Source organism: Periplaneta americana, chromosome 3, assembly GCF_040183065.1.
Source record: "Periplaneta americana isolate PAMFEO1 chromosome 3, P.americana_PAMFEO1_priV1, whole genome shotgun sequence".
NCBI lineage: Eukaryota > Metazoa > Arthropoda > Insecta > Blattodea > Blattidae > Periplaneta > Periplaneta americana.
The window spans coordinates 116775888-116910514 of NC_091119.1; the positions used below are offsets into that span (position 1 = coordinate 116775888).

Here is a 134627-nt window from a genome sequence, read left to right on the forward strand (position 1 = left end):
GTAGAATTTTAGTTGTTTTCCACTTATGGTTAGTTTCTTATTTATCATGAGTGTTATCTAGACTGTTCTGGGACCTTGGGAGCGAGAAAACAACAGTGTGGATCAACCTCGGGATGGCTGCAGAAGCTACTATTTTAAGGGGAGAGGATGGTATTTTTGATGAAAAATTACTAAATTTAAAAAAAAAAAAAAAATTAAATACTCTGTGATATATGTGGAACGCCATTTTTAAACTTCCTGCATTATGGATTTTTAAATCACTCGCCCACTTTTATTGTTGTTTCCGGTAAATTAAATTTTCAAAAAATTGTTTCTTTTTTCTTTAAAATACCCTTTGATATGTGTGGAATACATTGCATAACATTTTGTGGGCATTTGTGCCCTTATCGGATGTTAAGACGTCATTTTTAAACTTCCTGCGCTATGGATTTTTAAATCACACGCCCGCTTTTGTTTGTTTCCAGTAACTTCATTTTTTTTTTGCTACATTGCCAGACAAAATGAATATAATTTCTGAACTATTAAAGATACATGCATGATATTTAGAACACACATTCTTTAGACTATTAGGAAACTTTTCTCTGTAACAGAATTTTGTTAATTCATTTCATTTTAAAAATACGTGCGTTTCTTTGCAAGAAAGGAAATCAGAAAATTATTATTAAATTTTAATTGTTTATTTTACCAACGTAGGGACAAATATCAAAATTCTGTTACAGACAGTTTGTAGAACATACTTTTGCAAATACATTGCAAAAACTGTTTGACTCTATCTTTAAAAACGGTTTAGATATATCGGTTTTAGTACAATCCTGCATTGGGTGTATGTTTTCAAATTTGGGCCCCCAAATATATTTTTTTTTTTCAAAATATTTTTATTTGGTTGAGTTGCTACAGCTGTGAGCTCTCTACTACATACAAAAAATTAATAATTTACACCAAATAGGAAAAAAGTTTTGAAAAAATACCATCCTCTCCCCTTAAGAGAGCAAGTCGAAAATTTTGATTATGAATTCCTACGGTTGGACCAAAGATCAAGTCAGAACTTTGAGGCGCACAGAGAAGAAACATGTTTATATTCTATACAAACAGCATTGTTAAGACATCTTGGCCCGTATTTCTACGCAGTAACCATTTTCGGCTCCACATTCTACTCTTTTTAATTTGATCCGTCTCCTCAGCGTTCAAAGCTAGCAAAACAGCAAAGGCTGCTAAACGTCTTCTTCGTACAGCTTCACATACAGCTTCCATATTTGATGTTTACAAATCGTACCGCGCCAGCATCTCCAACTTCCAAACTGGGATCCAGCCAAAGAGTTTGTAATACTTGAAACTCTTTGGATCCAGCATGCAAGGCTGCTCGCTCCGTGTGAACGAAAACCATCACCGCAGCCACCACGGAACCCAGCACAGTAGCCACCAACGAGCACAGAATGCATAGAGTAGATATAAACAGCTTGGAGGTGAAGCCGCTTTTGTGGACAGTCGCCATTATGATGCTACCAAAACATTGCGCTCCCGGTTAGCACATGGGCAGTTGATTGTGATGTTGCATCGTTGTTTTAATTAATAAATTAACTAATTTCAATATGCCTACATGTTCTGCGTATGGCTGCACAAACAGGTTTCCAAAAAAAATTCCTGGAATAACTTTTCACGGGTAAATATGCATGTGTGAAATGTACTTATTACCGGTAGGCTAGAGAGGGTAATGAATGATTTAACCTAAGTTAGTCGGTTAGATTCGTATTGTTCACGTATTTGTTTGATTAAGAGAAAGGATTAGTGTATTGATATTATTGTAATTAATTTTTATACTCACGAAATCAGACATGCTTTGCAGACTTAGCATTTACGAGCGAAGCTAACCTAACAACCCATGTTGGAAGTTTGTGTCGAGTGCTATAGAAAACTGGTGTACCGAGGTTTCTCTTAAACCGAATGCACGTATTCGTTTGATGAAGAAAAAGAAATAGTGTATTAATATTATTGTAATTAATTTTTATAATCACGAAATCAGACTTATGCTTTACAGACTTAGTAGCTTCATTAACTCGGTCGTGAACTGACTTGACCCACTTGGTAATAAAACTTCACTTTTGTTCGCCGTTATAATCTAATTATATACTATAAACGAAGAGCCTATCAAATATTATATGGTTAAGAGCATTCCATTTTTTCTCTAAACAAAATCGGGACATCTATACGAAATACTGGCAAAAGGAAGAGAATGATAATTTGCGTTAAGAAGCAAGTTTCATTATTAAATCGAAGCAAATGGATCAACCTATAAAAGTAATTATTATAGGGTAGCATTTTTATTGGACTAGTAGCAAAATAAGGTCAAACTGTTATTTTCCTTTTTTATCTTAATTGTTTGTTTAACCTTCCAGATTATCTATTAAATACCATACTGCAATTTGAAGAGCTGCCAATTTAAATAACCTGTATATATGTGATTTATCGATGACAGTTTCGTAATTTTTGCTAAAACTACGTGCATAGCGATTCTGTATTACGAAACAAACAAGAAAGTGTGAGTCCTACAAGAAATTAGGGAGATATGGAATTCTTATTATCATAAGATCTTCTATAACGTAATAGCTATTTTGCAATGTTTTGGTAGCAACAAGATGGCGTCAGGTCCATCAAACCGGCTTCACTCCGTCCAATGGTATTAAGATGCTAGTGTCTACTCTATTGTATTCTGTGCTCGTTGGTAGCCACCACGGCACCCAGCCTGCTAGCCACCTTGTTATCCATCACAGAAACACGCACCGTCTGAACCAGGCTGTAGGCACCTTGGAATCCATCACAGAAACTTGCACCGTCTGAACCAGGCTTTAGCTATCCACGGAGCCACCAGAGCGCATTACTTCCGGTGAGTGACCACGCAGGCGACCCATCCGCGCAGCCACCTTGGAACCCATCACAGAAACACGCACCGTCTGAACCGGGCTTTACCCTCGAAATCCAGCAAGCTAGCCATGCAAGGAGCCACCAGAGCGCATTACTTCCGGCAAGTGAGGTCGCAGGCTACCCATCCGCGCAGCCACCTCGGAATCCATCACAGAAATACGCACCGTCTGAACCGGGCTTTACCCTCGAAATCCAGCAAACTATCCATCCAAGCAACCACCAGAGCGCATTACTTCCGGCAAGTGAGCACGTTGGCTACCCATCCGCGCAGTCAACTCGGAATCCATCACAGAAACACGCACCGTCTGAACCGGGCATAAGTGCGTATTGACGATAAAAGCAAGACAACAAATGGAAATAAAATGGTTGCAGTCTCTGACAATTTTTACGGTTAATGATGACAAAGCTTTTTTAATTTCATAATTTACGTTCTAAATATTAAATATTGTATAAACTACATTTTTATAGTCTTTCTGTGGTTTGCGGTGCATCAGAATTCTAGCCAAATTCTTTGGTCTCGCCTGCTACATATATCAATAAAGTTATGCCTTTGATTTTCAAGTTCATTGTAAACAGCTGTTTTGTGATCCCATAAATGAGCCGTTCAAAGCAGAAGTGATTAAGTCAAAAATGGATAATGAGGGTTAAAGTAAACATTCTGTCAAATACAGCGCAAAGTAGCAATTAATATGCAATTTATTTAAACAATTAGCAGTCAGTGGATAGTACGAAGGACATATTAACTGCTACTTTGCGCTGTATTTTACAGAATTTTTACTTTAAATTTCATTATTCAATTTTGACCTACACCACTTTTGCTCTGAACAATTCAAAGGTTGCCGTTTTGTTGAAGATTCGGAATGCCTGCTTACATCAGAATTGTAATTTGTAGAAGCATACACTCGCTTTGTTGGTTTTCAAAGATTGTTTATTAATATTATTCTTATGTAATAAATTAGTTATAAATATGTTTCTTTTCGCTTAGTATTTACAGGATTTAAAATTCACTGAGTTTACGCTAATTGGCACATAAATAATAGATAATGTGTTTTATTACGTATTATGTTAAAGATATGTTTCTGCAGTTTTTCATAGATCTTTATACTTGGCCTAATTGTATTTACATCCTCATACTTTATTATAATACTAGCCGAACCCGTGTGCTCCGCTGCACCCGTCAGAAATAAATATAAAGTAATTACATAATTAAAATAGGACATTTGATCCAGGGAACATTCGTGTTTGAATGAAGGATAAATCGTTTAATATGTTACTTAATTTAAATTGTATCCAAATAATTAAAATGCGATCATTTTGGTCGAGAGACCACTCATTGGTGCAATGACAATTCCTTTAACATGTTTCTAATTTTTATTACATGCAACCATAGTTTAATGAACATTGACATCATTTAGAATTAATGTGTATACTTTATTTTACTTGTTATAGGTTTCCATTGAATTATGGTAATAACGTAATTTTAACCCTTGTTTTCTACGTATTCAGTAAATGGCGTTTGGCCCACTATGGCTCTGAACCCTTCAAATAACTTAAATTATATTATATAATATTACATTACATATATTATATTATATTATATCAGAAGTTACTGTAATAACATTATAGCATTATGTCCATCTAGAGAAACTACACTTTCCAATGGTGAAATAATAATTAATTATACAAATCGGTTAATTTATCTTCCGATATTACTTCATACAAACACAGAAACATTCTCTGTACGCTATCTTTCATAGCTTTCGATTGTTGATGTCCAAGGCCCCTTATAGACGAAGTCATTTGTTTTTTATTTCATTATACGGCCTTAGACGGCAGTTATTTTAATTTTAAAACTCATTTATCTCATTAAATATCAGTCCTATCAAACTTTTTCAAGGAATAAAACTTATCGCAAATTATTTTTAAAGAAACGTTTGTTATGTAACATTTTTAACAAAAATCAATAATAAGCGAGATATTTCGATTTATTTAATTCCGGCCTCCTTATAACCCCCCTTTTAAATAATGTATTTTGAATGCAATATAGCCTATAATCTAAGTTACAACAAACATAATTTATATTCCAATTTTCATCGAAATCCGTTCATCCATTATCGCGTGAAACGGTAACAAAGAGACAGACAGACAGACATACAAACAAAAACTTCAAAAAAGCGATTTTCGGTTTCAGGGTAGTTAATTATATATGTTAGGGCCAATTATTTTTGGAAAATCGAAAATTACCAGAAACATTTCTGCTACAGATTTATTATTAGTATAGATGTCAATAGTTATATTTTTATTTTATTTTCATGATTTACATTGTTAGCTCCTTTCCTGTAGTTATATTTATTTAAAATTATATTTTAAAAAGTTTATAACAAATAATTCAGGATAACAGTATTGTTATGGTAACTGGCCAGGTTCAAACTAAAACTGGCTTCCTGGGATTTATAGACAAGCATGACAGATAATCACATGAATGTATATGATATTCTAGACCTTTCACGTCAGAGGTGAAAGAACATAAAGCGACAAAACATTATAAATTTACTAACCACATAATGGTTAATTGATTGGAATGTGTACTGCGAAAGTACGTCGTTATTTTATTTATTTGTGGTACAAGTAACATTTCTTTAAGTATTTATTTGTTTTCCCTTGTACCATCAATAAAAAAACACGTATGCTTTTAATTGTTTTAAGTTATATAGACCTCGGACTTTTAGGTCCTAAAAATCTTAAATTAGGTACCTAAAATAGGTTCTATCACAAATCAAAATAGGTTCTAAAGTTACAAAAATAGGTGAACAAAAAATGACATTATTTCATTTCCCATTACAAATTAGCCGAAACATTTGACATTATTTCATTGTAAATGTCCATAATTAGAACCAGAGTAAACAACTAACACCTTTTCTAAGTTTTCCATTGAGAAACTGCATCGCTTCTTAGATAACACCATCTTATATGCCGAAAATGAGCGTTCCACATCAAATGATGACACCAGAGCATATTTAAATGTTGGTATTAGATGCAAGGGAACAGCACATTCATGTTCAGGTGTTTTGCCAGCTAAGATGTCAGCAACTGTGCGGAGAACTGTCATTCCTGGGTTTTTTTGAAGCACTGATTTGAGTTTTTCAGAAACTTTTTCACCAACATAACCAGGAACCAAGTTGATTTTTTCTATCACCTCTTCTATCAATCCAGTTGCGTGTAGACCGGTTTGCCTGAAGACTCTAGAGCATTAATAATGGGGACCAGAAGTACATATAATGTGATTTGATTAAAACAATATCCCGGGCAATTGTTGGGTCCTTCAAAAGTTCTCAATGTCCTCCAAATGCTTGCTGTAATATTCCACGGCCTGTAACCATGTTCCCCATCGGGTAAGAATAGGTTCTGGTGGAAGTGGCACATTGGGAAATTTCTCTCGAAATAATTGAATCCTCGTAGGTACTTTAATAAAAATCTTTTTAATTGTGGAAACCAGCTTATTCACTTGTGGATATTCAAACCGTATCATCTCAGCTACGCGATTCATGGCATGGGTAAGACAAGTAATATGGAGCAAAGCACGGTAAAATAATTTAAGTAATTTAAAGGCAGCAATCATGTACGAGGCTTCATCAGTGTAGATTACTAGCACTTTATTTTCATCTAGATTGTTGAGGTAAAGTGTTTTGAGAGCATTATTAACAAAGTGGGCAAATGTTTCCTGGTTAGTCTTTTTTAGTTCCTTGCTGCAGACCAAATGAGGTACACATGGTATGTCAGGATCCAATTTTCCAACGATTAGATTGGCTACACATCGACCTAATCTATCGGTTGTCTCATCGACAGAGATTCACACGTATGAATCGCTGTATCTTCTCTTACCCCGCTTAATGTTTCTTCATATAAGGTATGTAAATTGTTTTTTCTCAAAGTGGATTCAGATGGAATGCTGCGGTGGCAGTATTTCTCTAGGAAGCTTTTGAACTGGCTATTTTCAAGTGTATTGAAAGGAATGTTTGCTGCAACAATGGCTGACACAGGTCTGAATGAAATTCATTTCGGTTTGTTGCGTTTGATTGTTGTGTGGTCATGAACGTTTGCTTAAAATTTGATTTCTTTTGTAAATTTGATTGATGCTTAGCTCCTTTAACGTGCTGGGTTAAATGTGACCTTTGTTCACAACGTACCTCAAAATAGCAATAAAATTTATGAAATGTATTAAATAAATTATTTTCATGGAGTGTTATGAATGAAATCTACTTAGCAAAATGCGGTAGCCCTTATGGCAAGCGTTCGTAGTTTGTTTTAACGTGAAATTTAGAAAATAAAAAGAAAATCTTTTCCGAATTATTTAGTTAGAAGCTACTCACTACATGGAGTATCCTACATTTTCGATAATTCTTAACGTAATGCTGTTACACAAATTTATAAAATTTACTCACCTCTTTATGGCACACATCGCAGTGAATAATTCTTCCATCCGTTGAGAAATTAGGAAATTCTTGTATCCATTGCCGAATCACAGATAATCTGCTACTCGGTACTTTCCGCATGTTTTACTTTCCACTAAATACAATGTCTTCGCTCTGAAATCTCACACTGCAATGAATAGAGGAGACGAACTATGCTGTGATTGTTGTCAAGGCACAACGAGTTTGAAAGAGAAAGTATAGAGTGGTCATTGCGCCGCCATGTTTGAAGAAAATTGAACGACCGTCGGTAATGAACTTATGCGCCCAAAACAAAGTGGGCGTGGTGATAACTGACATTATAATCGTCAGCTGTCTTAATTTCGTTTGCATAAATCAGTTAAACTGAAGTGGAAAAACCTAGTATTTCGTCAAATACGTGCTAGGAATTTAATCTAAACTTATGTACGCTAAATTTAAAACGCTTGAGCTATTCCTAGAAGGAATGCTTAAAAGATTAACCTAAGCAAAATTGTCATGTAGTATGACAAGAAGTCCTAGCAAATATACTGAAGAAAATGTTAATATTCCTAGGTTCTTTTAAATGCGACCTGCAAGATTGTCTATAAAATGAACGAGTATGATTCGGATGATTTTATTAAATTGTTTTCCCAGTCTCTACACGTTGCAAAACTATTTACTATACCATAAGATATAGAATGAAAGTAGGCCCTAACTGTAGTAAACAACCTTTACTCCAAGCTTGTAACGTGGGTGAAACATGACAAAACACGCTTTCAGTTTTTTTGTTACAGTAAAGTATAATTATTATCGAAATGTGAACGTGAGGCCAACAGCCGGCTGGTCTGTCTGAGCCTTTCAAGGGCTGTGGCACCACAGATAATTATTAGTGTATAATTGAGCACCCACGTACAATAATGGGGTAAGTAGTTACGAAATATATTCATACTTACCCCATTATTGCACGTGGGTGCTCAATTATGTTCTTTCATGTCCTTCCAGTCAAAATACTAACAACAATACGACCTACCCCAGAGTTTTGCGTTATTTTGGATGCGAGTGTCGAAATACAATTTTAATATTTGATTGCTATTACTAGGTTTGAAACGGAATTCTAGCGGTTTTATCCGTATTTAGTTTAACTTTATTACTAGTGAACTATTTATTTGATTAATGGTTTGTCTTCGAAATAGGCCTACTTCTTATAAGCTACAGCTCATCGTCTTCTTGTATAAGCAGTAAGGACAGAAGGAGCAGAAATAAAGGATGCCGGTGTCGAAATACAGTTTTAATATTGTATTGCTATTTGTTTTTCACTGGGTCTGAAACGGAATTGTATTGGTTTTATCCGTATTTAGTGTAAGTACATTACCAGTGAACCATTTATTTTGCTTATGCCGGGCGTTGTTACACATTTATGTATGAAAAAAAAATGCTGCTAATTAACAAAACTATGGACTTAACTTCATAAAATTTACATGAAATATGATATATCAGTTGTCTTTTTCCTTTTGACATTGCAGTTATATGCAGCACACACAACAGGCATGTTTTTTCTTCGTTTTTCTTGTACTTCTTACCTCCGTTATACAACATTGTAAGCAGACGAATTTTTACAAAGGTGGGCGCCAACGAGTTAGATACTATAGAGAGGCTAAAGACCTCTGATCAGCGCTCCCTGCGGAGGCCAACAGTACTATGGATCGTTCCCTAAAAAAACATGGCGTCTTTAGTACCACCAGCCTCCGCAAGGAGTGCTTATCAAAGGTACACTGTAACGAGTTGGTACATGTATTATATTTTTCACATACATCAATATTTAATTTAAACATTTCGCTATAGGTTTTGTAAAACCTACCATCAAGAGTTTAGTATTTATTGTGTTTATAGGGCCTACTCCAATTATCTTTTTATTAGGGCTCTTTTTGTTACCAAGGAGGAAAGTTAGCACTTGCATCACACACAATTTGTCATTATTGTTCAAACTAATGTAAGAACAGTTTTATTCTGCAAAAGCCTCTGCTTAGTTGCGAGACACGTGTGAGATCAATGCTTGTTTCAAATTATATTAGATTACACGATGTCTCCATCACGCGAAAAGAAGTGTACCTAGCTGTGGCTCCTGTTGTTTCTGATAACAATGTTAATCGTAAATATCTTATCGTTTCAATAAATGTGGTGAGTTATGATCATGAGTAACTTTCTATTAGTGTCATTCTTTAATTATTATGTTGCATGCTAAGAGATTATTTGTAGTTTTAATAATTTCAGTTTTCAAAAGTTCTCTGTGTTAATTCCAATTTCAAATGAATTTTTCTCAATAACTTAATTACTGGATATTTTTTTTTTTTTTTTAATTTTCGCCACTACCTTTCCTATATTTTACTCCTATTAGTTACATACGTCGTCTCTCTTGAAATCACCTGGTGAGCACTGAATTACATGATTTCATATTAGGTTAGATTAGCTGTAAGGTAATTAAATTTGTGACGAAGTCAAAAAATTATTTATTTTTCTTCTGCCGATTAAATTCATCCGTCTTTAGGTGCTTTGGTTTGGTTGCATCGAGTATAGCTTGTCATTTAATATCTGGGCTATATTTAGTGAAACTAATAAAACATAGGCCTACAGCTGTTATAAAACGTAAAGTTTTGTGTGCATTTTACTTTTTACTTATTAACATAGTCTTAATATGTAACTCAATTCACAATAATACTAACTTCATCACAGTCATTTCCTACAACATCCGAGCCACGCCCCTTTGTTTTGACTAACCGAAACATGGCGGACCAATGTTCAATTGTCTTCAACTTTCTGAGATCTTTGTCCTCTCTATAGTATCTAACTCGTTGGTGGGCGCTTAGCTCAGATCTGCCGTGTTTCGCGGTGGCACCGCAAAGAGCGCTGTACAGGACAACATGGCCACTCTATAGTCTTCTCTTTCTAACTCGTTGTCAAGGCACGGCTGGCATCGTTGCTTACGAGATTATACAAGCTGGCGCATAGAGCTTGAAAAACGAGTCTGAAGTGGTTCCCTCGTAATGCCAATTCCGCCGCTCGGAGCGCTGTTCTGCCCTATATATTCATAGCAGAACACTTAAAAGACATTGACATTTGGGACATTTAAAGGACTCATCATTGCTTATTAAATGCTTCGTACAATATTTTATGGACAATAGACGTAATTTGCAAACTTCTACTCCTCAATTATATTACAATAAAAGGCTGTCAATCTTGATATTAAAACATATTACATATAAACTGAGGGACTGTCTGCTCTGTACTTCAGTTCATACACCAAACATTTCCGGAAATAAATTAACTTGACATCTTACATATACGCACTATAGCCTACCCTTTTCACCTAATATTATTAATATTGTTATTAAATAAGATATTGCAACTAATTAAGGTACTGCATTATCTTTAATTTCCTTGAATTCATAATTACGCATTTGCAAGAAGGCCTAACTTTTCCCTCTCTTTTAAAAAAAAAAATAAAGGACGTCACAAGAACTGGGAAGTATAATTATTGCGCGATTTTTTCTTGCAATGGTGAAAACATTTCTATAGGCCTACTGATTAATCTATTGAGCATAGTAATAGTAAACGCTGTAGTATTTTAGTGCGTGTACGCCTACTTAGCTCTTGTAAAACGAAATTTTCACTTTCACTTTCAACGGAACACTCACTTATATTCAGTTCTTGTATCTTGCAGTAAATTATCCATTTGTGATCATCTTTCCAATATAACCTCCCATTGAAACGACCACTTAAAATCATGCGCTAGAATTTATTATTTTAAAAACATTTCCACGTACATACTGTTATAATTGTTATGAACCACAATACAAAAGACAACACTGTGAAATTGGATTAATTTACCAAGATCAACATCAATACCGGTAGTATAAAATCACATATAGGCCTGGGCTATATTATTTCATTACTTTATGGTATTAATTAGAAGAATTAATTTTGAAGAATTTACAAATATGCTGAAATAATTTATGACACCTCTTATAGAAATGTAAAAATATGTATGTACATTTTGAAACAATGGGTATAGCACCACTTGAAAATGTTGAGCATTTTAACAGTAACTTGTAAATTGTTCCATCACGTTGTCTATAGTGTTCATTTATTGTAGCACTTTTAGAACGAACGTGGTTCACATACATAAGAAGAAATGACGATGGAATGAGTCTAACACATACAGTTTTCTTTAATTTTTAGCAAATGATGAAGTTGAATATATACTGTTACTTCATATCCTAACATAGGCCTAAGTAGAGTTGCCACCATAGATGTAACACCTGAAATAAATATTATAAAATAAATTAATGTATTGGTAATGATACAAGAATAAAAAGAAATTAGGCTGGACATAACCTCACAAAATTACAAACACATGCTAAAAAAAAAAAAAAAAAACTTTACGTATCCGTATATAATAAAACTAGATATTCCAGATATAATTTGTTTCACACGATAACCACCTCAGCCTATTTCGGCAGCAGCCATTATTAGTTACAGTTTGAGGTGCATACCTAATCTCATACTAACCTTGTTAAGTTCTCTAACCTAATTCACTGATAATTACGTAACAATACACAGGTCTAAAATACAGACAAATACACATTAATTACCTAATAAGTACAGCATGAAGATAATTCATTACTTTTGTCGGTATTTTCTAAAAGAGAAAGGGAAAACAGTAACAACATTATCTTCAATGTTTACATCACGTCGTTCACATTTTCATTAGGCCTATATCAGTAATGCTTGGTAAGTGAAACAATGTATGAAATTATTTTACATTTCGGGTCACATCATTCGAGAGTCGGAAAATGCAATTCGCCACTTTTAACATAGCATTGCTTGTTATATGAGAGAACTTTGACATTTACCTTAACCTATAAAGATACGACCTGTTGGTACCGAGTTCTTCACATAGCAAAAGACAGACAATTTTCGAATATAACTTAGCTGAACAAACTTCAAATAACACTGTAATATGCTTGGCATATTTATAATATTCGTACTCAATCAGTAATGCACAATTAATCGAACTATTTTCACGATGCACAATGCTTTGTAATGGTAATATTCATCATTTCATAGGGCAGAGAGGCGAACCTAGCGGCAGAAATTGTCATGACTCACAGAGACCTACTCTCGATCGTGCTATGCGCCAGCTTGTGTAATCCCGTAAGCAACGGCTGGCATACAGAATTACACAGCGTTTCCATATTACCAACTGTAGAAATTGGAAAATGTAAAATTAGGTAAAAATAGTTTCTAACGTAAAATTAGGTAGTTTTAGGTTGTATAGGACCACCATTTTCGAACATATATTTCCATAATTCGTATATATACAACTTTTTTTTTGTATATATCATGAGGAACAAAATAGGTTTTTACCTAAAATTCGAGGTCTAGTTATAAGTGACTATATGCAAGTGCTTATAATACACGGTATTCTGAAACTCAAATAAAATACCATTTCGGATTTCGTAATAAATTAAGTACATCAAGTCCACACCTGTGGAGTAACGGCTAACACGTCTGGCCGCGAAACCAGGTGGCCCGGGTTCGATTCCCGGTCGGGGCAAATGCCGGGTAACTTTCGGTGCTGGACCCCGGACTTATTTCACCGGCATTATCACCTTCATCTCATTCAGACGCTAAATAACCTAAGCTGTTGATAAAGCGTCGTAAAATAACCTAGTAAAAAAATTAAGTACATCAATACACTGAATCTTGACCATATTCACTTAGTTTTGTATCAATTAATGTCGAAAATGTACATGTGACAACGAAATCAAAGCACTAAAACATCAAACGGCATGCCTTTATTTCGTCTTCTCCCGCCTCCACTCAGCGTTGCCAAACCTACCCATGCTCCGGCTTGTAACAGAAGATAGCTCTGACGTACCCCATTATTGCATGTGGGTGCTCAATTATGTTCCTTCATGACCTTCCAGTCAAAATACTAACAACAATACGGCCTACCCGACAGTTCTGCGGAATTTTGGATGCGAGTGTCGAAATTCAAATGTAATATTTCATTGCTATTAGTTTTTCACTAGATTTGAAACGGAATTGTAGCATACTGGTTTTATCCGTATTTAGTTTAAGTCCATTACTAGTGAACCATTTATTTGATTTATCATTTGTCTTCGAAATAGGCCTACTTTTTATAAGCTACAGCACATCGTCTTCTTTATAAGCAGGAAGGACACAAGAAGTGTCGTGAACACAAAAAACTATGCTCGGAGGGACATAATTTGTGTAATTTTATATTCATTACCCACTGTTTCACCAGTTCCTTAAAAAAATAATCTGCAAGTAGAGAAAAACACTGTAGTACACACAGCGGGCTTTGTTACACGTTTACGCATGAAAAAAAATTATTGTTAATTAACAAAGTTATTGACTTAACTTCATAAAATGTACCTGAAATATGATATATTGTTTTTTTTCCTTTTGATATTGCAATTATATCCAGTACACACAACAGGCATGTTTTTTTTCTGTTTTTTCTTAGCTCTACCTCCGTATACACAACGTTGTAAGCAGACGAATTTTTACAACGGTAGTCGCTCAGCAGCTTCCGCCTTCCAAACTTCTCAGAGGTCGCATTAGTATCACAGTTTAGTATATACAGTTGCGAAGCTCAATACTTACTAAATATGCAAACATAGACAGTTGAAATATGCATCCATAGATAGTTGCTAGACACCAGGATCGCTACTATCGTCTCATCACAGACTCTTTCCCTAGCAGACGATAAACTGTATTGTACTTTTGATATCGTGTTCTTTTGAAAAATTAACACCTTCCTTCCACTATTGAAATACGAAATACATAAGGTTTATATATTATTTTCATAAAGTATATATTATATTTTATAAACTCACCTTCCTGGATCTTTCGGAAGGATAACTCTGACCTCTTTTTCTTAGAATTTATAGCGCAACAAACGTTTCCTTGTCCCATATTATTACTCAAATTATTGCATTTTTGCCATTTACAGTTATTACAACCGATAACGAACATTTCACAGTTTACACAACTTCACAACAATGCGAAATACGGCATAGTCAAAGCCTTTTCGATCTAGACCAGGCCGTAATATATGTTCGGGTTTTCTATTTCAGTGTATGGAGCTCAGTGAATTATTATATTATAACTTTATTGCGTATCATACATGACATTATGCTTAATTATAATGTATAATTGCGAATTTAGGAATATAAGATATAGTAAACATAACCTATAATATTTCCATATGAATGGCAGGGCATTGGAGACCACCAATATTAGAAAGGGGCAACTGGGACAGTAAACATAACCTATAATTTCAATATACCTAAATATTCGTGCGGTGCAACTGAACATTATCGAATCGTGTATAATAATTTCGCAATATTTAATCGAAATAAAGGCAGGTAGGTCTATTACACATACGAACAACGTTTCACACCAAAAATAATATTACACCTTAACTCGCAAGGAATTATGTCTGAAGTGTCTCCTAATCATTGTTTTAAATTTTATTAATGCAATTACACTACATTTTAGAGAAATATATGTTACTTTTTATGCGTTCCAATTAATGTATATGGTTGAAACGCCACCCTTCGTGATCGGGTTAAGCGAGTCACATGGTCTGCCTTACGTCCTGTATTAGATCACGATGCCAGTGACAGTCTATTGTTCCTAGTACACACAGCGCTCCAAGCGGCTAGCAACTATCGCGATAAATGCAAAAAATCACCCCAAGCTTCGCTACTGTATATACTAGACTGTGATTAGTATCAAGCTTTGTTTGCGAGGGATCGACGGGGAAAGGAGAGCGATTCTGACGTCACAATATAGCTGAGCCCGCCGAAGCTCAAATGCTGAAAGCAGTAGCTCGTGCTTTTTGTTGTTTATGCACAATATATACTTATTTATACTGTGGTTTATGTTGTTTTGAATGCATTATGCCAGGTCAAAGGTGTGCTGTTGCGGTATGCAACAATTCTAACGATAAAAATAAAGAATTGTCTTTCTTTACCATTCATAAAGATTTAGGAATTAGAAAAAAAATGGGTAATTGCGTGCAGAAAACAGGAATTTAACACGAGAAAGTCTTATCATACATATTCCGAAGATAAATTCAATCCTGATAAGATCAGACACTATGGACAGTACTCTATAACAGAGTCGCCAGTATGAAAGGATAATTCCGAGCCTTTGGCGTGAGACGAACTCAATAGCTCAGTGGTAGAGCGCCTGACCGGAGAACAGAAAATCGCAGGTTCGATTCCCGCTCGAGGTTGTGAAATTTTTCTTTCATACCATGGCATGATTGTGACTATAAGAGTATTTTATTCATTAAACAGTTTTCATTGAAGTTTTCAGTTCCTCTGTTTGATTATTAACTGTCGACAAATTCGCTGGAAGCATGGATCAACTTCGATTTTCACACCACAAGTGATATTCATATCAGTGTCAGGAAGGCATATTTTGAAACTTATGTCCCTCATAATTTTGATTCCATCCGCTGATTTACTTTGTTTTGTTCATTATCCACATTAGAACGAACATTGGATGCCTGACTGATATTAGTGAGCTTCAGGATTCTGCTAAACTCCTAAAAATGGTCACAGTCGATGGAAACTACTTTATGGTTTGCACATAGATCTGTTTCTTCGAAAACTTTTCTTGCGAAGCAGTCTGAGGTCAGTTGTTCCTGGCACACTGAGATCACTAGCCTTAGATTACCTCGCCACTAATGATGTCTATGCAGCTATAGATAAAACGTCTGGACATAACCCAGCCAGTAGACTATGGCCTCTTATCCCGGAAAACTCTCACATCATTCTTTAGAAGGTTCAACTTCTGCCCCAGTTTGTGGACTCATCCTAAGTTCATCAACTTCACTGCACACAGCACATCCAGGAGTCTCACCTTTTACAACCAACCATTCATTTCCCTTACAAAATAAGCACACTGGTATGAAGACCAGCATTTCGGATATGAGCAACATGATTGTACAAGTAGTTCTGTTTCTTTACTAGAAGCTGATATGAATAGTGCAGATTATGTGAAATGGTTGCAGGAACGGTTAATTCCAACATTTCCTCTTGAGTGTATAATAGTCCTAGACAATGCTTCTTACCACACTGTCCAAGGAAACAAATTCAAACTAGTTTCTCTCGCATATCTGAAATTAAGTCTGGGCTACAAAGTAACAATATAAAATTTAATGTATATAATAGAAAAGTAATCTTATTAGACACCATGAAAAAAGATAAACAACCACCTACTTACAAGGTAGACAGAATTTTGAAAGAAAGGGTTTTACTGTACTAAAATTGACATCCTATCACTGACTGTGACCTCAGCCCCATAGAATTAATTTAGAATTTAGTTTAACAGAAAATTGCCAGCAATACTAAAAGACTTGACAAAAATATGTATTAGTGAGATAGCAAAAGAAGAATGGATGAAAGCGTATGCATGTGAAGGAAGAGATAATAATCAACACAAGGCTAAAGACTAGTAGTAGTGATAGTAACGAAGATTCTTGTGATGACTGTGGTGTGGACGGACAATAATGATGTAGTGAGATAGATACGTCAGATGAGGGCAGTGCTATTAGAAGTGATACATAGTGGATGTGTAGTGCCATCGGCATAGACAATGAATGTTTACCTTCTGTATCCGGATTTCAGTTTCCAAAGGAATAACTTAAGTAATACAGTAATAATAATAACTATTTACTATCACATATTTCAGTTAGGTCACGGTGACAATGATTATATTAAATCTGTTTAACAATGTCTAGAATCGTCTTCAGTCAGCTTAGATCATGTATATATGAAGAGTCCACTGCAAGAATGATGGATGTCACTTTCTTGTCGAAAATGAACCAAGACTGTCAATGCATAGCTAATGACATATAGAATGTACATAGAGAGTTACATGGCATTAACACTGATAGTCATTGAATAATTTCGAAGGAAAAATTGTTCCGGGGCCAGGTATCGAACCCGGGACCTTTGGTTTAACGTACCAACGCTCTACCAACTGAGCCACCCGGGAACTCTACCAGACACCGATCAAATTTTTCCTTCTATATCCACAGACCTCAAAGTGGGCTGACAACCGTCAAGCGACCAACGTTGAGTGCACACTAACTCTGTGTGACTTAAATTGTGGCTTTCTGTTAACGAACAGTGACGTGTATTATACAAATCAAGCTTTCAGGTATAACTCCCTGTAAAGTTGATTTGAATAATTTCGAAGGAAAAATTGTTCCGGGGTCAGGTATCGAACCCGGGACCTTTGGGATAGTCACTGTCCAGTAATGATCGGAAAATCACAGTTAAGCTTTGAGCGCTAAGCATTTCAAACTTTCAATTGCTTCTCCTGAAAAATGTATTCCAAATGACATCCATCATTCTTGCAGTGGACTCTTCATATTATGTAATTGAAATGCTATTGCAATCTCTAAAATAATGAGTAATTTAGATAAAGCAGATTAGCTGCTACATGGAGGTGGATGTGTAAAGATACTGTGACAATGCTCTATCATAACCAGACCGACATTTATATACACTAAATATTAAAGCTAACTATGGAATGTTTTAGTGCACTTAACAGATTCAGGTAACTTTTAACTATAGTTTTACTTTAAAAAAATTCTGATAAATATAAAATAATTTTACTGTATTAATACTTTTTTTTTCCTTAGTTTAAATGACAATAAACTACAAGTTTTTTTTTTTCAGATTTCCTTTTGTAAAGGAACGTCATTTTCAATGAACACAAGCCTTTATTCTGAAAATGAACATTCAACATCACAGGATCTAACTGGGGTAAACTTATGATTCCCAGTACATAGCCCAGAGTTCATTTGCCCCTTCAACACAGATGCTACTTTCTGCAGATGACTCAGACCACCATTTTTCTGGCACATTGTGATGAATTTTTTAGACAATTTCTCCATGCTCCTTTCAGCTTCTTTTCTGCATCTTCAACTACCGTCAAGAAGTCAAGGAGAGATAAACATCTGATCTCCAGTTTTTCAATGGCCTTAGGCAGGAACAAATACTGGTAGTGTGCTACTAGAAATTCCCAGATCTCAACAAATCAGGTAAAGCAACACCCTGTCCTCTACAGTATAGGTATTTGAAAGAGTTCCATTTCTGAACTGTGAATAAGCTGTTTCTTTTCTTCTTGGGGGCTCGCTCAAACCAAGTGGATAACCAATGGAACATTTTGGAATGTTTGGCCATCCCAATGATTCACGAATTCCATGAATAATGTTGTGACAATCATGTCTCACTTCATGGAACTTTTCATTGTAAAGAAGTGGGGGAAAAAAAGGCAATCATATGCAATAGTTAACTAAAATATGCATTTTTCACCAGAAGTGTAGAAATATGCACAATATGCAAAATCAAATTGGTCTTATTCAATTAGTCTTTGTTCAAAACGCAAAGACATATGAGTGCTTCTTAAATATGATGTCTCAATAAAAACATCATTTTCATGCAGATTCTTGGTCTAATCATAACAGTGTTTTAATTACAACAACAGTAGATACTCTCTACTTCCCACTCCTGCAAATGAAGCAATATCAATACAAGCCACCGGCATAGCTCAGTCGGCTAAGGTGCTTGCCTGCTGATCCGGAGTTGCACTCGGGCACGAGTTCGATTCTCACTTCAGCTGGTTAGGTTTTCTTTCGAGGTTTTCCCCAACTGTATGGGAAATGTCAGGTAATCTATGACGAATCCTCAGCCTCATCTTGCCAAATATATCATCTCGCTATCACCAATCCCATTGATGCTAAATAGCCTCGTTGTTGATACAGCATCATTAAATAACTAAGTAAAAAAATGTCAATACAAACTAGCACCTCATACAACAAGTGCATTTAGAAACGAGTAACAGTACCTCTCAGAAAGAACTGAGAGGTAATCTGGCGAGATTCCCTGTATTTAAATATGGAAACGAAGATTAAAATACAGGCATTGCGAATTTCACAGATTGAGAAAAAAGATATGGATCCACCTCCCATCAGAAGATGAATCAAATCTCCAAGTTCGGCCATTGTCAAGTATGGAATAAGGGCTGTGGAGAATAATAAAATAATTTTTTTGTGCTCAACAATATTTCTGAAGTTTATATTATCTGAATTCTAAAACATGTTTCATAAGATATACAGGCCACATCACATAGTATTTCCATATAAATAGCCTATATACGTAAAACTGTTCCTAACTTTTTATATGTATCAATATTTTTTGCTAAGTTCTCATCTAATGTGACCATCTTCTTTACTGCAAGCAAGGATTTATTTCTATACTTAGGATCTAATGTGACTATCCTCTTTACTTTAAGATTTTACTTCCACACTGAATAACTTTTCTTAAAAAATATATACAAAAATTACACCATGGTTCCAACGCATGTAGGCAGGGTTGTACACATAAGGGGACAGAATTTATTTGAGAGAGTTAAAAGCTGTTTTCGTATTTTTCTCTCTTCCCCTTGCCTGAACTCGGTAACTTTTCTCTAGCAGTGGCACAATTTCTTTCCTTTCTGAAGTCCGCAAACTCGTCAATTCATTCAAGGTTGTTTTTATTAATCAACGTCACAAACGTAATGTGTAATAACCGTGATTATATCTCGACAGATCAAGATTTTACATTTAAAGCCAGTTATCATGCTTCAGACTTTAATTACTCTGCTATAGCTGAAAAGTGCAAATTTAATGCTAAATTTAACTACAACTTATTTTCACATTATCCGTATCAAAGAATTTGAATGCAGCTGTATAACAATAGATTTTTGCAAAACCAAGATACAATTTTATTATTTATAGGCAGGCAGGTAAAAAAAAAAAAAGCTTGCCACAATAAAGAAAATCGGGCTTAAGTAACATACATATTTAGCACTGAAGAGCTATTGAGTTATTTAAAATCAATAAATAAATAACAAATTCACTGTGTTAATATTTAAACTGTTGTGTTATTTTACCTGAATGATTACTTTCGAGGTCATATCCGTCATCCTCTGAATTCTAGACAAGAACACCACAATTTAAGTATTTACACAGTGAAGTTATTATTTATTTATTTATTTATTTTAAATACCTGTAACTTAATAGTTCAGTTACATATTTAAGAGTTAATCAGGTAACCAGATTTTAAGACAATGACTGACACAATTTTGCACAATGCTGAGAGCTACATTCCAGAAATCAAATAAAGTTTTTAAAAACAGGACATAGATATGTGTCACAGTGAGTGAGTGAGTGAGTGAGTGAGTGAGAGTGTGTGTGTGTGTGTGTGTGTGAGTGAAAAGAATTTCCGTAATTGTTCATTAAAAATACATTTTCGTTCTCGCATTGTTTCTGACACAAACATAAGCACATCATAACTTCACAAACACCATGTCGCAATAATTGAGAATCTAGCAGTTCACATTAATGTAAGAATTCTCCAGTTGAAGACACTGTTACCCTGTTATCCTTTCATATTTCTGATAGCAAGTCAAATACCGGTACTAGCAATATCTGAATTTATTACTAGGAGATTGTCCATACTTCAAAAGAAGAGGATATTTAGTCATTTTCTTTATATATATATATATATATATATATATATATATATATATATAATTTTTAAAACCTGAAAAAGAGGAATGTCCAGGGAAATAATCATGTCTGGTAACACTACTTACAGTCAATTCCCGATAATTAGTGTGCAGTTAATTTGCTTTGTGAGTAATTCACAATTACTTTATTTGAGGGATGGGACAAAGTAACATTGTCATTTCTGTTTTTACTCCATTTATCCTCTATCCCTTCCTCTTAAGAAATATGCGATCTGAAATCAGAAAAAAACGAACAATCTCCTAAGAAACAAAAAAAAAAAAAAATGACATCATTTTCGCGAAACTAAAGTATCTTATGATATTCTGTGAAACTTTCGTTTATTCTTTTAAGATTCTATCCCACTGCAGTACTGTATGATATTATAATTTTTTAAAATGTTTTGCACTGTTTTACATTTTGCACTTGATTTTGAAGTGTATTTTAGTAATAATTCTCGATTTTCGATATTTCGCAGAAGTTCATGCATTGATTACTGCGATTTATCGGGAGTCAACTGTATATGGAAATTATTTACTTAAAAATGCTTATTAAGGAAAACATACTGTAGACTTTTAAAATATCTGAAATTATTCTCTTCTGGTGTGTTTACATTTAGGTTATGTATCGCAAGTTTTAGTCTTGGTATAGCAAAGTAATGTTCAACCTCACAATGACTGCAAAACAACATCTCAAACATTCAAAGAAAAAAATTAAGAAATAATTTTTCAGAAATCTATGTGATGTTTAAATAGAAATGCAAAATACTGTATATAATATCACAAAACGAAAAAAAAAGAGCATCAAAATGTCAATCTGAGAGCATATAATTTGCGTTTGCTGCAGCAGAGAAATAATATTTGACAAATCAATTCTGCATCATTGCTCTGCAATGTGTAAATAAAATTAATAAAAAAATGGAACGTTAAGCACGTAGGGAATAACTGATGAACAAAAATCTTGTCATTTTCCTATTTCACGAAGTAGTTTAAATACAGGCTGAATGCTCAATAAAAAGGTTAATCCTATGAACTGTAAAAAGTATAATATAAAAGTTTTTTTTTGTTTCTATAGTACTGGTAATTATTTGTAACTATACATTATTCACTATAACTGTCCAAAATAATGTAAAATAACTGTGGTAAAATTGCAACATGACTTCATGAGATTTACATTGCTTGTACTTCGATCAATCTGTGTATTGCAAGCTCACGATACCTGAGTGAAAGAGGGCTGCAACACCAGCACAGCAAGAGTGTCTGTGTGAATGATAAATATAATTACACTGCCCAACTCTAACTGTATAAAAAATAACAGAGCTCTAAGGAACTGCACACCTATTTCTTTAACAGTTAATTTCGACTTCAAGAACTATTGGACACATTAAAATAGTGTATAATAATTTGATTTGTTATTAGAGCTTGTACAGAGTTTCACTATAAATCTTATTTTACGTCCAACCACATCTAGAAATGTATTATACTGCACAAGAGTTTAAAAAACGCTGAGAAGCCATTTCACTTAAAAACAAATAAATTCCATACACAAATTTATGTCTAGATCTAAAATCCTAGATTTATTTTGAAAACTTTCACTGTAAGATGAATATCTTTTTCTTTATTGTAAACAATAATAAAACAGCAAATCTTCATCTGTAGATGAGTAAACACAAAAATAACAAAAGAATTAAATAAAGACACTACATCACTATTATTTTACATTTTCTGTCCTATTTAGTTTCTTTATAAAATACAGATCTTAATAATTGCTCGACAATGATCAAGTTATACCTCTTCAGCAAACCAGTAAGTTTTCCGGGAGTACAGCCCTCTCTCAATAATGTCAAATATACTTTTAAAAGACCCTGTATGTAGCAAGGTTACTGACAAACTTAATACAAAAGGTATAGTCACACATTTCTACTTTTGCAGCACTACAACTCGCATAGTGTCACATGTGAACAATGCAACTCGAAAGGTAGCAGATACTGAATCAGCATTTCATTATTCCTTTATGCTGCATGCAGCAATGTGTGTGATGAGAGTTCTCAGGATTAACTGCATTGATAGTGGCTTTGTTAAAACCAGGACGAATAGAAGAAAAAGTGTACGCACTTCTATGCTTTCCCATTGTTGGTGGAGGACCTGACAACTAGTGGCGCTTCGATCGCTAGGCTCCATCTGTTGTCTGAAGTCATACACCCCGAAAATATATTTCTCGCGTGTTTAATGATGAAAGTTGCTAGGGATTGTTAATATGCTTTGTTGTTGAGAGTTATGTAGATGTCTTCAATTTGTTGTGCTTTGAATTAACCAGTGACAAAAGAATATTGTGTGGTAGTTTACAAAATAATTACAAAAATTCCGTACTGTTCTGTTCTGGGTTATAGATCGGAATACAGTAGAAATAGTGCAACAAGACATTTCTTTTCATCTCCCAAAGAAAAAGATGAGTTTGGAAAGTGGGCCAGAGCGATTCCGCAGAAAGATAGGCAGCTTTTGATAAATAACCGATCAGACTGTTTTAATATAAAACGTCATAAGACAGAAATACCACGAGTGCGTTGAAAATTACAACTAAGAGTTGTACCTCACATTTTCCCCAATTTACCGAAATGATGAAATATATGAAAATAAACGTTGCGGAGTGGTAATATTTGATGAGGTCAAATTCAGAGAAGAAATTCAATTTAATAATTATTCCCTTAAAGTGGACGTATTTGTTGATTTCGGAGATCTCACATCTGATGTCCAAAAGAAACAATTAGCAAATCATGCATTAGTATTTATGCAAGATTGGATTCAACCAATTGCTATTTACGCTAGCAGAAATGCTACTCCAGGTGATATTCTCGCTAAAATTCCTATTCAAGTTATACTACAAAATTAGAAGCAGTTGGGGCGAGAATAGTCGTTTTCACTTGTGATGGCAGTCAAACAAATAAAAAGGCCTGGAAATCTTTAGAAATCAATAGAAAAAAATTTCCAGCACAATGCTATATTCCTAATCCATCCGAAGAAAAAAGGAAGATATGGGCATTCTCAGATTTTGTGCACATATTGAAATGCATAAGAAATTATTTCCATGATAAAGTCGAATTCTCTTACAAGGAGAAAAACATCAATTTCAGTTTTTATAGGAGACTTTTTGAGGAAGATTTATCTGGATGTGCCAGTCTTAGGGTTTGTCCCAAGTTGACAATAGCTCATTTAGATCCTTCGTCCTTGCAGAGAATGAATGCTAGACTTGCGTTCCAATTCTTCAGTGACAGTGTCGCCAAAGGTCTCAAATTTTATCGTGAAGTAGGGTCATCGGGTTTCGAGGGCAGTGAGGACACTGAAGAATTTACAAGGCACTTAAACTGCATTGCTGACGCATTAAATTCACACACTCCTGCTAGGGCTCTTTATAAAGACTCTTCTAACCACAAATTCCTTATTGATTTTCTTCAATGTCTCAGAACTACAACCAACAAACTTGCTTCTGGAATAACACTGGAGTCTTTAGTAGGAACCTTGCAGAGTACCTTAGAAATGAGTGAATGACTCTGGAGCAAAGGATACAAATATGTCCTAACACAGAAACTCACCCAAGACCCCTTGGAACGTCACTTCGGAATTTTACGTTCACTCAGTTCAGATGACCATCCTTTGATGATAGATTTCCTCCATATGCATGTATTACAATGTATTTATGTCCCTGCAAAGCAGGTCCTCAACATTGCAGGAAACTGTGAACCGAAAAGTGATAAACTACTCACATCTTTTGTGAACCAAATGCGAACATTAGCACGAAATGCGGAATTACGCAACAAGGAGTTAAGAAGTCTGTAGAAACTTGTATAAAAGAAAAAATTGTTCTTTGTGAAGAAATGCATGATCAAGGCTGGGAAAGTGCTGTTACCGAGTTGGTAAGTACCACTCCTGCCGTGTTGACTGACAGATGTTTAATGTATCATGTGGTAGGTTATGTCGTAAATCATTCCTCTAAGTTTATTGCGTGTACCCTCTGTGTCCATTCCCTTCGACAGAAAAGTAATGTGTCTAAAACATTGTGCAGCTCTCAGCCAAATCAAGGACTATGGATCCAGTAGGAATGTCAGTTTTTTAACCCATTCCTCCCAAGCTGTGTACGACGTATTTCTTCAAACAGAATTGCACTCGCTGAGCACATTGCTCAGCGAGTGCAATGTGGGGAGATATCTTCTATGACTGTCTTGACACTCTTGACGCTCTTACGATCCAGTCTTCAGGAGCAGGTTGTTGCAGAGAACACATCATGGATATTATTCCTAAATTGGTTTACCACTACTTAAAATGCCGATTCTTCTTCAGGACAAAGGAAATCCGAAGAGAATTACAAGCTCGTAAATTATAAGCACGTAACATATCTTTCAACTCTGATTTTATTTAACATTTTGTAGAGTTTTCTGTCCCTGAATTCGCAACTTGTTAAACACTGAACTTATCGCTTTCATAGTGTTTCAGATCCCATTGTATTTTCTGTTACGAACGTTCATAATAGTATTAAGTGAGAGAAGGCTATTAATTATGAATAAGGGACTATGCAGGTATTCCTAAAGTTACGAATAGACGGGTTAAATGGTAGAAATTTGCTTTTAAAAAGGACTACATTTAGCGTAACAAGAACTGTGAACTTCCTCCAAGTCAGGAGCCTAGCGATAAAAGCGCCGCGTTGCAGCGGACCCGTGTAAACTTGCTGAGTGCGTACACTATTCCTTCTATTCATCCTGTTAAAACTTTTGCAGTGGTTGCGAGCAGTGTTGCCACCTGAATGTGATTATAATCCATTATATTGTTTCTAATGTAGATTTTAATGTATGACATGATGAAAATAAAACAGTTTGTGTCAGCTGTTAAATGTGCAACGTAGATAGAATATAAATGATGATACAATTTATTTTTAACTGTCCATAGCATAATTTCAAACAGGAGAGTTGCCAACATTATTTGGAAATTGTTCTATTGGTTATTCTAAAAAGATATTGGCGTTTTTCAACCCATGGCTTCATGATAAAAATGTCACCTTTTAATATTAGCCATGCTATAAAAATAAACAGAGTTCTTGTGGAATTTACAAGGCAAATGCTTTATCAGAAATTGCTAGTGCAATGCAAAGTTCAGAAGACGATGTAATAAAAACTGCACTCTTTTTGGGCTTAAGACAGTGAAGGGTTGTAAAAAAATAAATAAATTTCGCTACCACTCTCAAAAAGTTAATAATAATAATAATAATAATAATAATAATAATAATAATACACATCCCCTTCATAATAGTTCCCAAAAGAGATTGTAAATTTTCTTCATTTTATAATTACAGCAACTAATAGATAAACAGCCACTATACTAAAGGCATAAGAAATAGGCGGGTATGGCGAATCCCTCATTCACTACCCCGACTCCTACACCCCTCAGAACCTGCTTGGTGTATGGTCCTGTCCCAAATAACTTACTCTTCCATTCACACATTTTGCATTATAGGAAAACTTAAAAGAAGAAATAAAATAATAACGTGATTTCTAGTAATTATAAATCGGTTATGTGGCAAGTTCTCTTTCCCCCTCCATTGCATAAATCGCATACACTAATCAGACTTTAGATGATATTATCATTTATAATATTTCGCAAGTTAGCCATTTCACAAATGTAATAATTATTATAATGCAATGTAAACCTAATACGAGAAATAAAATATTTAGCATTACACACAAGTATTTTGTTTTTATGTGTTTTCAGAATATTGTATTGAAATAGTAAATACTAAATAATGTTTAAACTGTTATCAGTTTTGTGAATCATGAGAAAATTAAAAATTAAAGCGCAAAAAAGTAATATATTTTTGCTGTGTGTAGAAAATGTACACATTATTATAACATGAACGAGTTTCGTAATAAAAAATACTAATGTATTAGAAGCACATTTAAGAATGTGCTTAACTTAACAAAACAAATGTCCTCACAATCTTTTAAGTTCTTTCAAGAAACAGTAAACTTGATAAATAACGCCTTTAGTATGACTTCTGATATCAGGGCTTGACTGAGACATGATAGCAATTACTTGGATGATTAATATTTTAAAATATTGTTTATTATTACATATATATTTGCAAACAAGCTATAACACAGTAGTATCACAGATGAACACTTTTCAACCACCAGCATTCGAACGAAGCGACAGGAAGGTCTCTTTGTTCAGGTCATTAACTGCTAGAGAAAGTGTGGAGTGAGTAGTTTCCGCACAAGACCAAAACCCGCCTATTTCTTTTGCTTTTACTATAACATTAAATCATATGAAAATCTGATTGCGAACATTACCACAAAATGCACTGAAGAATCAACATAGAACTAAAAGTTGCAGTTAATCTGCAGCTGCAAAAGTAGCATCTCATCCTTGAAGAGGCTTTTGCAACCTCTTATCGTAACTTTTGCAGCTCTTGGGTTGCATAGCATGAAAAGTAGCATGCTACACGCTGTTTCTGATTTATATATGAACGCGATGTGTAGCTTTTGTAGCTGCAGCAGAAAAGTTGTGCAGCAAAAGTAGCGACATGTGACTGTACTTCAATTCTGCTTTGTGTCAGTTCTTGTTGCAACTGTAAATCATTGTTTAATATATAAGGTCTCTCACATACATGTAAGACTCTTTTTCGATTTCTCTACATATGCATATTGGAATCATGCATACTATATTTACAAATTGAAACAAATAATATAGATATTAAATAATTGACCTAGCATTAGGAACAACCAAGTCATCTCGATAAATTAACATAACAACAGTGTTTCAATAATTATGTCTGACACCATTTGATTGTTTTCATTTACATGCTTCTTCCTAAACAAAGATATACACATACTTGACAGTTTCTGCATACAAATTTACGAAATGGGAAAACTTGTACTTACAAATAATTAAAAAAAACATACATGTAAAATATTTATTACTGTGATTATTGCACATATTAATGGAATAAATTGCAATATTAGGTTTTTAGTAGGTACATTATGAACAAATATATAACAAAATATGGTATTGTCTTATATCATTGCTTTCAAGACATGGTAGTATTTTCATGTATACATATGATCAACTATACATAATCTAGGGCTGATATAAAAATTATCACTCACAACATCAAGCAACAGAAATAAGCAAGGGCATAGCAGTAAAAAACGAACACAACTTCATATTGCTCCAATGAATGCTATGTAGCTTACCTGTTAAAAAAAGAAGTTGCTAAAGAATTGCAAAACTGACTTGAAGGTTAATATAAAGGTTGGAGAGTTGGGAGATGGAGAGAAGGAAGGAAAATTAGAAAAACGGAAAACATATAGGAAAATGTTAAGTCACAAAGCAGGATTTTCTTCAGGATTTCAAGATGCGAATGCTACATTAAGGAAAGATATATTACACACTCTGTGAACCTGTTTTTAAGTAAATTAAGTAATCTTCTAAGCGAAGGAAAAAACAATGTTTTATTTCAAAATACTATTATAAGTGAAATAGTCGCCATGGTGGTCCAGTGACTAGAGTGCTGGACTCATGAATCTGTGGACCCAGGTTCGAACCCCCAATTTATGACTTGTGTTGGACAAGTCCATGGTCCAGATAACATAAGGGGTTTTTTCTGGGAGACCTGCCCATAGGAAGAAAACTATGAGTGAAAATGATGGATCCTCTCCTAGGAGAGAATACCATATATGATTTTGTAGGAAATATTCTAACAGTTATGTTGTGACAAAGCAGTAACTGGTAACATTGTCAATAAGCTACATATAAAATTACAGATCCAATCTCTAACTAAAAGGCGAGAAAGCAATGTGTACTGACAAGAAAAGAAGTGGATAACAAAGCTTCTTTAAAAGCAAGCATAAAAAAACCTTTACTGGACTGATACTGAAGGTGAAATGACTAATAAATGCACTATTGTTGTTGTTTAGTCACCTGCCCAAAGACAGATCTGAACCTCACAAATGATACCAAGAAGGCACCACTTATGAGGCAACTAGGCCAGGAGATAATGGGGTAGGGTGGCCAGTTCCTTTCCCCCTCCATTGCATACATCACCGACTAGCTACATATTACACTAGTCAGACTTCAGATGCATACAAACAATTGTTTTTTCTCTGACGCATATTGTCAAGTGAGATGTACTGCCTACTAATAAATGTACATATCAGCCAGAATCTCAATCAGACGATTAATGCATTATATGGGCACAAAATTACTTCAGTAAGAACCTATAAGTCTAAAGATGTTCAATTTCCAATCGTGATTTTGACTAACTTCAGGAAGGATGACCTGCCTCTCAGTTAACTTTGTTTCTTCTCCTGAGTTGTGGTGTAGTATAAGTGAGTATATATTCAGAATAAACAGTCCTCAAGTACTGACAATCCCATACTTGAGTGTTCTTACATGACGGAATTCTGAGTTTGATATGTGATTAGTATGTGAAGAATAACTGCATTTATTTTGTGTTTTATCACAAAACAATACAGTTAAGTCACTACTTAACTTTGTTCTTGTCACTTATCTCTCATCTGCTCACCGAAGGAAATAAGTCATTTAAGTATTTCATGCAGGACAATAATATGGCACATATTACCAACAACTTCAATAGTGTGTTACACAATATTTTTAGTGATTGAATAGTAGTCTATGTATCATAACTTCTACAAATATTTTATTCAATTCATGTAATTTTATGTATGGAGTAAGCTTAGAAAAGTATATGAAAATAATACTCAATTTTTATAAAAACTCAGCATTACATACAATAAGATACACAGAAAGAGTATTCAAAATGTAATGAAATTATATGAGGCACATTTGGATACAAAGGAATTCTTCCAATGCACTTCTGTAAAAGACAAATGAAAGTTACAGAAATAATGGAGATTGTTTCAATGACAGAAGACGTGCTTTTGCAGTGAAATTTCCGTTTCAGTTGTAGAGGCAAGTTCAATAATATTTTGATTGACTTCCAGTGCTTCCAGACAATCAAAATATTATTTCGGACGGCCATATAGTTTTAAGATCAACATAGCATTTCGAGCCATTCAGGAATACATTTCTACAGGACATAAAACAAGAAATTACAAATATGATATGGAGAATACTAAAACAATTTGAAGACTACTATGAACAGTATAACGCAGTGTTCATTTCTTTCAGTATGGCCCTTGTGTTGTTCAAAATGAAACACAAAAAATTATAATACAGAAGAAGAGTATAAACATATACAGTGTGTTAGGGTAAATAAGTACAAATATTTTGCAAGGTGACAGAAAAAATCAATATGAATTGAAAATTCGTCTACAACTTTTTCCCTTGACAGTTTGTCTAGTGATCTGCAGTATATTGAACTGTTATTTAATGCCTGGAAGATTAGACTATCTGCAGAAAGCTTTAGTACCCTTTGCCTTTTGAAAATCTTCAATGAACTGTCGCCCACAGTTTGATATAATACTATTTCAGCTAAAAAACATTGCATTTTTTCAATTCATGAAAGCATTACGAGATACTCTTTTATGCCAAAATACATAAGAAATTTTTGTTCTTTTCATTGTCCTTTATTACTCAAAACAAATATTTATATTTATTTCCCTAACACTCGTGTGATTGAGAGAGAGTGAGTGAGTGAGTGAGAAGTGAGAGAGTGTGAATGAGTGAGTGATTGAATAAGTGAGTGAGTGTACATGCACGCTTGCATGTGTGTGTACATTTGATCCAGACTTCATTTGTGAACATCACATAACACACAAAAAATTCAAACTCCGATTATTTTTCAGAACAGTTTTTCAGCTTATCGATTCAGTTCTGCCAGCAACCAGGAATTTTTTTATTCCTTTTTGAAAGAATATCATTATTGACTGTGCAGGTATTTCCACATTTCTTCCATTACCAGATCATTTGTTGCAAATATTTTCCCTCTATGTTTTTCTTTTGCTTGGTTATTTAACAATACTGTATCAACTACCAAGTTATTCAGCATTTATGGAATTAGTAATAGTGAGGTGGTATTTGACAAGATGAGACCAAGAATTTGCCATTCATTACCAGTCATCGCCTTACAGCTGGGAAAAACCTAGGAAAACCCAACCAGACAATTAGTGTAAGCAGGAATTAAACCAACGCCTAAATGCAGCTCCAGATCAGCAAGCGAACATGCCAACTGCCTAAACTACACCAGTGGCTGAAGTTTCAGGAGTCCAAACAGGTGATATTTGCACAAGAATGGAGGATATGGTAGCATTTCCCAGCCAATTTCTGTAAGAATATCTTCTTTTGCGCAGTGAGAACGTGCAATGTCCTTAAAGAGGATGCCATTAGGCAATTCTTCACGTATTCTCAACCTTGTGGCTGCTTTCAATTTACCTTAAAAACTACTATAGTACGTTGCATTCATTGTTTGTTGATTAAAGACAAAATAGATCATAAAAATCCTCATAGCATTAACTTTCCATTATGGTAATCTTCATAAACTATGATAATTCTACGAGTATCTAGGAACTTGTGACAACTCATCTAGCTTTGTTATCTTTAGTCAGATTTCTGAGTACCTATCTAACACATGCTTTTGAAAACTTTGGATGTTGCTGAATAATTTGCTTGGTGCTGCCAGTGCTGATATTTACTTTCTTGGCAATTTACAGACACTTATTCATCAGTTGATTTTCCAAACAAGTTTTTGAGTGCTCTGAATATTTTGTTTGACGACATAATAATGCTGCAGGATATGCAATATGTGGTATGTTAGAAATTATGGTGTGCTCCTCTTTAAATGACCTGCATCACTTTAAGACTACAAAACGAGAAAAACAGTTACCCTAAAGCTATGCCAGAAGTTTTCTATCGATCTCAGCACCACTGGTTTTTTTCCCACAATGAGAAACTTGATAATAATTTGCTGTGCAGCAGTAAATCAAAAATATCTTCCATATTTGTTTTCTCCTGCTAATATCTGACAGAAAGAAAAGACAGATCATTGAAAAATAGCAGCTTTTATAATGGAATAAACCAATCTTGTATTATTATCTTAATGGATAAATGAAGACATATAGTATAGTAGACATTCGAACTTTCAGGGGGCAGACTGTAATTTTAACCATTATTTGGTAATTGGAGAATTAAGAGAAAGACTTCAGTAGCCAAGCGAGTAGAGGAACAGGCAAAATTGACATTATGACAGGATCCAGTCCAGACGAATGAGATAATTATTTTAATGAAAGATGGAAAGCAAGTCGTACACTTAGGAATAAAAAGAAAGATTAATTGAAGGAAAAACTGAAATGAGATAGACACAAATAGTAAGAATAAAAACAGAGATATGTATAAGGGCATAAAGGAATTTAAGAACGGATATCAGGCAAGGGTAAATGTGATCAAGGATGAGAATGGTCACTTGCTTGCAAACTTTCATTCCAGCCTAAACAGATGGAAGAACTACGAGGGTCAATCAAAAGAAAACGAGAAATTGGCTGCCAACAATTAGGTTACGTGCCACCATGGAGGAAAGTTTTGGAGTTGATACTACTGATTGAGAGCGTAAATGTCTCACAGATGAGCAGAAACAGCACCAAATGGGACTGAGTTTGCAACATCTGATGTGTTATGAACGGGGGGGGGGGGGTGTTTTCTTGGAACGTATTGTGACAGTGAATGAAACATGGTCCAAGCACTATGAACCGCAGAGCAAGTGACACAGCATGCAGTGCAAGCTCAACACATCACCACGCCAAAAAAGTTCATAAATTTCACAACCGCACACAAGGTGATGATCATGCTGTTTTTTGACTCAGAGAGTCCATTACTCTGCTACTTCATGGAGAGAGGAGAATCTGTCATCTCCGCTTGATACTCTGAAATTGCGTCATGCCGTCAAAAACAAGCGACCTGGACATTTACGTGCAGGTGTAATTTTGTTACACAACAATGTGCGAACACACACAGCTCGACACACCATGGGCACCATTCGGGACCTGCACTGGGAGGTGCTCGAACATTGCTCTTACAGCCCAAACTTGTCACCTTGCAACTTCCAGATTTCCGGCAAGCTCGAAAGTGACCTGGGAGGGTGCCAGTTTGCGACAGACAGTGACTAGATTGAGGAAATGCAGCAGTGGTGCCACCAGCAGTCAAAAGACTTTTATGAACAAGATATTAAAAATCTGGTGAGCAGGTGGGATAAGTGCCTTAACATTGGTGGGAATTATTTTGAGAAATAAAATTCCTCTGTGGAGAAAAAAATTATTTATGGTTTCATTTGACTGACCCTCGTATTTTGGGCAACTACTAAATGTACACAAGCCAAGTAGAAATGATCGAGACGAAATTAAAATACAAACTGCTGAGCCATTTATATCCGAACCCACACCTTCTGAAGACGAAATTGGGATAGAAAAGCTGAAAAAGTATAACTCTCCAGTTATCAATCAAATTCCAGCAGAATTAATACAAGAGAGTGGAAACGCATTATCTAGCGAAATTTATAAGCTTGTACTTGTTATCTGGGAAAAGGAAATTGTACCAGAACAATGGAAGGAGTCCATAATTGTACCTACTTTAAGAAAGGGAAAAGACTAACTGTAGTAACTTTCGAGGAATATCACTTTTGTTGACGTACAAAATTTTGTCCAATATTTTTTTAAGAAGATTAACTCCATATGTAGATTAAATTATTGGGGATTATCAGTGTAGTTTTAGGCGTAATAGATCGACTATTGGTCATATTTGTTGTATTCGTCTGATATTGGAGAAAAAATGGAGTATAAGGGTACAGTACATCAGTTATTCATAGATTTCAAAAAGGCATATGACTCGGTTCAGAGAGAAGTTTTATATACTATTTTTATTGAATTCGCTATTTCCAAAAAACTAGTTTGATTAATTAAAATGTGTCACAGTGAAACGTACAGCAGAGTCCATATAGGCCAGTTTCTGTCTGATGCTTTTCCAATTCACTATGAGCTAAAGTAAGGAGATGCACTTTATTTTTTTAACAATGCTCTCGAGTATGTCATTAGGAAAGTCCAGGACAACAGAGCTTTGGAAGTAAATCCCGAAAAGACAAGGATTCTCTTCAAATATTACATCATCATCTCTATTTCAATTAATCCAATTATATTTGCCTTCAACAATTAACTTTCTTTTTTCTTTAATGTATCACATCACATTATATTGTATATGTTTACTGTATTCAGGACCCTTGTGGTCACTCAAATTCTTTGAGTTGATGTCTATAATTATATATATATATATATATATGTCTCGTGATCAGAACATAGTAAGAAATGGAAATATGAAAAAGTGGAAAAACTGAAATATCATGGAATAACAGTAACAAATATAAATAATATTCGAGAGGAAATTAGAGGCGGAATAACTGTGGGAAATGTCTGTTATTATTCGGTTGAGAAGCTTTTGTCAAACTCTCAAAAAAACTGAAAGTTATAATTTATAAAACAGTTATATTACCAGTTATGTATGGTTGTGAAACTTGGACTTTGAGGGAGGAACAGAGGCTAAGGATGTTTGAGAACAAGGTGCTTAGGAAAATATTTTGGGCTGAGAGGGATAAAGTTACAGAAGAATGGAGAAGTTACACAATACAGAAATGCACGCACAATATACTTCGCCTGACATAATTAGGAACATTAAATCCAGATGTTTGAGATGGGCAAGGCATGTAGGGCGTATGGGCAAATCCAGAAATGCATACAGAGTGTTAGCTGGAAGGCTAGAGGGGAAAAAGACCTTTGGGGAGGCTGAGACGTAGATGGGGAGATAATATTAAAATGGATTTGAGGGAGGTGGGCTATGATAGTAGGGACTGAATTAATCTTGCTCGGGATAGGGGCTGATGGCGGGCTTATGTGAGGGTGGCAATGAACCTCCGGGTTATTTTAATGTATAAAGAAAACAAAGTCCAGATCAAATTTGAACCACCCAAGTGTTTGTATAATGCCATGAAACAATAATTAGTTTGTCTACAAAGAAATGAAAAAAAAAGAAAAGAAGTGCATATGAACAATCACAGATTAAAGTGAAATACCATCTGATTGAGATTTAATTACCCATTTTAAATTTTCTTCTCACTGCTCTTTCTCTCATCTCAATTAGTATGATGTGTGCATTTATACCAATAACCATGAATTAATTTTCTTTGTACTTTCACACACGCCACATACTATAATGTTCATTCCTCAATTCACTTAACAAAATATATCTTAATTTTGATTATATAAATTTTAAAAATATTTTGATACATCCAAGCATAATAAAGGGGGACACATACTGCTATTCTGGTATTACTCTCAGTTTTAACAGATAAATACATAAAATAAGAATAAAAATTAATATAATGTGGATTTTTTATATAAATGTTGTAAGAATGGACAATTTGCTAGCATATCTTGAGGATATATTTAACAGACAATATGTAAGACAGCAGTAAATGGTAATATATGGGCAGTGTAAACGAGACTTCAAATGCAGCTTACACATGCACACACTACTCAAGCAAGTCTTCATATTAATGGAAGTTATCTCCAATAATGCAAGTCTGGCTGGCTGTCAGTGTCGAAGTGGAATGGACTTATATACCAGAATTTATTGATCTAATTCTATATCTACAGGAATGCTGTTTTGCCATAGTTCAAGTGCTAATTAACACAAGATCACCTTGCAATGTTTTTCTGTTTGAAGACGGCTTCAATAGACACCACAACAGAAGCTGTAAAATCATGTGAAGGACATCCAAGTTCTGAGCAAATGTAACCTTCTGAAGGAAAAATTCTATACAAAACTCAAGACTGCTAGGTCACTGACCATGACATTTTATTTACAATATTGGTCTGTGGAAATCATGTTCTTAATATCAATATTTTCATAAAATTACACATACTTCAAACTAATGCCTATAGATTTTTATCTCGCTCTTGCATAAGATTGTTTTAAAGGATACATATGGGTCATTCAATATGAAGTGAAACTCAGTGCGAAAATAAAACTGCATGTTCACAGAACCTTGCATACGCAAGGAAACAAAAATAGAGAATAATAAATCAATAACATAATCTCCTTTAATGTATAGAGAACAGAGAGTTTACTCTTTTTATTCACTTAACAGTAAAGCTATAGGACCATTTGGTTATATCCAGAACAAGTTTTTCTCATCTCTCATCAGTCTGTGGTAGACAGAAATCTGAAATTTTGTGAGTACTGTCTGTAAATCTCAATACAGATAAGACAAATTTGTAACTGCAATCATTAATTTAACAATTTATTATTATAAACATCCGGATTAAGCTCAACTACATCATACCCACAAATAAGGAATGACCCATATGCACAAACACAATAATATCAAGATGATTATGTAGATGAGCTAGTTGCAGATTTTGGATTTGTATCTTCTATCAACCCTACATGATATGTATGAAATAAAAACTCATTCTTGTCACGAATGTGTCATATGCTCAACACAATCAATTTATCTAAGAAAATATGTTAATGTTCTGCAAGAATGGCTGGTTGAACATAAATATTTAGCACAAAAGAAGCAATGTCTTTTACTGTTAAGTTTGAAGTTGTAAGACATATTTATGCACTTGGAGGGAAAATACAGACTTTTCTATTCAGTCATGTACAATGCCTGTGTGTTACATGGCTGAAATTTCTGAATTTTATTAAATATGAAATATGGAGACCCTTTGTGTTCTACATATTGATGGAATAGCTTTTACCTTATAAGAAATTTAAAATACGGAAGCTCTACTCTAACTCCTACAATGTAGTACTGAAACCCAAGATACTCACAGTAAGCTGAAAGTCATGTTCTTTTTTAATAAATATTTTATACAATATCTTTTGGAAACCAGTACTTCATGTAGGCCATGCAAACAGGTATCCAGAACCAACCTCTTGATAAAGATGGCAGCAGTTAAGAAGAAACAGTACTGTATAAACATCACAAGTCATGGTATCGATGACTGTAAACTTTTGTTCGAGCACATCACTAAATATCCCAACTTTTTGGTTTTGTTCCACTGTGTCTGCAAAGATGAAATAAAATATGTATTATTATATGTAGCATACCATTAAGTGAAATTTAGAGTATTCACTTTTCACAGGAGATCTGACTTCAAATCCTGGAAGTCCTAATGGAACGTTTTTATGAATTGTATAGCATTGATAACCACTGTTTTACATCTTTAGTTCTCGGTGGAAAGTTTGCCATATTGTAACTCTCTTAGCATTAACCAGATGCATCACGAGAAGGTGCAGTTACGTGGCACTATGATTGTCTCACTGAACATCTCAAGAAATTGAACTTAACAACTATAACAAACTGCTCAATATGTAACAAAAATTAAATTTTGAACAAACAGCGCCTTCTCCTCTGTGACAAACTGAACTCCGATAATAGGAAGAACAACACTGAAGCACTTTATTGGGAAACTGGAGAAAGAATGATGCAAATCAACTTTTAAACAACAATTTTTTTATGAACAAAGATTGTGTATGTGCTACCACAGTGGTCCAGTGGTTAGAGCGCTGGTCTCACAATCCTGTGGACCTGGGTACAATTCCCGGTATACGCTCGATTGATGACTTGTATTGAGAAAACCTGTGACATAGACCAGCATCCTATGATGCATTCTGGGCAACAACTTTGCCAGTAAATTGGTCTACACAACACTGGCTTCATATGGGTGTATGATGAACAGTTAAGTACCCATCATTAGTTTAAAAAAATATAAATAAATAAATAAAATAAAGAAAGACTATGTGGCAGGATTCTGGAGGATGCTCCCCTGCTGGCATTCCATAAAATGTCCATTTATCATTAATCATCATAATCATCATTGTGCTGGAACGATGTACAGTACCTGGCCACATTATTATAATCACTCACATTTTTACTATACTTTACATATTACTTCCTCATTTGAACTCTGGTTTCCTTTCTTAAGCAGAATTCACATTACATATTTAATTTTTAAACAGTTTAAGTAAAATTACAATTATAACAATGTTAATTCAAGAAATGTTGGTAAATAACGAACCACACCTCATTTTTACAGAAATTTAAGTATTTCGTACGACCTCCTTTGGCTTTAATTACAGCTTCAATTCTCTTTGGCATGCCCTCAATACACTTCTGTATTATTTCCTGGATGCTCTCATTGTGATTCCAAACATGTATCAGCCTTTCAATAGTCGAACTTTAGTAGTAATACATTCTTTTGCCATCTCTCTTTTTACGAGTATCCAGACGTTCTCAATGGGATTCAAGTCCGGTGAGTTTCCTGGCTATGGCAAAAGTGGAATGTTTTTGGAAGTAAGAAATGTTTTGACTCTCCTAGCAGTGTGGCAAGGTGCACCATCTTGCATAAAAATATATTTCTCCCAATTTGGGAACCATTCGTTCAGCTGAGGGATAAGCCTGTTTTCCAATACCTGGGTATATTGATCTTGTTTCATTGTTCCCTGAATAATGTAGAGTCGTCCTGAACCTTTGCCTGATATCACAGACCATATCATGACTAATATTGGGTGTTTAACTGTGTTAACCAGGCATCCAGGAGCAAAATTTTCTCCCTTTCGTCGACGTACAAACACTGAAAGGTTGCTTCATCGGCGAAGCAAACCTAAAAATTGTCAAAGAAACTGATAAAATCTCTAAATACTGTATTTAATACTTAAAGACAAATTTTAGAGTTTTTATCAGTTTCTTTGACAATTTTCAGGTTTGCTTCTCCGATGAATCAACCTTTCAGTATTTGATGGACGAAGCAGTGTTTGTTCGTCGACGAAAGGGAGAAAATTTTGCTCCTGGATGCCTGGTTAACACAGTTAAACACCCAATATCAGTCATGATATTATCTGTGATATCAGGCCAAGATTCAGTACGACTCTACATTGTTCAGGGAACAATGAAACAAGATCAATATACCCAGGTATTGGAAAACAGGCTTATCACTCAGCTGAACGAATGGTTACCAAATGGAGAGAAATGTATTTTTATGCAAGATGGTGCACCTTGCCGCACTGCTAGGAGAGTCATAACGTTTCTTACTTCCAAAAATATTCCATTTTTGCCATGGCCAGGAAACTCACCGGACTTGAATCCCATTGAGAACGTCTGGATACTCGTAAAAAGAGAGATGGAAAAAGAATGTATTACTACCAAAGTTCGACTTATTGAAAGGCTGATACATGTTTGGAATCACAATGAGAGGATCCAGGAAATAATACAGAAGTGTACTGAGGGCATGCCAAAGAGAATTGAAGCTGTAATTAAAGCCAAAGGAGGTCATACGAAATACTGAATATTCTGTAAAAATGAGGTGTGGTTGGTTATTTATCAATATTTCTTGAATTAACATTGTTATAATTGTAATTTTACTTAATATTGTTTAAAAATTAAATATGTAATGTGAATTCTGCTTAAGAAACGAAACCAGAGTTCAAATGAGGAAGTACTATGTAAAGTATAGTAAAAATGTGAGTGATTATAATAATGTGGCCAGGTACTGTAATCACCTCTCATGGCGTGTCAAAAAATACTTAAAGGGGCGCTGAACTAAAAATCACATAAACATTTAATTATACACACAATGGCCTTTCTACAACTTATGGTTTCCAAATGATATACCTTTAAACATGCATACTGGCAATGCGTGTGATGTCACATTGCTGTGCGACACCACAGCGAGTCCATTCTTGGTTTAGTTATCATGTTACATTCACTATAATCCATTCCAAAAAAATACCGTTCTTTTTTTCATAACAAAGCATTCAGTGCGGCAGTGTGATGTCAGAAGCAGTGGTGGATAAAATTTATTCACTCATATATTGAAAACCATTTGATATTTTGAGTTGAGGTTTCCAGTGCTGTCATCATCTCCCTGTTGTCTACAACATACGAAGAAAAAATATATATATATATATTTTTTCAATGTCCCTTTAAGGTAACAAAGAGTTCTACAAGTTCGGTTGATACTCCTAAAGAGGGGATACAATGATCAATAACGAAATTTAAAGTGTTTATCAGTGGAAATTCCAGGAAATCATTTCGAAAATGATCCTCCAATGATCCATACATTCTTAAGTTAGATGCCATGGAACTAATCTGCAGCGCATATAAGGATCATCTTCAAATTTATACAGATGGATCTCTAAATCCTGATGATGGGAGATCAGGAGCAGGGTATTATATTCCAAAATATCAAGAAAGTTATTTCATACCATGTTCATCCTCCTCCAGTCTTGACACTGAATTGCAAGCTATTGATGGTGCTCTTCAGTGTGTTACTCAAATTTTCGAAACATCTATTTGCATACTTACAGACTCCAAGGGGGTTATATTTAATATAATTAAATATGTACCAAACCTATACGCACATAGAATTATTCCAATTCAGAAACAAGTAAACTAAAAAAACTCCAAAAGGAAATAACATTTCAATGGATGCCTAGTTATTGTGGTATACCTAGAAACAAGAAAGTCAATAATATTGCAAAACAGGCAACATATTTGCAATCAAGACCTCTTCAAGTGATATCTCTATCCAGTGCTTTTGCTTCAGTAAAGTCTCATTTTATAAACCTATGGATCAACAACTGGCTCTCTTCTGACAAAGGAAAAATTTTACAGTCTGTACAAAAGAAACCAAATGACCTGGAAATGTAAAAAAACTTGCCCAGACATGTTCAAACATTTTTAACAAGAGCCAGAACAGGTCACATTGTCACACAATTGTACCTACACCGATTTCACATTTCTGATAATCCTACTTGTCTGTGGTGTAATAATCATGATGAAGATCTGGAACCCATTCTTCTATACTGTCCATCCATAAACCACAAAAGAAGTAAATTAAAATCATCAGTACAAGTTGCAGAAGACACAGCCCTGCAGTATATATTGACTATACCCTAACTCTGGCTACTAGCAACGGGCATCTATAATGAACACTGATCAAAATACCCCTAATTTCTCATGAAAAACAACTGAATAGACTACAGTGGACTTTATGTTGTCAGCAAAAAGCTGGATACATTAAGAAGATTGATTGATTGATTGATTGATTGATTGATTGATCAGTGGGAGGAGGAAGGGAAGAAAAAATCTCCAAACAAATAATGACAAAATCTACACTTCATTATACTTATCATCAGTATTATGTTAGAAGGTGGCCAATTCATACATATGTACTTTCTAGAGTCACCATATTTCTAAAAGGAAAAACGAGAATAACTTTGACATTTTAGAAAAACATAATTTTACCTTAGAAATGGACCACCTATAAGCTCCATCATGTATCATGTATCAGCGAATTCACAAAATTCTTTCCGTTGTGTATGTCTTACAGTGTATATACGAAAGTACTTAAATAACTTTATTAAATTAACTCAAAATCAATAGTTTATCTGATGACGTCTGTAAGCAGTTGTTTACAATGTGAACTCTACAACCAACTTCAGCAAGTGTTTGTTTGTTTTCCAATGGCGCTTTTGGAATCATTTAACCCATTTTGCTTATTGCCTCTCATGGCAAGTTCCCTATTTAATTCTGATTGCAATTTTGTACATATATTATTCTTTCCTGTCCTATGAACACTGCCAAAGTTGGAATTTATATTGTCTGCAGAGTATCACACAATCTTCTTTGTAATGCGTTATTTTTTAAAATTGCAACTGTTATGTATTTAATAAGGAGTTCTAAGTTTCACTGGCCATTTCACCGAATTCAATCAATTTCACGTGAACCCAAGTCTCTGGTATGAAATATCTTATTGGTATTGGAACAAGCTTTAATTCACTCTTATCAGTACACTTTTTAGACACTTCACTTTATTTGTTCCACTCACAGTAACCAAATATTCCTTCAAATCTTTATTAAATACTTTCTTTCCGACATTTTCAACAGCAACAATTACACTTCAATGCATCACAACTGCCTACAATTAGACATGAATGAACTCAATAATGTGAACTGAGCTAGATCGCAAACATCAAAATTCTATGCCAGTACAGGTGTTGTGAGTATATTGACTTGTACCAGTGTGCAGTGATGAAATAAAAGTGCGGGAAACTGTAATTGTATGTAAATTCACAATGCATGTGACAATGATGTAATCAATGGTTCATACTATGCATCAATGTCTCAACATATCTAACTAGAGGTGTCCAAATTTAGAAGTACCCTCAGTTTCCTAAGAAAATTGAGGCCAAATGATGAATATTTTCATCTACCTCTGGATCCTTGGACACGATGTAAAATTGTGTAACAGTCTGGGATAAATGAGGACATACGGTAGCTCTAATATTGTCTTCTCCCTGCAAAATAGTGGCTTAAGATTGCAACATTTTGCGAAGTGTACCAATACAACAGTCTGATAACAAAACGTAAGATTATGAAACAGATGGTTATGTCGAGTTTCTCAAATGTTATACTTTGTTAATATGTAATCATTTATCTCTTTACCTGACATCTACACTGAGAGTGAAGTCTGAAGACTGAGCAAATGTATCCTGAGGAGAGATGTGCAAGTTTGTAGTTCTATAGACTCGCAGTTGTTCCACTCCACCTGCCTCCTGCAACATAGTAAATTACTGAAATTGTCATTTATTTCTTTCAATACTCCTACCATCTCCTTCACATATTCCAGAATGAAATTAATTCTAATTGCAAATCTTAATCCATTTCTCTGAAATAAATTTACCATATTTACATGTGTACTGGCCGCTTTGTTTAAACAAATGTAACAATATTCAGGGTGTGGCTATCACATGGAAAATTAAAAAAATGAAGCTTAATCCACTTTAATTCTTAACCTATAAGAACTTAAGATGCACAGATATATAAAAAGACAGCCGACTGTTACTTCAACAACTCAGTCCCACACACAAAAACTCCTCACATCTAACTGGCAACTTCAGACTCTGATGCACATCGAAAATTGTTCTTTCCAATGCACAGTGGTCCAAAATGCAAATCTAGTAGGACAAAATTAATAACTTCTCACCTATCTAATAGATTTTTACGAAACTTTGTACAGTAGTTACATTTAGCATATGTTTTGTACATAAATTCTCAATGTGTTTGTATAAAAAAAAAACTATCCCATTATAGGGAGTTAATTTAGACAAAATTATCAACTTTTCCCCTATCTAACAGATTTTTGTCAAACTTTACACAGTAGTTACAGGTAACATATTTGTTTTGTATACAAACTCTCATTACATTTGTGTAAAAGAAACTACCACATTATTGGGGTGAAATTAGACAAGATTAATAGCTTTTCTCTTATGTAACATATACAGGTAGCATATTTGTTCTGTATACAAACTCTTATTACGTTTGTGTATGAGAAACTATTCCTGCACAGGGGGTGCATTTAGACAAAGTTAATAACTTGGCTTCTATATAACAGATTTTCAGATATTAATGTATTGCTGTTTGATTCTTCACTCTGCACTACATTTTGGAAAAGTCTGAGTCTGCTCAAAGCAAACTTGTGTTACTTGCATCACAAACTAAATTAAAGGGCAAAGAAATATCTGTCATGCCATGTTATACCATTGCATATACAATAACACATAAGAAAAAATAGTAAAATACCACATTTAAGGTGTGGCAGCTTTCATGGAGCAAACTCAAATATTATTTGCAACTTTTAACATATTCACTAGAAGTGGGGGTGTGACAGTGTTTTGCATCGCAGCTCCCAACTGTCACAGTTCCAGAAAAAATGACTCCAATAGATAATAGTGATTTTGTCACAGTATATGATTTTTGTGTTCAGATGATTCTTGGCGATTTTGGGGCTCTGTTTCCTGTCGGTAGATTTCCAAGTCGTCTATTACTCAATTTCACTGCCATCTACTTATCTCTGAACAAACCAATATCAATGTTTCTCATCAAGAGCCAACAGATGTTTGTGTTTATCGCTCTTCTGCAAATTGAGTTGATATACCAGTGCCTGTCTTTTATCAACAATAGTGATCAGCACGGTGAGTAAATGTTTACAAATGATTAAGTTAATCATTTGTGGAAAAATATAGTGAGTGCATAGCTTCAGTACCGGTATCAAAGAGTTGCGAACATTAACCTTTTGAGTAGGACAAATTAATTAGATCCCTGTTATGTTCTCCTTCAAGTTACTCTTCTAACTTGCAATTGTCTAGACTATAGACCTGTCACATATATGTACATTGGTCGCCTTTGCTGGGAGTCACATATTGGGCAGAGATGATTTCTCGAAGCTGTGATTTTGGAACTGTAGTCACAGTCTGAACCAGTCACAAACCTATCACAGTGACAAAATCACACCTCACCACCAATATTCACTTAGCAGAACTGCTTTTGCTGCTGCTTTAGTTACCATTAGGAATTAATATAGTCTGTTACCTTGAAGTAGTTGAACTCACCGCAAGCCACAAGTGATCCAGCACATCTTCAGCAGAGAACCTGAGTTCTGGTTGGACTTGCAGCATGTGTGCTATCAAGTCTTTAGCAGATATTGAAACCTCATCCCAGTATGGAGAGCTGAACTCATAATGACCTGTCAGAATGTGGTCAAACAATTCTTCCTGGTCATTGTTTGTGCTCACAAATGGTGGAAATCCACACAGTAGAATGTAGAGAATAACACCAGCTGCCCACACATCAATCTGAACAAAACACAATGCAGTAATTTCCAGTTTCATTAAGAAACAGATAATTTGAGGAGAAAAAAGGAAAACAGACACACTAAGGCAACTAATTCAGGAAAAATTTACTTTTGTAGAGTGTACAGACAATAATTCTTTCGGGGGGGAGGGCAGACTGTAATTCTGACCATTATTTGGTAATCGGAGAATTAAGAGAAAGACTATCGGTAACCAAATGAGTAGCAACAATTTAATATTAGTAGACTCAATATTCTGAAATTAAAGGACGAGGAAACTAAAGCAACATTATCAGGTCGAAATTTCACTTTAGGAAGATCCAACGAAGTTGAGAAAGAGTTAGATGTTAATAGCGTATGGGAAAATATCAGAGATAGTATTAAAATTGCAGCTGAGCAGACCATAGGTTATTGTGAAACTAAGAAAAAGAAACCGTGGTTTGATGAAGATTGTTCCAAGGGAGTAGAAAGAAGGAAACAGGCAAAATTGAAATTCTTACAGGATCCAGTTCAGGCGAATAGAGATAATTATTTCAATGAAACACATGAAGCAAGTCGTACGTTTAGGAATAAAAAGAGATTACTTGAAGGAAAAACTGAATGAGGTAGAAACAAATAGTAGGAATAAAAACATTCGAGATTTATATAAGGGTATAAAGGAATTTAAGAATGGGTATCAGGCAAGGGTAAACATGATCAAGGATGAGAATGGTGAGTTGCTTGCAGACTCTCATTCAATCCTGAACAGATGGAAAAACTATTTTGGGCAACTACTAATGTACAAAGGCCAAATAGAAATGATCAGGACGAAATTGAAATACAAACTGCTGAGTCATTTACACCCAAACCCACACTTTCTGAAGTCGAAATTGCGATAGAAAATCTGAAAAAGTACAAGTCTCCAGCTGTTGATCAAATTCCAGCAGAATTATTACAAGAGGGTGGAAGCGCATTATCTAGTGAAATTTATAAGTTTGTAATTTCTATTTGGGGAAAGGAAATTGTACCAGAACAATGGAACAAGTCCATAATTGTACCTATTTTTAAGAAGTGGGACAAGACTAACTGTAGTAACTTTCGAGGAATATCACTTTTGTTGATGTCTTACAAAATTTTGTCCAATATTTTTTTGAGAAGATTAACTCTATATGCAGATGAAATTATTGGGGATCATCAGTGCGGTATTAGGCATAATAGATCGACTGTTGATCAAATTTTTTTGTATTCAACAGATATTGGAGAAAAAATGGGAGTATAAGGGTACAGTACATCAGTTATTAATAGATTTCAAAAAGGCATATGACTCGGTTAAGAGAGAAGTGTTATATAATATTCTTATTGAATTTGGTATTCCCAAGAAACTAGTTTCATTAATTAAAACGTGTCTCAGTGAAACTTACAGCAGAGTCCTTATAGGCCAGTTTCTATCTGATACTTTTCCAATTCACTGTGGAGTACAGCAAGGAGATGCACTATCAACCTTACTTTTTAGCTTCGCTCTACAATATGCCATTAGGAAAGTTCAAGATAACAGAAAGGGTTTGGAACTGAACAGTTTACATCAGCTTCTTGTCGATGCGGATGACGTAAATATGTTAGGAGAAAATCCACAAACGATTAGGGAAGACACAGAAATTCTACTTGAAGCAAGTAAAACGATAGGTTTGGAAGTAAATCCCGAAAAGATAAAGTATATGATTATGTCTCGTGACCAGAACATTGTACGAAATGGCAATATAAAAATTGGAGATTTATCCTTCGAAGAGGTGGAAAAATTCAAATATCTTGGAGCAACAGTAACAAATATAAATGACACTCCGGAGGAAATTAAACGCAGAATAAATATGGGAAATGCGTGTTATTATTCAGTTGAGAAGCTTTTGTCATCTAGTCTTCTGTCAAAAAATCTGAAAGTTAGAATTTATAAAACAGTTATATTACCGGTTGTTCTGTATGATTGTGAAACTTGGACTCTCACTTTGAGAGAGGAACAGAGATTAAGGGTGTTTGAGAATAAGGTTCTTAGGAAAATATTTGGGGCTAAGAGGGATGAAGGTACAGGAGAATGGAGAAAGTTACACAATGCAGAAATGCACGCATTGTATTCTTCATCTGACATAATTAGGAACATTAAATCCAGACATTTGAGATGGGCAGGGCATGTAGCAGGTATGGGCGAATCTAGAAATGCATATAGAGTGCTAGTTGAGAGGCTGGAGGGAAAAAGACCTTTGGGGAGGCCGAGACGTAGATGGGAGGATATTAAAATCGATTTGAGGGAGGTGGGATATGATGATAGAGACTGGATTAATCTTGCACAGGATAGGGATCGATGGCGGGCTTATGTGAGGGCGGCAATGAACCTGCGGGTTCCTTAAAAGCCATTTGTAAGTAAGTATACAGACAATAATTTGTAGGATTCATACCTTAAGGCCATATCCAGTCTCAGCCAAAATTTCTGGAGCCACATACGTTGGAGTGCCACACACTGTAAACAGAGGTTCTGTCACCACTTGAGCAAGGCCAAAGTCTCCAAGTTTCAACAACTTAGTACCATGCCTGTCAATTTGAACCTGGGGAAATAATAATAATAATAATAATAATAATAATAATAATAATAATCATCATCATCACGGGTGTTCAACTTTTTGTATGCTGCAGGTCAATTTCAAAATATAATTTATATTAAGTTGACCATTCATCCCTGAAATTGGATACATATACTCGACTGATTTGGTCTCTGATTTGTTAAATTATTTTGAAATTGATGAGTCAGTGTTTTAAAATGGTAGTTGCTTATTATACAACTGACAACAATGAACAGGTTCATAGATGGCAACGAACAAATCTGTCATTCTTGCTGCTTCTTTTTTGCTCCAGCCATGTTAAATAGCTTGTTAAGACTTTTAATCACTGTTGTCGATATATGATTAATGTTCCTTGTGACACACTTCTATCTGTGTGATCAGTAGATTTCGGATTTTTAGGCACTTAAAAACTAACTTTTAGGCACCTAAAATAGGCCTCAATTTATCAAAATAGGCACTAAAACATAGATTTAGTCACCTAAAAATACTATTTTATTTGTGTAATTTATGTAATTTCTATCCATACAAACTACAGTAACTATAAAAATGCAATTAATTAGTGAGTATTAAGCATTATGGTATACAGTGACAAAAACAGTAAAAAATATTGTGGTTAGAAACTTTATTTTTGTTAAGTCTTAAATTATGAATATCGGTACGCAATTTTTAATGAATTCATTGGCCTCATTGTTCTAAGGCTGCTAATACGTAAGTGCTCATACTGCAATTAAATTAATTAATTTACCATTGAATTTACAATTAACACATTATTCATAATCACAATTGTCACTGCAATATCTAATGTTTTTCTCTAATTTTCTATTGTGAAACTTCGCATTTTCTTAGATAGAACCATTTTATAAGCAAAAAAAATTCTTTCAATGATACCGAAACAATGGATGCATATTTAAATCTAGCAATATTTGCCATACTGATTTCTTTAGGGAGAACTACATTCTCCTGATTCATCACATTCCCACTTTCTGTTCAAGTGTTCAACGAAACAGACACCTTTCAGGAATTTTTTCATTTCTACAACCAAACTATTACAGGATATTTGAACCAAACGCACCCCATGACATTCAAAACATTCTCTTTCATTACTACACGAAAATTAAAAAATATATACATAACAAATAGAAATAGACAATTTTGGCTCTAAAACCTTAAAAATAGGTCTCAATGGGCAAAATAGACATTTTTAGATACCATAAAACCATTTTCAAACGTTCATATTTTATATAAAACGTGATGATATTTAACTAGTTTTGTTTATCCTTACAGAAAAAATAAGCATTTAACTTAATATCCGAAGGCTCTAAACAAATGTAGATTTAGACACCTAAAATAAGCTTTAAGAACTGTAAATAGGTTCTAAAAACACTGGTTTAGGCTTTTAACAGCAAAATGGATGTAAGAAATATGAAAGTGATAAAAGAAATAAAGTTAATTAACTATACTAATTACCTCTGATTGAGGTTCTGGCTGATATGTATATTATTAGGCAGTACATCTCACTTGACGATATGTGTCAGAGGAAGAACAATTGTTTATATGCACCTGGTCTGATTAGTAGCTAATTTGCGATGTATGCATTATAGGGGGAAAGGAACTAGCCACCCTACACTATTATCTCCTGGCCTAGCTGCCTCATGAGTGATGCCTTATTGGTGTTACTTATGAGGTTCAAACCTTTCTTCTGACAGTTGACTAAATAACAACTATAGTAAATCTATTTATTGACCACAAAGTAAAATTATTTTGATATTCTCATTCTCCTAGTGCTATCCTATTCATAGTTGTCAATGGAATACATCACAATTATTTTTTTCTAGATTTTCAGGTGTTAAACTCATATTTTATCTGAAAGAAACATTTTGTAAGCTGAAGAAGACTTCAACTGACACTGATGTGATAGGTGCATATTTAAATTTAGCTATATTTGCCATACTTATTTGTTCTAGTAGATCTACATCCTCCCCATTCATAGCATCACATACACTATTCAGAATTGAAAATCCAGGATTTTTTCTTAATACATTACTCCATTTATCCCTAACCCTTCCTGTTGCACCTTTTACTTTAGCTTCTGTGTCCTTAATGATTGAAATTTGTTCCTGAAGAGATTTCCCCTTTGCTTCAAGTTTCGTTATACAATGAGACAGAAATGAAAAATTTAATTGGATGTAAAAAATATCCCTCTTCAAGGTGCTATCCTGCAACAGTTCTTTCACAGCTTTCACATAATTATGTCACACTGTCTTCTGACAATGCATCCACCACACCGGCAACTTCTCCTAAGTGTTCAGCATAATACACTGCTCCTGTTTTTAGATTATTTTTGTCTTTATTGGTTTGATTTGTAATTCCTTATTATACTGGTTTTATTTCCTTTGAATTGCTGCAAAAAATCCAGATGCCCCAGCAAGTGATTACAGGTTCTGGAGGAAGAGAGATTGAAGGAAGCATTTGTCAGAACAATGCTACTCTCGATGGGGATTTACAGAAGACCTTTTTCATGTTCAACACAAGGCTATTAATTGCAGGGAATTCATTTCTGATGGTTTTAGCAACTCTATGTAATGCATGGGCTAAACAGATTATGTGGACCATATTAGGATTAAAGGCTTTCAGGAGAGATGAAGCAGCATTCATGCAAGATGCAGCATCGCTACTCAAAAGAAGAACTTTAGATTCCTCAATACCAGTAGGAAATAGCAGCTGTCGACTTTTGTTAATAAAATGTGTGACAGTGTGGCTGTTGATTTTATCTAGCTGCTTTGAACAAGGGAGATGAAGGGATGAAGCTTCATAGGGATCCATTTTCCCGACAATTACATTTCCATTTCCAAAGCACTGATTCAATATGAAAAACTTATTAGATTACCAGGAAACAATTGGCATTCATACAGTCCTCTCTGTAGATTGAAAACTCAAAAAAGTTTCATATCCATTGTTCAAGAATTAAAACAGAAAATCAATATCCCGAATTTAAAAGAAAACCTACAAATTAAACCAAACCCTTTAACTCTATTAAATATGGAATATAATCTAAATTTAACACAAGAAATACTGAAATCAGAAGTAAACACTGAAATACTAAAACAATTGTCTTTAGAGACAATTAATATTAGATACCCTCCACAAAACTGGCTTCATTTATACACCGACGGATCCTTGATCTCCAGAGAACAAGGTGCCGGTGCAGGTGTTATGTGCTGTCTCTTCTCACTTTATAGATCTCTTGGGTATGGAACAACAAGTTTTGATGGAGAAATCATTGCAATAAGTGAAAGTCTCAGGAATCTTCTATGCTACACCAGTAAATTTAAAAATGCAGTTATATTGTCAGACTCCAAAGCAGCTATTCTATCAATAGTCTCTAAACACACACCTTCATCTCAAACAGCAGAAATAAATAAAATGCTCTCTCAATTAATATCACTCAATAAAAGAATTGTATTCCAATGGATACCATCCCATTGTGGAATCCTGGGAAACGAGAATGTGGATGCTTTAGCAAAGAAGGGCAGCACTGCTACTTACAGACCTGTTACTAAATCTACGTATTACTCTGTGAAAAGATTTATTAAATCTACATACTTAGACTTCAACAAACAAAATTTGATAACACATCCCATGGGAAAAAATGGAACTCTCTGCATCAAAATCCACAGTTAATTCCCGATTTACAACGAAAATCGTCTGTAGCTGCATTTAGATTGGCAACAGGCCATGATTGTTTGGCCAAACACCTGCATAGAATTGGAATATATCAGTCCCCTAACTGTCATTGTGCAACTCAAACCAAGAAATGGATTCGGAACACCTCAAAATCTGTGCTTCAGTGGCTGGTCATGATAATATCTTTGAAAAATATTGGAGTGCAAGAGGTCAAATGACTTTATTGTCAAACGCCTGGCATTAGAAAACAACAACAACAACATTTCCATTTCCTATACACCTGCCCCATAACATCACTGGTTTTGTCTACACACAAGCAAATGCAGGAATTACTCCCAATGCTTTCACGATTTGTTTGCAGAGTGGACTCATGCAGAATTCAGTTCTTTCTCAAAGTTGATACAGATGGGACGGATTGCTTTCAATACTTAGTTAATAAAAATAATGTAAAAATTACAGTACCTGTCTATTACAATATTGACAAAAAATCACTTTCTCCTGTTTATTATAATATTGACAAAAATCACACTCTCTCCTATTTATTACAATAGTGACAAAAAAAACACTGTTTCTCCTGTTTATTATAACATTGACAAAAAATCATTCTTTCTCCTGTTTATTACAATATTGACAAAAAATCACTCTTTCTCCTATTCATTACAATACTTACTTACAATTGGCTTTTAAGGAACCCACAGGTTCATTGCCGCCCTCACATAAGCCCTCCATCGGTCCCTCTCCTGTGCAAGATTAATCCAGTCTCTATCATCATTACAATACTGACAAAAAATCACTCTTTCTCCATCACTGGTGAGTCCTGGTATATGCTCTATCCATTACTGTACCAGCGTACTTTTCGATGACTGAATCTTTGGCATTTTCATAGTTTATATTTACACAAACACACAAATATTATTATAGGTGAGCCATTTGTAAAAATTGCACTAGAATGATGTCGAAGTAGGCAGTCACACAAACACAAAGAAACAACTGGGTGTACTCGTGAAAGTCGAAACAATTTGGTAGTGACTGTTACTGATTTGCCATAAACGAAAATGTAATGTACTACAGGCATGTTGTAAGAGGTTGCTTCTGATTGATAATATGAACATGTCATACCCCAGTTCTACCACAATTTCTGTGGTTTTATTTGTTGAAATTAATTCGTAGATGGAGCTAGATTTTTTTCCACAACCTCAAGAAGTAACAATTTAGATATTGAAAAATAACGCATAAACATGTTTACAAAAATATAACTCAAGAGTATTATTTGACATGTTTTATTGGCCCTTTGAGGTCCTACGCATGCCATTTAAACAAAATCGAAGCTCAGAGATTTTGTTTCCAAACTTCTTGACTAGGCCGAAAAATAACAAAGAAAGGGTCAGTAATTGCCACTGCCCATCAATGACAATAATATAATGAATGAGTCGGAAGCAAAATGTTCCTCCAGACTAGATGTCTTACATATTTTATATTTAGGGAAGCATTAAAAGTCAACAGTTATAAAAAAATTATTAACATAACTTCAAATATCAAGTACATCTATCAAGTTTAATATACGAGGTGTGTTCAAAAAATATCGAACCTTAATTTTTTCCATGTAAACAAATGAAGTAGAGTAGGCGTCCTTCGGTGGAGATGTGTAGGGGACATTCATTTTGGTTATTTCCGAAGTTGAAAATGCCGCCAAAAGGAACCTGATTTAAATCAAGATAAGACATGTGGAATGCGATGGTCCAGCTTAACACCGTTCCAAAAGATGCATTCCAGAAGTGTTTTCAACAATTGCGGGATCGCTGGGAGGAGTGTGTGCATTACCAAGGGGACAACTTTGAAGGAGATTAGAGTAAATGTATTGTGTATGAATAAATGTATTTTTGTCGACTGGTACACAGAAGAGTTTTCGTAAAACCATAGCTTTCAGTGTGGCCACTGGTAGAGTGAATATAGCAAACATCGCATACATAGCGTAGTGCTCTGTGTGGCCTCAGCATTAGATTGGTACCAGAACACAATTGAAGACATTATTACAAAAACAACCCTTGTCAAAACTGCTATTTTTCAGGAGAACAATAAAAATAAACAGAACATCACATACCAGCTGTTTCTGTACAACTGGTGTTCATCCTTGTGGCTATTGCACCTGACATGAGTCGTTTTTGGAGTTTATAAGCATTTGAAATAGTAGCAAATGTGTCCTTAACTCAATTTTATTAAAAATGACTAGGGCTGTTTTTTTAATAATGTCTTGAATTGTACACCAGCACATGTTTAGAATAGGCATATACTCGTACTCATATTAAAAGTGTGTGTTATACAATCATTCAACATCAATTGATAAACTACACCTTTCAAAATGCCCAGCAAATTACAAGAGTGGAAGGAAGTGAATTATCACAGGTTACAAAATATAGTATTATTGGAAAACAAGACAGTGAATGTTGGAGTATCAATATCCAGAGCATTAGACTGTTGCTGCTGCAGCCACTGCCACCGTCACCACCACCACCACCACCACCACCACCACCAATTTTACAAATACCACTTTCTACATGTTACAAATCATAAAAGCGTGAAAAACACTATTTTTATCTAAAAATAGAGCATTTTATAAATTCACTTTATTTATTTTGTATTATCACTTTACTAATGTTTATTGGTTATAAAATATGTATCTTGTTGCCAATATCCTAATATACCCTAATATACCTCAGGGTGAAATAGGGTTTATTACATTGGATAGTAAAAAAAATGCACTTTATTTATAGTCACATTTTGATTGCATAATGTGTCGGGAAAAAAATGTATTTATACTTCGAAAAAAGTACATAAATACAAATACATGTTTAATTCCTCATTCTTTCTCTTGGTGCAGATAACTGTTTTCATTGGCAAGATTTGATAACTAGAGCCCAGATTTATAAGCACTAAAAGTTAATATTTTTACTCAAAGACCTTTCTCTTAAAATATATAATATGTACAATGTGTAAACAAACAAAGTGTGAAATGAAAACAATAACAGATAACAAATTGTGTTAAAAAGTTTTGCTCGTGCTTCTCAATATTAGTCATAGAAGTTTGTAGAGTAGAGTGCAGAGCAGTGTTGAAGATGAGAATTATCCAGGTTTTCTTGCAATATAACAAAGCGGGCTAAAAGAGCTATCCAGAATTCCAATTCTGTATATGACAGTCGTGTCCTGTAGCCATTCAGATATGTGCAACTGCTACGCATCCTGGATTCATTGGGGTGTCAACAGCTATATTCTTCCATCATTTGTCCTTCATTCGTTCCATTAGTTCTTTCTGAAATTGTTGTTCCCAATCCTTTTAAGTGCCATTCCTGTTATTCAGTATTTCCCTTTGGTATTATTTATTAATGGTCTTTAATGCTTCTGATCTCAACGTACAAATCACTATGCACTTCAGTCTGGAAACCAGCAAACTATGCTGCACACCTATTTTGTCATAAATCCTATTACTTCACAGATGATATTGATTAAAGTAGACCCTCGATTTCGTGCCAAAATTATAGAGGCATAACTCTCCTATGTATAATATACAAAATATTCACTTACATTCTCCGGAAAAGATTGGAGAAATACTACGAGAATATCATAGGCGAGTACCAAGCCGGCTTCCGTGCAGGAAGATCGATCATAGATCAAATTTACACTGTTAAAGGCATGACAGAAAAGTTCTGGGAGTATAATCTCAACTTATACCATTTGTTTGTAGATTTCAGAACAGCTTATGACAGCATTAATAGACAAGGATTATACAAAATTATGATTCATCAAGGGATACATCCAAAGATAATCAGACTCGTCAAGATGACCATGGCAGAAACCATGGCTCAAGTGAAGATATATGTTGGTTCAACAGAACAATTTAATATTGATAATGGGCTGAAACAAGGGGATGCTCTAGCACCAATGCTCTTCAATCTTGCTTTACATTGGGTGATAACACAGACAGATATAGATCCTAACAACACTTTGGTTTACAAAAGTGTTCAAATAGTAGGATACGCAGATGACTTGGATGTTATGGGACGGTCGTTGACAGCAATAGAAGAAGTGTATAAAGACATGGAACAAGGAGCCGCTAAAATCGGGTTGGAGATTAATGCAAGTAAAACCAAATGAATGACACAAATAAGAAATAAACAGAATATATACAACCCTCCTAATCTGACGATAAACATGTTTGAAGAAACTGAGAAGTTTAAATATCTTGGAACATTAATGACAAGTGACAATAACGAATTAATTGAAGTACAGAGTCGAATCACTGCAGCCAATAAGGCCTATTTTGCATTAAGCACAATATTGAAATCTGTGTGCACAAGGAAACAAAACTTAAAATATACAAAACAATTATTAGAAGTATTCTCTGTTATGCAAGCGAAACTTGGGCATTATCTAAGGAATTTACAATTCATTTTATATATCAATATGCCTGGTAAATTATTAATAAGTATTTAATGAATTTCAATCTTAAGACATATCAACTTGCAAATGTTTATTTGCTATTTAATAACAATATATGAACGTTTTCTCCGTTTAGGGCATCTTCAGATATAACAAAACATATAATCTGGACCTATAATAGTAAATTATGCAAATAACAAGGAATAGAGAACAATATATGTGATACATGAAATTCATGAGCTTTATGTAAAATATGACATAATACAGGATGAATATTGAGATAATCTTTGGATTTTGAACTTAGACTGGACGAATATTTTATTTTATACATATAGCTCATGTTACAATTAATATACAATGATTAAAATTTGTCAATGATGTTAAATTTAAAATTTACAATGATGATAATAAAATATTTTAGAGTAACCATGGCTGAAAGTTGTCGTAAGTTACAAGGTGAAACAATTACAAAACACACGAACATCAACTACGCAAACTATCTTGTAACTTACGACAATTTTCAGCCATGATTACTCTAAATATTTTATTATCTTCATTATAAATTTTAAATTTTAACATTGACAAATTTTAATCACTGTATATTAATTGTAAAGTAGTCATCAACGTCAAACAACATCCATTTCAAATGCCAACGGCCTCTCTAAGTGAAATAATTACAAAACACACGAACATCAACTACGCAAACTATCTTGTAACTTACGACAACTTTCAGCCATGATTACTCTAAAATATTTTATTATCATCATTGTAAATTTTAAATTTAACATCATTGACAAATTTTAATCATTGTATATTAATTGTAACATGAGCTATATGTATAAAATAAAATATTCGTCCAGTCTAAGTTCAAAATCCAAAGATTATCTCAATATTCATCCTGTATTATGTCATATTTTACATAAAGCTCATGAATTTCATGTATCACATATATTGTTCTCTATTCCTTGTTATTTGCATAATTTACTATTATAGGTCCAGATTATATGTTTTGTTATATCTGAAGATGCCCTAAACGGCAAAAACGTTCATATATTGTTATTAAATAGCAAATAAACATTTGCAAGTTGATATGTCTTAAGATTGAAATTCATTAAATACTTATTAATTATCTAAGGAGACAGAAGCTAAACTAGGTATATTCGAACGCAAAATACTCAGAAGAATTTTTGGGCCGGTGCAAGAAAATATGCAGTGGAGACTACACTATAATAACGAGCTATATAAATTATATAGAAGTTTTGATATTGTTACTTTCATCAAATTAAGGAGGCTTGAATGGGCCGGACATGTCTATCGGATGGAAGGGAACAGAATACCAAAAAAGATCTTAGAAGGGAAAATACATGGTAAAAGACCAATTGGGAAGACCCAAAAATAGATGGATAGATGCGGTAATGATTGACTCTCAGGACTATCTTGGAACAACTGCCTGGAGGAGATTAGCACAGGACAGGGACAGTTGGAGGAAGAAAATTGAGTAGGCTAAGGCTCGATTTTGGGCTGTGATGCCATCGTAGTAGTAGTAGTAGTAGTAGTAGTAGTAGTAGTAGTAGTAGTAGTAGTAGTAGTAGTAATAGTAGTAGACCCTCGATTTAACGGACCTCAATTCAATGGACATATTTTAAAATCTCTATTTGTAGATTATTTCCCAACAAATACGAGCCAAATTTGCATATTATGAACGTTTTAGGCAGTTTCGATCTTTAGTAATAAAGAAACAGCATGCAATTGCAAAGAAACTTAAGATCGATGTTTTCTTCTTTCAGCCTACTAGTTCACAGCAACCTTCTACCAGTAAATAAGTGTTTGCATATTCTTTTGGACCATCAGTGACTAACAGAAAGGGTTTTTTTTAATCATTAAAACGGTCTGAAAGTGTTTTTATTACTGTACTGATTTATAATTGGACCCTCATACTATTTAGTGTTTCATATTAAAATAGTAATGCATTATACTGTACTGTAGCATTACCCTTGAAAAAATTCGTGATTTAACAAACTTTCGGATTTAACAGTGAAATAATAATAATAATAATAATAATAATAATAATAATAATAATAATAATAATAATAATAATAATAATAATAATAATAATAATAATAATAATAATAATAATAATAATAACAACAACAATAATAATAATAGTTTCTGTGGAAGAGAAGGCCACAAGCAGTTAATTTATTTGATTTTATCTGGCATTATTATTATTATTATTATTATTATTATTATTATTATCATTAATATTATTATAACTTTTGTACTTGTATTTATTGTAGATCTGTTTGACTGGAAGAGAAGGCCACAAGCACTTAATGCTGCTAAATAAATGCGTTCATTTATTGCATATAAATCCCCATATAAATAAATATATTTTTTACCTTTCATCTAAGCCCAAGACTCAGTAAAGTATTAAACATGTCCGAAAAAGTTAAAAAAGAAAATCGGAGATAGCAATGTCCAAGTCGGTTTGGAACGGATTAGTTTTTCTGCTAGGGTAGGAAAGTGAAACAATAGAGCTTCATTGCACGAAATAATCATGATGATGATGATAATAACATTGACAGTAATATCAATAATAAATTTAATTATACTATGACATTCATTTCATTTTGCTCAATTTCAAAGTATGACATACTACTGTTTAATCAGCATAGATATTATTTATGGACTAAAAATATTTTAATTACATTTAAAAACTCACGATTAACTCGAAAACCTTAAGGAATGGAAGAATTTTGGAAACAAATTTGAAATCAGAGCGATGATTTCTATGAGAATCCGCAGTTCTAACAATCATTAATACAATAATATTGTATTAATGATTGTTTAGACGATATTATGGTCTAATAAATTGGGGTGGCATGGCATCATCTGTACTTAATCCATTAATTTTATTACACAGAAGATTAATAAAAATTTGTCTGACCAAAAATATGGATTACCCAACAAATTTAATTTATACAGATTTTAATGTATTGAAGAAATTTAAAAATATAGTTTACTAACTTACTACCACAGAAATCAAATAAAACATAAATCTAATCGACATGAATATTGTACTCGAAGACAAAAGTCTACTTTCCTATTAATTGAGCCTAAATTTCATACAAGTGCAGCTCTTAAACATGGTGCTAGTTTCGGCCCAAGACTTCATAATAAAATTACAAATCATTTTCCAAATTTGAAATATTTTAAAATTGAAGCTTTTAAAAAAGAAATTTGTAACATTATCCATGATATATAATATTAACAAATGTATTTTTTTACCTTTTATTTCTGTCGACTATATTCATGTTTTTATTGTTTCTGTCGGATTGTCAATTTATATTAAATGTGTATTTTTCTCTTTCTTTCTTATCCTTGCTCGTGTTATATTTATTGGTTTCAATTAAGTTACTTACTGTATTTAGTAAACTGTCCTTGTAAATTTTATGTTATATTATTGACTAAGACCACACTGTACACGAGCCTGGCTTTTATGGTAATGGCTAGAAACATTTTTGTTTTATAAATGTAATATGTACTCACTAGCTAATTAAATAAATAAACAGTAAACAGATTAAAGTTGTCACTCTACATACAAAAGTCCGGAAGGCAAATCCCAGCATTTTTTAACTCGCCGTAACTCCAAACCAGTAAAGATTTTGAGTAGCAGCCACTTTTAAAAGAAATTTCTATTCTTTCTAAACATTTTCTCTCACTTTCACCCCCATCTAAAGTGAAAAATAAAAAAGTTTGTCGCTTATCAACTTTTGAGGGTGTTAATGTCTAGTTTAAACTTCGAAGTTAGTAATTTTTTTTTTCACTTTCCAAAAAGATTTTGATTTCGAATTTTTTTCTATGCTTTCCTTAGATATTTACCTTTGAATCCTAAAAATTATAGTGCGTTTGATTTAATATCATAGGAGCTATGACATGATAATGTTTAACAGGTCGCAAATAGCATCCGTGTATGCTTGCTGCGAATGACAACAAAAGAACCAAAATGGCAGGTGATTATATTCACTATTTATTGAGCCTTAGAAAGTGCATAACATCATCAGCAGCGAATGACAATGCATAAGTTTATATGTAGCCGACCTGCAACATGACTGGCTGCCGGAAACAAGAGTGATGCGACTATAGGTAATCGAAGTAGTTGACTTGTTCTATCAGCTTTCCCTCAGCTCTTATTGTCTGTGGTCCCTTAAATGCTAAAACCTTAGTTTTGTTGCTCGATATTTTTTGGTTAAATTCTTTACATACATTATTTAGTTTAAATAAGAACTTTCGTAGTTCAACTTCTGAGCTACATATCAGAACCTGGTTATCCACAAATAAAATTGAGTCTGAAACTGTATTTCTTATTTTAAAATGTGTTTCCTGTTCTTTCTGCCATTTGTTTACAGCATCGTCAATATATAAATTAAATAGTAATGGTGAGAGAGGGCATTCCTGTCTCACTCCTTTATTTATAGTTGCTGTTAGGTTCGAATTCTTTTTGGATCTATTACTAGATTTTGTGGTAAACCTTTCATAATCCACAATTCATTTCTATTGACCTTGTCAAAGTACTTTCCAAATCTATAAGCCATATACATAGGTATGTTGAATTACATTACATACACGTTATTAGTAATCAATATACCAAATTTCAAGTAAATATGACCATTAGAAGAGGAGTTATTAACTTTGTCCGGGTTTTTAGTGATAAGAATCATTGTGCATCAGTTGTTATTAAACTTATATATAATATCAATATAAAAAAAGATTACCAAAGACAAAAACAGTTAACTCACTGTAATGTGTATTTCTAGTACTGGTACTGACTTAACACCGATTCATTCCAAGTGATGAGCTAGCCAAGCTAGATTTATATACTAGATATGGAAATTTCCACAATAGAAACTTCTCAGCCAACTGGAAGGTTCGAGACTTACAGTTGCTAGTTTGTTGATTTCTCACAAGATGTTGGATGGCAGGACAGCCACATTGTCAACAATGTCAGATTTTTCCACTGAAATTCAAGAGTTACTACTTTAATTTAGATTTTGTTTTAAAATTCACCCTTTACTCTTATATTTTAATTGATATTCGTTAGTAATAGTGCATTCATTATTGTTACAATGAAATAATTCAACTGACTCATTGATAATATTTTGAAACATCGTGTTGGGCCTGGTGGAGATTGGATACCCATGGTGGTCATTTTTACTGCATAGCTTCGTTTTATGAATTGATTTTATATACACATGTTCACATACACACTATCATTTACTTACTATCGTTCTCTCTTTTACTCTACTTTTAATGCTGTATTTAGTTTAATTTGGTTGTATAGCCTATACTGTTAAATTTTTAGACGATTCTAATAATAATTCATGTTTGCCTGTCAACACTCACCAGCAAATTTTCAGGCTTAATATCACGGTGAACAACATTCAAACTATGCAAATAGAACAATGCAGAAGCTAGATTCCGGATCATCATACTTGCTTCCTTCTCTAAGAACTTGGTTGCTGATGCTATGGCATCAAACAAGTCTCCACCCTGAAAGAATACAACTCATGTCAGCAGTGCACTTATTTTCTTCTGCATATTCATGTGATGGCAACATGACTGCATTCAAAGTCAGCATGAGTCTGAATTTAGACAAATATTCCTGAAACAGTTTAGGATCTCTCACAGAATGAGCAGAGTATTGATTATGCCTTTCCTGAGCTAAGCATAATACTGATCAATGTAACAGAAAGCAAGGAACTGTATATATCTTGGCACTTTCTATGCTTTCCAGGAATATTAGAGAAACAGAGTTATCTCTTAAATTAAATACTTAGTATAAGTATACAGTTCCAGATAGAAAACAAAAAAATACCCTAAGTGTTGTTACATTAACCTAAATAACAATAACATAAAACAAAAATCCGATAATTCACCCAAATTAATAAAATACAATTATTGGTTTTTGCTGAAAGATCAGTAAAAGCAAAGAATATTGTGATTTTATTTAATATACATAAACATCATGCCCCAAATGAATTGTGGTTGCTTGCTTTTTAAATCACAGTTGCATGTCCTATTCTTTGAAGATCAACACGAGTACTGTAAACAGGGGTAATACTGAATGGAGAATAATACCAAACAGACGAAACGTTAAGAAGGCAGTGCTGTTGTTTATCTGTTCATAACATCAGTCAGTCAGTCAGTCAGTCAGTATTGTGCATTGCTTGCAAAAGGTCTGTGTATCATTTGTTTATTGCTATACAGCTGATTAAGTTTCTTCTATCACAAAGATCAGAAAAATAAACTTATGCATTCTAAATACAGGGTGTTTCCGGGCTAGTGTTACAAACTTTCAGGGATGATGGGGAAGGGCACATGTATCAATTTGACATAAGGAGCCCTGGTCTAGAAATGACTGAGTCGAAATTTATAAGCAAAAATAGTTGCGTGGAAATGAAATAATTTTATTCCTCTGTACACCTTATTTATGTGTATTTATCTGTATAGTCGGACCATCGGATCTGTGCCCCTGTAAGATATGCGAACTGAACCCTAATTCCTTCACAGCCTCGGTAATTAATTTCTCTCCCTGCATTCCTATCTCACTCCCTTTGTCCCCCACTACTCACAATTTTGGCCTTCTTGCGGGACAGTTTACAATATTTGCACTTGCAGTCCAGTGTTGTCAACTCAACATGAATACTATAGCACGGAGTAGCGAAAGAAATATTATTAAGCAAGTACGTAATAGCATTTTGCGATGAAGAGAAACAAACAGGTCAATATCTGTTTCCTATAAATCAGGCAACGAAAAGAGCAACTGATATCACAGGTGAGGCTTATTTTATTTCAATTGATTACGTATTAAAATTACTTACTTAACTAATACTAATAATACAACATTTTATGTAATTTATATAGACAGGTCAGAACTCCTAATAAAGAAAATCAGGAGAGAGGGAGTCTGTGCAGCAGATGAAAAGCTAGAATCACCAGAGAAGAACAGACCAAGGAAACTTCTAATTATTGTAGATGATATGAACCGATGTATTTTAAGAAGAAAGATACAAGAATATTATACCGTTCAGAAAGAAGTTTCAACATTGAAGAAATTACTGAAGCTTGCGAGAGAAGTAATAATTTCCAAGGTTGGAGAGAAAAACTATGGAAAGTGATTTGAGACATGGGATTTAGGTTTAAAAAATGTAGAAATACAAGATGTATTTTGATTGAAAGAAATAATATTGTAGCATAGAGGACCAGTTCTTTATGACACCGTTTGACGGAAGTTTGACAACATCCCTATTTGGCAAGGTTCATGGCCTGCTGTTTAATGTGGTGGGAGGAAAGCGGGTGGAATGGAGTGAGTACAGGCATTAACTTTTCCAAGAACGACGACAGCGATGGTCCGACAATACATCTTAAACATAACTATATTCATCTGATGTTGTTTATGCTATCTACATACAGTATTCCATTCAGTGCGCTGTCTGAGGGGTGGGGACAGGAAACTACACTAAAGCAATGCAGATGGTGTAATGTGTAACGGACATGGTTGGTCCTGATATGCACGTCTGTAGACAGCAGTGTATGTGTACAAGTTGCAGTGTCCAGTCGATCAGTCCAAGTGAAATGGAGGAGTACACGAGAGCGGAATATGCAGACCTGATTTTCGAATACGGATGAGCCAATGGGAACAGTAGACAAGCTCACAGATTGTATTGGGTCAAGTACCCACGTAGGAGACATCCGGCCAATACCATCTTTCCACAACTGTTCCAAAGGTTAAGGGAAGGAGGGCACGTGGAGCGAAATTACAATTCCATTTCCACACAACTATTTTTGCTTATAACTTTCGACTCAGTCATTTCCGGACCAGGGTTCCTGATCACAAATTGATACATGTGCTCTTCCCCATCATCCCTGAAAGTTTGTAACACCAGCCCGTAAACACTCTGTATATTTCAGCAGAGAGACAAACATTTTTAGAAGCAAAATCAATCAAGTAAGAGGTAAGATATTTATTATGTACTTTTTGTATAGATCAACAATAATGCTGAATGAGTTTTTTCTTTATTTAATTTTATTTATTTTAATTATTGATTTAAATTTACTTTCAGCAGGTAATACCGAACAATGCCAAGGACCTACGAAACTATGATAGGGAAGCTATGGAAAAAGCAGTAGTAGAGGTGAGAACCTTGAAATTAACCTACACTTAAACTTAAAAAAATATATATAAATACAGTGTGCCAAAATCTATGCTGCATGGGAAAAAAAAAAAAAAAAAAAAAAAAAAAAAAAAAAAAAAAAAAAGAGGAAAAGTGAGAAATCTGGAAGACCAACTGTGCTCAGTGACTGTGAAGAGAAACTATTAATAGAAGAACTTGTTTCTGTGAGGATTGGGGTTTTTCATTACGACATTATGATGTAAGGATAGTGGTAAAGGGGCTTCTGGATGGACAGGGAAGGCAAGAAAAGAGATTTGTCAACAACATGTCAGGAACTGACTATATCAAATCTCTAATAAAAGGATATCCAGAAGTCAGTGTCAGAATGTCAGCAATCAATGATACTGTAGTCAATCAATATTCTGACAATTTGGAAATGTCTGTTAAGGAGATTTCACCTCAAAATATTGTAAATTACGATGAAATCAACTTTATGGACCCTGGTAACGAAACTGTAATTGTAAGAAGAGGATGTAAACATCCAGAAAGTATACTGGATACCACGAAAACAAGCACCAGTATCATGATAGCAGTGACAGGAGATAGGAAGATGCTGCCAACCTGTGCTTTACAAAGCAAAACATCTTTACCCTACGTGGGTTGACAATGGACAACCAGGTAGTTCGAGTGGAGGATATTACAGGTTGACTCTAAAAATCTGGTGACTCTCTGCTTCTTTCAGTTACTGTTATTTTCTGAACAATTCTCTGTGTTTTATGAAAATATAGTTTATGATTATGTTTATTTATTAACATTTTATATTTAGTGTGCATTTTTTGGTATTACATTAAATGTGTGCATATATTTTGTATGTAAATATATATATATATATATGAGTGAATGTGTGTATACACTGTACATGTAGCCTATTTTTTGATTACAAGTATGTAAAAACGAAGTCAAATTTCGATTTTGTTTACTTCCAGACATTGATACATTTATTTTTCATTCATTTTGGTCATGATATTACGTATTTTGTATGTAAATATGTGCGCGTCTGTATGCAGTGTACGATTGTAGTCTATTTCTTACTACCAATATGTAAAAAAAAAAATGAAAATACAACTTTCCTTTCAATGTTTACTAATGAACTGTACATTTCAGATTTCCATTTCACAAGAGGTTTGTTCAGTATTACCCCTTAAGAGCATGGATATTTGTTCGATATTACTTCCTCAAAAACTGTTCGGTATTACTCGTGTGTATGGGTGAGAGTTTATTTTCAACAAAACAAAACTGACAATGTAATAATCCAAAATTTTACATACTTATTACTATGACAAAACAATACATCATAAAAAGCAATTAATTTTTGCAGATTTTTAGATAACAATACAAATAATTCATGCTCAGAAAATCAAATTTTATGTTCAGTATTACCCCAGTTTATGGTACCTTTTACATCAGCAGTTCCCATTTAGGTAATAACTGCAGACCCTGAGTTTTCTAAAATCAAACCATGGATCCACTGTTTTTGAGAACTTAGGCATCTTTATGGTAGTTACATAAGCAAATTAGTCTTTTAAAGAATATGCAGGATGCCCTTAAATGTTAAAACGAACCACAGAAAGAAAATGAAAACGGTTCATTAAAGAAAAGAAAGAACAGATTTGTTGTTATTTGTTTGTTGTTGTTTAGTCAACTGTCCAAAGACAGGTTTGAACCTCATAAGTACCACCAATAAGGCATCACTCATGAGGCAACTAGGCCAGGAAATAATGGTTCCTTTCCCCCTTCAATGCATACATTGCCGATTAGCTACATATTCCACTAATCAGACTTCAGATGCATACAAACAATTGTTCTTTCTCTGACACATATCGTCAAGTGAGATGTACTGCCTGATAATAGATATACATATCAGCCAGAACCTCAATCAGAGGTAAGAACAAATTTAATTTTCTTAATTCATATTTATATTAGAAGTGAACAAAATATGATATATCCAATAACTGCTCAACTAAATGTGAAGAGAAAACCATGTCTCTGTATGTTTTGAGCACTCTCTCCTGCATCCAGTTTAATTTTAACACTTTTAGTCTCAAATTTGCATAAAAATCGAGCTGATTTGTATTCTTTTATTACAAAACATCGGAAACATTTGTTCACAAAAGGCAAATAGAAATTTTAAAGCTTTTATATCTGTCTACAATCATGAAAACCTTTTGCCAGAATTGTACATTCTTCGATAAATGTTTCATTCAACCATCACAAGTCATTTCAGCACTTGCACTTCCTCAGATAAGAGTAGCTGTATATCTTGAAATTCGAGTTCTACAGCAGTCAGCATTCGAGAGAGACGTGTACAGAAAGCTCCATTAGTAAGAAGTTGGTATAATGAGGTCATAGACTGGAATGAAGCAAAATTCGAACATAATAATGGAGAATACAATGAAGGAGTTGAAAGAGAAGATAAAAGAAATGCAGTAGGAGAACAAGCAAATGAAAAGGAAATTAAAATTCTGGGAAGATAAGCAGAGGAAAAAAAACTTAGTATTTTTTTGCATAGAGAAATGGAGCAGGAGAAGGGAGTGACAATGTATGAGACTGTATTCAGTGTGTGTTGGGAGGTGTTCAACATGGACATGAGTGACGGGCAAATTGAAGAGGCCTATAAAATTGGAAGGGGGTTGAATCGATCTCTCTTGGTTAAAATCAAAAGTATGTTAAGGAAAAATTTTTCAGTAAAAGAAAATAACTTATTTAAAAAATTCAAATATTCGGCTTGAGATAGATGACTACGAAATGAGATGCAGAAGAAGATTGTTGGTACCATTTATGTGGGCAGATAGAAAGAATGGACATTGGATTTTTTATCTAAAATTTCGTCTAGAAAACTTAAATTACAAGATGAAGACATAAGATATGGAAAGAAATAGGAAGAATTTAAAAATGAAAATGAGGAAGATAATAAATAAGCAAATGGGTGGAGAAAGAATGGATAGAGCCATAAGAAGAGAGATTAGTAGCCAAGAAAGTGAATCAGAGAATATAAGACAGGAGTCAATAAGTTCAGAATAATCAGAAGTGAAGGCATTAACCGTACAAGAAATTCTGACACAGTGGGATAGGAAACAGCAAAAGCAGACATGAATGACATCATGGAAAGGAGAGATACCTGTACACAAATAATGCAAACTTCACCATGTCAGCAACAAGGACATAGGACTGTTGACAATAGCGGAAGTGGTAGGATGACGCGACACTGATCAACACAAGGGGGACAGCAGGAAGGAGAGGTCAAGGACTGAAGGACAGGAAGGGGGGAAAGAAGGAGGATGCCCTAAGTCGACAAGGAGGGGAAGTAAAGAAGAATCGGGTAGGCCAACTACTTGTGAGAGGAGGAAATAAGGGACCACAAAACTACAGCTTATGAAGTTGGTGCGATATGATAAAAGAGTGGCAACAGGCATAGAAACATTAAGTAAATGTACAATCAATAATAGTGACTAATAAACAGTAATTGAAGGATAAAATGAATAAGTGAATTAGTGACTACAGAAGTAATACATGATAAGGGAGGTGACAAGGGGAAATTGGAAGTATTTGTAAATAGGAGATGGAAGTAAAAGGTTACCAATATAAGAAGTGCTTACAAAGGTTAATGCACAATCAGGGAAATTTTAAATGATAGGAGGCGAAGAAGTACTTCCATGTAAGTAGACAAAAGAAGTTTTGAGTCCATTATTGACAAACAATAATGTGACTAACGAAAAGTAATCGGAGGAGGAAGTGAATAAATTAATAATGCTCATGTGCATCAATGTCGGTTAGTGTAACCACCAGTTAATATTGTCACCTAACCCCTGGTTAAGCATTTTTACAGTGGATCGACCTTGGTTAGGACTTAAATAGGAGGTTAACCACAGTAATCTCTAACCGGCCATATTCGAGCAGTTAAAGGAGGTAACTAGTGATTAGTAGAGTAAGTAAAACAAAATGGCAGCCAGAGCCACAGGTGATTATTTCGAAGGCGATAATTATTGTACAGTACTTGAATTACTTGGATAGAGATGATGGTGAGCGTGAAGTTTCTTCAGTGGAAATAGAGAATTCTTACGAGAAATTAGGTGACAAAAAATTTCAGGAGGGATTTCGTTTATTAAAATCTACAGTGTCATTTCTGCTGCAACAAATGGATCACTTTAAATAACACAAAAAGTCATCTCTCTCCTATGGATTGGCTGCTTATATTACGATTCTATGCAACTGTTAGTTTCTGTATTTTAAGAGGGAACACTCGAATATCTCTCTATGTCACTGGCTGAACAAAGAGAGGTTATGGATGGATCTTAGGATAATGCACAGTTTCCTAGTGTAAATGGTGTCCTGGATTGTACACACATTTCTACTAATCTTCTGCATCCTGTTCCTTTATGGATATTCCATCTTTTTTACATAATACATTTAAATCTAGTAATTAAGTTTATTGATACTTCAACCTCACAGTGGGATATAATCATTTTTGCATTCAATTTTCCATTTTATATGATTTTAACCTAATGACTGAAAAACAAAGAAATGCAACTCGCAAACATAACAGCGCCCAAAAGAAAACAAATGCAACGCGAAAATGTTGTTGTTTTCTAATGCCAGGTATTTGACAATGAAGTCATTTGATCTCTTGCACTCCTATAAAATGAATGAAAGCGAAAATGTAGGACACATTCATTTTGATGTAGAACAGGGTAAGCGCAGTCGTCTTTAGACGTTAACTATTATCTTTGCAGAGGTATGGATGCTTTCCTTCAGTAATTTTGTAGAAACAGTGTACCATCATAGACTTTACTCAGGTTAAATGAGGTATCAGCTAACCTTGTATAAGTAATTGGTGATTATGAATGGTGCACAGAAATTACATTTTAACCACAGTTACTGTTTAACTATCGTTACATATTATAGATTACACTAGTCAGACTTCAGATGCATACAAACAATTGTTCGTCCTCTGACACATATCGTCAAGTGAGATGACTGTCTGATAATAGATGTACATATCATCCAGAAACTCAATCAGAGAGATTTATTAATTATTAACTTTTATTATTATTATTTCACTCTTCAGGAGCCCTGATGTATCTAAAATCAATCCTTCATTAGATTTTGTAACACATATCAGACTATTGAACAAAATACTGTTAATTTAAATGGTTTAATTATGTGTTTCCTTGTGAACTACAGCTTTAACGAGATGAGCAAGCACAATATTATGTGTATGGAACTTATAAATTGTCAGCGGCCCATTCTTTTTGCCGCAAAGTGTAATTTTATGTCACATCGTAGTTCAGGACTTCAGAAATTGTAATTACTAAAGCTCAGGATTGCTGTAAATTGTATTTAAATTTAAATTCGGCAAAAAATATCTTGTGAATACAGAAAAACTGATGGGAAACAAAAAAAGGTGTAAATAATGAAAAACTGTCAATGTGAGGAATGAAACAGTGAGAATCAACTGTAATTTAATATTTTCACGGAATTCTATTTACAGTGTTTTTATCCCCTAATGAACTTCGACATGCAAAGTCTGTTATGTCAAGTGACATTTGGTTGCGTAATTACATGCATCAATCTGGACTAAACTTTCTTTTTTGATAACATTTTCAATATGTCACACTCACCTTCACCAGCTCCATGACTAGATATAACTCTGAGTGAGTGTCATACTCGGCTATGAGCTGAACTATATTTGGATGGTGTACTTGTCTCAAGATGGAGACTTCACTTTCTATCATATGTTCCTTTCCTTGGCACTTCGACTTGTCAATTATTTTTAGAGCAAATTCAGCTCCTGTCGACCTGTTGACAATACGGAATCACTAAGTGTAAATGGTGAATATTATCAATTACTAAGAAATACTACTTAAGGGTACCAATAATAATATATTAAAAATCTGTACTTTTCAATGCTTTGTTGGTTTTTCAAATCATAGACAATTCTTAACTTCAAATGAAACCCACGATCATAACAAAGATAGCTTCTCTTCATAACAGCACATGCGCGCATATTCAAAGGTCTAGGATTTGATATTCCAGGACACCTAACTTAAGAAATTTCTGGTTTTCTTTAGCTTTTGCAGGCAAATGCAGACACAGTACCGCTACAACTTAATGCCACAGCCACCAGTACTATTCTACTATTATATTTTTACTAATTGTCTAAGTCATTGCAAATGAACAGTTATATAGTTACATAATGCAGTACAGATACATTACCAGTTCTTTCGTGACAAAGTTGCTCTCATTATCAAGTCTTACTCAAAGAAAGAGGCAATATTTTCATAAGGCAAAGAAATGTGTCATTTCGTCATTCTGAACATGCCTAACCTGTCTGTGCAATGCCTCACAACAGCAAAATTTCCATCTCCAATTATCTTTCCCACTTGATATTTGAGTCTGATAGCAGGCGGTATAGTGGCAGTGTTTTCATTCGATTCTTGTAAGCTGGAATACTGTGAGGTTTTTGTTTTTACAGGCATCTTTGGCATATTCGGTGGTACTCTCATATCTGTCAACACAAAGCAATCCCATTAAACGAAATCAGAGGGTGCCAACAAAATTCAACTAATCCATATCATTGTAGAGATTAAAATAACGTGGTTTTTATGAACTGTAGTAATTAAACAATGGACCTTATTCACATACAAAGGACACGCAGTTAGTATTAATCTAGGTCCATTTAAGAAAGTTCTGAGAAAAAGCAATTTCGAAGTTCAAGTATTCATAAGCTTAAGTAAAACTTTACTGGAAACTCATTGTTATGAGCAAGTAAAATGTAATTCTTATTATTCTATGCTGTGTTTTAAATAATGAAATACAATAAAAGAAAAATAAAACAGAACATCACAATGTGGAAACATGTAGTAGAAAAGATCAATGCAAGTATGAAAAAAAAATTGCAATGGAACAGTATTAGTCTATGATTTTGTGTGTGTTCGCACGTGTATGTGTACATTACATTTTCTGGATTTCACACTAACTGGACCTGGCAGATCATTACATCAACTGAGTGTCATATGATGCCAGTTCATTAATTCGTTTGAGTAGATTTCTTTGTGTGGAACTTCTATTCTGATAACATTTAACTACTATACATTCTTCTGTCACATGATTTATTGCACAAATTCATTTTGATTCATAACAAAAAACACATAACCGACATCTCCCATAGGACTTAATCTGTTTACTATGTATTGTATTTTTTGTTTAGCATAAATGATGAATTGTATGTACTGTAAATTGAATAGTATACTGTATAAGTCAACTGATGAATTGTTTAAGCTTATAAATTGAATTAATCTACTTCATATGAATTGTATAGCTTAACGAAAATAAGTTTGTAAATTGAACTAATTTGATTGTATATGTTTGTATAGTTTGGCTGATGAATTGTATATGTTCTTAAAATGATTACTAGTCTGTGTAGCTCTACTGATGAATTGTATATAGACCTACTGTAAATTGAATGGTAATATGTATAGCTCAACTGATGAATTGTTTATGATTATAAATTGAATTAATCTACTTGATATTAATTGCACAAATTTGTATAGCTTAATGAAAGTATGCTACTTTGTATTGTATATATTTGTATAGTTTTGGCCGATGAATTGTATATGCTTTAAATTGAATAGTAATCTATATAGCTCTACTGATAAATTGTTTGTGTTTGTAATTTGAAGTAGTTTGCATGATATGTATTATCAATTTCTGTATATCACAACTGGTTGAATTGTTTATGCCTTAAATTTAATTAAATTGTTTTGTATTATAATATAGCTCAACTTATGAATGATCGTTTGCGTTTGTAAATTTAATAATCTGATTGGCTATGTATTGTATACTTTTAGTAGAGCCATCGATGTAGCTCAGTCGACAGACTCGCTGGGCTGCTGATCCGGAGCTGTGTTCGGGCTTGGGTTGGATCCCCCTTTGGACTTTGGTTTCTTCGGAGGTTTTCCCCAGCCGTGGGACTGAAGCCGGATGGTCTATGGCGAATCCTTGGCATCAACCCCTTTGATTTGATTACCTGGTTGGGTTTTTCCGAGGTTTCCCCCACCGAAAAGGCAAATGCCGGGTAATATTTTGGCGAATCCTCGGACCTCATCTCATCTCACTACATCTCGCCAAAATGTAAAAAAATGTAAAAAAATTGTACAAAATTTAAAAAATTGTAGAAAATTACTAAATTGTAAAACTATAAAAATTTGTAAAAATTGTAATTGTAATATTGTAAAATGTTGACATGTTCCACATCTTAAAGCTTCATTGCTCATGTAAGATCTATGGAATAAAATAAATGAATGAATGAATGAATGAATTGCCTGTTCATATCCACTGTTAGCCAATTCCATAGAAAATAATATTACAGTGTAACACACTCGGAAATTGTACTGGAAGAATCCAGAATGAGAAATGCCAATGGTAATGTGCAATTTAATAACAAGTGACTTTGTTTCATGTCAAAATATCACGCAAACACACATGAACAATGATAAAGTTAGTCTCTTCTTACAAGAAATCATTTACATCAAAGTACACTGATTGGCACAAACAATACTTCAAATATCAAGGAAAATGTTCTATTATTTATGGTTTAATATTAAGTTTTAAAAGTTTTATAATCCTTCCATTTTTAAAAAAGACAATTTCCTTAATAAGAGTTTGATCGAATTGTGCAGAAATGACACAAATAATCAGGCTTGTATTTACGCAAGAGACACATGGCCTGGACCCAGGGTGACAAATTTGAGAAAAGGAAAGGAAAAAAAATCAAGTTGAAAATAAGCATTAGATATTTTCTTAATTCGGAGATGCCTACTTCAGATAGCAGCATATGTTTAATATTTATACTTCCACCATTTTTTATTTAACTCTTTAATGTTTATTCACTTTAATTTTTCTGTTTGGTTTACAGCAGTTCACTGACACATTTCTTTTGGTTTCAGAAACGTGTATTACCTTTTTTGCATTAATCACGACATTCAACCTCTCAGGCATGCTCCTGATTAATGCTGCAACATCCTCCTGAGGATATCAGCTCTTGGAGGGCCTGCCTCAGATTCAGTATATCTATAGGGTGTCTGGACAATGCTGGTGGATCCTTCTTCCCAGTTTGTCAGATAGATGCCTCATAGGATTAAAAATGTGGGCTTCGAGCAGGCCATGACTCCAGGTACTGTTGCACACATCTAGCCACATGCGAGCATGCATTGTCAACATGAAATTATAACCAGTAAATGAAGCAAAAGGCACAACATTCTCTTGAAGGATTTCCTCCACAAACTGATATGCTGTAAGGCTTTAATATTCAACTAACATTAGCTCCATCCTTGCTGTCAGGCTTATTCCCATCCACACCATCACAGAACCACCATGAAATGCATTCCTGCACGAATATTTGCAGGGGGGAAAACCATTCTCCACTCCTTCACACTCTTTCTTAATCGCGACTCATCAGTGAAGAATATTTCTCCCATCATTGTATTGTCCAGCCATCTTGTTCCATGCACAATGTAGATGAGCTGTGTGATGCTTCAGATGAATTCTGGACTTGTGGCAGGTCTTCTGGAGAGGATATTGCCTTTTTCCAACTTCCTTTGGACAGTTCTCTCGTTGATGTTGACCCCTTAAACTTGCTACAGTCGATTTTGAGCTTCAAAGGCAGTGGTGTGATAGTCACGGAGAACTTGTAGATATAGGAACTAATCAATTTTAGATCCTCTCGGGCCTGATCTGGGCTCGTTGAGTATGATTTAGTTTCCTTGTACCTTCGCACAGTTCTGAAAATCGTGGAAGCTGTAGTTTTCAACAATCCTGCAACAAAATGCATGCTGTGCCCATCTTCTTCCAACCAACAGCTCATGCAGCATCTTCAGGATTTAAATACAAGTTTACTATTTGAAAACTGATTTTTAAATGATAGAAATGTCTCGAAAATCCATTTAATTGAAAGAAAAACACCAAGTGGTTGAACATTGCAGGAACAGAGCAATACACATTTTTATTGGGCAACTTTTGGCATAAACACTTTCCACACCTAGGGAAAGGGTCATATAAGGAAAATCAGACAAATAATCATAAACCATTTGCTCGCAAAACATAGTCAACAAACTTCCCTATCACACGAAATATCAGAAAGTGTTAAATCTTGATTAAATAGACAATATATTACATATCATTTTTTTTAATTTTTGTCAAGTGTTGTTTTTCTTGTGCTGATGAGTGTATAATATTACATACACATACAGCTTACAAGGAAGAATAAAAAAAAATGTTTAATGAAAATAGATTTTCATCCTTTTTCCAAAGCATAAAAAAAGAGAAGAAAAACTGAATTACATGGACTTCGACTGAACTACAGTTAGATCATTTAACAGCACTCTTCTCACATCACTTGATGAAAGTAACAATCTTGAAACTTACATGGAAGCTAGTTAGTTAATTTAAAAAAAAATCTAAATATTACATTGACTTTTACTCTGTCATAACAAGCAAAGGACATGACAGTTTTCAGAAAAGAAAATAAGTGTGAAAACATTGAGTATTAAATGTGAAACTGCTTAGGAAATGCAGAAAGAAACTATGCCAATATGTAATCCTCTTCTGTTATTATGATTATAATAATGTATCATTTTTATGCAATTGAAAATCATAAAATTTATGCATCCATATAAAAGAATGACATCCATTGGAACAGTAACAAAAACGACATGTTGAAATATTAGTTTAGAACATGTTAGGCCTAACAATAATGAGAGAAACTGTGTCTTAGTAGTTACTGGAACAAATAATTCTACAAATTCGAGTTCACACTCACCAACTCGTTCCTGAGAACCCATCAAACGCTGTCCAGATTTTGAGGAGCTATTTGGCATCCATGGGATATTACGAAATGTCTTACTCTGCGACTGGATTGCTTTGTATTCTAGAAGATAGAATTGCAGAATTAAATGAATTGCCAAAAGTGTAACAGTGTTTTTCAATATAACGAGTCTCTAACGATTCTCTTAAAACTTCTCTTGGAAGGAATGATAACTATCACAAAGGGATTTTTGATTACTGAATATAGCTTACTTATTACAACTTACTGACATTCCTTGGATCTGTCTGTTGGACTGTACTTACTATCTTGTGGATTCAGAGAAAGCTAGCTGATATGTGAATAAGAGGAAATCCCAAGAGTAACACACAGTAAAAATCGATAAAAATATAGAAGGGAGAAAGGGTGGGGAGAGAGAGAGGTAGAGAGAGCGAGAGAGAGGATGTTTTTTTTACACACACAGGACTTCTTCAATACTGAACTAAAATTTGTGCATAGTACATTAACATTCTGACTTTCGATATGTCAGTTAAAATATATTACAATGAGCAATCTGAGTTAAAATATTTTACATTAAGTCAACAGTTCATTTTCATGGCACATTTTGTAGACTGTCAGCCATTTTCTGTCACCATCACATAATTCTGATTAGTTACATTCAGCAGTACAGTAATGGTAGCAACATGACACTGGGATGATTTCTGCATGCAATTTTTGTTTTATTTTACCTTCTACATCTAAATCAAAATCTTCTCTTGAATATCTCTCACTTCCATATGCAAAAAACACGTCTGCACTCCCAAAAAAATCTTCCAGTTGTGTTACCTGCAACAATGGAAACTTTATAGAATATGCTAACATGTAATCTGTTCGTTTCTATTGAATCAAAGCTAAAGGTAAGTCTATATATACACTTTTAAATTATATTATACCAGGCTGTGAATTAAGATTTCTGATAAGGGGAGAATAGAATCCTAGATAGAGAATACCATATATAAAGTTATTATTATTATTATCATTATTATTGCTGTTGTTGACATTACTGTAATGAAATGTAAACATTGGAAGTTAGAATAATAAAGTAATGAATAAACTCACCTCTGTATCACCACTAGATCACACTTTTACAGCTCAATGCTTGGTCGCACTGAGTTGCTTGTCTTACATTTATCATAATAATTACTGCCCGTGCCTCACTTCCTGAGCTGTTTCTTTGCGGGGCGAGACGCAGAGGGGTAGAGTGGGAGGTCCTGGGTACCGCATGTGCCTACTACCCTACGTTCAACACATAGGCCTTTTCAGGATTTCTTTCGTCAGCTATGGAGCAAGATCAGCCATGCACAAGCGAATGTATACGCTGTCCCATCACAAAACAAATTATGTCCTACTAATCAATTCCTGTAACTAAACACTAATACCAGTGGTAGACTACAGTCTCTACTTGAGATTATCGACCTAATCGTGATTACGGTTATCACGTGTACATATCCGTAAACTCTTTCCACTATGGCAGTGTTTCTCAAACTCTTTCCACCGCAAAACCCCTTTTAATCTAAAGTGTAACTGCGGAATCCTTGTAATATTTTATTAATATTTAATAGTTAACAGACAAGTGAAAGCTAGTATCTCAATAATTCTGTTCAGAGGGACGAATGTATTTGCTTTTTAAGCCTCCAATCTGGTTTTATGGCGGAAAGTTGTTGTCTCATTTCTACTGTACTTTTGCATTTTGTCTTTTCGGTATTTTGTTTTAGTGAACACATACGCAGAGAATCCAGTGATGAAAGTGATAAGTATTATGGGTATTTTCCGTTTTAGATGTTCATTAAACATATTGTTATTACGCATATTATTGGAATATTATTATTATTATTATTATTATTATTATTATTATTATTATCATCATCGGTGGTTTCATGTTATTATTGATTCATATTTTCGTAACATTTATATACCTTTATTGTATCCACTAAGTATGAAATAGCCACCGGAGTAGCCCAGTCGACTAAGGCACTTGCCTACTGATTCAGAGTTGCGCTCGGGCTGATTACCTGGTTGGATTTTTTCTCGAGGTTTTCCCCAACCGTAAGGCGAATGTCATGTAATGTTTGGCGAATCCCTGACCTCATCTCGCCAAATACCATTTCACTATTATCAATCCCATCGATGGAAAATAACGTAGTAGTTGATACACTGTCATTAAATAACCAAGTAAAAAAAGGTATAAAATAAAATTTAAAATCATATAGGGCTCACGGAGCCCCGGAACATATATTGAGAAACGCTGCCCTATGGTAATTCAGCAATTGCCCAAACTGAACGAAGAGTGACCTAGTGTGTACATACATTTTAGGAAATCTCCATCAGAGATAGTCTAATAGCGATAGTGGTAACCACGATTACAGTATCCAGTATTATAAACAGTAAAAACCCCTGCACTGGCATAGGATAATGTTTTCCGCACATGTAATATGCTGCCGTGCCGCCAAGCTGCAGCTGCCGTGCCGGTCCGAGCAGACCTAAGAGGCGTGGTTACAAGCACTAGGAAACTCTCGGTTCAGGACGTGAGACACGGGCAGTATATCTATGAGCAGGCTTAAGATAAGATGTGTAATTCCTAAGTTATTGATTCTTGTCAGCTTGCTGGTGATGATAATACATCAGTATTATTTTGTGCGAGATCGTGCGTATTTGCTTGTTTTCCGCACAGAACCAATACGCGGTAAGTGTGAAATACCACATTCAGTATTCCCAACGTAACACATATAACAATTTCCCTCTTCTTACCGCTTAAGCGCGACATTCATTTTACCGCTTTAGGCTTTTAACATATTATTTTTAGAGACGTTTAACATAGTAATAATTATAAATTGGAAACTTACCACTGCAATTTCACCTAAATTGCAATGTTAATTATTGTTTTTAAATATTTGCAAAAATTAAGTAAAGTCTACTACTCCACGAAACTTACTGCATTCCTGATACAAGTAACATTAAGGAAGCCGTGAAAAAATCAACGAGATTCCAGATGCGGATGTTATTACTGCAATATGTTATATAAATAATATTGTTAAAATATTAAAATGAAAAATAAATCATTACATAACCTTACCGTTTGTTTTAAGTTCGCATTTATAGACTGGGGGAAAAAAAAGACAGAAGTATATCACGGCCTGCTGGAGTATAGTAAACACAGAAAACATTTTACAGCAACAATGTTGAAGAAAGATATTTTGGTGTTCCGAAGTTGGCGTCATTAAACAGAAACCAACATGGAGATTTCATTGCAACTAATTAGAAATTCGTCTTTCAGGTATTTAATAAACGATCTTCGCACAAAATAATGTATGATACACGAGCAGTATGTTTGTTTTCATGTTCTCGGAAATTAAAAAAGCTCAACTACGTTTCGCTTTTTCAATCTTTTCCTCGAACATGAAAACGTCAACATACCGCTCTTGTAACGTATATTACTATTCTTTGCTTACTTTATACTCGTATTAAAACAATTATATTTTGTAAGGGGGATAGAAGTTATCCATGGCAGGGATGTTAATATGAATTTATGAGAGGGGAATAACTATCCAACAAGGGGGGAAAACCCCCCATTCCCCCAGTTAATTCACACCCTGTATTATATGCTCAAGTATAAAACTAACAACATTCATCAAATGATGGAGAAAAAAATTGTATCAGACTTCTCTACCAGCACATCAAATCATTGCTCATCCTGATTGGTATGGAGAACAGAACTATTAACTCACTAACTTCTACTTTTCTGTACTGTACTTCTGATGCACAGGATGGCAACACTGAAAATCTCCCATGCTCCACAGAATTGCATACTTTCAATATGTATAAAGTGAAAGTATTTCATTATTGGAAAACATCTTATCAGAGAGTATGTATTGTTCTTTGGAATATAAACTTCGCAAGTCACAAATTAAACAAAATTATAAAGGATTGTGGTATAACAATTTCAACAGCAAAATCTACTAAAATAATGATGTTTCGAAATAAAAACCCGAAGAAATGCAAAATATTAATTAATGACAAAATTATCAAACAAGTAACTTAAATACATTCGCCCATCTAGAGAATTCAGTTCCATACGAAAATCAAAACAAGAATAGTAAAATTTCAGTTTTTAAAAATATCAGGAATTATTATTAAGATCTTCAAACCCTAGGCAGTACGAAAGAGTACAAGAAGAAAATACAGCACTTGTGTCCTATTATATGGTAGTGAAAGTTGGACTATTAGGGTCAAAGATTAATCCAGATTAGAATCTGCTGAGATTAAATTTATATAAAGGACAAATAGATTTCAAAATAATGAATTTTGCAAGAATTGAAACTCCGATTTTTTTGGAAATAAATACGATGTACAGAACGAATTGGATTGAACATGTGAACTGCATGTCCAGATAAATATTCTCAAAACCAATCATGAAATATACTTCAAGTTAAAGGATAGAGCAGAGCTGACCATTGAATAATAATAACAATAATAATAATAATAATAATAATAATAATAATAATAATAATAATAATAATTTATTTAATTACTATTATTTATTGTGCTGCACAATAGCCAGAGGCCAATAACAGTTCAGCACAAAGCATAATTATACAATATGACAATTGAACGGTTGGATGGAAAAGAGGCCTCAGGTCACTCAGGCCCTTTTTGTGTAAAATGTTTTTTCGGAGTCCTTAGGGTTTGAAATACGTGCCTTAGAAATTTCATGAATGTAACATTAATGTTGCCAGTGTTGGAGCTGTGTGAAGAAATGTTGATAAACGTGGAGACATCAGCTATCTAACATACAAACACATTGTGGCTGTGTCAAATGTGTAACGTGTCACTAGTTGTGCTTAAGACGTTCTACCAAAAGTCTCGAAGCAACTGTCATACAAATGGAAGGTTAAGAGGTTACGTATTATTCAACAAAAACTTAAGGATAACAGCAGATTTATATAAAGTAGAGGAAAACACCGAAATAGACATAACAAAATATCTGGTGATGACTGGTTGCTTGTTAGTTAAACTGGGCATCTATTACATCTGTTGAAATGCACTATCGAGGTAAGGACACTAGCCGGCTCTACTTTGTTGACTCTTTTTTGGGTGTAACAAGTTTGTATGGATCTCTTCGTGAACTTTACAAAGAAAAGAAAGGCCGTTTTCCGGAAAAGAAATACTACAGCTACTATAAGTTCTTAGAGAGATGTCTCCATACTCATTTCGAAGACCACGAACTGATACAATTATGTGACTTTTGCGAAAAGTCTTAACTGCAGCTAGAAGCAAATCCAAGTGATATTCGAACAAAGACTGATTTAGATATTCACAAGCGGAAAGTTACTGAATACCAAAAGGTATAGGATAAAATTCTGGACACAATGAATGAAAACTCTAAAATGTTTGGTCATCGAATTTGATTATGGTCAAAATCTACCCGTACCTAAACTGAATGTTAATAGTCAGTTTTATAAAAGATTATTATGGTATAATCTATTTAACGTGTATTGTCATAATGTTAAAAATAGTGTGATGTATTGCTACATTGAGACAGTAAAAAAAAAAAAAATCAGAAAGTGTTGCATCTTTTCTGCAACATTTTATTGAAAGGAAACTCAACAGTTCTCATGTTGATTATAAAGACATTGTTTTGTTTTCGGACAATGCTGCTGGACAAAACTAAAATTTGATTATGTTTACTCGTATGTTCTGTTCCTATCTTGCTGTATCACTTAAAATGCGTGTTTCTTAGATTTTTCTTGTTCGAGGCCACTCGTACTGTCAATGCGACAGGAATTTTGGCATTTATTCCAAGAAACTGAAGAGAAAAAGCAGAGTTGCAACTGGATCTGATTATGATAACATCATAAGTAGGAGTTCTGAGGTTGTTAATGGGAAAAGGACACTGAAAAATTGGGGATCAACCTTGAATCCATTTTTTTCAAAGAAAACCAAAATCTAAAGGTAAAGTCTTCACATTACAGAAGTATTGTAAGTTAATGTACTCTGCTACCGGTGATGTTTTGGTTTGTACTTCCTACAATGGTACCTGTGAACCATTTCCACTTGTGTTGAAACCGATCAGGTTTTCATTGAAGTTAAGTGATACTGTTCCTGTTGCACCCAAGAAAAAATTCAAAGTTGATAAGATACGAGATGTCAGACGTCTTTATGAGTTTTTGAAAGAAGATGAAGTAGCTGGTTTGAATAAGAGTTTAAGAACACCACTGAGGAACCAGGAGCATGGCAAGAACTTCAGGAACAAGATGAAAACTTATCAGTTGAAGCAAGTGACTATGAGGACATTGTAGCTAGGGTAGACAGTTTCTAAAGTGATGTGATTGAGACATGTTTAATCAGAAATTTTTTTAAATATTTAGTTCCTTTCTATTCTATTGTATTTTCATTAAATTATGAGAAAAAGCATATAATTTTCTATGCATAGGCCGGCATAATAATAAAATAATACACTGAGTTTATATTGAGTTCCTTTGTATTCTGTTGTATTTTCATTACATTATGCAAAAAAAGGCACATAATTTTCTATGCATAATAATAAATAACAAATTGAGTTTATATTTTATTTTCTGTTTTTAAGAAAAAGGGCCTGAGAGAGCCAATTTTCAAACACCAATAACTATTAAATCAATCAGCTGAACACAGATTTTCTTCTAAAATATTATTTAAACGTTGCAAATTCTTTTACCAAAAGCATATAGTGTTATTTTGTACAGTAAAGAGAAAGGGACCAGTACTTTAAAATGTTTAAAGGTCTTTTTCTCAAAACGCCATTTTCTCACTGAGGCCCTTTTTCCATCCAACCGTTCAATTATTAATGACAAAATTATAATAAAAATGCATAAAATAATTATGTATTACACATAAAGACAATTACAATTAATGACAATAATGAAATTGAATGGACGGAATAATGGATGACTTTAAAATACATAATCAAGAATAACTCAATAAAAACAATAGTATACATGAATAGTAGGCTATAAATGAATACTGAAAAATTTAATAAAATCAATTCTAAACAAGACACAAATAGGCCTACTGCACATTGAATGGATCCAAATTTAATCCATGCAAATTGACATATTTTATACATCTGCAGACTGGAGAGAGAGATTTTGAGTTTTTAGTGTAGAAAATATTTTGAAATCTTAATCCTTTGATCAGAATTCGAAGACAGATATTGCTTAAGAATTCACAATCAATATCACCTTTAATGACTTTACAAAAAAATAAATAATCAAGATCTCGACGTCTGGTAAATAGACTGCAACAATTAAAATATTTGCAGTTAATCTTATAACTATTATAACAAGAATGAGGTAAAAATTTAAAAGAATACAAGAAAATAAATTTTCTTTGAATATTTTTCAATTTAACCGAGTCAGAGGATGTAATGGAATTCCAGACAACTGATACATATTCTAGCTTGGATGTAACCAATGTATAGTGTAAAATTAATAGACACATAGGAGTAGAAGAAAATAATACTTACTTACAAATGGCTTTTAAGGAACCCGAAGGTTCATTGCCGCCCTCACATAAGCCCGCCATCGGTCCCTATCCTGTGCAAGATTAATCCAGTCTCTATCATCATACCCCACCTCCCTCAAATCCATTTTAATATTATCCTCCCATCTACGTCTCGGCCTCCCTAAAGATCTTTTTCCCTCTGGTCTCCCAACTAACACTCTATATGCATTTCTGGATTCGCCCATACGTGCTACATGCCCTGCCCATCTCAAACGTCTGGATTTTAAGTTCCTAATTATGTCAGGTGAAGAATACAATGCGTGCAGTTCTGTGTTGTGTAACTTTCTCCATTCTCCTGTAACTTCATCCCTCTTAGCCCCAAATATTTTCCTAAGCACCTTATTCTCAAACACCCTTAACCTATGTTCCTCTCTCAGAGTGAGAGTCCAAGTTTCACAACCATACAGAAGAACCGGTAATATAATTGTTTTATAAATTCTAACTTTCAGATTTTTGGACAGCAGGCTGGATGATAAGAGCTTCTCAATCGAATAATAACACGCATTTCCCATATTTATTCTGCGTTTAATTTCCTCCCGAGTGTCATTTATATTTGTTACTGTTGCTCCAAGATATTTGAATTTTTTCACTCCTTCGAAGGATAAATCTGCAATTTTTATATTTCCATTTCGTACAATATTCTGGTCACGAGACATAATCATATACTTTGTCTTTTCGGGATTTACTTCCAAACCGATCGCTTTACTTGAGAAGATAATAATAATAATAATAATAATAATAATAATAGCAGGACGAATAGAAGAAAAAGTGTACACACTTCTATGCTTTCCCATTGTCGGTGGTGGACCTAACAACTAGTGGTGCTTCGATCGCTATGTTCCATCTGTTGTCTGAAGTCATACACCTCGAAAATATATTTCTCGCACGTTTAATGATGAAAGTTGCTAGGGATTGTTAATATGCTTTGTTGTTGAGAGTTATGTAGATGTCTTCAATTTGTTGTGCTTTGAATTAACCAGTGACAAAAGAATATTGTGTGGTAGTTTACGAAATAATTACAAAAATTCCGTACTGTTTTGTTCTGGGTTATAGATCGGAATACAGTAGAAATAGTGCAACAAGACATTTCTTTTCATCTCCCAAAGAAAAAGATGAGTTTGGAAAGTGACCAGAGCAATTTCGTGGAAAGAGAGGCAGCTTTCGGTAAATAACTGATCAGATTGTTTTAATATAAAACGTCATAAGACAGAAATACCGCGAGTGCGTTGAAAATTACAACTAAGAGTTGTACCTCACATTTTCCCCAATTTACCGAAATGATGAAATATATGAAAATAAACGTTGCGGAGTGGTAATATTCGATAAGGTCAAATTCAGAGAAGAAATTCAATTTAATAATTATTCCCTTAGAGTGGACGTATTTGTTGATTTCGGAAATCTCACGTCTGATGTCCAAAAGAAACAATTAGCAAATCATGCATTCGTATTTATGCAAGATTGGATTCAACCAATTGCTATTTATGCTAGCAGAAATGCTACCCCAGGTGATATTCTCATTAAAATTCTTATTCAAGTTATACTACAATTAGAAGCAGTTGGGGCGAGAGTAGTCAGTTCACTTGTGATGGCAGTCAAACAAATAAAAAGGCCTGGAAATTTTTAGAAATCAATGGAAAAAAATTTCTAGCACAATGCTATATTCCTAATCCGTCCGACAAAAAAAGGAAGATATGGGCATTCTCAGATTTCGTGCACATATTGAAATGCATAAGAAATTATTTCCATGATAAAGTCGAATTCTCTTACAAGGAGAAAAACATCAATTTCAGTTTTTATAGGAGACTTTTTGAGGAAGATTTACCTGGATGTGCTGGTCTTTGGGTTTGTCCCAAGGTGACAACAGCTCATTTAGATCCTTCGTCCTTTTAGAGAATCAATGCCAGACTTGTGTTCCAACTCTTCAAATTTTATCGTGAAGTAGGGTCATCAGGTTTCGAGGGAAGAATTTACAAGGCATTTAATCTGCATTGCCGGCGCATTAAATTCACACACTCTTGCTAAGGCTCTTTATAAAGACTCTTCTAACCACAAATTCCTTATTGATTTTCTTCAATGTCTCAGAACTACAACCAACACATTTGCTTCTGGTATAACAATGGAGTCTTTAGTAGTAACTTGCAGAGCACCTTAGAAATGAGTGAATGGCTCTGGAGCAAAGGATACAAATATGTCCTAACACACCTGCAAAGCAGGTCCTTAACATTGCAGGAAACTGTGACCCGAAAAGTGATAAACTACTCACATCTTTTGCGAACATTAGTGCGAAATGCGGAATTACGTAACAAGGCAGTTAAGAAGTCTGTAGAAACTTGTATAGAAGAAAAAATTGTTCTTTGTGAAGAAATACATGGTCAAGGCTGGGAAAGTGCAGTGCCCGAGTTGGTAAATACCACTCCTGCCGTGTTGATTGACAGATGTTTAGCATATCATGTGGCAGGTTATGTCGTAAATCATTCTTTTAAATTTATTGTGTGTACTCTCTGTGTCCATTCCCTTCAACAGAAAAGTAATATGTCTAAACATTGTGCAGCTCTCACCCAAATCAAGGACTACGGATCCGGTAGGAACGTCAGTTTTTTAACCCATCCCTCCCAAGCTGTGTACGACATACTTCTTCAAACAGAAATGAAAATTAAAGAAAAGATTAGCTCAGCGAGTGCAATGTGGGGTGATATCTTCTATGACTGTCTTGACACTATTGACGCTCTTACGATCCAGTCTTCGGGAGCAGGTTGTTGCAGAGAACACATCATGGATATTATTCCTAAATTGGTTTACCACTACTTAAAATGCCGATTCTTCTTCAGGACAAAGGAAATCCGAAGAGAATTACAAGCTCGTAAATTATAAGCACGTAACATATCTTTCAACTCTGATTTTATTTAACATTTTGTAGAGTTTTCTGTCCCTGAATTCGCAACTTGTTAAACACTGAACTTATCGCTTTCATAGTGTTTCAGATTCCATTGTATTTCCTGTTACAAACGTTCATAATAGTATTAAATGAGAGAAGGCTATTAATTATGAATAAGAGACTAGGCAGGTATTCCTAAAGCTACAAATAGACGGGTTAAATGGTAGAAATTTGCTTTTAAAAAGGACTACGTTTAGTGTAACAAGAACTGTGAACTTCCTCCAAGTCAGGAGCCTAGCGATAGAAGCGCCGAGTTGCAGCGGACCCGTGTAAACTTGCTGAGTGCGTACACTATTCCTTCTATTCGTCCTGGCAGTAGTAGTAGTAGTAGTAGTAGTAGTAGTAGTAGTAGTAGTAGTAGTAGTAGTAGTAGTAGTAGTAGTAATAATAATAATAGTAGTAGTAGTAGTAGTAATAATAATAATAATAATAATAATAATAATAATAATTATTATTATTATTGTTATTTATTTATTACTATTATTTATTGTGCTGTACAACAAAGACCAACAACAGTTCAGCACAAAGCACAATTAATTACAATATGACAAAATTAATAACGACAAAATTATAATAAAAGTGCATAAAAATAATTATTGCACATAAAGATAATAATAATAATAATAATAATAATAATGGTAATAATTTAATATAATGTTATGTATGTATGTACGTACATACGTACGTATGCATGATGTGAATTATTATTCATCAAAAGAATTATTTTATGTTCATCTCTGAAGAAGTCGGAAATTATACAAATACCTGATAGAACTTAAATCCTTTTACCTTAAAAATGAAGACAAGTGTGACTTTTTATTACCCATCTCAGTGAAGTAATATTTAATTACAAATGAAAATCTGTGGATAAAAACTAAACAAAGACAAATAGAACTGGAAATTCGACAAAGGAAGTGGAGATGGCTGGGACATACACTTCACTGACCTCCACATGATAGCCAGGAGAGCACTTGACTGGAACCCCCAAGAAAGTTGAGGAATAGATAGACGTAAGATAACATGGAAACCTACAATAGTAGCAGAACTCAAAAATAGAGTCAAAACTTGGGGAGAGATTTAAGAACTTTATATTGAGAACAATTTCAATGTTTTTCGAACCACTTTATGTGTGGTTGCAAACTGATATCTTCCTCCTCTGCCTACTTAGGCAATGATTTTGATGTGCTCCGCAGCATAGAGTCAGAAACGTTCAACAACTTCTCTTCGTTTTGCTTAGGTGGCCTTCCAGTTCATTCACCATCTAACACTGAGCCTGCGATGAGGTAGTTGATTGTGGGAATTTTTCAGCAATTACCTCCTGCACTGAATCTGTATTATTCCTTCAACATATGAACAACTAAAGATTACACCAGTACTGCTTTTTCAATAGCTGTTTACCAACTGAAGTAAAACAGTTAAATATCACGTGACAATGGAACAAATGAATACCGGTACAGAAAAAGTCACAGAACAACGAACAATCAGTTCTACCATTATAATATCTTGCAATAACTACTATGTAGGAAAACCTTAGTTTGATTCGAACTTACAATCTAATCTACATCCGTACTAAGTGCAGAGCGATTTTCTGAATGCACTGTATTAACAAAAAAAAAGTTCCTTCTAATGTCTCCCCGATTTTTCCTAAAAGAGACCATTTTAAAAATGCTCTCCATTAAAATAAGGAAAATGTAGGCCTACATATCAGCTTATGACTCAACACCACATAAATATGAGTAAAATTTCGCAACCCATCAATACAACAAAAACCCTGGTATATAATGATACAATTGTCCTACTCCCGATAAAATTGTATGATGTGGTTCGATTTATTACATTGGACTCATAATCCAGACTAATAATGAGCCTGCAGTCTGTACTGTAAGCCATCAACAGTCAGATCTTCTGATAACAGAATAAGTTGCAACTGATGAAGCCAAGAGACCTAAATGTACAAAAAAAAAAATAAATAATAATAATAATAAAATAAAGACACACAGCTGTTTAGTTAAACTATAAAACAAACCCTATCAGGTACTACTTGATACATATGGCTTCATTAAAATGCTGTCCTTACCATTCACGATTTGTCCTTGTGAAGAGTCAGTGGGATGATATACCAACAATGAATGAGTGTGATAAAGGAACTCGAAACATTTTAAGAAAATCTATTTACCATCTGTTCTGTTCATCACAAATTTGACAGTCTTCAGGGATCAAACCTGGTTCCCTATGAGAATAACAATAATAACCATAACAATGGTGAATTCTCTCACCTGATTACCAGACAAAGTAAAGACTTTCCTCACAGCTCCAGTATCAAGCTTGACTGCCTCTGTAATGCTGGAGAAGGCGTGATCAAGTGATGGAGCATTTCTTTTGTTCAGCAGCAAGCGTACAACTTTCCGTGGCCTTGTTCCATTCCTCACCAAAGTGATAAGTCGTGGACGGATGACATCAGATAATCCAGACCGAGAGTTAGGTGTGCGTGGAGATTCCAGTGCCTGATGCATTGAGGGCAATGACTTGCGGTGCTTCAGTTTCCCAGTCTGTGCCTTGCTGGCTGAGTAATCCACCCGTTTGAATGTCTCACCTAGACCTGAGCACACATAGCATTTTCCATCTTCCAGTTCATCAAGACCGCAGACTTTCTGCCCATCCATTGTGAAAAGCGTTCGTACACCACTAGGGAGGTTCACGTTATCAACAAGAGCACGTGTCAGATCTGCTACCAGACTGTCAAACGAGCGGTACCGTTCAGGAGTTACAGCCATCATTACACCTTTATAAAACCTGTCACCATTTCGGTAAAAGCGGATTCGTTTGGCTTTGCGAGTTGGAGGTGTTCGTAATGCTGAACATTGACGAGATGTAAAATCTCCAAGACGTCCATTAAGGTTCTCATCAGCTGGTAATGACGATGAGAAGGTGGAAGCTGACGAAGCACTACGACTGCGCTGCTCCTCTCCAATCATGCTTGACATCTTGCTGCAATCATACAAAATTAAAAATTTCAAGTTTTTAAATTACAACAACACACAATTCTATCTCCTTGGTTTTCTAGAAACTTTTTATTAACATAGACCTACAATTTTTTCACTTAAGTATTTCAGAAGTTTTCAGAAGTTTCTCTTCATCTGAGTTGTAGCATTAGTTTCCAGTCATCACATAAACTAAAAAGGTAAAATATGTTTCGGCAATCTTCCCCAAAACTGTAAATATTTTATGGCCGCTTTACCTTTGGTCTAGTTGTCCTACAGAATTGATGAATGTATGCAAATACACTGCATCACTTTCACGCTGATGCAGCAAATATGCTCAAATTATTAATATATATTTATCTTTGTTTCGTATAAAGCTTTAACGTTTCTATTACACAGAAAGAACTTTCAAAATCGAATTGAGGGAATACGTGCACAATACTGGAGCCGCCAGATGTTCACATTATGCCAGTTATGCATTAAGTGTCTTCGAGATTGTGGAAGTAAAGGCAGTGGGAAACAAAAGCTCATCTCTTTTCGTCTCTTTTTCTCCTTTTCCTTTCACTCCCTACTACTCTGTATTACTTTCACTGCATTTTGATAACACACACAAATATATACCAGTATATAAAAAATGGTAAACAGATACTTAGTATATACACTTAAGTTATAGGTTGCCATATGTAAGGAGCAAACTTTCAAAAGAGACTTTCTCCACAAAATAAAAAAATTTGAATATAACTTTGTTTTCCCATTATAAGGATCATCTGCACACTTCAGTACACTCATACCGATAAAAATTTATGTCCCATGTATAAAGCAATGTAAAAATTCAGGTTTTTTTCAAAAACAACTATACGTTCACAAACTGAATACAAACAAACACGACTGTGTCACTTCCACCAAATCACAGCAAATCAATGCATTGCATGTGCTCCATTAGAGCTGACTCATGCATTATGTGAGGTGGTATGTTTGCAATATTCAAGTAAATTGTTTTTAAATCATCTGTCTGAAGACAGGTTTGAGCTTCATAAGTTACACAAATAAGGCATCACCCATGAAGCAACTAAGCCAAGAGATAATTGGGTAGGGTGGCAGGTTCCTTTCCCCCTCCATTGCATACACTGCTGACGAGTAACATATAATACAGTAAAACCTGTTCAAGACAGAAGTGACATGGTCCTATTTCTTTTTTCGTTGTGGGCAGGTTTCTGCATTATTCAGATGTGAAATTAAAATAGAATATTTTATCATTCATATAGTATGAAAAACAAAATGGCATGCCTCAAACTGCAAGAAGTATAAAGTATTCCGTTTAACACTACTCACATTAAATCAGCTTTCTGTCGCTTAGTCCGTTGGTGAATCATCTTGATTAAAATCCCATTTTCTGTATAAATGTTATCGTAACTCACTCATTAAACACTACTAAAGTTTACTAATCTCATTCAATTTAATATCTAACACTATACTATAATAACATACTGTATATCACTGCACATTATTAATTAATTGGACTAGGAGCCATCCATTAGAAGCCTTGAATTCTGGTTTATCTAATTTCTTTGCCAATTCAATGGGTTGCTTTGCAGAATAGATCCAGAAATTGGCATGTTCTTTGAAAGGTCATGAAGAACCCACTCCCATAACAGTTCATTTATTTCCACATAAACATTGCTTTCTGGTTCGTTTTATGTCACAAATATTGGTCGCAAGCCACTCACTCATTATGATCTTTATTTTTTAAGTGTCACACCTGAGTTTTTTCACATCTGAACTTCAACATTTTTCACATACACTTCGTTTCTAATTTTCCTTTAACTCGATAACTTTTATCTCATCACTTAATGTCAATGCCACATTTTACGCAAATTCTTTTTTACTAGGAAATCACTACACTTGCGCTCTGTCCAGCTATGACAGTATACGGGTGTGAAGCATTGTAACTCTTTGAAGGGACTAGTCTGCCTAGTCAACAGGGTAATAAAATTTATTACCGACAGGCCAACACACCCTCGTACCCTCTAAAATCTTGTAAAGCAAACTTGTTTTTATCTTAGTGAACTACATATTTCGTATATTCCTTGAAATTACACGCTGTTTCAAAATATAGTTTACATTAGAGCAGTGTGCCCAAAATATTATTTCTGTTTTGAACAGTAGCAGGCAGTTTCCATTTCTGCATTGGACAGTTTCCGTTTTATTCAGGAAAAATTATACATAATACATACGAATTTTGCTGGAACCAATAAACTGTTCCGAAATAGACAGGATTCTGGATTATTCAGGTTCCAATTTGAACAGGTTTCACTATACTACCGTACTTAAGATGTACACAAACAAAATTGTTCTTCCTCTGACACAATATATTGTCAAGTGAGATGTATGGTTACATTCTTATTCCGGGGAGGTCTTCAATATTGCCATGGAATCTGATTGCACTCTGAGTGCAGCAGGGGATGTTAATCAGGAGATCAGAAAGAAAGGTGAGCGTTTGAATGGAAGAGAAGCTAATAAAAAGCATGGTGCCCTTGTTGAACATAGAAGTTGAGAGAAAGGAAAATTCTAGTCAAACGCTTTGGTGAGAATTGGCACAATGAGACAGATCTGCAGTGGTATAAAATCTCTTTATCGATCAATGTTCAAAAAAAGCCCTATGAAGGAATATTTGGTCAGTAGAGGCCTAGTTTAATGTTGTCTAAAGATGAAATTTTGTTTGTCTCTTTTTGTAACTCTTCTTTGACTTAGGTCAAGTTGGTTTCAAAACTACTTCATAAAATGACTGCAAGAATCTTTTGGCGTGTATCTCCAATCAAAAGATATTAGTAGGCTATGTCCAGCATTGTGACAAACAATAAATACCAATATTGTCCCATCTGTTCAATCAAAGGCAACTCTGTCTAAACTTTTATATTAATTTTCTACAATGACAATTGAATTTGATTTGAATAGGTCTACTTAGTTATAAGACATTCTGAATAGATTGATATTCATAATTTAGTCAGTGCATATCTGTAACACTGAGAAGATAACAAAATGTATTTTTTGTTCATACTCTAAAATTCGATTTGAAGGACGAAGTTTCTTTTGAATATTTGCTCCTCAAGTATTCTTCATTTGTAATCATTATAATTATAGTAGGTGATGGCGGATTAAGAACTGGAATACATCTAATCAGCCATGATATTAATCAGAATGATGTAATAAATACAATATACTGATATATATATATATATATATATATATATATATATATATATATATATATATATATATACCATATAGGAATCTCCGGGAATCAATTCAGAAATCTTCTGCTGGTCTCCCCACACTACACAATTCCTCGGCCTCATATCATTTAAATAATCCCCTCAACTAAGCCACTAACCTTGTCACACACCTAGTCTTAATGTCAGACATCAGTCCCGTGTGTGGTGTGGGGCGATATCGAAGACTGGTCATCTAGATGTTTGTGTGTTAATCTTCCTCTACCTGCAAAGACGATAACCATTGCACAGTGCTCACAGTGGAGGGCAAGCCGCCGCTATCCCCACACACCTTCGCCATAATCCTTCTATATTATGCCTAAACCGTAAAAAACCAACATAATGCATAACAAACATACATACAGGGTTAACAGTAATGCCTACGAGATGCAAGAGTACTCCAAAAGTGGCTTATGTGAACAGCTGGCGACTTCTATGCAATTACCAAATGTCCGCTCCGGTACTGTGCACTTTTATACCAGTTTATAGTCACAGCCACTATCGCAACAGATTCTCCTGACATTTTAGGTTATGTTACACTTTACACAATGTAGTTCAATTTGCCAACAAATGAAGTTTAGTATGGGCTATTTTTAAGCCACTACCTGGTAAATATTAGTATCAGAAATTGTTTAAAATATCGATTTGTGAAATCAAACTATCACGCCGGTATTCACGCTAGATCCCAGTTAGCACTTGATTAGGCATGTTACGAAACACTACATCAAATGTGCACACATTCCGTAAAGGAGAAATACATTAATTATTAGAAAATAACACTTACATGAAAACTTTCCAATATGTATTGTCACAAAAATCAACTGCCTTCACGACTCCGTAAGAATGCCATTTATACGTTTACATTAACGTTTCCGCATTATTACACACACACCCACATTCGGATAAAATTATTGTTCTCTTTTCCATGTCATATAAATATCACACATCTCGACTTAAGGACGTTTAATAAATGCACACACACACGATACCATGAAATAATAATATATTCAAAAACCTATGAAACATAGGAAAATGTCACAAATCTGGTTATCTGACATGCCAATATCGTAGCCAACTTTACAACAAATGTACCATGCATATATATATACAATACACTGCGAAACTGCGGTCAGCACCATCTTACGGTGTATAAGCAATGTACGTTCATCCACGGCCGACTTGATGTCTACATCGAAGCCAACTACGTTGTAGTTATATATCTAGACACACAATTGGCGCTGGTGTCGTGTACCTCTCGCTCAGGTTCGCGCGACGCCATGTTTGGGGAGCACGAATGATTGTTTCCAACGAGTTAGAAAGAGAAAGATATTGAGTGGTCATTGCGCCGCCATGTTTGAAGAAAATTGAACGACCGTCGGTAATGAACTTATGCGCCCAAAACAAAGTGGGCGTGGTGATAACTGACATTAGAATCGTCAGCTGTCTTAATTTCGTTTGCATAAATCAGTTAAACTGAAGTGGAAAAACCTAGTATTTCGTCAAATACGTGCTAGGAACTTAATCTAAACTTATGTACGCTAAATTTAAAACACTTGAGCTATTCCTAGAAGGAATGCTTAAAAGAATAACCTAAGCAAAATTGTCATGTAGTATGACAAGAAGTCCTAGCAAATATACTGAAGAAAATGTTAATATTCCTAGGTTCTTTTAAATGCGACCTGCAAGATTGCCTATAAAATGAACGAGTATGATTCGGATGATTTTATTAAATTGTTTTCCCAGTCTCTACACGTTGCAAAACTATTTACTATACCATAAGATATAGAATGAAAGTAGGTCCTGTCTGTAGTAAACAACCTTTACCTCCAAGCTTGTAACGTGGGTGAAACATGACAAAACACGCTTTCAGTTTTTTTTGTTACAGTAAAGTATAATTATTATCGAAATGTGAACGTGAGGCCAACAGCCGGCTGCTCTGTCTGAGCCTTTCAAGGGCTGTGGCACCACAGATAATTATTAGTGTATAATTGAGCACCTACGTACAATAATGGGGTAAGTAGTTACGAAATATATTCATACTTACCCCATTATTGCACGTGGGTGCTCAATTATGTTCTTTCATGTCCTTCCAGTCAAAATACTAACAACAATACGACCTACCCCAGAGTTTTGCGTTATTTTGGATGCGAGTGTCGAAATACGATTTTAATATTTGATTGCTATTACTAGGTTTGAAACGGAATTGTAGCGGTTTTATCCGTATTTAGTTTAACTTTATTGCTAGTGAACCATTTATTTGATTAATCGTTTGTCTTCGAAATAGGCCTACTTCTTATAAGCTACAGCTCATCGTCTTCTTCTATAAGCAGTAAGGACAGAAGGAGCAGAAATAAAGGATGCCGGTGTCGAAATACAGTTTTAATATTGTATTGCTATTTGTTTTTCACTGGGTCTGAAACGGAATTGTATTGGTTTTATCCGTATTTAGTTTAAGTACATTACCAGTGAACCATTTATTTTGTTTATGCCGGGCGTTGTTACACATTTATGCATGAAAAAAAAGCTGCTAATTAACAAAGCTATGGACTTAACTTCATAAAATTTACATGAAATATGATATATCAGTTGTCTTTTTCCTTTTGACATTGCAGTTATATGCAGCACACACAACAGGCATGTTTTTTCTTCGTTTTTTTGTACATCTTACCTCCGTCTGTAAGCAGAGGAATTTTTACAAAGGTGGGCGCTTAGCTCAGATCTGTCGTGTTTCGCGGTGGCACCGCAAAGAGCGCTGTACAGGACAACATGGCCACTCTATAGTCTTCTCTTTCTAACTCGTTGATTGTTTCTACAAAGCATTCGGAGTTTAGAAAATATCATTGAGTATATAAGCGTTTTCATAGTGGATTTCCTCCTTCACTCTAATGTAAATAAACTTATTTACGTATTTTCTAACGTATAATATAAGATAACAGAAGTAAATCTAAATATTGTAACTAAACATTGTTTTAAATATTAACGCCTTATATTGCTCACAAATAGACTTATGGAATATTTTTAATTGTGTTATTAATTATATACGTTAGGAAATACGTAAATAATTTATTTAAATTATATTACAAAGAGAGGGATGTCCGCTAAAAATGTCTATATATCCAATGGTATTTTCCAAACACCTAACGCACTGTAATAATAATCCTCAGTGTTTTAAGAATCAGAGGCGATATGACTCTTCAACTGCAGACATTGATTGTAATTCCCTCACATAGACTTACTAAATAACCGCTAGACCGCTCACTGGCGCTAGTGTTATGCTCCCAAATTGAACAGCCAACGGTTGGCCATTTGTTTGGTTGAGCTGAATAAGTATGGTTCGTTCGTGTGCTCTTTTTAATTGCAGCAATGCACATAGATGTAAAGATAAAGAAGGAAGGAATGTTATATTTCACTGATTAGTTAATCTTTAATTTCTACAACTTTTTGGCCCGTATTATGTTACAGAAGACAAACTATTGTACTTATACGACTGTTTGTGCTTCAGGTTTCCTCTGAGTAAAGATTCCCTTAACCGAAAATGGATAGGTGCAATCCGCAAAGAGAATTTCTACACTACAATGAATCATTCAGTGTTTCAACTCATTTCGAAGATAGTTGTTACCTCTCAAACTACGTTATTACCGTATACATTGTTATAGTCCTTCATTCACTCCATATCCTTCCCTTTCTTCAAACAGCTGTTGCTTCAGTGCATACATGAATAATAAAATTATTCGCCGAATTCGAAGATACAGAATTAATAATAATAATAATAATAATAATAATAATAATAATAATAATAATAATAATAATAATCCGTGGCGCTACAGTTCGTGAAGGGCCCAGACCGACCAGCCTGCTGCTGGCCTCACGCCCACATGCCGAAGCAGAGGTGGACGATCATCCAACCAGAATGGAAGAATCGTGTGGTTAGCACGATGATCCCCCCCAGCCTTTACAGCTGGCTTTCGCAACCGAATTTTGATACCTATCGTAGCTCCCCAAGTGCATCTCGATTCTGGGTGGGCACCGGTCCCATATACTGGCCGAAATTTCATGACAAAATTTCTTCCCCCATGAGGACTCGAACCAGCGCGCATTCCGTAACGCGAGTCCTAGGCAGCATGCCTTAGACCATGACGCCACGGCGCGGGACGGTACAAATAGATCCTGTTTAAAAAAGTATATAAACAAATTTCAGAGCCTAAAAGCTGAAACATGTTCATTAATACTGCATGTACTATCCACTCATTAAGTAATGGCATAACACATTTCAAATTCATCTCCCAGAACAAGTATTAGGCCACATAGCCTGTTAGAGGAATTTTCACACCATCGTTTCTTTGGACGACTCAACAGAAACTGTATAAACTACAAAAAGTTAATTTTTTAATATGCCTCATTGAAAGTAACTCTTGTCTTAGTTACGGATTAATGAAACAGTTTTTTATGCTGCTGCTACTACTACTACTACTACTACTACTACTACTACTACTACTACTACTACTACTACTACTACTACTACTACTACTACTACTAGGGGAGAGTCGCGTAGTATCGGACAGTGCGTTTATTTCATCTACCACCATATGGTAGTACCTGAATGACATGGTTACGTTTCTCTCTGCGACATCACAGAAACGTAACCATGTCAATCAGGTACTATCATCGTGTGGTAGATGAAAGAAACTCACTGTCCGATATTACCCGCTGTCCGATACTACCCGACTCTCCCCTACTACTACTACTAATAATAATAATAATAATAATAATAATAATAATAATAATAATAATAATAATAATAATAACAATAATAATAATAACAATAATAATAATAATAATAATAATAATAATAATGCTTTTTGATTTTATACAACAGTTTAACCTACAGATTAAATTAAAAGGTAGACATTATTAACCTTGGTTATGAATGTTCACATTCGGAGTTCCTATGAAAATGTGCAAGCCTGACAGCCTAATTGAATCCCGATAAAGCGGATCGAGATTGATAAAAATCCCGATTTGAGGGGTGATAGCCTAGAACGTAATTTAAACAAGTTAGTCTGCATTTCCTATTATCCGATATTTTTATTTATATATTGACTCAAATGGTTACATTGTAAACATAGAGGTAACCCGCGGAAATTTACTAAGTCTGTGAGGTAATCCAGCTATTTGCCGTAAGGCAACTCTATTCGCAAGATAATAGTTCCCTAGTTCTACCGCATTGTTGATTAATCCGTTTCGGTACCTAGGTGCTGTTCTCGCAAATAATCAACATTGTGTATTTTAAGTGCGTTCAGTGTCATAACAAATGAGCGTTTGATATCGTATTTCACACTAATAACAGACACATAAAATTGCTACGTTTTGTAGTGCAGTGAACTATGTTTAAACATGGACTCATCGTCAGATGTACTGTTGCAGTACCGGTTCCGAAAAAGAAAAGTTGCAAAGTTAATTTAGTAGCGAATGATTAAAACATATTCGTGGTTAATAAAAGAGAAAAACGATTAGCCTGTAGTATTGACTGTACTGTGTGTCTTTCGTATTTTAGTGTTTCTCAGGGAGGCGAATATTACATTAAAAGCACGCGAATACTAGTTTGCAGAAAACAACTATAAATCTTATGATAAAGTGATGATATCCTGATTTCCCTCGCAGAAAACCTAGTAACTCTGCTGACAGCAGACACACGTTATTAAAGGTATCTCGCAAAGGAAGTATTGCTCCTGTAAACAAAAACATTTAGCTTTCGGATACGCAATACAACACGTATTCAAAAATCGGTTTCGAAATCCCGCGCGTTTTCTAACAAACAAATGGCGGCTTTTTGCTGCTTCAATTTGGGAACATATTTCTCAGTTCTCCGCTACGGCGTATTAGGGGCTCGTTCCCTCAATCTTACATCATTCTCAATGATACAATATTGTCAAAATATGATTATTTTCATTGCTGGCTTTGTTGTTAAATCATTAAGAAAAATATGGTGTAATAAATCTAAAGACTCAATTTATGGTACGTAGCCCACCAGCAGTAAACAAAATCTCTTTTATTTTTTTAACGAAAGAATAATGGGAGTCTTGTCATACCGTCATCTGAGATTATGGAAATATGCCGCTTAACTGAAAGAGCGATTATACAGATGTTGACAGTTCAATGGCATATTACCACCACTCTTACATCGTGTGAAAACAATGTGCTCTAGAATTAGAACACTTGTACAATCTTTCTACACTTATAGGAACATATTTTAGAAAATGGACCTCAGATTCCCCCAGAGAATCATATTTTAAACGTGTTAAACTGACCATAAAAGTACATAAAGATCTACTGACGTAGCTCAGTGGGCTAAGGACTGTCGGTCCGGAGTCGCGCTCGGTAGCGGGTTCGATTCCCGCTGATTTCCTGGTTGGGTTTTTTCTTATATCCCCAACTGTAAGGTGAATGTCAGGTAATCTGTGGCGGATCCTTGACCTCGTCTCGCACAAATATCATCGATGCTAAATAATCTAGTACTTGATACAGCGTCATTAAATAACCAAATAAAAGAAAGTACTGCATAACGAGCAGATGTTAGCAAACAGCTTAAGGTTACCAGTACAGCACGACTTTACATAAAAATGTTGTAAGACTATATTTAACGGAGTCAATAATAATAATAATAATAATAATAATAATAATAATAATAATAATAATAATGAATCAATAGGCAAGATGCTCTGTACACTAGGCCTGAGTTATATTATATGACTAATTCATGCATATGACGTTTATTTCATACTACAGCTGTGATATAAGCTATTGCACGGTAGGCCAACTTATATTTCTAACTAAAACATTAGGTACGTGTTTCCATTTTACAGGTGTATGCTTATATTATGTGATATGGAAGCGAATAAATAATAATTGTTCATTTCTCGTCCACATCAAAGCAAACGTGTTTACGATATAGGTGTAATGTAATATCTTCAACAGGCAGTGTTTTGTTAATAATAGATAATACTAATAATTTTCTTTCCATCTGAACTAATACTACAATATGCATTTGTATTTCCGTTCGCTCTATATGTTGTCAAATGACTATGCAACATCTTTGGTTACGGTTTCAAATATTGTTCCAGTTTTCTTTCGTTTCATGTCAAACTAACGGTAACTAAGCTTGATTATGTCCTTAACGTGGTCGCTTTAAATGTTATTAAGATTTTTTTTCATTTATCCATTCAGATAGCTTTATAAGAGACACCATACATATATATTAAACATTCAGCATTGTATAGTGCAGCCGTCTGCTAGCCGGTGCTTCTCCCAAAGCATGGCGGCGGACGCAAGCTTCAATTTGTCCCTACTCTAAACTTCTGCGCAGCCTCGGCTGTAGGGGCTCGATCGAAGCTTTAACGTAGGCGCCAGGTTAGTATCCTCTCAGGTATAGACACAGTCTAATATATACAGTCGCGGAACTTCAGCACATTTTTTGCCAACATTCACGACACTAGCGCTCAAGCGGCAGGCAAGGCACTGGTCATAGGGTTGATACAGCCAGCACGTGCTTTAAAGGTATGCGAGATGTTATAATAACGTTTTAATCATGCGTCGGAATAAAGGCAATGTGTGCAATGACGAAAATTGCAATAACAACAAGTTTAAATCTCCGAATTTGTCGTTCTTCAGATTCCCTAAAGACCAAGAGAAAATCATAACTCAGTCATAACCTATAATCCACGCTGTAGGTAGCCTACGTATTGTGTTCTATAAAACATTTATTATTTATCAGTTACCTATTTGTATGTCAGGAAGGAGAGTTTAAATAAAAACAAAGTAAATACCTGTCACAGAATATTATTGTTTTGCAGAGATCATGTGTGAATGTGTAACCATTCCGATTTTGGCTAATGTATCTACAGTTTTTAATGCAAGTAATTCCATAATTTTTGTATTCGTGTTTTTTCTTCATATTTTTCAAAAGTTGAATGTTATATTGCATTCCAGTAGGGATTATGGTGTTACTTTTTTCAAGAATTCATGGCGTATTATAATCCTTTTGCAAAATATTCACTTCTTGAATAAATCCAGACTGTGTCGATAAATTTCTGATGTGTTGGTGTAGATTCATGTGGCAGACGTATTAAGTTCTCAAGAAATAAAAGAGCCTTTTTAAATTTAATATAAAAAGCAATCTTTTCTGTAATAATTTGCATGAATGTTATTGGTGCTGCTTTTACATTACCAGTGATTATTTGAGCCGTTCAGAGCAGAAGTGGTATAAGTCAAAATTAGGTAATGAGGTTTAAAGTAAAAATTCTGTAAAATACAGCGCAAAGTAGCAATTAATATATCCTTCGTGCTATTCAGTGACTACTAATAGTTTAAATAAATTCAATATTAACTGTTACTTTGCGCTGTATTTTACAGAATGTTTACTTTAACCCTCATTACCCATTTTTGACTTACACCACTTCTGCTCTGAAAATAAAATTAGGCCTACATTTTCTGAGTTAATTGAAGTTACAATTTTTTCAACAAAGTTGTGTATTCATTTGTTCTCACCTACGTCATAATAACAGTAAGTGCATATAAATTACGTATTATATAGGTAGGGTAAGTTAAAATTAAGCTTATGTGTGAAAACTGGAAATGTAATGTAAAATGCGGTAAACTTTCCATAAAAATTTAAACCATAATATCAGCACTATTAGCGACTCAAAATAATAATAAAAAAAAAAATAAAAAATTATGAACTTCATAAATCAATGTCTGTCAAATTAAGGTTTAAATCTTCCCCTTTTTTATTTTTAACTTTACTTAAGCGGCCGAGTTTAGCCCAATTTTCGGTATGGAAAATAGTTAATTTCACAGGAAATAGGGAGAGGAGTTCACCACGCGATGTACCCTACGAGATATGCCCTACAATTTTTACTCTTCTCACAGGAAATATAGAGTTCCAATGGTTTATAAATATATTTAGGAATGAATTGAATTAACCGTCCACGTACGAACAATTATAGTCTTTCAAACCATGATACGTGATCAGGGCCATGATTCAGTTATAAGGAGCAGAAAGAATTACGTTTATTCCCAGCTTCTGAAACTTGTAGATTAACTGCGTGTGAAATTCTTCCAGGATTCTAAAGTAGAATTAGTAAGAACCATATAAACTTATTGTATAGAATAAAAATATAAAATAAATTACGCAAAACCCGTTTTCTGATGTGTTATCATAAGTAGTGTGCACACTTTTAACTTGCCTGCCGCTAGAGCGCTACTGTCGCGCCAGCTGTCAATTGTTGGCATATTTTATACGTATGAGGTGCATGACTTTATCTATTAGACTGTGGTATAGACACACGGTCTTACTAATAAAAACTCTATATACAGACGTTTAACTGTCTTATACTTATACAATGAGTAGCTCGGTTATAAGTCGTGTGTAAATTCCTTACTAATAATCACTACACACGTCGTGTATAACAGTATAACCATAGCGTTTAGAATAGAAAGTGTGGTAACTCGGCAAGGGTCTAATGGGACTTTTAAACCCCCTAGTGTCGCCGCGGCAACTGAGCGAAACATTGGCGTGGCGATCGTTCTAAGATTGCAGTTTCCCTCTTAATACTGTGGACAGAGCATGTAGAACTCGTTCTGCTATGGAATTAGGAAGATATTTCTTGTGGTGTTCGGGTGATTTTTATTGTGCCGTTTATGTGAGCGAGTAGTAATAAGCCTAATTGTTTTGTTCTTGATGTAAATCCAATTATAGATACTCTATAATCTGTAAGGAAGAGATTTTCTTTTATCCATCCATAGACTAGACTATTTTTCAGAAGTGGCGTAGAGCAATTCCACGAACACAGAAAACTATGCTCGTTCTTATATATGTGATATCCATTTTTCTGCGGTTATATCAGCTTCGCCGGTGTGTCGGAATTTTGTCCCACAGGAGTTTTTTTTAAATGCCATTAAATCTACTGAAATGAGCCTGTCGCATTTAAACACACTTAAACGCCATCGATCTCGGCCGGGATAGAACCCGCAACCTCGAGCATTGAAAGCCAGCGCTATATTAACTGCGCTACCGAGGGCGACTTTTGATTGTAAGAGCCGATAAATTTATTATTGCCAGTAAAGAGGTAGGACTTCCACGCAAAAACTGGCGACCAAAACCGTATGCTAGAACACATATTTTCCCAAACTTGCCTCGATATCTTAAAAAAAAAGAAAAGAAGAGAAAATATCCAACGAAGAGGACATCAAACCGTTCTCATAACAATGTATCCTTAACAAGTACCATCTGGCTATGACCAATTCCATTGACGCTAAATAATCCAGCAGTTGATACAGCATCGTTAAATATCCGAGTAAAAAATAATTGGATGTGACACCCGAAAATCAGAAGAACACCTTAGTTGATCATGCGCTTGTATGCATTTATGTACCATTACTCCACACCTGAGTGCCCAAAATTATGTCTAGTTACATTAACCGTAATTCCTTCCAGTGAATGAACTCCAGACAAGCATTTCAGCTGTTTAGTGTGAGTTTTTCAAAATCGATACATTTTTTAGAGTCATAAACTGTGATGGGTTCGAGGAAAGTAAAAATACAAAATAATTCAAAGGTGAATGAACGACCATGCAGATACGTTGAACTCAAAGACTCCCTCGTCTGCCCTGTACAAAGGATTCTAGCATTACACGATTTTAGATAATATATGACACGTAATTGACAATATAAAGAACACGTTTGCCTAAGAAAGAACCCTTGAATTATTTAGAGCGACAATTCAGAGCAGTAGCGAAATATATTAATTCTTGTGGGATAGCAGATTTAAATATATTCAGACAGAAAAAAATTTAACTAGGATCCTCTAGAGCGATATTTTGGAATTAGAAAATGATTATCTTGTGATGATTACCATAGACTTTCTACATGTGAAGATTTTTCAATCTATGTGCCGGTTAAAAAATGTGCTGTATTAAAGTGCTAATTGTGAACTCCTAATTGAATCCAAGCACCTAGCGTCTACTTTATTAAATATGCATGATTAATTATTAATTATTTTATTTTTAATAATAGCACTTTAGTCGTAATTAACGTAAAAGTTATTTCGGTAACAAAGGTACAGTATAATTCTACTTTTCATCTAGGCTAGAACTTAATCTGGTTTACAATTTTATTACAGTTGTTTATTACGTTTCCACATCATAAGAGATTTCTAATCGAGCATATGAGAAAGTAATAGACCTCATGGAAAAGTCGTTAATTTAATATTCTCCAATAAGTAGCATACAACTACTTAATACAGTGCTACCAAATTGTTTTAATTTTACAAAACACAAAATAACCTAGGTATTTCAAAAGATCAAAACTTACATTAGCATAGATATAATATCGAAGCTTAATTTATGAGTCTAAATTGCACGTAATATTTTTTGTTCCCCTGAATTACGTATAAACCAGATACAACTGCAACTAATGACTAAATAGTAGATAAAAACTATTGGTGAGGATAAATTGTCTCCTTTATTATATTACAATCTTTCTTGTGTATAAAAACTATAATTTCATGTCAATGCGTACTTCATAATGCCATAAAAATTTTCAGTTTTGCGATGCTGTACTTTTTTTTTGCGTATTTCTGGCTGAAGCCGGCACAATGTTCCATTTTTCGGTTCATTATTATTTTGTGACAGCGACGTGAGATTCGAACCCACGACCAGCGTCCCGCAAGAGAGCAGATCGCGCGGGCTCCACGAAGCACTGAGGGACAGAGCGCGGCGGAGAGAAGAGAGGGGAAAGGGGCCTACGCGCGAGGGGAGGCTGCGCGCGCAGCTGCTACTTACGGAGTGAAGGAGAAACGGACCTTCCCGACTCTTCCAGAAGCCCGTCGATGTGGAAAAATCGCGAATTCGAAGTTTCTCGGTTACGTTGCTGTGGTTATAAATTACGGACGCGAGACAGTGTGTGTGTCAGTCATGGTTAGTTCAGTGAGTAAGCCAGTGAACAGAGCAAGCTAGCCAGTTTTGTGTACCGGAGTTCGAATTGAGTGTGTGTCCGCAACTGTGTCAGCATCCGAAGGCCTGAGTTCGAGTGCAGTGGACTGCAGTTGGAAGGACCTGAGTTCGAGTGCAGTGGACCGCAGTTGGAGGGACCTGAGTTCGAGTACGGTGGACTGTCTCTGAAGGTCTGTGGTTCGAGATACTGTGAACTCGAGTGACTGAGCTAGAAGAACTGTGAACTGAGAACTGATAGTTCTGATTTGTAAATAGTGCTATGTAACTATTAGTTAAGATTAACAGTTCATTGTTGTTCGTAATAGTCCAAGTAAATTGTCATTGCCGTCAGTGGAGTGCTATAACGAATACTGTGTTGAGTGAAAATCCTATTGTTGACGAGAGCGTTTAAGGTGAATTGTAGAAAGGAATTATTGTTGGAAGAATAAAATCCTATTGTTGAGTTAAAATAAATTTACAATATTTACTATTCAGGGTTGTGCTATATAACTCACAATTTGTTAATATAATATAATATTACACTTTTAAAGAAGTAAAATATTGTAACTAAGTACTTTACAATTCATTCTTATCTAATGGGTTATTTTTTAAAACCTTTTTCATTCACTTGAATAGCGATCTTGAAACTGGGCATTGAAAATAGGGCTAGCGCCACTCGGCTACGATCCACTGAACGAGAGGAAGTAACGTCTTCTATCCGCTCTGGCAGTATTAAAAAAGTATTGGTGAAAATATAATGTCCCATTTGATATATTATATTATACTTTCTTGTACATGGAAAACTATAATTTTGTGTCAAAATGCACTTTCAACAACACAAAAACGTTCAGTTTAGCGAAGCTGTACTTTATTTTGCGTTCTTCTCTCTGTAGCTGACAGAATGTTCCAGTTTACTGTTGATTATTATACTCGTATTTACGATTCAGGAGTGAATGATATAACTCAAGAGTAGTTAATGTAGTAGTATTACATTTTCTAAATAAGTAAAATATTGTGATAAACTATAATATACTTTTATCTAGTGGGTATTTTAAAAACATCTGCATTGACTCGAATAGCGCTCCATGCAAGAAGCGGCCACAGAGTTGAGGACTCCATATAGTGGCCCTGCGGAACCATCGCCTTCAGCCAGACATTACAACGTCAAGACGCCAAAGTTCGACGGTACGACGTCTTGGGCGATATTCCGTCGACAGTTCGAGGCCATCGCAGAGCACAATGGGAGGACGCCAGCAGAGAAAACCACTCAGCTGCTGGCCGCAATTCAGGGACAGGTGTCGGTGATTCTTCACAGCGTTCCAGAAGATGGGACAGCCGCTGAGATAATGGCGGCCCTGGAGGGACGTTATGGTGACCTTCAACTTGCGGCAGCATTCAGGACCCAACTGAAAACGAGGGTCCAACAGTCAGGCGAGTCCCTGCAAGAATTTGCGATGGCGGTGGAACAACTGGCCCATAAGGCCCTCAGGGGCCTGCCTACTGACTTCATCGCTGGAGAGGCGGCCTACACTTTCGGCAGCGGAGTTCGAGACCCGGAAATAAGACAACAGCTACTCTTGGCAGAGCATCGCACCATCAACGCAGCTCTGGCGGCGGCCCTCAGGATGGAGGCAGCCAAGTTGACGGCGAACGTCTCGGCATCGCACCGGATTAGGAGCGCCGCGATGGCCGACGTCGAGGAACGTCCACTGAAATCACCAGAGCGACGAAGACGAGGAGTGCCTACCTGTTGGTCCTGCGGCGAACCTGGGCACTTGAGGAGGGACTGTCACCGATCTGGTCACGAACAGGAGAAATAAAGGGGCCGATGCGACGAGGGGCACGTCGGCGCCGTCATCACCATCCCCTCGGCTGATCTTGAAGACGGTTAACAGAAATGCGACGATGGGCTGATTGCTGACGGATGGATAAGAGGCCGCCCATGCAGAGTACTGGTAGACACCGGGGCGTCGCTCACCATCGCCACACCGGAAGTCGTTCGTGGCCTACCTGGGAGGACGCCGCTGCGCCGATATGAGCTACGTACTGGCTCAGACGAGAGCCTGCCCATCCAGAAAGAGGTTTTCCTGGATTTGACCTTGGGAAAGAGGAGACTGGAGATGTGGGTGTTCGTCGCCAACATCACTGAAGACGTCATCCTGGGACTCGACGCCATGCGGATCTTCGATGCAACGGTGGACGTTCGGCGCCGTATCCTCCGTTTTGGTCAGGATGAAGTGTTCCTGAGGGACGTCGAAGACCAACCCATGGCCAGCAGACTCATCTTGGACAATCAAGTGACAATCCCGGTAAGCTGCGAGATGGTGGTGACGGCAAGACTGGACGGACAACCTAAGAGAAACCTGCTCCTCGATTCGCAAACAACTCCGATTGATGGGGTTTATGTGGCCAGATCCCTACTCCCGAATCTGAAAGTGGTACCGGTGAGGATCCTGAATGTCACCAATCGGGACAAGGAGGTGCCTAGTGGAACTGTACTAGGTAGCGTCGAGCCGGTGGTGTCTGTGACGTCTCTGGCAGATAACGAGGAGTGTCACCGACCACGTCCAGATCTAAACCCATCACTGAAAGAGCTGGCTCGAGAATTGGCGGAGAATTTAAGCAAAGAAGAAAGAAGACAAGTCCACGATCTACTGATGGAATTTCAAGACGTGTTCAGTCTGCCCGAAAACGACTACGGGAGAACGGAGAAAGTTCAGCACCGTATCGATACCGGAAATGCTCTCCAAATCAGACAACCTCCTCGACGCGTCCCTCTAGCTAAACAGAGGGAGATTAACAGCCAACTGGAGGGCATGAAAGCAAGAGTGGTCATCGAGGAATCCGACAGCCCTTGGTCATCACCTGTGGTGCTGGTGAAGAAGAAGATTGTGGACCTGCGTTTCTGCGTGGACTACAGAAAACTGAATGACGTCACCAAGAAGGACTGCTTTCCCCTTCCACGAATTGACGACACCTTGGACACCCTGGCCGGAGCAGAGTGGTTCTCGACGTTGGATCTCAAGTCAGGATACTGGCAGGTGGCGCTACATCCGGAGGATAAGGAGAAAACGGCATTCTCTACAGGCCACGGACTATGGCAGTTCACCGTTATGCCGTTCGGCCTCTGCAACGCCCCAGCTACATTCCAGAGACTAATGAAGTCCGTAATGAGAGGCCTGACATACGACACCTGTTTGCTGTACCTTGATGACGTCATCGTGGTCGGCTAGACTTTCGGCGAACAGTTGTCGAACCTGAGGAAAGTGTTCGAGAGACTGCGACAAGCCAGACTGAAGTTGAACCGAAGAAATGTCATCTATTTCAGGAGAAGGTCAGCTACCTGGAGCACGTAGTAGGGACCAACGGAGTGGCAACGGACCCGGAGAAGCTACAAGCCGTCAGAGGATGGCCGAGACCGAGGGACAAGCAGGAACTGCGCCGCTTCCTCGGTCTCTGCACTTATTACAGTTGGTTCGTAGCTGGGTACGCCAACATCGCTAAGCCTCTAACCCAGCTGACCGAGGAGAAACGACAATTCCAGTGGACGGACGAGGCGGAGTCAAATTTCCAGTCACTGAAAGAGGCGCTCTGCACTTCTCCTGTACTGGGATATCCAATCCCTGGAAGGAAGTTCACGCTCGACAGGGACGCTAGCAACGTAGGAATCGGCGGAGTACTCTCTCAGGAACAGGACGGGCAAGAGAGGATGATTGCCTACTTCAGCCGAACATTATCCAAGGCTGAGAGAAACTACTGTGCGACGCGTAGAGAACTTCTTGCCATTGTGGAAGCCCTGAAGCATTTCCACAAGTATTTATATGGCCAGGAATTCCATCTGAGGACAGACCATTCTGCACTCACCTGGCTATTATGCTTCAAGAATCTGGAGGGGCACACCGCCCGTTGGGTTCGTATGCAGGAGTACAACTTCACCTCTGAACACCGACAAGGGAACAAACATTCCAACGCTGATGCCGTATCACGACGCCCCTGCCCGGATGGCTGCAAAAACTGCCTGAAAGTAGAAGAGCGGGATGGCGCCCACGCAGTCCGAGCAATTGCCGCCCAGCCGAGCCCACGATGGGATAACGCCGCCATAAGGAGGGAGCAGCTGGAGGACCCAAACATTGGACAGCTACTGCGTGATGTGGAGTCCTGCCAGAGACCAGTATGGGCCGATATCGCCAACCGTAGCACCACTTACAAGAGCTACTGGGCCCAGTGGGAATCCTTCACTGTCAAGGATGGTATCCTGAACAGGATTTGGGAGTCGGCCGATGGAAGGACCCACAAAGAACAACTTGTCCTGCCCAGGAGCAAGGTGAAGGAAGTGCTCGAAGAGACTCATGCTGAAGTGACTGGAGGCCACCTGGGAGCCAAAAAGACATTGGACAAGTTAAGGCAGAGGTTCTACTGGTTGCATCAGAGAACCGACACGGAACAATGGTGCCGAAGATGCAACACCTGTGCAGCCAGTCGCGGACCAAGGACACGCAGTAGGGGAGCCATGCAGCAGTACAACGTGGGAGCTCCTTTTGAGAGGATCGCCATCGACGTTGCTGGACCGATCCCGGTCACGGATCGCGGGAACCGCTACCTGCTAGTCGCCATGGATTACTTCACAAAATGGCCAGAGGTATACGCAATTCCCAACCAAGAGGCTTCGACGGTGGCCGACGCGCTGCTTGACAACTTCATCTGCCGATTCGGGGTGCCCCAGGAATTGTATAGCGATCAGGGGCGCAACTACGAATGGGCGAATTTCTCGAGCGTCTGGGGGTGCATAAAATCAGGACCACTCCGCTCCACCCACAATCCGACGGCATGGTGGAACGCTACATCAAAACCGTGGAAGAGCACCTGCGGAATGTGGTGTCCAACCATCAACGAGACTGGGATGCCAGAGTCCCACTGTTCCTCTTGGCCTACAGAGCTTCGGCTCACGATACAACATAGATGACACCGGCAAACATGGTCTTCGGGAGAGAGCTGCGCCTGCCCTGTGATCTGCTGTTTGGCACGCCACCCAGCGCCGACCAGCCAGCAACTGACTATGTAGCAGAACTCACCGAAAAGTTGAATGGAGTCCACCAACTAGCCAGAGAGCACCTCAAGATGGCCAGCGACGGGATGAAAGTGCGCCACGACAGATTAGCCAACTCTGCAGGATTCCAGGAGGGCGACCTGGTGTGGCTGTATCGACCTACCAGGACCAAACGAAAATCATCAAAGCTGCAGCGTGCCTGGGATGGACCATACCGCGTGGTGACCCAGATCAACGACGTGGTGTACCGCATCCAGCGACAACCCCGAGGGAAGATGATGGTGGTGCATCTGGACCGATTAGCATCCTATCAAGGGACTGCCCGGGTCGAGCAGCCCTAAGGCGGGAGCAATGTGACAGCGACGTGAGATTCGAACTCACGACCAGCGTCCCGCAAGAGAGCAGATCGCGCGGGCTCCACGAAGCACTGAGGGACAGAGCGCGGCGGAGAGAAGAGAGGGGAAAGGGGCCTACGCGCGAGGGGAGGCTGCGCGCGCAGCTGCTACTTACGGAGTGAAGGAGAAACGGACCTTCCCGACTCTTCCAGAAGCCCGTCGATGTGGAAAAATCGCGAATTCGAAGTTTCTCGGTTACGTTGCTGTGGTTATAAATTACGGACGCGAGACAGTGTGTGTGTCATTCTTGGTTAGTTCAGTGAGTAAGCCAGTGAACAGAGCAAGCTAGCCGGTCTTGAAGACGGTGAACAGAAGATGCGACGATGGGCTGATTGCTGACGGATGGATAAGAGGCCGCCCATGCAGAGTACTGGTAGACACCGGGGCGTCGCTCACCATCGCCACACCGGAAGTCGTTCGTGGCCTACCTGGGAGGACGCCGCTGCGCCGATATGAGCTACGTACTGGCTCAGACGAGAGCCTGCCCATCCAGAAAGAGGTTTTCCTGGATTTGACCTTGGGAAAGAGGAGACTGGAGATGTGGGTGTTCGTCGCCAACATCACTGAAGACGTCATCCTGGGACTCGACGCCATGCGGATCTTCGTTGCAACGGTGGACGTCCGGCACCGTATCCTCCGTGTGTTCCTGAGGGACGTCGAAGACCAACCCATGGCCAACAGACTCACCTTGGAGAATCATGTGACAATCCCAGCAGGCTGCGAGATGGTGGTGACGGCAAGACTGGACGGACAGCCTAAGAGAAACCTGTTCCTCGATTCGCAGACAACTCCGATAGATGGGGTTTATGTGGCCAGATCCCTACTCCCGAACCAGAAGGTGGTACCTGAATGTCACCAATCGGGACAATGAGGTGCCTAGTGGAAGTGTACTAGGTAGTGTCGAGCCGGTAGTGTCTGTGACGTCTCTGGCAGATAACGAGGAGTACCACCGACCACGTCCAGATCTAGACCCATCACTGAAAGAGCTGGCTCGAGAATTGGCAGAGAATTTAAGCAAAGGAGAAAGACAAGTCCAAGATCTACTGACAGAATTTCAGGACGTGTTCAGTCTGTCTGAAAATGACTACGGGAGAACGGAGAAAGTTCAGCACAACATCGACACCGGAAATGCTCGCCCAATCAGACAACTTCCTCGACGCGTCCCTCTAGCTAAACAGAGGGAGATTGACAGCCAACTGGAGGGCATGAAAGCAAGAGAGGTCATCGAGGAATCCGACAGCCCTTGGTCATCACCTGTGGTGCTGGTGAAGAAGAAGAATGTGGACCTGCGTTTCTGCGTGGACTACAGAAAACTGAATGACGTCACCAAGAAGGACTGCTTTCCCCTTCCACGAATTGACGACACCTTGGACACCCTGGCCGGAGCAGAGTGGTTCTCGACGTTGGATCTCAAGTGAGGATACTGGCAGGTGGCGCTACATTCTGAGGACAAGGAGAAAACGGCATTCTCTACAGGCCAGGGACTATGGCAGTTCACCGTTATGCCGTTCGGTCTCTGCAACGCTCCGGCTACATTCAAGAGACTAATGGAGTCCGTAGTGAGAGGCCTGACATACGACACCTGTTTGCTGTCCTTGATGGCGTCATCGTGGTCGGCAAGACTTTCGGCGAACAGCTGTCGAATCTGAGGAAAGTGTTCGAGAGACTGCGACAAGCCAAACTGAAATTGAACCCGAAGAAATGTCATCTGTTCCAGAAGAAGGTCAGCTACCTGGGACACGTAGTAGGGACCAACGGAGTGGCAACGGACCCGGAGAAGCTACAAGCCGTCAGAGGATGGCCGAGACCGAGGGACAAGCAGGAGTTGCGCCGCTTTCTCGGCCTCTGCACTTATTACAGAAGGTTCGTAGCTGGATACGCCAACATCGCTAAGCCTCTAACCCAGCTGACCGAGGAGAAACGACAATTCCAGTGGAAGGACGAGGCGGAGTCATCCTTCCAGTCACTGAAAGAGGCGCTCTGCACTGCTCCTGTACTTGGATATCCCATCGCTGGAAGGCAGTTCACACTCGACACGGATGCTAGCAACGTAGGCATCGGCGGAGTACTCTCTCAGGAACAGGACGGGCAAGAGAGGGTGATTGCCTACTTCAGCCGAACATTATCCAAGGCTGAGAGAAACTACTGTGTGACACGTAGAGAATTCCTTGCCATTGTGGAAGCCCTGAAGCATTTCCACAAATATTTGTAAGGCCAGGAATTCCATCTGAGGACAGACCATTCTGCACTCACCTGTATATTGGGCTTCAAGAATCTGGAGGGGCAGACCTTACTGTACATAGGCTAATCATATTGTCAATAATACTCGTGAACCCAGCATACAAGCTCTATTTTTCGGAACGAATATGGTTCCCCCTTCCACCAATTAAATGTGACGCTATAATTCCAGATCACACATATAACAGGTTGTCCATCCCTATAAGAGCAACTGTACTTCTATCTAACGGTCGTTCCGAATCGACTGTAGCGATCCTGGTGATTGTTCTCTTCCAGATGTTAGTGCTTTTAACATGGTAACGAATAGTTATATATCTGGATATTATGGAGGAGGATTGCAGGTGCTTATACTGAACAAAGATTTGGTTGCACTGTGGACACATTACATCATTCACAGGGAGATATCACATCAAAGTATGTGAGTCTTTCATTGAATCCACTACAGAAGAATCTTTCATTTAAATTGGAGGCAAAGAAATACGTCCCAAATGAATGTTGTAGTAAGATGTTTCTTCATATTTGCTGTTGTGTATGCATGACATGGAGATTGTCTGGGTCACCTAGTTTGGAATTTACCAGTTGGTTCCTGCACAAGTACATACATTGGTGAACTTTGAACTTTCATAAAAGTATTATTTCAAATCCAAAGATTCAAAACTTGGACACATTTTAAAGACACAAACGCACTTTGTCCACTCCAAATTATTTTCAACTGTAAATGTGTCTGTTCCTTTAGTCACTTCTTGAATTGTGATTTGACACTTTACAATGGCCAATCTGTTATATATGCAATCAGAGCTGTAATTAAGCATAAGATAAAACTTACACTTAAAATTTCCATTGATATGATCAGCATTATCATATTTGAGAGAAACTACTGTGTGACACGTAGAGACCTTCTTGCCATTGTGGAAGCCCTGAAGCATTTCCACAAATATTTTTATGGCCAGGAATTCCATCTGAGGACAGACCATTCTGCACTCACCTGGCTATTGGGCTTCAAGAATCTGGAGGGGCAGACCTTACTGTACATAGGCTGATAGGTGACCCAACAGCAGCAAACACATGCTCAACCGAAGCATTAGTCCTGGGGAGACGGAGCGCATTTAACTGCCGAAAAACCTGACAAATCTACGTTGTTCTCAATAAATGTTCTAAAAATTTGTACCCGCTTATCCTCGACTGACAAATTATCATTCTCAGCTGAACCCCACTCTGCCTTCGACCATTTTGAAACTAGAAACTTTTCAACTAGCTTGTATTGCTCAAAATATTGCTTTTCGTCAATATGCGTAGCTTAAGTTTTACATACAATACAGTCAATGTAAGTACATCTTTTGATGTCAAACAAAGCCACGATAAAGACATCAGTTTCAGAGTGTGACAATTGATCCATTTTTTAATGTAACAAACACGTATCATACAATTTTTTCACATTGACAATGAAAACTTTGTTCATCGATTTCCCCCTCTTCTTGCAACATGTAAAGCAAGGGCAGAGTTTCTAAAGTTAAAAAGTGCTACACCTTCCTACCTCGAATTACAAGTGTGAGTGAAAAAGTTCAATAGCCTTTTCATCTCACTCTCAGTTTTCTTAATATAATTACTATAAATAATTAGTTGAGACTTCAAAAATTGAAGACATAAAAGCAAAATCGGGCTTTCAAAATATTTTCTTACGATTTGAGGACATGACTTTTGAGAGAGGAAATGACTTCAAACCAGGAAAAATAGAAATAATTATCAACAGTTAGAAAAAGCGATAGCCATCTTGCTTTTGGATGTCCAAGAATTGATTGGTACTGAACATCTGCAAATACGCGAACTGTATAGATATGAAAAAATCTTGCAGACAGTTGCTTTTACATCAAATGGTAACAAGTCACTCACACTATGAATGCTGCTGTGAAGAATGTGCGCAACACAACCCAGATCCAAAAAGCTTTTATTTAAATTCAATTTTATTTCGCTGAAAACATTATTGCTGCCTCCTCGATTAACTCAACTAAAATTTGTGTTTGTATTATAGGCAGAAATAGCAAAGATTTTATCTTTTAATTTATATTTGCTGAGAACTTCCAAAATTACATCTGTGAGAATATCTGAAATGTATCCTTTCATATTGATGAAATGCATCATTTTTACCGTTGTACTTAGGTATGGCACAAAATAACGTACAAACACAGGAATAATTTTTGTACTCCTGTGATTCGAATTGTCAATCATTAATGCACAAATCGTGCTTACGAACAACTTCTTGCATGGTGTATGGTGCTAAGACAATTACAATACTCTCCCTTGTTTTCTAACGAGTGCATGAGAATTTATTTTTGGTGAACAGTTTTTGAACGCTTTCCGACATACAAGTCATCGAATTAAAACTATGATTGTGCTTGACAGTGTGGAAAGAAAACATGTCCTCACTTGCTGCTAACTCATAACTAGACATCAGATGTTTAGGAAAATGTCTATTTTATTTGAATGTTCATATAAAGGCTTTTAGTAAATGTGCACGAATCATGAGAAATGAAGCATTCTGATGAAGTTAGATTTCGCCTTTTTTTTTGCTTTAATAAGTACTTTTTGCCCCCTTTTTGCTTTTATATGTACTTTTTTGCCTTTTTCTTTATATGACTACTCATTCAACAATTCTGCATTTATTTTTGCATTCGAAAATAAGGAAATTGCAGTTCTTATTATAAAAGCCATAGAAAATGGATGTAAATGTTTCAGGAAAGGCCCATTTTTTATGTTCATAAGAAGTTCAGAACGCAAATTCTAAAAGTATTACGTATTTTGTTAATTCGAAATTGAAAACATATCCAAATGGTGTTGAAGACCAATGTTATTGTTAGCAGATGCAGTAGCATATATGATTGCAGTAGGTCAACTTTTGAAACAATTTTACCCCAATCTAAAAAAACCTGAAAGTTAGAATTTATAAGAGTTATATTACTGGTTGATCTGTATGGTTGTGAAACTTGCACTCTCACGTTGAGAGAGGAGCAGAGGTTAAGGGTATTCGAGAATAAGGTGCTTATGAAAATATTTGGGGCTAAGAGGGATGAAGTTACAAGAGAATCGAGAGTTACACAATGTAGAACTCCATACATTGTATTCTTCACCTGACATAATTAGGAATATTAAATCCAGACGTTTGAGATGGGCAAGACATGTAGCACGTATGGGGGAATCCAGACATGCATATGAGCTATTCCATCTCAAATCGACCGAAATATAGAGAAACTTGACCTTACAATTTCTAAATACAATGAAATTTTTTTTGTACGTAGAGAACTGTGATACAATGCTTTGTGCAAAGTTTGAGGCATCAGAACTTCATAGTGTTTAAATTAAAAATATTTAAATTTATCGTATTTTCATAAAATTAGCAACTTTAAACTGTTGTAGCTCCGAAACCCTTTCACCCAATGATCAAAATCATGGTCTATTTTGATGCTGAGAAATTAAAGTTTATATTGACATATAAACAGATTTTCTTACTTTTTATGGAAATGGAGAAATTTAGATTTTTCCTCATTAAGACGCCTTAGCCTAGGAAAAAATATTTAAAAAATATATAGTTAGATTCCGCATTGAAAGTACAAATAAACACATATGTTTTACTGATGGTATGTTGATAAGGAAGTATTGAAAATATCAAATAAAGAAAATAAATAGTACGCGCGTGAACTAACCAGCTGACTGTGAGACGGGAGATAGCCGAGACAAGCAAGGCCAGGAGGCAAATACGTGATGTTTCGTCTAGTAGCGCATAGCTGGGCTAGCTTTATCACAAGTTTTCATAAACACAGGAGTAAAATGACGCCCAACGCTCGCTTATCATATCTCGGCCAGTGCGTGCGGTACTGCGCCGTTCAAGTCTAGGCGTGTGAAAATAATTTAATATTCTCGAAACTTATTGCCGTACCACTAAGCAAACAATGCCGAATATTTTTTTCCATTTTTACAAATGAGAAAAAAGCCTAAAAATAAGTAAAATCAGATTATCTGTCTCCCTGTACACAATAAAAATAAGGATTACTTCTTATCATAACCCACCAAATGTCAGCTTCAAAATGAGCTCTCGTTCAATGTTCTACAGTAAATGGTTCTAGAGTTCTGAGCGCTGAAAGAGACTTGTTTTTCTAAAATACGCTAAATTTGTCGCTCAACAATATGAAAACCGTTTGACTTTCGATAGTATATTTTTGCAAATGCACTCTCCTCAGCACCTTCTATAAATAGGGAAAAAATTAGAGTATAAAAAAATGCGAGGTTTTTCACTGATCGATTTCATATGGAATAGCCCGTATAGTGTCTTTGTTGGAAGGCCGGAGGGAAAAGACTTTTGGGGAGGCCGAGACATAGATGGGAGGATAATATAAAAATGGATTTGAAGGTGGTGGGATATGATGGTAAGGACTGGATTAATCTTGCCTAGGATAGTGCCTGATGGCAGGCTTATGATGTGAGGATGGCAATGAACCTTCGGGTTCCTTAAAAGCAATTTGTTTCGTTTGTTTCATACACTTAACTTGTCTTGTCCATGGCCTGCATCGAGTTGCCGAGGAATTTGTTTCCATACGTTAATATCATCGGTTGAGAAAGTTCTTTTAAATCCCCTTCCAGGATTAATGTATTCAGAAAGATACTTGACACTTCCCTAACCCCTGAACCAGTAATTTCGAGGTGGGGGACATGGTTAAGAGCAGTAAAATACTATGCCAACAACTTTGAACAAATAGCACTAATTGTGAACGAATTTCCTGAGAAGGATTCCCTGTCAATCAAAGCAGGGCAGTGTGTGTTTAAAGAAAAAAGGACTTAAAGAAAATCTGGCATATATCAATGCACATTTCACTTTTGTAGTAGACACTATTCAACAACTGGAAGCTAGTAATCTGTCCTTGTGCGAATCCATGTCCCTATTAAAAAAATTACAAGAAGCTCCTGGCAAGAATGCTACTAAGATATGTGAAAAGCTAAACAATGTTTTGTCAAGAAACCCTGGCTCTGAAACAATTATTTCTGTGTATAATGTGCTAAGTGGGAATGGCGGTGAGCTTCCTGAGGGGTTTAATGTAGCCAAGATGGCACTGTTTAAGTATGCTCCAGTCACATCAGTATATGTTGAAAGATCTTTTTCGGCATATAAACTGATTTTGTCCATTTAATGTGACAGAAGTTTGTGCGTTCATCTTAAAAAGTTATCTACTTGTTTATTGTAACTCAAATTATGGACGTGAAGTTGTGGAAGAATAAGTACAAGTGAAACAAGTTGTTGAGTCAGACTATGTAAGCACCTGAGGGAATCTCTAAAACATGTGGATCATCGAATTGCGGTAGTTGATAACCAAGAGCTACTTCCGAGACATTTCTCTGTATATCTTCTCTCCACGCGTTTTCCTTCCCGCTGTATGTTTTCTTTTCATCCCATCGTTTAGTATTGGAGTCTGGAGCCAGTTACATCTCTTTTCACGGTGTAATTATGGTCCATTATTGCAATCATAGTTCTAGTTACCATTCCACCATATGGAAAGTGTTTTCTCTTAGGGATGTAAACCAATCTCTCGTTATGGCATGATTCAAGTTTGCTGATGTGACAAAATTGATTAGTCTGCTTTAGGTCTTTTAAAAGGCAGGGTTGCATACAACTTTTTTTTTTCAGAGCATCGTAATCGCTGGATCCAGGTTTGATCCATTCCCGCTCGCTATTGTATGGGTGAATGTGTACACATTTTTTATATGTCTGTTTCTTCCCATTCATGTATATTACAAACATGATTTAATAAAGAAATTAATATATCTTCTAAATCGTCAGAATCACTTTCACATGTAGCACATGACCACCATAAGTGATTTATGATGCTGTCTTTTCACATTTGTATTTTCTCATATGTTTTTGCGAGTGCTTTAAGGTTTTTAGATAAGCTTTTTGCCATGTGCCAAATTGATGGTCCATCCATTCATATTTGGTCCTTATCAATTTCCTAATACCACTATGGTGGTCTAATAGAAATAGGGTAATGTTCATTTTTTCTTTTAGGCAATCTAGAACTTTTTCGCATGCAACTTTTTCAAGATCGCCTACAATTAGGCCCTTTTGCAGAACTATGAAGTCTATAATCGTATCTGAATTGAGGTCCATTACACTGTAAGTCATATATTTTGCAATGTAACCAGGTGAGTCAAATTGGCCATCACCAGTGATTAGCACGTTTTTATCTTTTAGGAAACTGATAAGTTATTCATGAATCTGAAAATAACTAAATCTCACTGTTGGTTCTATGAAATTTGAAATTATTTTGCTAAAGTGTTGTCTTGCCTATGAACTTTCAGCAATGTTCCTATTGTTTTTATCGAAATATTTGTAACAGGGGAATGACAAATATTACAGAAGCAAAACAAAATCTGTAACACTGACCACGATACAAAAAAACACTTTTTCGGTCCCTATATTACTTTCTGTTTCACGTGCAGCATCCTTGGAACCTGACAAATAGGTGTAAAACGCGCCAGGGCGAGTGCCTGCTGTTTCCAACAGGTGGCAGCACGCACAAGGCGCGTGTAGGGCTCTGAGTTCTGCAGTCACAACTGGCCTACGTTTATGTTCATGATACAAACGGAGTGGGCTATGGAAATTCTGCTCTCCTTGGCAACGGTTTTGTTGTGAATTGTTTTGTATCTTGCTGACGAGAAATAAAAACTGTTCTTGAGTTTCACTAAATCAGTATATTGTATTTTAGCTACAATATTGGTGACCCCGACGTGATATGAACACGCACGAAGATACAGAGCAAAGTTCTTTACCAACTAGTAGTGGTGACAGAGTCGTTGTGTGTGCACAACGTATTGAGAAGCCTCCTCCATTCTACAAGGACGATCCAGATCTGTGGTTTGCAGTAGTGGAAAATGCTCTCAGTTTCGCACGGATTACTCGAGATCAAGAAAAATTCCAATATATAGTAAGTAACGCTGATCATACGTTTATTCCAATTATAGCTGATTTAATTAAATCTCCACCAGCCACGGGCAGGTATGACGCTATTAAAACACGTATCATTGCCGCTTTTGCTGAACCAATCAACAAAAGACTCAATAGATTATTGAGCGGCATACCTATAGGAGAGAAACGACCGTCCCACTATCTACAAGAGCTCAGAAGTTTAGCTTCCGGCCATTTAGGTGAAGAAGTCCTCAAGTCACTCTTCTTAGCACAACTAGCACCCACTATTAGAATGTCTTTGCTTTGCAGAGAAGAGGATAGTTTGGACAAGCTAGCATTTTTAGCTGACAAGATACAGGAGACGAACGTAACAACTCAAATGTCAGTAGCTCGGCAAGAACCCTTTACATTATCGACTATTGTTGACGAGGTTACGGAATTGAAAAGCAAAGTAGACGAGTTATGCAAATTGTCTAAGTACAAATCTCCTCATCTTAAAAATAACGGCGGGTCGACATCCGATACCCAGCGAAGTAAACTTTACAAACAGAAGAAAGATAAAGTTTGCTACTATCATTTTAAGTTTGGAGCTAACGCGAGACGATGTGTACAGCCTTGTTGCTGGAGCTTAGAGAAAAATTCGGAAAACTAGTGACGTCGTCTGGAGTCGAGGCGGTCCATGACGAGAGATTTAAAAATCGTCTCATTGTTACAGACAAGATTAATCACTTGAACTTTCTCGTTGACACGGGAGCTGATTTTTTTAAACACTATGGCATTCTAGTTAATCTCAAGCAGCGAAAGCTTACAGACCCTTCAACGGCCAGAGCTACAATTGGCAAGTTAACCACAGTTACTTTGTCAACCTTTTCTACGATAGCTAGCGGAAAATACGAGCTGTTATTGCGAGAATTTATTGACATAACTAAGGTTCCGCCATTTATTGGTCCAGCAAAACATGGTGTGGAACATCACATCAAAACGAAGGGCTCACCTATCAAAGAACGTGCTCGACGTCTTACATCTGAGAGGCTTAAGGTCGCTAAAGCGGAGTTTGATTATATGCTATCTCAAGGTATCTGTACTCCCTCGAGCAGTCCCTGGGCTAGTCCTCTTCATCTCGTTTCTAAAAAGAACGGAGGATGGAGACCCTGTGGGGATTACCGTTGTTTAAATGCTACAACTATCACTGATAAGTATCCAGTTCCTCATATACATGACGTAACTCAACGGGTAAACGGTTGTACCATTTTCAGTACTCTTCACCTTACCAGAGCCTATCACCAAGTACCCATAGCTCCAGACGATCGCGCCAAGACAGCAGTAATAACGCCCTTCGGTCTTTTCGAATTCAACGTCATGACCTTTGGATTACGCAATGCTGCGCAGACTATGCAACGTCTAATGGATAGCGTACTTCGTGGACTTGACTTCTGCACGTGTTACATCGACGACTTATTGATAGCATCGAAAGACGAGGAACAGCATGAACAGCATCTTCGTCTTGTTTTCCAGAGGTTGCGTGAACATGGACTTGCTATTAACTTATCCAAGTGTTCTTTCGGCGTCAGTGAAGTTAACTACTTAGGCTACACAATCAATAAACATGGTGTTAGGCCGCTTGAAGATCGTATTAAGGCAATCGCAGAATACCCCAAACCTAAGACCATCGCCGACTTGCGCAAGTTTCTCGGTATTATTAATTTTTACAGGCGTTTCCTCCGCAATGCAGCGCATATACAAGCCCCGCTACATATTCATCTTCACGGTGCAAAAAAGAATGACAAGCGTCTTATTACGTGGAATAGGGAGGCTGAAGAAGCATTTGAACTATGCAAACAACAATTAGCAAAAGCAACTCTCTTAGTTCACCCATGGGACAATGCTACTCTAGCTCTTCGCATGGATGCTTCTGGTCTTTCTTCTGGTGCTGTGCTCGAGCAGTACAATTTCGGTCATTGGGAACCTTTGGGATTTTTCTCTAAGAAGCATACCAATGCGGAAATTAAATACAGCACATATGATCGTGAACTGTTAGCAATTTACAAAAGTATTAAGTATTTTCGTTGTATGGTTGAAGGACGAAGACTGATTATCGTAACTGATCACAAACCATTGATTCACGCTTTTAATCAAAGTGCAGACAAAGCTTCGCCTAGGCAGCTCCGTCACTTGGATTTCATTAGTCAATTTACGACGCAAATCGTCCACGTTAAGGGTGCAGACAACACTGTAGCAGACTGTTTGTCACGTATAGGTGCCATAGACATGCCGACGCTAATATCCGCAGATGAACTCATGGCCGCACAGGCTGCTGATGAAGAACTTCAACATCTTCTTCAATCTAATTCGACCAGCTTAAAATTAACAAAAATTTCGCTGACTGAATCAAAGGAAGAAATTTATTGTGATGTTTCGACGCAGGTCATTCGACCTTACATCCCATCTTGTCTTCGCAAGAAAGTTTTCGATAACATTCACAACTTGTCTCACCCTAGCGGTAAAGCAACTAAGAAACTTATACAGCGCAAGTTTGTTTGGCCTAGAATGAATAAAGAAATTATGCTGTGGGCTCGTATGTGTCTTCAGTGCCAGAGAAGTAAAATAAGTCGTCACCACAAAAATGTGCCCCTACACATTCCTATGCCAAGAGCGCGGTTCGCTCACGTACATATAGATATCATTGGTCCGCTTCCAGTTGTCAAAGGTTTTCAGTATTGCCTGACAATGATTGATAGATTCACAAGATGGCCTGAAGCGGTCCCGATATCTGAAGTTTCTGCAGAGACTATTGTAGACGCATTCTTCAGGACTTGGATCGCAAGATTCGGCGCACCTGCCACTATTACAACAGACAGAGGCTCGCAATTTGAATCTGCTATTTTATCGAGCGTTTTGTAATCTCATTGGTTCTACAAAAATACGCACGACAGCCTTTCATCCCGCCTCAAACGGCATGATAGAGCGTTGGCATAGGTCACTGAAAGCCGCTATCATGTGTCACACGGGATCTAAATGTTGGATCGATATCTTACCGGCTGTCCTACTTGGATTGCGCTCCAGCATCAAAGAAGATTGTGACGCTTCGCCCGCAGAAATGGTTTACGGAGCGACGCTAAGACTTCCGGGAGAGTTTTTCATCGACGACAAAACCGAACTGTCGCAGCGAGCCTTCGCTGAAAAACACAGACAGTTAATGCGCACTGTCAGATCGACTCCCGCTGCTCACCACTGCAACAGAAGAGCTTTTCAGCATAAGACAGTATATACGTGTACGCATGTCTTTGTTCGTGTGGGAACTACAGGATCCCTTGTACCACCGTATGAAGGACCGTATAGAATTCTTCGTAGGATATCTGACTACGAGTTCGAAGTCGATATTCACGGGAGCCCTAAAACCATTTCCACAGAAAGACTTAAGCCAGCTTTCTATGAAGTCTTCTCTGAAGATGATGGGAACAAGACCTCCGATCATCAGCGACCAAGTTCTTCAAATCCCCCACCATTCAGAACTTATCCTGGTGCAAGAAAAGTTTCGTGACTCAGCGTCACTGGGAGGGGAGTACATGTAGGGCTCTGAGTTCTGCAGTCACAACTGGCCTACGTTTATGTTCATGATACAAACGGAGTGGGCTATGGAAATTCTGCTCTCCTTGGCAACGGTTTTTTTGTGAATTGTTTTGTATCTTGCTGACGAGAAATAAAATCTGTTATTGAGTTTCACTTAATCAGTATATTGTATTTTAGCTACACGCGAAGGAGTCGGGCATCGGATGGACGGCAGGTGGCAGCAGGAGAGGGGCACGCGGAGAAGTGGCGGGCATCGTCTCGTCCACTTGGTTGAGAGGCGTGCTCGCAGGAAGGTATGATTAGGAGACAAGAGCAAGAGGAACCAGGACTATACTCGTGGAGATTAGAGACAGCCAAATATTGCGTGTGATAGAAAATAAACTACAGGCGTGTCTTAAAGGTGTACTAACAATTCAGAAGTGGGATATATCTGCGTGTCAGTCAAAGAAAAGCTACTAGGTGAGTTTGCTAAAGGCGCTACTAACACGTGGCAATCTCGTCTTTTGTGAAATCTCTAAGGTGCTGTAAGAGATGGCGAGTAATCTAAACCAGGTTGAGGATAGCGTGCTGGATTACGAAATGGAGGTCGGGGACCGAGAATCGAGCCCCGATTCCGGGGCGTTTTCATCTGGCACGTGCATGGACCACGTGGAGCGTCGCGTCTCTGGAAGACGACGCGCCAGCAGCGGATCCGGTCCAATTGGCGGTGGCCCACATCCTCAACCAAGGGGATGTTGCCAGGGCGATTCAGAGCATGATGCAAGAGCAGGCGGCCCGTATCCTCAAGGAGGTAGAGGAACGGACGCAGGCTACCTTGCGTCATGTGACTGATCGCCAACCTGAGGCTGGAGGCGCCAGCAAAGGGACAGCAAAGAAGAAGAGGAGTCCCGGAAGGCCAAACAGTAGCGCACGTGGGCGCTGCTGTAGAGAGAGCACCTCGTGTGGAAGTGCGGCCAGCAGCTCTAGGGCGTCATCGCGCCCTACGGCGAGAGCAAGGGGAGAACTTGTTGATGCTTTCGATCCAGACGATTGTGAGTGTAACGCCGATCGTTGGCTCAACAAGATCGACCAGCTGGGCCGCATCCACGACTGGAGCGATTATGAGAGGGCGTTCTTCATGCAGGCGAAACTCCGAGGTGGGGCGAAGGCCTGGTATAATCGCCTGGGTGATTACGACCTCTCGTGGTCCGAGTGGAAGAAGGCATTGAGGCGCGCCTTTCCACGGCAGCATGACTTCGGCGAGTCATTGGAGGAACTGGTAGCGAGGCGCAAGGTACCAGATGAGACCATGACGAAATATTACCACGCCATGCTTGCTCTGTGCGAGAGGTGCCGCATCAAGGGCGAGGATGCCATCTCCTGTATCATCAGGGGACTTCCGCTAGAGCTCCAGGGGAACGCGCGTGCTTACAAGCGTAAGACTCCAGAGGAACTCTATTCTGGCTTCCTGAGTACGATGGACAGGTACCGGGAGAGTGGACGATCCCAAGGAGAGGCGAAGAGGCGGTGCACGGAGACCGGGGCGAGGCGGGCATATAGCCATGGTGGAGCGGAGTCGGACAGGAAGTCTCAGAGGGTGAGGTGTTTTAACTGCCAAGAGTTGGGCACTCATCTGAGTCGGAACTGTCCAAAACCAAGGACGCTTCGCTGCATGCGGTGTGGGCAGGCGGGCCATACCAAGTTTGTGTGTCCAAACCGCCCCATGGGAGATGCAGCCAGCAAGGTGCCAGACCGGAACACAACGGTAAGACTAGTTGACGGCAACAGTAGTAATTTATACAGAAAGACTGCATGGGGAAAAGGCGGGGAACGCATCCTCGTATATCTGGACACTGGCAGCGAGTTTAACATTGCCACCGAGCAGTGTGCTATGCGGGTGTCCAGGGGCGAGATGCGTCCTACAGCAGTAGTGCTGCGAGGGTTCGGTGGTGGTACCATACGGGGTGCAGGTGAGGTCACTCTAGATCTGATGGTAGATGAGATCCCTCTCACAGTTGATGCTATAGTGGTGCCATGCGGTCTGGACGGTGTGGACGTGCTGCTGGGTCAACCAGCGCTGAAAGGAGAGGTGGCGCTGGTGGTAGCAAGGGGAGCAGCTATACTAACTCGGCAGGACAACCTCACCCAGACAATTACGCTGGACAAGGATGATCTGGTGAATGAGGAACGATACCAGGTAAGAACTGCCTCGGAGGTCACCTTAGTTCCAGGGACAGCAACCATGGTGTCAGAGTGGAAGGGGTCGATTCTGGCAAGGACGTACTGGTGGGAGCTCGGAGACATGAGGAGCAAGAGTCCTGGATAGCAATGCCAAACACGGTGCTGCGGGCAGGTGATAACCAGCAGTTAACGGTGAGTAATCTTGGGAGACAATCTGTGGTGTGGAAGGCGAACCATCTGATCGCCAGGGCGCGGCTTTGTGAGTGTCGTAGGGTGTACCAAGTGAATCGGGTGATAGAAAGTGACCGAGATGATGTTGCAGTGGACCTGTCCAATATTGATGTCGGTGACATTAGCGCAGAGGACCGGTTACAACTAGTTAACCTGCTGAGTAAGGTGGCGACATGCTTCTCAGTGGGAGATACTGATCTGGGATTAAGTCATCTAGGCGAGATGATAATCCAGGTAACGTCTGAAAGGCCGGTGTATCATCGTCTCTACAGACTTTCAATTGTGGAGAGAGCGATGGTTCGGGAAAAGGTGCAAGGCTTGTTGGCTGGTGGTGTCATCAGGGAGTCGGAATCTGAGTATGCGAGCCCCATATTACTGATACCTAAGAAGAATGGTGACAGCCGCTTGTGTGTAGATTACAGGGCATTGAACCGGGTCATGGTGAAGGATCGGTACCCAATGCCGTTGGTGAGTGATCAGCTAGACAAGCTAGCCGGAAGCTGCTACTTCACTACATTGAATCTGGCACAAGGCTATCATCAGGTGCCCATACCCCCAGACTCAATTCAGAAGACTGCATTCATTACTCCGGATGGACATTACGAATACTTGAGAGTCCCTTTTGGTCTGGCGAACGGCCCAGCAGTATTTCAGCGCGTCGTCAACAAGATGTTGAGCGGATTAGAAGCTGATTCTGTGCTGGCGTACATGGATGATCTTCTATTCCCAACGAAGACCGTCGAATCTGGCTTGACGTTGCTGGAGAGGGTCCTGAAACTGGTGGCGGAGGCGGGCCTCAAGTTGAACCTGGCGAAGTGTGCCTTCTTGAAGAGTAGTCTGGTGTATCTGGGACGTGAGATCAGTGCTGCAGGTGTGCAGCCGGGCAATAGAAAGATTCAGGCAGTGAAAGATTTTCCTATCCCGCAGAATGTGCATGGTGTCAGGCAGTTCTTGGGACTGGTGAGTTATTTTCGGAAGTTTATCAGAAATTTTGCTGTGATTGCCAGGCCGCTGACAAACCTGACGAGGAAGGACGTTCCATGGTGTTGGGGTCCAGGGCAGGTTGAAGCGTTCTCGCAGCTGAAGCAGTTTCTGATTCACAGGCCAGTATTGGCATTATATGATAGCGAGGCTGAAACTGAAGTACATACTGATGCCTGCAAGTGGGGACTAGGTGGCATACTGGTGCAGAAGCAGGCGGATGGCAATCTGCGCCCAGTAATGTATTTCAGTCGCAGTACAACTCCGGCAGAACAGGCGTATCACAGTTATGATCTAGAGACATTAGCGTTGGTCGAAACAGTGAGGCGTTTCCGTATATATTTGGTGGGCATTCATTTCAGGGCATTCACAGATTGTTCTGCGGTGCGGTCAACCTTGGTGAAGCGGGACCTGGATCCGCGGGTGGCTCGGTGGTGGATGGCTCTGCAGGAGTATGACATGGAGTTGGAGTACCGTTCTGGAACAAAAATGCAACACGTGGATGCATTGAGCCGAAATCCAGTGAATGTCCATCTAGTAAGCATGTCTCAAGGTGATTGGTTCTTCACTGTGCAACTGCAGGATGACAAGACTCAGAACATCGTCACGGCGTTGACGCAGGACACGGCAGGCAAGAGTCCCAAGGCGAACTACATGGTCAAGGAAGGGAGACTCTACCGGAGAACTCAGGTGGGAAACAGGCTGTATGTGCCAGCGATGGCCAGGTTCAATTTGATGCGTAAGCACCATGATGAGGCTGGCCATCCCGGGTATGAACGGTGTCTGAGGTTCATCAAGGAGACCTATTGGTTTCCTAGTATGGACCGTTTTGTCCGAAAGTATGTGAATGCCTGTCTGAGCTGCGCATTCAGCAAGGGTGGACATGGGCGACAAGAAGGTTCGCTACACCCCATCAGGAAGCCCTCCATACCCCTGGACACGGTGCACATTGACCATCTGGGGCCATTTGCTAGGAGTATGAAGGGGAACAGTTATGTACTGATGGTGGTGGACGCGTTCACAAAATTCACCTGGGCGAAGGTCACTTGAACCCTCCGTTCGACAGAGGCCATTGAGAAATTGAGGGAGATATTTGGCGATTTTGGATATCCAAGGCGACTTATCTCTGACAGAGGACTGGCGTTTACCAGCAAGGCGTTTGCTGAGTTTCTGGCGGGGCGGGGTGTGCGGCATGTGCTGAATGCTATTGCCACACCCAGGGCGAATGGTCAGGTGGAAAGACAGAATCGCACTATACTCAATGCGATTGGGGCGAGCACAGAGTGTGAATCACGGTGGGATGAGAAGCTGAGTGAGATTGTGTTGGGCATAAACCGCTGTGTCAACAGCAGTACTGGTTTTTCTCCTGCACAGCTCATGTTTTCTCACCAAGGTGGAGCCATGGCGGACCTGTCTGGTGGAGTACAGGAAGTCAATATGTCAGAAGAGGGCGAAACATTTGAGGACATTCAGCAGGCGGTCCTCAGGCGTAGGGACAAGGCGGCAGAGAACCTGACCAAGGTGGAAAGGGCGATGAAAGCGCGCTATGACCGAGGGCGGAAGGTCGCAAATCAGTATCAGGTAGGTGATCTGGTGCTATGGCGAGAGGCGAACACGTGCTCTGGCGAAAAGGGAGTCAATCGCAAGTTGTTGAACAAGTATGGTGGTCCGTACAGGGTTTCCAAGGTGCTCGGAAATGACAGGTATCAGGTGAGTGCTGTCAAAGGCATGCGGGGATACCGCAACTTTTCAGCCACCGTAGCAGTGGATTCACTGAGGCGGTATCACAGCACAGTTCCTGGAGGAGAACCAGGAGACAATGGTGACGAGAAAACTGTGACTGACAGACAGGACTTGATTGACCTGCTGGAGAGTTGAGAATTAATGGGGACATTACTTTTGCAGGATGGCCGAATGTAAAACGCGCCAGGGCGAGTGCCTGCTGTTTCCAACAGGTGGCAGCACGCACAAGGCGCGAAGGAGTCGGGCATCGGATGGACGGCAGGTGGCAGCAGTAGAGGGGCACGCGGAGAAGTAGCGGGCATCGTCTCGTCCTCTTGGTTGAGAGGCGTGCTCGCAGGAAGGTGTGATTGGGAGACAAGAGCAAGAGGAAGCAGGACTATACTCGTGGAGATTAGAGACAGCCAAGTATTGCGTGTGATAGAAAATAAACCACAGGCGTGTCTTAAAGGTGTACTAACATAGGATATCCTGAACTAGCACCAACAGATAGCGCATGTGTACTTTGAGGGATATGCTTTGCGTGTGCATTTGTTTTTCAGTATATAAACATTGAGGATTTACGTAGTGTATTAGTATATTAAATACTCTCAAAAACAACTAAAAATGGTAAATTTTTGTTATGTTCCTATATGTAAAAAACCAGGGAAAGCTTTTTGTCTTCATCAGGTCCCGAAATATTATGAATATATGCTTTAAACCTTAAAAAATATAAGTAATTAAATTGCGCCTAGAAAGTGCTAGCTATTAAATAAAAGTAACTACTTCAAGTAAGGAATTGTTGACTACAGTTTCATTTTGGAAGAGGAAAAAGAAAAAAAAAACCTATGCAATCTCGACAGCCAGCTATGTTAGCTTAGATTATATGCAGTAACTGTAGGAGTCTCCGAAGTTTACGCCTGCAGTAAACTCTCGATAAACTGGGATGTTTATTATCCAGGACGATCCGTAGTGAAATCCATTTCGTGAGTAATGTTTTTAATGTACTGTACCGTAATTATTAAAACCATGTTTTAACTTCAAATTTTCAAAATCATCCTACATAGTATTCAAAACTGCATGTCCTTCACCTACAAAACGCACGACTAAACCTGATAACTACTGCGATCATATTATATCATCCTATCAAAAATTGCATTTGACCTTTCAGTAACTACAGAAAAAAAATACAAGAAATTCAATCTCGATAGTCCCTTCCCTTACAAAAAAAAAAAAAAATTGGTGGCTGCATATCCTGATTTTAGCAAACGGTTCTTAAATACTAATGATTAATGAGGGCAATATTCACCTTCGACATAGTTCATATTTTTTTTCATTCGTGCGTCTCATTCTCAAAGATATCGTTTAGGTTCATGAACATTCAGTTTACTCGTATCTATATTCTGCATAAGGTACTGCAGATTTCCCCACCCATATCGGGGAATCACTCAATATTATACAGGTTTACGTTATTATTTATTACAAATTAAATTAAATTATGAGGTAAGAAAATATTGAATTATATTAAATTATTCTAGGTTAAACAAAATAATTGTAAATATAATTTTGACACGCACAGAAAACCAACACGCAGGAAAACGTAATCAACTGTAGCATATGACATAATATAGCCATAAGTGTTGCGCCACATGGAACGCTCCTGCCATCTAGCAGTAAAACTTCGCATAAGATATGCCTATTAGAATTTGAAAAGATGTGTCTAAGTCAGTTTCTGGCTCCCCTACATCTGATTCACCACATACATTTCTTAGTGTCTCGCACCCTATCTCACATTGCACATCTTTGTTTATATAAGTTTCTGTGAATTTTCAGCCTCTTCGAGAACTACACACACGTCAATATTTTCAGCTATAGGTGCATCCCTGCAACTTGCTATTGCTTCTTCAGCGACCTTCTTTCGTTTACAAGCAGAGGAGTGCGTTGTGTCAGAACTGTCTTGGGGAAATTCTCCTTTCAAAAATAAGGGACAGCAGTTTTCTTCAGTTTCATAGGAGTTCTATTGTCTTTCATTAAACGTCTATTTAGCAGAGAAAATACTTCAAAATCAGTTTCATGGAAATGATTGGAGTACAACAGTAGTTTTCGATGGTGTAAAACCTTTTTTGTTCATTTCCTTCACCTATGCTTTAAATCTTTGTCTGTTCGGAAATACATGAAATGATACCCTTTCTCCATGTTCTGCTTTTGCTGTTCCTTCTGAACACGAAAAAACACAACACCATGGCATTTTAAACTGTATTACGATAAAATTTCTTCTGTCTACTGTAGTTTAAAATCGTTCATCTAAAGAAAAATAGGCCTACATAAAACCACAATATTCGTATGTGTTATTTTACCACTAAATGAAAAGCAACATATGACTCCACACAATCACAACTAAATCCAGAATTCTGTTCACGTTTACTATGGCGCAAGAATATTATTTTAAAGCACTGCACTCGCGGATGTCTTCAATCTACTATGCAATCACAGATCATACACTATAGATGCAACATTCATTCGCTCTCTCCTAATCAGCTGCTTTTCCACTTCGTTGCTTGCTCAGCCAGTTCAGTGACTATAATGTCGAAAGTATGTGTGTAGTCAGTGACTCAAGAACCATGCCTCGCATTGACATGTGGTAAAGTACATTCTACTAAGATTGAAGCAAACTTAATTTTATCGCGGACTGCTCCTTTAACCTCCCTGCATTTGATGTACATATAACATTCAATATCGGGACCGAAAATCCGCTGTCTGGTCATTATTCTCCTGCTCCTTATCTTTTAGTACAGTAGACAATGTAATGCTCGGCACATTCTTGCACTGAATTTTCTCCTGGCTAGTGAACAGTATTTTGAAAACTATGTTCATTGTCACTGCAATATTCTAGCAACAAATAAAATTCATATAGTTTAACTAGGATGTGCCTTAACACTGTCAGAGAAAATATAGGTAGTTATATGATTTTACCAATTTGACATGGTTTGAAGCCTTAACACACAAGTTTCAGGTAGTGATATAAGTTATTACCAGACATCGGATTCTAGGGCAAATGCCTATTTTGTTTCTTTAGGAGAAAAGTAAAAATAATTATTAATATTTGTGTTTCATGGAAATTGAAAGGTATTCAAAGAGTTTTATAGTGCCCTAAAACGGTTATTAGAGCCTAATTTGTTAATATTCGCCTAAAAATGCCTAACTCACTGTAAAGTTTCGCGTTTTACTCTTACTTTTTATAATTTATACATGCATTCACTGCGAAATTTAAGGTATTTAAAAAGTGGAAAGTTTGCTTCACACCGGCCATGAAACAATTGATAAAGGAAACAAAATGTTTTGAATCTCACGACACTCGCAATAGATTTCACCGAATTTAACTTGTTTGGAGGCATAAATGACGACAAAGAACCAACCTTATTTTGAAGCAGGCAACAATCACAACATGTGCTGCTACCGATTCAGAGATATACTATACTATAAAAATGACTGTTTTCGGTCTGAAACCGATTAGCTGTACTGCCCTTCAGAGTGTCATAAAATCACAATTTTTGGAGAAAGAGTGTTTTTGAAATATTTATGAAAAGTCGTAAAACTGCGAATTAGTAGGGTAAACCGTTACAAAATATTTAAAAGAATGGCCCTCCTAGTGTTAACACTACCAGGAAATGCAACAATAAGTGGAACTTTGTATTTTTGTCCAATTGAATCTCAATAACAACGGTTCATTTGAATGCTCGTTAACAGTTGCTCTTTCCCTCACCTTATTTGTGTTGAGAAGTTTTGAGCGGTAGGACGTTTTCCTGTGAAGTTTAACGCGATAATGCCGAAAAATATAAGTGCAAAATCTACATTGATCCGGCAATGGCTAACAGAATATTCAGAATTCACTTATGATGGAAAAATAATATTCTGCAAGATTTGTAGCAAACAGGTATGTAACAATAGTTGAAATATATAAATTCTATTAATTTTAATGAGTAGGCCTATAATAGTTATACATTGACTGAGCTATCCTGAGGTATAATTCTTTTTAAGACCACTACACTTTAACCTTTTAAATTCCGATAGTTAAAGTATTTGCAGGTCATTAAAATTTTGATTGTTCGAACCCACTAACTTTGTGATAGAAATACGGCAATACAACAATTAGGATTTTATTTTAATTCAGTTTACTTTACATTTTTAGATTTCGCAAGAAAAGAAGTGCCACCTAAAGCAGCATGTGCAAGGAGCGGCTCATAAGGCTAAAGCTCAGCAGAAAAATCAACTGCAACAAACTTTACTAACACAGCCTACTTCATCCAATCTCAGCAGCAATTTCTATGCTGATTTAACCAGAGCGTTTGTTGCTGCTAACATTCCCTGGAATGCAATTGAAAATCCGGTTTTAAGACAGTTTTTACAAAAATACTGCAAACAAAATATCCCATCTGAGTCGACCCTAAGAAAAAATTACTTGGACAGAATATACAATGAAACTTTAGCTTCCATTCGGGAGGATATAGGTGATTCTTACATATGGGTCTCTGTGGATGAAACCTCAGATCCTATGAATAGGTATAAAGCAAATATGGTAGTAGGAAAACTTAGTCCTGATGGACCTTCGATTCCACACCTCGTATGTGTTAAGGAACTTTCGAAAGTGAATAGCCAAGCCATTGCTTATTTTGTAAATAAAGGCCTACATTCTTTATACTCAGGTAATATAGACGATTCTAAAGTTCTGTTGTTTTGTACTGATGCTGCCTCATGCATGGTTGCTGCAGCTCCACTTCTTAAAACATTTTATCCTAACCTCACGCATGTAATCTGTCTAGCACATGGCCTTCACAGGGTTTCTGAAACAATCCGGAATGAATTTCCTCTTGTCAATTCGTTTATTTCTAACACAAAAAAATGTTTTTGTAAAGCCCCATCCAGGATTTCAATATTCAGAGAGAACTTTCCAGATATCCCACTCCCACCTCAGCCGGTTGTTACACGATGGGGAACCTGGATTCAGTCAGTGGTGTATTATTCTAAGTATTTTAAACAAGTGGTCACAGTTATTGATAAATTACCTGAAACTGATAGTGCAGCGTGTGTGAAAGCAGTGAAAGATTGTCTGAATGACTCACGAGTGAAAAACGCTATTGCCTACATAACATCAAACTTTGCTTTCATACCTGCAAGCATTGAACAATTAGAACGTGAAAAACAATCTCTTTGTAGCCAAATAGCAATAGTAAAGGAAGCTCAAGTGAACATACATTCTGCTTTGGGCGAAACTGGGAAAAAAGTTAAAAATAAGTGGGACAACGTATTAAATAAGAATGTAGGATTTTCATTGTTGGAAAAAGTATCAAGAGTGATATTGGGAGAAAGTGTAAATGTTCCAGTAAGTATTGATGTTTCTATTGTACCTAATTTAAAATTAGAGCCTCTCACATCAGTTTCGGTTGAAAGAAGTTTTTCTGTTTTCAAAATGATTCTCAGTGACAAAAGGCAAAGGTTAACTGTGGAGAATTTAGAAAAAATTCTGGTGGTGTACTGTGCAGATAATTATAATAAAGTCTGAGCATGGAACTGAATTTCAATAACTTAAAATGAGTAATCTTGATATCAATAATCATTATTTCATTACTTTCAATATATTAAATTTGTGCAGCTCTGTTTATAAATATAATATAGTATTCTTTTTTAATGTTTAAACATACTTTTTGTGCGTATTTTAGTATATAACTAAAAATTTCAGTGAAAGAAATAAGTATGATACCTTGATGTGCCTAAAATGCCTATTTTCATTAAAATAGAGCCTAATTTTACAAATTTTGAGCTTATTTTAGGCGCCTAAAACTGCAATTTTTAGTGCCTAAAAATCCAATGTCTAGTTATTACTTACTTCTTAATACATGAATGCAGCTTTATTTGCTGACATCACGATGTCCTTCGTAGATATGTGCAGGCAGTGTCCAGAAGATTTTGTCAGTCAGAATTTTGTACATTACACTCTGCTGATTTATATTGTTGTTCAGTTTTGCACTTAATTTATTTCGTTTATCTTGTTCAGATGTACAGTTTAGAAGAATATGAATCAAGGTTTCTTGGTTCGCATTGACACACCTTACAAATGGGTGACTGTTACGTTAAATCTCTGAAGATACCGTATTTCATCGCATTTTTAATGCTTTTTCTTTTTCTCCCGAGTGAAAATATAGGGTGCGACCATTATGTCAAGAATAAATTAAAATGTTAACGATTGGGCACATCAACTTTCAGTGATCAGCTTCCGTGTACAATTCACTTTCGTCAGCAGCCACTACTGTTTCTCGCACATCCAACCTTTAGCATAACAGTACTTTGTGTTGCAATGGTGGCATGTTATTTTTAAATAATATTCTTGATCGTAATAAACACAAATATCCATGCGGCAATTATGCAGTGGAATTTTAAAGTCCTGATCAATTTGTCTATAAACGAATGGTGCGACCATTATGCGATGGTGATAATTACGCAATGAAATATGGTACTCTTCTGTTATTGTGTCCTGTGTGCTCCTGCAGCAAAATACTGTACTGAACATGGAAGATCATGAAAAATGCTGATATTATTTGGAGTTTTCTGAATTTCGTTAGTGTGTTTCTGAGTATAAGTTATTATGTAGTTTATAGTTTACAATGCCGAGTGAATATTGAAAGGTTTTATATGCTACTACACTAGTTCCTGAGTGCAGTATCTTGTACTCATATGGGTGGAAAGTCATGGAAACTATTTCAGATCCTAGATCCAATTTCCTGTGACTGAAATTATGAAGTTAAACCCAAAAAGAAAATAAGCAGTAACGATAAATGTAAGTATTTTACATGTATGTTTATATCTCTTTAACAAACATCTATTCAATCACTGGACATAAATATATGACAAATACCTTGAACCAACTCATTTCTGTGTTACAAAGATTTTCGCTTCACAGACATCAAAATAACAAACAGCAGAAAGAACAAAAGGATGATAAAGAAGGGAAAGATAATCATTTAAGATCTTGGAAATATTTAATAAATTTATGCAGAATTAGTGATATATATAAGTATTCAGCGATGTATGCAATGGAGGCGGAAAGGAACTGGCCATTCTATACTTGGTGCCACGAGGTTCAGACCTGTCTTCGGACATGTGACAAAACCACCACCCAAAAATTGTTTATTTTTTATGTAAAAAATGAGGATATATAGGAGAGGGAAGATAAAAAAATTATCCGCCAATCTAAAAAAAAAAAAAAAAAAAGATACAGTACTTCCTTAACATATTTCATATTTAACAGTTACCTGTGCTGGGTTTGTATTCACTTTTGCTAGTACCATATAATGATGACCAGCTGATCATAAACTATACTGAGATTGATGTTTTGATGACCAAGCTGTGGAAGGAAAAAACCATTTTGTGAAGGCTACTAGAATAAATAACATTAAGTGCTGTTTGTTAGAGTTTTCTGACGACGTAGTTTTAATCAGACTAATATCACAGTTTTTTTAGGCTTGTTCTCACGATGACACTGATGTCATGAGATTAAATGTCGCAGTAGTGTCATTGTGGGAACAGTTTTTGATGCCACTGTCACAGTGTCATGGCTGTGGTGTCACATATTCGAAAATTTTGACATGAGACACTTCAGCACTAGCACTTTCATGACACTACTGCAAACTGCCGCACACAATTGCATCATGAGAACAGCCCCATTATAACAACGAAATAAACTTGATCAAATATTGAATCGTTGTGTGTAAATTTCGTTGTTAGTTTTTTGTTTTGTTTAGTAAAAGTCGATGGAGTTTTGTTTTTGTATCTTGGGCCCAACCTAGAAATATTGATGAAAATTATACATATAAAAAATAGGTTATTTAGGGGGGATTACACACGTCATTATATTACTTATAATACAAACACAAACAAAGTAAAATAATGGTTTGAAAATATGAATTTATAGATTTTCCGGCACTAATATGGTTTTATGTCAAGTTTAGGAGTTTGCTGAACATATTCTCATCAATTCGTAGAAAACTGCTAATGACCAAGAGTAGTGCTTCTGATGCACCATATTTTTCTAGGTAGACTCATCCACACTTTTTCTTTTTTCTGTGT

General features: G+C 36.6%; 1 protein-coding gene across 5 annotated transcripts; it reads right to left on the bottom strand.

Moving 5' to 3' along the window:
• Positions 1–19523: 19523 nt before the first annotated feature.
• Positions 19524–92307, bottom strand: LOC138696412 (serine/threonine-protein kinase GA29083). 5 transcript variants are annotated; one of them, XR_011331374.1, is made up of 13 exons: positions 92014–92307; positions 91352–91455; positions 87256–87967; positions 75198–75294; positions 74467–74574; positions 69975–70155; positions 69269–69446; positions 60820–60966; positions 47137–47283; positions 44472–44714; positions 42526–42635; positions 36951–37084; positions 19524–21244 (listed from the first exon to the last, which is right to left on the bottom strand). XR_011331374.1 is itself a non-coding variant. In XM_069821356.1 (12 exons), exons 2-12 carry the CDS (start codon positions 91423–91425, stop codon positions 37048–37050), a joined length of 2034 nt encoding a protein of 677 aa, XP_069677457.1. In that variant the 5' UTR covers positions 91426–91455; positions 92014–92307; the 3' UTR covers positions 19524–37047. The 5 variants fall into 5 exon arrangements, 4 of the variants coding, with proteins under 4 accessions (XP_069677457.1, XP_069677456.1, XP_069677455.1 ...); XM_069821356.1 differs by having other exon boundaries at positions 19524–37084; XM_069821355.1 differs by lacking the exons at positions 19524–21244; positions 36951–37084 and adding an exon at positions 39128–39950 and having other exon boundaries at positions 91364–91455.
• Positions 92308–134627: the final 42320 nt, after the last annotated feature.

Coding starts and splice junctions, on each gene's coding strand:
- LOC138696412 (XM_069821354.1), bottom strand. CDS start 91,425: ATGACCAGTCTTCGATATCGCCCCACACCACACACGGGACTGATGTCT. Junction 60,967..69,268: donor TAGTCATGGAGCTGGTGAAG/GTGAGTGTGACA, acceptor GTATTCTTTCAG/GGTGGAGACTTGTTTGATGC. Junction 44,715..47,136: donor AGACTGGATATGGCCTTAAG/GTATGAATCCTA, acceptor TGTTTTGTTCAG/ATTGATGTGTGGGCAGCTGG.